Consider the following 124,868-nt stretch of genomic DNA (forward strand, 5'->3'; position numbering starts at 1 on the left):
ACGAAGGGGGATTTTGTTTTTTTGAGGCAGCAAAGGAATTGGTTCAGATTTTTGTCGATAGGGAGCGCTGCATAAAAGCCGGCCACAGAAATTTTAATGGGAAAACTTTTTTCAATTTCTTCTGCTTCTGAAACGTCGGTAGCTTCAGTCGGCGATCCGTGGCTGAGGTAAAACAACTTCCTCCAATAGGGTTTCATCCACCGATGCCAACACTACAATAAAACCTTATGTGAGCGCCAGTAACAGGGAGATTTAGGAATGAGCTGTTAATCGTACACCTTGCATTTTAATATGACTGATTTGCATATTTCCAGTGATTTGCTTCTGTGCAGCGTCATCTATCAGAAAAATTTTCAACTAATTTATTTACTTTTTGTCCCAAAAAAAATATCCCCTTTATGAGAATACGTTTTACGCAATCTCTGCATTCAAATATAGTGAAATCTCTCTATTGCGATCACTGGCAGAACAAAAAAATTCGTCCATAAAAAAGGGGGTCCGTTAATCGGGGGTTTTAAATGCATGCTTTTATTATACAAGGGAAAATTATTTTTGGCCGTAAAAGAAGTGTGACTGCATCTGAGAGGGTTAAGATGGGAGTTTTACTGTATACCAATTCCTTCATTTTTATGAATTATTAAACTATTTACGAATTTATGGGACTACTTGCACGTGTGCGCAACATCGCACTTAAGCTGTGGCCATACTCGTGTCCAGCCTGGCCCAATACTTTCCAAGGTTGGTCATGATCGTAAAATTTTGGAAGTTGGAAGGTATTGGAATGCTGGCCGAAGAGACTAGGACCTTCCAGCCCCTCCCCCAATCAAATGCCAAAGGAGCCGTCTTCGTTCTCGATTCCCCAATCCGTCTGACCACAAACTCGTCGGAAAACACCAATAGCCGCAACATGGAGAGGAGTTTTATGGAAGCAAATATTCGCCAAGGAACATTGGACCAATCTGGGCCAGTATATAGCCAGCATACATTGCAGCACGATGGCGGGGTGGGGGAAGGACTCAAATATTTGAGAATGACTCTTTGGCCAGGATGGACATGAGCGTGGTGATAGCTTCATACACACTTCACATTGATTCAAATTTAAGGACAGGCGGCTGCAGACATCAAATTATTTTTTGATACAGGTAGTATAAATTTTCCCAAAAAAAAACGAGTCGAACGTGTTAAATTTAGAAACGTACGGGTCCTTCAAGTTCAAAGTCATCGAAGAATATTGTTACGAGCATGCGCTCTGCATGCCGGAGGGTATATCCCATCTTCAGCCCTTGCGTGTTATTATAGTAAAAGCATTTCTCGTTTTATTTCACTCACATGTATAACCCTTTCTCCTTCCATGAATGGATGACATGGAAATTCTTTTAACGGATTTTCCTCCAGCCACATGCTCGTCCTGGAAATTTTCTCGTGTGAAAAAAAAATATGGTGGGTAAGAAATAGGAACGGCAGTAGTATATGAGGCACCTAAGACTTCCACCACGTGTTCCTGATCACACACTCACACTCTATCTCTCTCTCTCTCTCTCTCTCCTCCAGAAACACCTAAGAAGTTCTTCAACTGTAAGAAAAGTGAAATAAGTGGTATTCGGGGGGATTCAGAACATTATGACGGAAAGATTTTTATCCATCTCCTTTTGGCTTGAGGGACACACACCGCGACTGCATTTGTTTCCAGTTGAAGACTTAAGAACTCGCTAAGTGCTTAGGAATTCGCCTTATATATTCTCTACATCAGTAGGTGTGGCTGCGAAACCGAAAGTACTTAGTGTTGTATATTTTCTAAGTAATGATTTTATTTCGGAAGTGAGGGAAGAAGGTCTGTGTTCCATCTTCATAGGCGAACTTTCCTTCATTCTTTCAATCTGAATGATAATATAGAGTTTACTCCCCAATTATGATAAGTTCGTCTAGGATTTTCATGCCCTTAAAACTTCTAAAAATTGCTCTATAAAAATGAATTTAAGCCTTTAGATACTGTGAATATAAAGCACTATAAAGTGAAATATATGCCCTAAAAGCTTTTTCATCCCTATCTCAGATATGAACATTAGTTTTGTCATATTGATATGATAATGAGAAGTGTCGATGCAGTCTAGACTGTTTTATCTACTATGTGTATATATAGAAAGAGTCCAGAACAGATTTCTACGTTACATGTTTTACAGGCAATTTCATGTCTACATCAATGACGTAAGTACAACTGAACTGCGACGTTTTTTTCATTTCCAATCATTGGAATGCTGAATAAGAAGTTACCTTCGCTTTTTGTATAAAATTGTCAATAATATAATTTATGACTGCTACCTTCTTCAACTTGTTGATTTTTCTGTGCCAATTGGAAATAGGCCTGTCCAGGGGACTTTCCGCCTGTTGCGACCCACCCTCTCTGAGCCATATACGCTAAACCCATGGCCCACGGAGTTTTCTGTGGTCCGCCACCTCAAACCTAACTTTATAAAAATGAACTTCTTTCTTTCAAACCGAGCACAACTCAGGTCTATCAACATCTATGGGCGATTTTTTTACTACATAATGAGTTGTGATGGAAGTGTAACTGTGTGTGTACCTAACAATCTGAGTGCGTATGTAGTGTTGTGTTTGATTTTTCAGTGCCGCCATCTATGTTTCAGAAGTGAAGTGAGTGATGTTTTGTCTGTTGCGGCGTTGTATTTGTATAAAACAACTGAAATGAATGATAGGCAACTTTAAAAGTTTGCCTGCGTTATGCAAATGTCTGAAATGGCGGAAATTTTGTCCAGTTCCCCTTCTACGGTGATTTTTGGAATGTTTACTTTGTTTACCGGGGTTTTTAAAAAAGGATGTGTTTTCACAAGGTGAAAACACAATGTTTACAATGTCAGTTGTATGCTCCATGTATTCTTGAAAAAATACACTCAGACAATACTGGGTATTGATGCTGTCACTGAATTAAAATAAAACCGAAATGGACATAATTTCAACTTGATTTTTATTTTTGTTTTTAGGATTTAGGGGTCATTCAAATATTACGTCAGTTTCGATAGGGGGGGTCACTTTTGATGACGGGGGGGGGGGGATTTGGATGATGCTTGCGTCATCAACCATCCTTTATGGAAATATGAAATATTCTTGATGGCATCTTACTCGGTGCGCCATAAAAAGAGAAAAACCTTCCGCTAGTTTGTGGGCACTTGAACTAACATTCCCCCTATTGATAATTCCCCTACAGACCCACTTTAGCGATCCCTAAATGTTTTGCGTTTCCAAGTGATATAGAAATGTGCCCGGCCCGCTTAAGTGTTCTGGAACTGTGCCACGCATCACTCAAGTGATCCGTAATTATGCGGTGGGTCACTTAAGGAATCTGGGAATGTGAAGGAGAAACCTGAGTGATGTAGAACTGCACTGGCCCGCATAAGTTCTCTAAAACCGAGTCACGTATCTTTTAAGGGATATCTAAATGTGCCACGGATCACTCAAATGTTCTGGAACTGAGTCGCGGATCCCTTAAGTGATCTGTAAATGTGCCGCTTTGTTCATTTTTACAAAAATAGGTTTGTGAGGGGGACAGGAGTCACATCAGATAAGCCCCAGGGGCACATTTAGTCCACGGGCCAAAGATGTGATGAAAATGTGCTACCGCTCAAGTGTTGTGGACTTGTGCCACGGATCACTTAACTGATCCGCGAATGTGCCGCTTAGTTCATTTTTATAGCCGCTATGGTAGTCGAGTGGTCATAGTGACGGACTTGTATCGCGAGGACCCGGGTTCGAATCCCACCGTCGCCATAGTGGTGGTCGGCTGAAGTTGGTTTTCTGTCGTTCCCAACTTCAAGGCGCGAATGCGAGCCGATCTCCCCTTTAAAAAGTCTCGTCACAGAGAGCAACAGACCTACAAATGTAATTCAATCATAACACATCACTCACTTCACTTCTGAAACATAGATGGCGGCACTGAAAAATCAAGCACAACACTACATACGCACTCAGACTGTTAGGTACACACACAGTTACACTTCCATCACAACTCATTAGGTAGTAAATCGCCCATAGATGTTGATAGACCTGAGTTGTGCTCGGTTTGAAAGAAAGAAGTTAATTTTTATAAAATTAGGTTTGAGGTGGCGGACCATAGAAAACTCCGTGGGCCATGGGTTTAGCGTATATGGCTCAGAGGGTGGGTCGCAACGAATGTCTTTTGAAATTTTGAGTTCTTAGCCTTCATATAGCATTGAAATCAACATGAATTGTTATAAAAGCATATAATTTCTATTTCAATTTTTTCAATTTCAATTCAATTTCTTCAATTTCAATTCAATTTTTTCAATTTCAATTCAATTTTTTCAATTTCAATTCAATTTTTTCAATTTAAATTCAATTTTAATTCAATTTTAATTCAATTTCAATTCAATTTTTTCAATTCAATTTTTTCAATTTTTTCAATTTCAATTCAATTTTATTCATCACATCATCTATAAAGGTATCATCACATAAAGGTATTTTCTTTGGAAATTGCAATTTTTTTTTAAATTTTTGTGCATTAAAAATATAATTTTTTATTGGAGGGGGAGCCATGAGGCCCCCCCCCCAATCCCCGCATACGTCTCTAATACCACCATTATGCGTTAGGAGGTGGGGGGGGGCAGAGCTGACGGAATTTTGCTGACAAGGGGGTGATGGGCGCCAGAGTTTCGTTGACTTTTGCTGACAGCGGGGGGGGGGGGGTCAAAAATAGCTAAAACTTTTCTGACGTAATACTTATGAACGGCCCCTTAGAATAAAATTTATTTCATCAGCGCAGAGTTAAAATGCACAACAAAAATCATACGCAGATTCTCAAAAGGGAACGATTCTTCTATTATCTGCCGACAAAGATTTAAACACTGAAAAGCTCCTTTCTGCTTTAACTGACACTGCTGGAGCATACTTGAAAAAAGTTACATAACTCGGTTCAGAATCCAAGGGGTCATTCAAGTATTACGTCAGCATCGGGGGTGAGGGGGTTTCGGATTTGCTGACTTTGATGACAAGAGGGGGGACGGGGGGGAGTTGAAGGTTGCTTACGTCATCAACCACCCGTTTTTGAAGATATGGAATATTCTAAGCTGCTGACGAAATTTTGCTGACAGGGGGGGTCAGTGTTTTGGTGACTTTTGCTGACAAAGGGGGGGGAGGGGATCAAAAATGTACCGATTTCTTGTCGATTACTAAAATTAGAGGTCAAATTAGCCCTCGTGCGCAGAAAATGACCGTGGTGTGACAAAAATGATCAGTTTCTGTGGAGTCCTTTTCTTCACTTTGTACATGTTGAGAGAAAATCCGATTTCACAATAATACACGAATCATTAACAATCGATACAAAAATGATTTACAGTTACTATAGGGATAATTTCCAAATAATTAGAAAATATTGAGGTTGTTTTTTGTTTTTATCCTGGACCTGCTCGAAGTTGATCAGATGCATTGATGGTAATCACATCGAACCAAATTTTCCCTCAAAAATTTCCCTTTTCAGTAAGTTTACCCCACAAATTCGGAATTAGTGTTGCTATCTAGTGATATAAATAGCTAGCGAAGTACTTAGCTTTAGAAAGCACAAAATTTAAAAAAAAAACAATAAAATTTAAATAATTCTTTTGTTTGAAAAAACAAAATTTCACACATGAACTGATTTTAGCTAATTTTTCTCTCGAATATTGAAAATTTTTCACGAATTATCATCACTGGTTCAGATGATTTATCTATTTACAGCCACGCACCAGTGTCCCAAAAGGGATAGGACTGGCGGAATTTCCTTATCTAAAATTGCAATGTCGTTGCTGATTGGTTGGAAACCGAATTTCAGGTAATTTGCTCAATCAGCCACGACGTTTCATTTTTAGTACATAAAAACCAATCCCCTCAAATGATGTAATCTGCTTCCACTGCGGTTGCGCATGATTTTCAAAATAAGTTGCCAACATTGCCAGTTGTCTCTGATATTTCTGTTGTACGGCGCAGAATGGGCGCTTTTTGTCGGAAATTATGAAATATAAATATGCCTTAAAATTTTAAAAACATGCTCTATCACGTAAAAATGGCGAAATATGAAATGAAAATGCAAAGACATAGAAATCCGAGCCGTAGTGATAAGCTATTAATAAGAAATAACAATGTAATTATTGGAGTCCGGAAGTGTTCAGGCAAAATGGCATAAATGCCTTTTTCCAACATTTTTGATGCAAATGCGTTTTGAAATTTTCCTGCCATAAATGCGTGCGTGCGTGCATGAGCGCGCGCGCGCGCGTGTGTGTGTGTGCCTATTTTAACATAGTTTTAAGTTTATTAGTGAATTTCAGAGGGAATAATCTGTGAAAGTTGGATGTTTCGAGCATTCGGAACTTCTAAAGAATTGCTGCTTTTAAAATTCTCCAACTCTCAGTGAAAGAGCCCCCTCCTCCAGCCCCCCATTTGATCTGGAATGAGTGATTAGATAAGTGGTGTTGCATGTATTAAATTTGCTTTCACCGGATGTGCTGTTAATTGTGAATGATTTTGTTTCAGATACACGCAGCCCGTGTTACAAAATCAGAGGGAAATAAGAAATTTTTGCTTTCTCCGCAGGCTTCACATATGTCTCGCTCAGGCATTAGACTGCGTTTTATGTGTATAGCGGACCGATGATTGTCCCAAGAGGTCATGAATTGACGTAATGGTTCACACAAGGCAGACTAGGAGCAGACAGTGCTCTGGGACCCATATTGTTTTGATTTTATTATCTTTTAACATAAATACACTGCAAACAACCATGGCTATTTATTAAACATACATATTTAGTATTCGATTGAATTGACCGGAGTCGCGCCCCCAGGGGTGTGCGACAGATACGACCACACAGGGCAACGCGTGAAGAAGTCCCGCATACGTGGTAATAATTCACAAAAATAGAACAAGATAGCCATGCTTCACCTATAGAAATGATAACGATTATTTCAAATAATACAGCAAATAAACGAGATTATTCGCAACTCAATGGAGCCTCACAGATTATTTTCTCTACGGGTTCCGCTTCTGGTAATGACGGCCCTGGAAGTGGCCAAATTCTGAGGGTCTACTAACATTTTATTTTGGGCTAGAAATCAATTTAACTTCTATAATACTGCAGAGTTGTTATAAACTATAAATTAAAACAAGACGGATTAAATACAACCAATTTTTCAGCTAGATTTTAGACCTTTAATACCTTTGTTCTTAGTGCCAGTTCAGGCATTTTTTAGTGTTTTTTGCTTGTCTATTTCGACCATTTTTAGTGCCTAAACTTTCGGGTTCTAGTGATAAAAAACCGCAAATTTCTGAATTTGAAGTAAAAATTTGAATGTAAAGCTAGAAAGGAAGGGAAGAAATGTGTCTTCTGTCATAAACAGAAGTGTAGAAACCAAAATGAGAGTGTGTGGTTCGATCCACACAAAAAAAATCTAATGCATGGACTACACCCGGGGGAAAAAAATGAAATTTATTTGATGTCTTTTCGGTACCATATCTAAATATAAATCTCGCCCCCACTTCCATCTTATACAAACAGTCATTAGCAAAAGTGTAAGCGGAATGCGTTTTTTATGCTCCTCCCGCAATTCCGTCCGTAAAAAAAAAAAAAATGACAAATGTCACACGATCGCTTGGAATCAGAGGGATTTGTTAAAGAGAACTTTCTCGGTGAGAGACAGATACTTACAAGAAATAGAAAAATACGGGAAAAAGGCGGAAAGTTACGAGTATGACAAGCCAACCCATTTATTCGGCAAAGATACCAACAAGGCCCATAATCTCTATGAGCTTCGAGCTTCGTCTCGAAACTTTCGGAGAATCCCGACTCTCTCTTGGTATCTTTTCGCAACTCGAAGGGTAAAAAGAAAAACACCACCAAAAAAAACACATTTTTTCGTGTTTTTTTTTAGTATTTCTTCTATTTTTCCAAGGAACTAAGAAAATCTCTTCTTGAGATCTAGAATGTGTCTACTTGTATTCTTCTGTCAGCGATCTTATAGAGTTCAAGGATTGGAGGATAAGAAGTTGCCACAAGACGTTCTTCGTGTCTATCTTTTGCTTAGTTTTACTTCTTTTTTTTTTGAAAAGAAAATATAAGATTTCCAAGTTTTGAGAGATTTTCATTCTTTATTTTTCTTGGTTTTATTTGGATGAACCTATGGAAGAAATTTATCTATATGTGCAATTTTCGGGTGTTTGGAACAAAAATATTCATATAAAATGGGAGAAAAATTTTAAAAATAGCTACGTAATAGTTTGAATTACGAATATGTTTTAAACAAATAAATTAAAGATATTAAAAGAAAATTGTGAAACAGTACGTTTCGGAAGAATTGATGAAAAAATGAATATGTCGTGGTTTATTTTAGAAAATATATTGCAGGAAATACATTTAATTCTAGGAGGGGAAAAATGTCAAAAATGGATTTTTGAAAAAATCGATGAAAATGAAAAAAAAAAAAATTTACTGAGATTTATCGAAAAATAAAATTAATAAAAACTGTAAAGAAATTAGAAAAAACAAATAAAATGCAGAGAAAAATGAAATATATACTTGTATATATTTCCCAGAAATTTAAAAATGGAATGATAAAATATCGCGAGAAATTTAGAAACAAAATGAAAAAAACAAATTTTTAAAATTAAAAAAAAAATTAAATGAAAAAAAAAATTCCCAGAGAAATAAAAAAAAAAATTAAACAAAAACAAGTTCCAGAACCGAAAAGTGAAATGGAAATGCTTAAAAAAATAAAAATTTAAATTACATGAAGAAAAATTCAAAGAAATTACAGAAAAATTATATAGAAATCAGAAAAATAAAATGAAAAAAAAATCCTGAGAAATTTGAAAACAAAATGAAAAATAAAGTTTTAGAATCAAAAAGATGAAATAAAAAGAAAAATTTCCAGACCAATTAGAAAAGTTTATTTAAAAAGTTCTAGAATCAGAAAGGTGAGATGGAAAGAATATGCCAGAGAAATTAAGTAGTTGAATTGAATTATAAAAATTTCAGAGAAACAGGTTGAAATAAAAGAAAAAATTCAAAAAATTCGTGAGAGAGAAAAAAAATTCAATGAAATTTGAATATTAAAATGAAAAAATTCCAAAGAAAAGTGAAAAATAAAATGGAAAAATATTCCGAAATAATTATGATTAAAAAAGTCCAAAAAATATTGAATTGAAATAACACAAAAACAGAATAAATCACAAAAATTTCGGAAAAATATAAAAATAACTTAGAACTTGAAAAAATACAATATAAAACAATGCAAATAAAAAAATTTTCATTCCTAAATTTATGATAAATTCAAAGAAAAGAAATTATGGAAAATTTAAAATTTGTGAAAATAAATTTGGGTGAAGTAAGAGATTCCAAAAATTACCACTCAAGTACTAGTCTTAAATAAAATAAGTCAATTTGTTTTTGAAAGTTTAAAATAATTAGAAATAAATTCGAGGAAAATGTTAAGAAATGTAAAAAAAGTTAAATTTTAAGAAATCTTATATATAAAAGTGAAAGTATGTATGTATGTTCTTTATACAAATCTACAGTTTTAGACCGATCGTCGCCAGATTTTGCATATATACCAAACAGGTCCGGGATTGAACCGTAGGCTACTTTAAAAGTTCGTCAGAGCTAGGCAAATGCCCAAAATGGGCAGAAACTGTCGGGCAACAATAGTTTTGGGGCCTCAACAATTAATTTCGGAACGGTTACTTTCGTTACCGTGGTTTCCAACAATGCGTTTCAGACGCAAATATATGCCTTTACAATGGTTTGTCACACCTTTAATTCTGTTATTATAACAGTTTATTCCTTTATAACGGTTTGTCACTTTTCCAATCCTCCCAGTAATTAAAGAAAACCCGGGAAGAGCGCCGGGTATTTCTGCTAGCCTATATACAGGGTATCCTGTAAGTGCAAATGCGGCCTTTATCTCATCAACCGCCCATCGTATAGGTATAGTTTCAATTTAAAAATTGCTTAAAAGGCGTTTGAATAATATTCGCTGCACAAGCTGGACGTATGACGTCGCTAACAAAACTGGGAATAAAAATATTCAACGCCAACTGATGAACTCAATGCTTGCCTCAAATCATCAGCACTCTGGCACGAAGTTAAAAAATTATCATTAAGTTCAACTGGAAAATGACTCAGCACTGCTATCATTTTCACATCAGTTTACCAACCAGTAGACCCAAGCACTGGACCGATTACGTTCCCAAATGGATTTTGCCAGTTGTTAAACTCAGTTCAAGAACTTGGAGATAAAGTCTTCCCAAACATTCAGCAAAATGACCAAAACCATGAGTGGCTTTCTGAGAGCGATTCTGGCACCGAAAAATGACAGTGTGAATAAGATAACGAAAAAATCCTAAAAATTATTCCAGGAGACTCCACATCTTACAAATCGGTTGACACTGTCACAGGCATTTAGTTCTGTATCCTGCAGAATTTCTGGACTCCTTTGGATATTCCGGGTGTGCCACCACGCAATTTGACCCTCAAAGTCGGAGCACCTTTAATGCTTTTAAGAAATTTGGAGACACCGAGACTTTGCAATGGCACCAGACTCTGCGTGAAGAATTTGCACAATTGCATCATTGAAGCAACGATTCTAACTGGATGTGAAAAAAGAAGAAGAAGTCTTCATTCCACGTATCCCAATTATCACCGAAGAAATGCCATTCACTTTAAAGCGATCACAGTTCCCGATTCGTTTAGCTTTTGCCATGACAATCAACAAAGCGCAAGGCCAGTCCTTAGCAGTGGCAGGTATCAACCTACTTGAGCCCTGTTTTTCACACGGACACCTTTTCGTCACCTGTTCGCGTGTTGGTAATCACAAAAATTTGTACATCTACACACCAGATGTAAAAACAAAACATATCGTGTATTATCCACAAGCGATTGCCTGAAGATTTTAATTAAAATATTTAGAAATAAAAGTAATTTTTTCTTACTTGATGCAGAAATTTTTTTGATTAAGAAGTAATTAATAAGCTATACGTATATAAATTTTTTACGGGGTGGGCAACGTCGCCGGGTATCAGCTAGTTTCAAATAAATATTAAAGAAAGATTTCCGAGATAAAAAAATCGTATGTGTGAAAGATAAAAATTACCTCTCTACTTTTTAAACCCTTTTAAAACGTTTAAAAAGTGTTTAAAAATTAGAGAGGTAATTTAAAATCAGTTGACAATAATTATTGAAATACGTTACCAAAACTTCTTATAAATAATTTTTGAATTTTCTTTTTAAATTATCGAAAAAAATTCGAAACATAAAAATTGATTAATGTGTAAAATGAACTCGATAAATATTGTAATTTATTTAAAAAAAAAAAACCGAGAAATTTCAAAATAAAAGGTAAATTTTTTAAAATTCTTATAAAATTATGAAATAATAAGAAAAATATCATTAAAATATGGAAAGGTTTGAGAGAATCATAGGATATGATCAAAACCTATGCGAAAGAAATTTGATTGCAATAAATTCAGATAGAAAATAATTCCTAAATGAATTTTTGGAACTACAACACTAATAAGCGCTAATTGCCGCAATGTGGCTGAGTGGTCTAGGGGTATGATTCTCGCTTCGGCTGCGAGAGGTCCCGGGTTCAAATCCCGGCTGAGCCCTGCAATTTTTTTTTTTACCCATATACGCAGGCAAGTACACAGGTCTGTCAAACGCACAAGAAAATACATTAAGCACTATTCTGCTTCTCATGAAAAAGGAATAAAATATATTTCATTTTGAGGATACCTGGTGTAAATAATTTAATTGTATGGCATGGGTTTCATACATTTCCTAACTATTACAGTATTGTTATTCGGCACATTTACGACTTCCAAAACATCCCCTATAAAACCCAGGGTCGTAATGAGGGGGGGGGGGGGAGACTTCAAGATACTTCTACGAACCATGTGCTAACAAAGTACCTCATCAAAGCAAATGCAAAAGTTACGCAGAAGAAAACGACAGAAAAAAAATCAAATATTTCTATGACTATTCTCATCGTCTTCAACCTTTGTGTAGTCACGAGCACTGTCTGTACTCATCATCAAAAGAAGAGCACCCTGACGGCGAGTTTGATATACGAATGTGGGAAAATCAGGATGATTTAGTCCTTGAATGCAAAATCTGCGCACGGTGTTTAATCGGGACGTTGATTAAGTGCTCGCGAGCACGAAATTACATACGGGCGTATAGCCCGTATGGGTGCTTCAGGGGAGCACTGTGGTGTTCGCGAGAAACAGGTTGAAGATGCCTGGTCTAAATGAAGAGGGAAGTAAATAATCATTTATCTGATGTAGGATATATATATCTCGAATTCTTCATTAAAATACTAGTTCTTTCCTCCATTCAAAATGGCAACGAACGATATCCGTAGGATCCATATTTGTTATGGCCATCTTTTTCTCAGCCACCTCGTTGGGCATTTTGCCTGTTGTTGCCTTGTATTTGTATTAATTGTCTAATTTTTTCTGTAAATAATTTAATGTGAAAACAACATCCATTTTGTTCTGCTGAATTTCAGGAATTTGAACTTGATAAAGTAATTTTTTCCTTAAACATAATGAAAAAACCAAGTGATCTAGTAATTTTCGATGTTTTACACGAAAACAAACAAAAAAAGAAATAAGTTAAGGTAAATTCGTGAAAATTAATATATAATTATTTTTAATAATTGAGAATAAAAATTTGAAATATGGAACAAAATATGAGAAATTCATACGATATATGATCAAAACAAATGTTATAGGAAATTTTAATTTCAATAAATTTGGAGAAAAAAAAATTCTAAGTAGATTTTAAGCTTGGACACTGATAAGCTTATTGTGTGTCTAAATTTTTCTCTATAGATAACTTATCAAGTAAAACAAAATTACAAATTTAATTTTCTTTTAAAACTCTCAAGCAAATTGGGATCTGCTCGGCTTAATTTCATGAATTTAAACTTGATATATCCGAACATAGAAAAAAAACGTTAATTAGCAATTTTCGATCACACAGAAATAGAAAAAAAAAACTTAATTTAAATTCGGAAATTAACTCATCAACGTCGTTCAACAGAAACAGGGGTCCTGATAAACATGTTCAGCCGTTACCTATCATCATCTCAGAACAATCTTCTCATTTACTTTCAATCGTTAAGAAACCAATTTCCGTCTACGGAGCAACCTCTTCTTTTGTGTCTTGATAGATATTCCCTTATCCGTCTTCTAATCAAAGTAGTTGTAGTATATCGGAAAACAATTTACTCTTAACAATCCGACATTATTGTAGAATGTACTTAGAAAGGCTCATCAGGTCTAGTTCTCTCGCAAAAACAACAGGACTTCGATTAGATTTTCGATCTGTGTATGTGTGTGTTCTGTTATTACCTTACCTGGATAGCGTTCATGGTCATTATCGAATTTAAAAATGGAAGTAAATTCAGATTTTTGTGTGTCTTTCTTTCTAATGACTGGTCATTCGTTCTCCTGCTTTTCCTGATGTCTATGTCATCAGAATTTAGTACCATTTGGTGATATTCATCATTATAGTCAGTGAACAAGCTTGTGAAAAATGATGTGAAAATCCCCCCTAATTTAAGAGATATTTGAATTTGTTTAGGGGTCGTTCAAGTATTACGTCAGAAAATTTTTAGCCATTTTTGACCCCACTCCCCCACTTGTCAGCAAAATTTCGTCATCTCTGCCCCCCCCCCACCTCCTATCACATACTGGTGGGATCAGAGAAGTACGCAGGGAGGGGGGTTTAAAATTTAAAATTTCGAAAGAAAATACCTTTTATGTCAATATAATCGATTTCTGTCAATTTAAGGCTGGCTAATAACTCGAAATTTCTTTTCAAGAAATTCATTGTGACCCTACCTCTAAGCCATATATAGTACATCCTTGGCCCGCGGACCGAATGTGGCCCTGGGTGTTATCTGATGTGACACGCCAACCCAAACCTAATTTTATAAAATGGAACTACGCAACACATTTACAGATCACTTAGGTGACCCATAGCACAGTTCCAGAGCATTTAACCGGCCCGTGGCGCATTCACAGATCACTTAAGTGACCCGCGACACAGTGTGATCCGTGGCACATTTAGAGATGCCTTGAGTGGCACGTGGCACAGTTTTAGAGTACTGGTACGGCCTCCCAGTGCGGTTCCACATCACTCAAGTCACCTTCCCAGATTGATATGCAGTGTAGTATTTTTCGACATAATCGTTGATCGCTTGAGTGACGCGCGGCATAGGTCTAGAACAATTAAGTGGTCCGCGACGCATTTCTAGTTCGCTTGGATCCGCGGAACATTTAGAGCTCACTAACATGGCTCTGTAGGGGAGTTGTAACCATTGGGGAGAATGTTAGTTCAGGTATCCAAAATATAGCGAAAGGTTTTCTGGTTTTTTGGGGCACCGAGTAAGACGGCATTAAGAATATTTCATATTTTTATAAAGGGTGGTTGATGACATAAGCATCATCCAACCCCCCCCCGTCCCCCACGTCATCAAAAGTCAGCAAATCGGGACCCCCCCCCCCCCCCCATCGATGCTGGCGTAAAACTTGAATGACCCCTTAATGCTTTTAGAGAGAGAGGAGTTTTCTCCGGCTTTTCCAACGGGGGTGAAGAAATCAATCTGAATGCGTTTGTGTGTAGAAGCGATTCATATCATCGTGATCATTAATGATAGCATTTTCAATGCATTGTCCAATCTATTTTACTCCGTCTGATGTTTTTCCTCCTCATCTAGATTTCCGATATCTCACCGTCCTATCTTGTTTAATTAAAGGGTGCATTCTTCGAGGTTTGACATTTTGGTGATATCAATTCAGAATGTTCGTAGTCCACTTTAGCCGATGTGCTCAGCAAATTTCAATCTCAAAGATCTTTGATTCTCTCCATCATATCTTATACTTTATATCGGCGCTTCGTATCTTTGCAATTTATTTTCAGTCACGCGTAATTCTTAACATACAGTGCGTTATTGATTCGTCATGTTCCGAGCTATTTATTATAGCCTTTTGGATGTTCAGTCTCAATAGAGAGCATTTCAGGATCTTGATTCATTTTCAGGCTCAAATTTTCATTTTCCCTTGAAGCTTGAGAAGAAATACGCACACATACCCTGTAGTGGTGAATGTAGAATTAATTTACTGATTTTTCCTGCTTGTCTTCCTTTAATAATCTGTCACTATCATAAGTCTGTCACATCATAAAGCTCTTCTTTTACCTTTTAATAGCCAAGCAATTAAATATCCAGAGGAGAAAAATTTCCAGGGGTTATATAAAGCAAATGAGGTACCCTCAATGCTACTGCATGGACAAAAAAATGACAATATTGAAAAAAATATGGGTTGTTGCAATTCAGAAACTGTATTTATATGGTTTACTAGGGGGGGGCTATGCCCCCCTGCCACCTTTGGTGGTCAACCCCCCCCCCCCTCCAACTTCTCTTGACAACATATCTTGTTTATTTCGTCCCACTTCATCAGCGTGCTATGGAAAGGGACGTGTGAAAGCACCAGCTTACTGAAGAAGCGAATTTTGCAATAATAAAGCAACAAAAAACAAATGTGATTCATCAAGTACCCCGAGAAAACTTGCTCATGGGGTCCCCGGACTTACATTTGCTGAATTTTAGTGGGGCCCCTGACAGGATAACACTACCTCAGGCTACCTTCAGTTGCAAATTTTACAATGTAAAACAACAAAAATCAATGAGATTCATCAAGGGACACCCAAAATGAAACCTGTCAACATTTCCATGGGGGCCCCGACCTGGAGGCTTGTCGGACATCTCCCCGGTGAGGGGCCACGAAAATTTTAAATTTTCATCAATTTTACAACGAAAGAAATCCAGGGCCCCATCCAGTAGTGGGGACCCAATACTCAGATTTTTAGTGGGGAATCCAGACTGGATTTACCTCGGTCTTCCGCTGTTGCAAATTTTACAAAAAAAAAAAAAAAAATCAGATTCATCCAGGGCCCCCAAAATGAAACCTGTAAACATGGAGCCCCCGACTTGGAAGCTTGTCGGTCATCCCCCCGCTGCGAGAGCCCTGAAAATTTCTTATTTGTATTCGTTTTACCAACGAATAAAATCTAGGCCCACCCACGCAACTACCCGTGACCGAATTCGCAAATATATCTTATGCACTCGCTATCGCAAATTTTTCAACGTTAAAGCAGCAAGAAAACAATGAGATCCATATCAAGAGCTCCTGGAAATGAAAACTTTTAACTTCCCCCATGAAGGTATACGTGCAATCCCCCGGGTACCAGGACCCTGTGTGTTGGGAACACTGGTGTTATATGTATATTATACATACCTCTTGGCATGACCCCCCACAATGTCAGGGCTGACAGGGGTTGGAAGGATTCTTATCACTTTTTGATTTTTCACACTATAAATTAACCACAGAGGGGCCCCTGAAAAGCTGGTTTGTGGGCTCGCCATCTAAATTCCAGCCAAGAGCCCTGCTGTAGGATGTGGGAGCCTCTCGGTACATGCATATAACATGGTCCCGATGGGTCAAATGGGTCCCGATATATGCTAGAGTTAAATGAATACTTGACCCAAAATCGTAACCGACTTCCGTAACACAAAAACGTAACCGATTTCCGTCACCCATTTCCGTAACATAAAATCGTCACTAATTTCGGTTGCTTAGAAACAGGTCCTTTTCGAGTTTGTGATTTTATATTATAGAGTAGATATAGATTTGAGTAGTATAAAAATGTTATTTTTTGTTTGCCAAATCACTTTTCTACCATTGTTGAAGGATGCACATTGCAGATCAATATTCCTTATCCACACATGATATTTTCCTCCAAGGTGCAAGGGCTTAAATCGTTCTTGTTTGGTTAGTCGAGAAATGGGGAGACATGAGTACCTTTGAGTCATTTTGCTGGTAATTATAGGAAACTTCACGAACAGCTCACTAGTAAATATCGAATATTTAGGAATTGCTTAATGCCGGAACTTGCTCAAAATACAAAATGCTTTTGTTTCTAAAATATAAGAAACTCATGTTGCTTTTTTTAGAGAGCAAAACTGCGAAATAAAGAGTTGATAAAATATGAAGGCGATCATCTTGCTTATTCGCTATAAATTTTTGCATATCACAGTTTAAAGCTTAGCTGGAATGATGAGTAACATACTGATGAGGAACATGACTAAGTGTCAAAATTTCATGACTCGTTGAGTTTTGATCTTGCAAAAAATTGCGAATTTCTTCCTTTTTTTACGGTTTTTGACCACGATGTTTGACTTGTTTATTTTTTTCCGCTGAGCGTATTTACATTGTTCTTAGAAACATTTTTTTTGTAGGGCTCTCTGTCTCTTCTGAGGCCAACAAAAAAGTTTCTAAGGGGCCATTCAAGGGTCCATACGTAAGCAAATTTTTAGATATTTTTGACCCCCCTTCCTTGTCAGCAAAAGTCAGCAAAACGCTGACCACCCCCCCCCCCTTATCAGCAAAATTTCGTCATCAGCTCTGCCCCTCTGAATCCTAACTCATATATTCATAAAGGGTGGTTGATGACGTAAGCATTATCCAAACACCCCCCCCCTCCCCCCTTGTCATAAAAAGTCAGCAAATCGGAAATCGCCTCCCCCCCCCCCATCGATGATGACGTAATACTTGAACGGCCCCTAAGGACAATATTCGTTGATATATTTGAATTCATCAAATAGGAGAAAAGTTGCGTAAGAACTGCATAAACGCTTCTGGTTAACGCTCCTTGCATTTACGCTGCTCTTTCGCAACTTTTCTCCTATTTTATGAATTCAAATATTTCAGCGGATATTGCCCTAAGGAACTTTTTTTTTTCGGGCGCAGAAGAGACAGGACCGCATTTTTTCAAATTGTCTATTAGAGGACGGGGTGGGGGGCGTATTTAAACTTCGATTGTTTTTTTTATTTCATGACACACTGTATTTTGCAAAGACTACAGAGGTAACGAATATGGTACTCTTTCCCTGAAGCTCGTGTGCACAGGTCGGTATTGTATTTTCGCTTTCAAAACTGACACGAGGATTTCTGAACACATTTCCAGCATTTCTCAAAGTGTAATCATACCTCTACGACGAACTGTTGAGGAGATAAAAGCCGAATTAGGACTCACTGGACACCTTGTATAATTCACTTGCAATTTATTTGTCATTTTTGTTATATCTGTCAATAAAACCCATAGTGTTTGTCTTTTCTCACAAGATTCTACGCTTGGGAACCATCATTTTTCCTATTTAATGTATGTTTCAATCCACGTCGTTTATTTATGCATAGTACAAAGATCTAAAAGCTCCGTTTATATAAAGGTGGTTAAATTCATGGGCTGGTCACTTTTGGGTGCCGGTGCTCGGCTTAATCTTGTAAAAAAATTCTGATTTTTGAAATATTCTGGATTGGTAGCACACATATCAAAAAATGCTACAGCATCCATGGTCCGACGCAGCTTTTACCTACGAAGTTACACAGGGTGTCCTGTGAGTGTTAGCGCGGCCTCATCAGCCGTCTGTTGTAACCGTATGATTCCAATTTAAAAAAAAAAAAAAACGCTCAAAAGGCGTTAAAAAATTACCCTGTGCCAGTTCTGAGAGTGAAAATACAGTGATTAACAATATAAAAAAAAATCTAAATTTTTATACGGTCCCTCTTGTCCTCCAATTAGAAAAAGTTGTCGTCATTCATCTCCTGAGGCGAACAGAAAAAAAAAACCCCTTGTTTTTAACCGCAATATTCACTGAGATGTTTTAATTCAGAGATCGGAAAAAAAGTTGGGAAATAACAGCAAAACCTATATAACGGATACAACGCTCCTTTCCTTGATTTATGCTGCCCTTCCTCAACTTCTTCCTAATTTCCAGTTTCTGATTTCTGAATTCCAGTATCTCAGCGAATATTGCACTTAGAAACTTTGTTTTGGCCTCGCTAGATACAGGACAACAACTTTTTTAGAGGAAAAGGGGACCATGGGGGGTCATTCAAGTATTACAGGAGATTTCCAGCCATTTTTGACCCCCCTCTCTTGTCAGCAAAACACTGACCCTCCCTCCCCCCCTGTCAGCAAAATTTCGTTAGCAACTTAGAATATTTCATATCTTCAAAAAGGGGTGGTTGATGACGTAAGCAACTTTCACACCCCCCCCCCTTGTCATCAAAAGTCAGCAAATCCGAAACCCCCCCCTCCCACCTCGATGCTGACGTAATATGACCGCCTTTTGAGAATTTTTTAATTTGGAATTATACCTGTACGACCGACGGTTGATGAAATAAAAGCCTCATTATATATAGCACTTGCAGGACACCCTGTATAAACAGTCTCTAATGTACGAAATTTCAGAATAAATGGAGAAAACAATCTCAGAATTAATGAAAATTCAGACGAAAAAGAAGTACAGAAAATAATTTCAGAATTGAAATAAGATTCAGAATAAATGAAAAGAAAATAACTGCAGAAGTTCCCAAAATTCAATATCATTTTAATGTGCATCATTTATAATTTTAAACTAAGAATTAACACAGAAGAAATAATTTCGGAATTGGCAAAAACTAAAAGTAAAGAGTATTCGAAATTTGTAAAATGCAATGAAAATTCCCAAATACAGAACACATTTCAGGCATTAATTGGGAAAATAACTTATTTCAAAATACAGGAAAAATTTAAGAAAAGAATTTCAAAATCAATGAAAAAAATAATAATTCAATTAATTTATTTTCCCCGTGAAATAAAATACCCAGGAATTAATATATAAATGATAACAGTAATATCTGACCGAATATTAAGGCTAAACGTTCAGGATTTAGACTTTTATGTATTGAATTTGGTCACAAAATGAGAAAAATAGTGAAAAATTGATTAAGAAAATGAATTCACGTCAAAGAAATACTGTACAATATTATTTTATATCGAAAAATTTATTAAATTTTACTTTCAGACAACTGCAATAAATAGGCATTAGATGGAAAAGACTTTCAATAACATCTATACATAGAAGATATGGAATCACTACAAACTTTTCTGGTAATTATTTCGTTATCACATCACATCTTTTCGAAAAAAGAGACGTCCGAAAATGCAAATAATTATCATACAATTATTAATAAAAATTCATACCATAATTATATATAACAAATATGGACCACGAGATTCTAGAAATACGATCGGTGTAGTTCGATAAAAAAAAAATAATTACTGATAATGACTCCACAAATTGAATTCTGGGAATGAAATAGTTTATACAGCATAAAAAAAGACTACAAGGTAGCTTCTCAAATGTTTTACGGTCATAGATTTCAGCATGAGCTTGGCACGTATAATTATCTGAATTACTGAACTTAAATAACGTGAGATAATGACTCTAATTATTATTATGGTTCATTTTTGGAGCTCGTGAATTGGCGATATAATAAGTACTAGGCTTTAAGCCATGCAAAATTATCCGAATTATCAATCCATTGTGTTCTCAGTTAGTGATTATCACATAATAAATATATCATATGTAAGGGTTTTTCCCGGTGTCTTCCTCATGGTACGACAAAAGAAAGCTGAAATGACTATTTTATCGAATAATTTACATATCTGCGTACAATTAAGATCCATTAAATTAGCACCACTGAATAGTTATAGCAATGAGCATGCTTGCAGACAACTAATGGGTCCGTAGAAGAATTTGTTGAAATTTGTTTGCACCCGTGGCCCCCGCTACACCAAGTTTTCTTCTTGTGCCCACCCCCCTCTTTTCCGGGGGGTCCCCGTTCCCCTTATCCGAGAGTGAGACCCATTCTACTAACTGAATTGATTTTTTTAAATAATTTTATAGTAAGAAATACACTTTTAATTTAAAGTAAGGCCAATCTATATGGACCCTTGGGTAGAGTTCAGTCTACTTTCCTATTGAGGGATGCATCGTCGTTATGGGGAGACCCTCCAGGGAAAGTGTTGTTCTCGTTCTTCGTACTTAGCTGGAAGTAACAACTTAGATAATAGATATAATTTCACTAATTAGCATTATACGATAGCAAGTTACATCATGTAGGTTCCTGAAGGCATCGAAGACATTGACTTCCCCAAACCACCCCCGAGTCATGCCCAAATGAGCACAGGCGTTGTTTTATGAGCAGCTCTGCTGGAATGTGAAACAATCACAATTTTTTCCCCCATGGTTATCTTCAAATATTTATTTCTTCATATCTTATTTCTTTTCCTAATCCTGTATCTCTCCTTAGCCCTGTGATGACTCCTCTTCTATTTGATTTTCATTCGTGGCCCTCAAAATAGCACCATCCTAGGACCGCAAGAGTGGGGGGCATATGGTCCCAGGTTGAGGGACACTAAGGCAGATCATCAAAGAACCGCCTCCAAGTACGATTTTCCACCTTAATTTCGAACATGGCCCCTTTGCAATACATTTTATATGCCCCCCTCCCCCATCGGTCTTATCCAGTAGAGAGCAAGACCCTTTATACTTATAAAATTTATATTTTGCCCTACCCTTCTTAAACACTAGTTATGGCTTCTTTACTACTTGATTTTCATTCATTAATTCTTTAGAATAAGACCTTGGACTACAGGTTGGAGGGGAAGGGGTATATGGTTCCAGGTTGAGAACCGCTTTCCTACAGGACAGTTCTATTTCATTCTAAGTGTGGTCACACATATTCCAACATAATCCCCTTGAATTGTTCACATTTATATCATTTCACTCGCCCTTGTGACCTTCCCCCTCACCCTTGGATAACATGCCATAACTCCCCCGTTTACTTGATTGATTTCCATCCAGACCCGCAAAAGGACCACATGATTCCCTAATCGAGAACCACCACTCATCATCTTTATGATCGAAGCAAAATTACACCAGAAATATCACAGCTTATCCTTGTTCTGCTTTTTGTTACACAATGGCTATAATTTGCGAAAAAATTCAGTTTCCTTTTTTGATAAAGTCAGACCTCGGTATAGCGTCACCCCTGGAGACCTCCAGACCAACCGTTGCCCTGTGTCCCCCCTCCCCTAGGGAATATAAACTGGTTCGTCTCAGATCCCTGGAGACCGAACAAAACGACTTCATAAGAGAGATTTCTCAATAACGTCTAATCCCGATTCACTAATATGCTGGCAGGGACCAATAAAAAGTGACGTTATAGGCCGGACAACTTAAGATTGATGACTTTATGCCGAAATCTTCCTGTATCTATCGGATGTGTCATGGCCTAGACCTAGATCGACGCACTATTAAAGAGGTGGTGCTAATGTAATGACTCTCATATGTACATTTTTCGATCATTTCTCTCGAGGAACTTTTCCCAATGACTTTTCTCAAGACTAGATGACATTATATCAAAGTAAGAGTCCTTAAATGTTGAGATCGGTGGAAAGATGAGTTTTCATTTCAATTTCAACATGCACATGAAGTGCCTGTGTCTTTAGTCCCATGTTATATACATCTTTGAAAAATTGATTCGCCCAAAACTATCCATGCAATGGAGGTCCACGTCACAAGTCACACTGCAGCGAATCACAATTCATGTTTTTTTTCCAAACAAACAAGTGTGACGCTTCTTTATAATACACGTTATCGCTCTACAAGAGTTGCTATAATTTCAGATCCGTCATGACCCAGTGAATGTCCGAAAAGACTGAGCATCGACGCTCTGATTCGACGAAATCCATGTCGTCGTCGTTTCTTCTGGAATGTTCCGTGTCGGTATTTGGTTTCGGTATCTTCAGCGGACAAGGCAATAGTTCCGGCATCACTGAATGGTGTACTATCAGAGCCTGTAGTGTCGAGAACTCTTTGGTGAAGCCCTTGAAAGAGAACGAAAGACAAAATTTAGAAACAAGAACATTATTTTATATAACGAGGATATTAGGGGTTGTCAACTTTTCTCGGCGCAAGTACCCATCCCTCCTCGAAATCCGTTGGACGCTTTTGCGTACCTTTAGAAATTTGTAAACAGCGTTTTAAAAGGGATATCTGCTCACTCTCTAGCTCAGGGATGCTCAAACTTTAGCAGAGTACGGACCACTTCATTAGTATCAAAACTTGGCACGGGCTACTTAAGTGATCTGGAACAGCACCGTAGGTCACTTGTGAGCTGTAAATGTGCAGCGTAGTTCATTTTTATAAAATTAGGTTTCAGGTCGCGGGCCACATCAAATGACTCTGAAGGTCAGAGCCCAGTCTTTCCCAAAGTGGGCAATATCGCTCCCTGGTGGGCGATGGAATGGTCCGGGGGGGGGGCGATAGAAGCTACGGATTTAGCATAGGATTCTATGGGTTTACTTGAGTTGGGGGGCGATGAGAGAAAATAATTCTGGAGAAGGGGGCGATGGGATGAAAAGTTTGGGAAACTATGCTCTAGCCATACGTACGAGGTTTTCGTAACCTAAGGAAGACGTAGAAGATGGTATAAAAGGGAGGTCTGCGTTACGAATGCGTAAAAGATATTCTCGAGGAGAAGATCGCTTACCCTTACGCATGCGCATGAGAGGATTATGTATCCTTAAGAATTCAAATAAAGAGTGCACGAACGACAATCGGTGCGTCCACTCGTAGCGTACTTAAGCAGTAGATAGTTTTACATAGTGTACATTATTGTACTGCAGCCCAGTGTTGCCACACCGTAGATAAAAATCATGAAAACACATTTCGACTGAACCTGAAACGTTTCACGATGGCCAGACCAAAGAGATTCACGCTTTCATACCTTTATTTTATAGCCTCTGTTCGTGTGAAGTACCAGGTAGTGTGCAATGCCGCAAGGGTTTTTCTCTTCCGGTACCCTGAGAGTCAATGCGTAACATCCGGGTTTGGTGCTGCTTTCCCTTACGACGAATGAACCGACTGGTTCGGCGGAAAGAGCTTCAAGGGTAGCTTCCCTGTCAAAAGAAAACGCCAATTAATTAATTGCATATCGCATTCACTTTTTTCCTAGTAGATTTACACATTAATGTGTGACTACACATTAAAAAATGACTATAGAAAGAAATCATAGATTTTTGTTACATCCCGCAGCTTCGTATAGGCCGCACAAAATTTTACATAGGGACATTTTTTAAAACCAGGAATTCCTTTATAACGAAATTTCGTTATAACGAAGTGATTTCTACGGTTTCTCGTTATAACGGGATTCGACTGTATACTGTTCAAGTTGTCTTTGGGGATTTTACTGCACTCGCTGTCCCTGAGTTCTACCGCCAAAATGAGCAGGGCGATAGCACACATGAAGGCCCACAATTTCTGCAAAAGGAACCAAGGGTTATAACCACTGAAAGGATTCAGATCGACTCATCATTTGTCATTACTGCGCACTACACACGTCAGTCGCCACAGCCAATAGCTGTTCTCTACGCTGTTTTCTCGTTTTAACGATCCGACGTCACACTGAACGAAAATCTGGTTTTCCCGCCCTCTATGATCCCGTTGGGAGGCGTCATACCCAGGATTACAGACCTCTAGGTCTGCGTTCATAGTGGAGCGAAGAGGTAAGAATTTTAAGAATTGCGACTAGGATGAAAAAAATGTATAAGGATGTCCGCACATATAGTAAAAGAGGCGGAGGAGGATAGAGAAAATGGCCAGAGGGGGTTCTGAAATGGCAAGGGTGTGACGGTGATGATGATGATGATCCCTCCGCTGGAGAGGGAAAGAAAAAAGGGATAAAGAGACCAATCAGCAGATAGAGATGGGAACAAACATGTTTGCTCGACTCCCGTACGTCTCGTTGAGTAGCCTCTTTCTCTTCTTTGTCTCGTTCCCCCCAGTAAGTGCGGTTTAGAACAAAATAATGCAATTGTTTTCGTCGCTACTCCTTATTATCCACCTCGTGGTCGCCTCACTATGTGCACGGCTTTATTAGGGAGATGAACTACATCACATTACGTCCACATGTCAGAAGTCATCGAAATATGGTAATCTTGCTCACGTCACGAATAGCGACGTTTTTTTCCCCTCTTGCACTCCCGGTGTTACTTAAGAATCTCTGCCCACCCCCACTTTTTGGATGTCATTTTATGAAACTGACCATCCGAGTAGAGCAGCTTGTTGTCACGGTCGCAGGTTCGAACCCAGGGGAGAAGATATTTAATCTGAGAAATAAGATATTTTCCATTACGAGCTTGAGGGGAACACCGATAGATGGCGCCTTCATTTCCTACAAACTTATTAATTGGCAGTAAAGTGCAATTCAGATAAGTGTATATATTTAAGTCAGTTTTAAGTTTTTACTCACAAGTTTTAAGTGTTAAAGTCTGAAAGTGGATAGGTCACTGGTTTGAATCATCACCTCCTAGAGATAGAAGGCCTCTGCACTTTTTGCCATAAACGTCATTCAGACTACCTAGCAAGTTTGCCACATTTTGATACACAGCATCTTATTTCGTTTCTTCTTATTTTGGCGTAGAATCTTCCTGATTGGCTCACAAATACCGCGTAGTGATCGTATGTGGGGCATAGAAATCGCCAATTCTGAACCCGATCATTTCTTTTCCTCACAACGATGATATTGGTACGAGCAGGGAATTTTTTTCCCCCTGAATATTCTGAGGGAAAATGGACTGCTTACTGACTTCACAAGCTGAGTGCGGAGGCCTTATATCTCTAGGAGGTTCTGGATGATCCCGCGTGATGCTAGCCATTGGTTGTTATAGTGCACCGCTCACGGAGCGTCCGCCTGCATGATCAGTTGGCATCATGGAGCTGTACTTTAAAGATAAAGGGTTAGAATTACCTTGGAAGATCGCCTTTGAACCAAGGGAATTTTTTCAGCTCCTCTTTCTCTTTCTCATGTTTCGCCGCTAAAGACTCGATCCAACTATAAATTCAAATCAGAAAAGACAGGTTTAGACATATTTTTAGATAACATAAATAAAACGTAACAATTTTTTTTATGGTCGTCTGGTGTCATCAAGTGGGGTTACGAATGCGTCCCTTTAATTTCGTTTTAGTACAGGATGGCTGGTCTGGTACAAAAATTTCACGACGTATTCACATCATCCTCTTTAGATTCATCTTCACGCTATCTATCCCGTAAATATGATTAAATTTTGTTTGCGAAGTGACAAAGCCCAGATCGGTTTGGTGCTCAAGTTTGATGACTTATTCTCACGAATAGGGGTAACGTTGGAGATTAAAGATCGATCTTATTCTCAATAAGATCTATCCGCTAATGCTACTAATTTCAATTGGATCCATAGACTTCTAAAGATGTTTGGTATATTCAGTGACATAACTATCAATAGCCCAGTGGCTCTCAAAATTTATTCACCCGCGGCTCGCTTACCCAATTCATGATTCACCTGCAGCTTTCCAGAATAGTTTGGTAGATATTTTCCCATATAAAAGAACCACTTCAAAGCATAAATAGGGGCACAAATTAATATCTGCAGCTCACGGCGAAGCCACTGATAAAGGTTGGCGACGCCCTTAGGGGCTTCGATGCAAACATGACGATGCAATGCAATAGCCAATTCGTTGGTCTAAGATAAAACTCCCAATACAAAATAAAGGGGAAAAAAGTGAAACTTCGCCACACATAAAGGCCAATAATTACTTTATCAGAAATTGCTAAAATTAAAACTTTTTTGCAGTGCCTCGGTACTATAGATTATAACCAAATGGAAAAATGACCTTCGCTCATTGACATGTACCAAAAGAGAGTCCATATTTTTTTGACCGAATTAGAAGTTGTAGAAATTCGAATTATTTTAGCAAATTTTTTAAGCGGGGACATTTTTTTTCCTTTAGCTGAGAAGTACCCAAAATTACTTCAGAAGCGAAAAACGTTGGGGAATTTATTTCATTTATAACAAGAACGCCCTAAAAATTGGTTCGTTCATTTAATGAAATCTAAAGAATGTGTACGTATTAAATATAAATTTCCATATTTTTTTCTTGAAATGCGGCTAATATGATGTATTTTCAGATGCTCCAGACGCCTCTAAAAATTCAATGTTTCATGGCTGATTGTTTTTTTTATAAGACAACTTTTTTGTTATATATATATACAGGGTGATTCGAAACTCAACGTACAAACTTTTATGGGAGGTAGAAAACACAAAAAAACAGAATCAGACAGGAATGTATGACCGGAAACCCGACCTGATCAGCTGACATGATCATAAAGATACAGAAATGACAAGCCAATAATGGGTGGTAAAACTCTTTATTTAGCGGTACTTCACACGAGGACAGTACGTGTACACGCTGAGTTTCACAACAAGTGCTCAAAGTTATGTACGTTTCACAACGGCGACGCACAGTGGTCCAAATCGGGAAATTAGTTAGAAAAAAAAATAAAAAATGAAGTTCTTGCTTTTCGGAGGAAAACCCATATGTGTGTATAGACAAATGTCTTGTGCATCTTAGGTGATATTTGTTTCATGATATTTGTTTACATCGGGGGGTTAAAGGAGGGTAATGACTCACTCAAATGGGGCTCTTAACGAAATGTGATGAAAAGCTTAATTTTCTAAGGTTGTTACTCGGTTGCGTTTGAATTGGAACCATGAAATTCTTTTTGCTATTCATTTTTAGTTCTCTGTACTTTTTAGTTCGTTATTTTCCAAACTCCGAATAGAGGAAATAATTTTCGTAATTCGTCCTTAAAGTTTGGTAAATTTTTTAGTAGTTTTGGCTACAAAAAGTGAGTTATAAAAAACGTTTAACTTTGTCTTTTTCGGATGCTCCACACGTTGATGGTGAACGTTCTGCATTATGCGTAGCCGCCCCCAGCCACCCCTTTTTAAGTAAGAAATTTTTGGAAATGGCCTTATGTGTGACTCGTCTAGAGTTATTTGACGTTATTCGCTCTAATGGTGGGTTGAGCATGTCTTTTAAAAATTCAGCAGACCATATATATTGATAAAAAGTCAAAATTTTAACAAAGCCTGGAAGTCAAGAGCAGTAAATTTTGTCTGAAAATTAAATGTTTCATCAGTTTCTTATCAAAAAAGTGGAGATCTAGTAACAAGACCCTGACACGTTTCCTCTGCAAAAATTCAGCATGGCGATTTTAAATGTTCAATCGGTAATCAAGCCCACAAATCATAGATTTTATTTATTTGCACTGTTCATTTTTAAAGTTTTGTGTTATAAGAGAATAATTTACTATTTCTTGAGTGAAAATCTTGATTTTTTTACGCATTAAACTTCAATTAAGTGTCCCCCCCCCCAAGTTTTCACGGCAATATTTTGTTTCGAATGTGCTTTGGTATTATTATAATTTTTTAAATATTATTCGTAATAAATATGAGTGATGCATTATTATTTTGGAGACAGTCAATCAGAAAAGTAGGAAACATCAGTATAAAAGCTGGAAAGATGAATTAGAAATAACTAATTATGTCATTGAAATGGAAATAATTTGCAAAAATGTAGAAAACCTAGTAATCATGCCAAAGTAGTTTTAAAATTACCAAACGTTATTATTATTCAATTATACCTCTCAGCCTGTGTGGATGCCTATTTTTGATGTGAAGCAAAAATAATTTTTCAGAAATATTCATTAGTTTTCGAGAAAACATTTTCTTCCTTCCAAATTCGCTATATTCACCACTTTTAGGCGCATTGATCGCCTAACTTTTTCAAAAATACCCGGCATTTAGCGGACGTTTGCAGCTGCGACGGAGATTCTTGCGACGAGGTCGGTGTCAGAATCAACCGGCGTCTCGTAGACCATGGCTACGAGGGTCTTCCACGAGAAGAAATCCAACAGACTAGATAAATCAGGCGATCGTGGTGACCGTGGGACGGTCCACCTCGCCCAATCCATCGAGGCGCAAACGCGACGTTCGAGTATTCACGTACGACACACGGAAAAATGAGCTGGAGTCCCCATCGTGCTGGAACGACATTACACGCCGAACCGACACAGGAGCAATGTCGGGTAATAAATAAAGTTTTTCCACCCTCTATTTTGGCCTGTCATTTCTACATCTTTAATCCTCCAGCTGATCAGGTTGAGGTCATGCATTCCTATGTGATTCTGTTTGTGTTTTCTACCCCCCCCCTAAAAGTTTTGAATCACCCTATACAGGGCCGCCACTAGATGCTTGGTCACCCGGGGCAAGTGCCCATTTTGGCGCCCCCTTGTAATGTTGAAGGAGAGGTGTGAAAATAAAATTTGCACCCCCACTGGTCCAGCGCCTGGGGCACGAAGCCTACCTGCTCCCCCTAGTTGCGGCCCTGACCATATATATATATATATATATATATATACAGGGTGGTGAGCAAAAAGTCCGTAGAGAAACTATAGAAAAGAATAAAAACCAGAAAAATTACCGAAATAATTAAAACGGTTTGCCGGGTTAACATCGCTAGGGCACGGGAATTTTTTTCAAGATAAGGAAAAAAAACCTCAACAAACAGCCGATAGGTGGCGCTGACGTACACAAGTCAAAGAAAAGATACGCAAATAACGAACAGAATGCCTCCAAATCGTTTATTACAGCAGTATGTGTTCCACGTGACCAACCATCACGGGGGTAATCATGGCCCCCACATCCTGGAGTAGGGCCCTAGGCTGGGATGGATCTTTCACGGGCCCTCTTATGATGTATTTACAGCGTGAAAAAATAAAAAATAATGAAAATCGTCCTGGGCCCCAGGGTTGGAGCCTTGCCAGCCCACCCCTTGTGGGGGAGATGGGGATAATACATTGCAAGCGAGTCACAAATCCAGCAACGGCAGAGCGCAGTAGGTCCACATACATGGTTTACAACGGTGAACTGGTTGTGGATGAGGAGCGCAAGTTCCTATATAACCGTCTCATTTGCATAATTCCGCCGAAGTCACTCGTACCAGCGCCACCTATCAGCTATTTTTTGTCATCCCCCCCCGTCTTAAAAAAATTCCCGTGACCTAGCGATGCTAACCCTGCAAACCATTTTCTATTTTGGTTACTTTCCCGGTTTCTATTCATTTTCAAAGTTTCTACGGACTTTATATATACAGGGTGTTCTGTAAGCGCTAGCGCGGCCTTATCTCATTAACCGTCTGTCGTAGAGATACGATTCCAATTTAAAAAGTGCTCAACAGCCATTCAAAAACTATCACTCGGTAGGTCACTCCATCACTCACTCACTGGGTCGTTCCCTCTGTCACTGACTCACTAGATCACTCACTCGATCACACGCACTCAATCACTACGTGACGCATTCACTCACCAGGTCACTGATGCGGTCACTCGCTCATCCACTAAATCTACCACTGCATCGCTCATACAGATCTCTCTCGCCCCTCTGTACAAATATTAAGAGTGAAACAGTATATATATATATATATTTTTTTTTCTAACTTCAAATTAGAAAGTTGTTGCTTGTTTCTCCCGATGCCAAAATAAAATCCATATTTCTAAGTGCAATAGAGAGAAACACGAACTGCTCTCCAAATGCGGAAAACCCGTTTTACCCGCATTGAACGCTGTTTTTTCCCAAATTCCCCCGTTTTTCGAATTCGAATAGCTCTATGAATATTCGAAATTGCACTTACAAACATGGGAATTTCTTTCGTTGCCATCAGGGGAGATAAAGCAGCAACTTTCTAATTGGAAGTTTGAGCGCAGAAGGAATCGTATACAAATTTATATTTTTCATTTTGTACAACACACTGTATTTTCACTCTCAATACTGGTACAGGGTAACTTTTGAACGGCTGTTGAGCATTTTTTAAGTTGGAATCATACCTCTACGACGGACGGTTGATGAGGTTTTTTTTAGGTTTTTCTGGATAACAATGGATGTGGACGCCATGTATCATGAGTTTTAAATAGGACTCATTTCCGGTTTAGGGAAAATTCACCGACAAATATTCACCACTAAGAAAACTCACCGACTAACAATTTATCGACGGAAAATTTACAGCTGGGAAAATTCACCGACAACTGTTCGACACGAGTCAATGAGCTAGTAAGTGAGCGAGGAATGATCGAGTGAGTGAATCAGTAAATGATACAGTAGTTAGTGAGTGTGGCAGGGTTAGTGAGTAAACTAGTGAGTGAGCGAATGACAAGGTTAGTGAGTGAGCGAGTGACAAGGTTAGTGAGTGAGCGAGTGACAAGGTTAGTGAGTGAGCGAGTGACAGATTGAGCGATTCAGAGAGGAGTAAGTGACCTAGTGAGTGAATGTCATGATGAGCGATGCAGTGGTAGATTTAGTGAATGAGCGAGTGACCGCATGAGTGACCTGGTGAGTGAATGCGTGAAGTAGTGATTGAGTGCGTGTGATCGAGTGATTGAGTGCGTGTGATCGAGTGATTGAGTGCGTGTGATCGAGTGAGTGATCTAGTGAGAGGGAACGATCCAGTGAGTGAGTGATGGAGTGACCTACCGAGTCAGTGAGCGAGAGCTACAGTGACAGGTCGATTTCGCTCATTCATTCACTCCCTCGTCACTTGCTCGCTGGATCATTCATTCACTCAGTCGAACTGACGTCGGTGAAATGTTTGTAGGTGGATTTTCCATTCGGTGAGTTATCGGTAGGTGAAATTTCCTTGAGAAACTTTGGTGAATTTTGCGGATGAAATAACCCGCTCATTTTCGGATGAATAAAACTAATGAATAAATATTTTCGGGTTTTACGGCCAATCCGCAGAAGGGGGGCGGGCGTACGAAACACTTATATGCTCTCGGAACTTGACCTCTTCGCACGATGCGTCCACTCCAAGCGTCATACGCCCCTGCCAAGTGACCAAAACGAATTAGGCAGCGTCTATAGGGTAAGTCTTAGATTCCACATGGTCAGTCTTCCATTTACTGAAGTGGCCAAAACACTCTTGTCTGTATAATACTATACTTCTTCCACGCTATACACATTCAGGAAACCTAAACACATTGTACTTAAACAGTCGCATTGACGAGTAAATATAAAAACATTGTTAAGACATGGCTGCGTGTACATAACTACCCCCAATGTCTATTCATCTATTAAAGAAATTAATTTTTGTCTTTGGAAAACTGACCTTTCCTGCGGTGACTGAGGATCCGGTCGACCAGATATCGTCGGGATCCCGGTATCGCAATCCCGATATCGGTTGCTCATCGGCTCATCGGCGGCATTCCTGGTGCTGCGAGCATCTTGGAAAGCGTTCGAGGAGGGGTTTATACCAAAAGATTGGCCCGCGCATCTTTGCATGCACTCGTCAACCTACGCAAGAATAAATAAATTTACACTGAGATAAATTGCATAATGATAGTATACCTGTCGTTTCAAAATAGCAATTAAATCAACTGGTAAGATTGAATTGGAAATTTATTGCATGAAATCGTATTGGAGACCAATCTTTGCAGTCGACAGCAAATTACAGTCGAACCTCGATTATCCGAACGCATCGGGACCGAAGGTTGTTCGGAAAAGTGGAAAATTCGGTAAATCGATTCCGAAACTAATTCGATAACGCAAAGGAATAAATTGAAATTCATTTTGTTGTCAAGAAGACGGACTCCTCCCTCTCATTAAGGCACACCCATAGGATTAATACGAATTCGTGAGACAAAAAAAAAGATGGCTGACAAATATGCTCCTATTCACGCGTTTTTTTTTTTTTGCTTGACAATCGTTTATAACTACATGAAGTATACCCGAATCCGCCCCTACTTACATCTGTAGCTCACAGATACAGTATATACAATTGTTTGGAAGCAGAACATTGTACATTAGAAGGAAGCTATCGAGTTGGGAGATAAGAGGGTTCAAGTTCCAAGAAAATAGTTCCAACTGTTGGGCGTTATTGACCATAGAAAACTGAAAATAAGAGGTTGGAAAGGGGTTCGGTTGACCAAGTTGTTCGGGAAATTGATGTTCGGATAAACGAAGTTCTATGTATTGTAAATCGAGACCTATGGATCGGAAACCAAATTCCATTAGGAGTCCGACAAATTCGCCCTCGACATTTCGTTCCAAGAATATTTCGCCCCTGACATCTAGCCCCCGACATTTCGCTCAGACCGAGTGATTGAGTGAATCACTATACGAGTAAATGAGCAAGTTTGTGACTGTATGAGTGACCTTATTAGTGAGTAAGTTAGTGACCTATGAGTGTGAGTAAGTTAGTGACCTATGAGTGAGTAAGTTAGTGACCGTATGAGTGTGTTAGTGACCGTATGAGTGTGTTAGTGACCGTATGAATGTGTTAGTGACCGTATGAGTGAGTAAATGACCATATGAGTGAGTAAGTTAGTGACCGTATGAGTGTGTTAGTGACCGTATGAGTGTGTTAGTGACCGTATGAATGTGTTAGTGACCGTATGAGTGAGTAAATGACCATATGAGTGAATAAGTCTGTGACCGTACGAGTGGGTAAGTTACTGACCATATAACTGAGTGACTGTATGAGTGAGTAAGTCCGTGATCGTATAGGTAAGTGACTAAAGAAGTAAGCTAGCGACTATATGAGCGAATGATTGACAATATGCGTGATCGAGTGAGGGAGTAAGCATATGAGTGGTCAACTGAGTGGGTGAGTGACATTATGTGTGACCATATGAGTGAATGAGTAGATGACCGTATGAAGTTATTGAGAATATGAGTGGATGAGGACCAAGTGAGTGGGTGCGTGACTGCATGAGAGAGAGAGAGACAGGGAGTGACGATATGAATGACCGAGTGTGTCGTGGCTGCACGAGGGAGTGAGTGACCGGAGACTATAGTTATATCCAGATTTCCTTTTATCAAAAATATCATGTGTATTATTTACATTTTTGGAGTCTACTCATTATATTTAAGCAAGAAGCGAAATGTCAAGAACGAAAAGCAGGGGTGAAATGTTCGACCGAAATTTCAGAGGCAAAACGTCCAGGGGGGGGGGGGGGCGAAATGTAGGTGGAACGAAAAGTGCAAATTTTACCTTTTGGTGCCGCGAATACAAATGCAATATTGTCCAAAGCTGTAACAATCTTCGTAGAAATTGAATTTAGTAAATTTACGAATTAACACCTCTCCTAGCTATTTATCTTCATAAATTAGCCAAAAACACTTCCTAGGATGTTTCAATGAGCGTATAAATATGATGCTGAAATTATCTGAAGATATCACAGCCAAACCATTTGCTGCAGGACCCACCACTCCCCCCTCCCCCCCAGCTGAATAAAATCCGGGACACGGTTGAAACCTTTCTACGTTTAGTTAGCTTACCTAGCATGAACTTGGGACTTCTGAACATTTTCTAAATTCTTAAATTATTTAAATCACGGATTCCTGGCAAAAGTCATCCTTGGAGGGGGGGGGGGGAATGGCGTATTTAGCTGGAAGCAATCAGCTTATACATATTTGCATACTTACCCATAACGTAGGTCTCCCATGGCCATAAGGGCCCTCTGTCAAACCGGACGCGACCCAGGCTCTGTCCCTTCCGAGATGTAAGCCTTTTACCCGTGTGGGTTGGGTCGTGCTGGGGAGAGAATAGCATGAGGGCCCTGGGACATACCCGGATGGGCCCAGTTGTAAGATGGATATATGGGGAAAAGATTTTGGGGTGGGAGGTTTCTATGCATTCTGGAAGAGTAGTCGAATTTTTTCCATTCCATATTTCACTTAAAATGTAAATTTCTTCATAGCTCTCTGTGGCTCCCTTTACTAACTTTCGTGGCTCCCCTTTCCCTCAATATTCACTCGTGCCCTGACTCCCTCCCTCCTCCAGGAAGCCCCAGAATCACAACGGACCCATATAACCCTATGTTGATAATAACCACAGGTCTAGATTTTTTCGGTAAATCCGAAGAATATACGATATTTTCGGCAAAAATTATCTCCAACGAAGAAATTAACTATAATCAACTACTACTGATAAATTTAAATTTACCATATATATGCTAATGAAATATTATAAAATAATAATAAAAATTACAAATGTACCTTTATATATGTGCTGTTTATCGTCCATTTCTCAAAGCTGAACATATTTCAAAGATTAACGAACGAGTTAATAAGGCTGAACCAAAACGTCAATACTGTCGGTCCTTCGTCACCGTAGGGTTCGAAACACAACCCGTTTCCGGAACAAACAAAGAAGAGAAAATACTGACCAATGACCGACCAACCCTTTTTTCTTGCGATACCCCCCTACTCATGTTCGTACATGGTGATTATTTGACGTCCATTATCTCTTCTGAGCCCAAAGGGGGAGCAACACCCCACGGAGGGAAATTGGCTAGCCCTGAAATTGAAACTCGTATCTGTATCGTATAAACAAGTGTTCAAAGGTTACAATGACATTTTCTTGGAATTTTTTTTTTGTTAAACTGATATCAGAAAGATTCTGAAACGTCTTTTACCCTAGCGGCGTCTTCGGCAACTTTGCCTCGTGACGCTTTTGAACTACCTCGAGGCACTTTGACTGGCATAGTCAGACGGTATTCACAACCCCCCCCCCCCCGAACATTTTTAGCCTTTCTCTCTCAAGTAGTTTTCAAGAAAAACTACTCAGAGTACGGGAACTTTAATTATAATCATCCTGTAATGCCAATTTAATGGTAAAGAATACCGTTTTATTAATAAAAACCGTTAAAAAAATAACAAAAATGCTTCAGTTTATTTATTTAGTTAGCAGTTAATATACAGGGTGATCAATAAGTCGTCACATGTCTTGAAAGAAAGTATCTAAAAAACGCTGTGTTGAAGATAGAGACAGAAATTTTAAAGCATTTGAAAGAGGGCGTTTCAATTTTTTTTCATCCTTTTGAATTACATGGAAAGAAATGATATATCAGTAGGCGGGCCATATTTCCTCTAGAGAAATTGGGATTCCAAATACGGGACATCGCCAATAACAACGCAAAAAGTGCACGAAGTTGTTAAATATTGCTAAAATTACGGAAAAATCGCAATGGCGGAAAACGAAGCATTACTGCAAACTGCAGTGGATTAAAATGAACTCAACGAAATAAAACATTCCACAAGATAATTGTGGGATATTAACATTCTTATTTATAGGTGTAATTATCATAATATGATTTATGAGTTGAAAAATAATTTCAATCTTTGACTTCAATAAAGAATAAAAATCCAAGTAGGTGCCATGTAAAAAACAGGAAAAACCGGGACGCTTTTGCCAAAAAGTCAAGACGGCCAGAAAAAGAAAGAAAACGGGACTGTCCCGCGAAATACGGGAAGTATGGTCACTCTATATATCAGGCTTGACATCCTCCGCGTCACTAAAGGTTCGCATGTAGGAATTTTTTTAGTAAGTCTCAAAATAAAATTTAAAAAACTTAAGAACTTTCAAATTCTTTAAACTATTTGTCTCAATCTTTAACGGTCTTCCAGGTCAGAACTTCTGATCCACCCTGTATGTGCGTATTTTGTATTTCAATTTTCAATGTAATGTAACGCCAGTCCGTTTTTCAAAAATTCAAAAAGAGGACTTTTTTTTTTAACGTGATCCTCGCGCATTCCCAAGGGATCAGCATGACCCGTCCAGGGAATTTGCTAGTATTAGTAAACATCCATGCCCGAACCGGGATTCGTACCCAGACCCGCGCAGCAAGAGGATAGCTCCCTAACCACAACAACAAATCTTCAAAGGCAAAAGAGTTCTGCTTTTCTCTACTCTTTTTTTTAAATAATTTAATGCGTATTTTAACAACACTTGTTCCAGCGAAGCTGAGTTCGAAGATAATAAGATCACGGCAACGGGATCTTATCATCTACAACGTCCGGTGGTAGAGTTCTGTCGTTCATTCATTCATTGTTCATTTTTACAGTGTTCAGCCAGCACCTCCTACAGATAGAAGGCCATCGCACGCTGCTTGTGACGTCAGCAAGTAGTCCATTTTCCCTCAGAATATTCAGGGGGAAAAAAAAACTCCCTGCTCGTGCCAGTATCATCGTTGTGCGGAAAATAAATGATCGGGCTCAGAATTGGCGATTTCTATGCCCCACATCCAATCACTATGCGGTATTTGTGAGCCAGTCAGGAAGATTCTACGCCAAAATAAGAAGAAACTAAATAGGATGCTGTGTTTGAAAATGTGGCAAACTTGCTAAGAAGTGTGAATGACGTTTATGGCAACCCGTGCGGAGATCTATCTGTAGCAGGTGCTGGTGCAGCTGGAGTGCATCGAGACTGTGTACCTCCTCCTAACCAAATTATGGACCGCCACTCTGTCTCAACGAAGAGATTTTAGCAGGTGGTAGAAGACTTAGGCCATGCTAGAAAATGTGTGGGTACGCTGTGTGCGAAGCTTGTTCCTGTATAATACTTGTTATTGCTACCGTCTGCCATGAATTTCTCACACTATGGGTGAAGTGTAATGATTGAAGTTAGGGGTCAGTTGCTCACCTTGGAGAGACTTCTTAACGGGGACAGCAGCTCACATCCGGGCCTGGAAGTTGGGAACCTCAGTATAAACTTCAGCCGACCAGTATTTGGGTGACGGTAGTGTTTGAACACTGGTCCTCACAATGCGAGTCTGTCACCACGACCACTTGACCAACACAGCAGCTGGACTGTGTACCATTTAATACCGATTATACCTTCCAACCTATACTTCATACATTCGAAATCTGAATCGTTTTGCCACCATTAAGAGTATGGAAAGTATCGGAAAATATCGATTTTTGATGAGAGTACATTTCCTTGATAGCTTAAGAATGACCAGCAAAATTTGGGAAACAGTTTCATAACGGATGATCATGAACTGTTTCAGTAAATCAGGCTTTGATTATATTCAACATGGTCACGAAATTCAGCAGTAGTGCTAATTCCAGAACAGTGAAATAATGCATATAGCAGCTGAGATCAATTATTAAATTATAACTTATTAAAATTTGAGAAATAGTTCCTTAACTTGATGATGCAATTCTAATAATTGATAATTATTATCCTATGTGGATGTTGATGATTAAGTTGCAATCTTGGTCATTTTACAGATCCAGAATAAGTAATATAGACAGAATATTGGATAATTCGTACTTTCTTCCGATGACTTCGTTTGGACTTCGAATTAACAAAGCTCGACTGTATTTGTATATTGCTCTGCCTAAAAGCTTCATGAAGCTATTTAGGAGCTTTTCACGGATAATTCGATACGGCTGTTCTCTATAAAGATCGATTTGTATAGATGGGAGAAGGTAAAACGCTATGTCGGGTCTATCAGTGCACGATTCTGTCTTCCAGAGAAATGGCAAATATGCTTTTCCAGGAAATTAACAGGTCTACGACCAAAGACGCAGGGGAAAGAGAAGGGGGAGGCCCAGAAGAAGTGGAAAAAATCGGGAAAGGGCAGGGGAGCAGAAATTCTGTGTGTGTGCGGCGACCCAAAACAAAAGACTTATAAGGAGGGGAGTAGAAGAAATTTAGGAAATAGTGGAGGAGACAGAAATTCATGGGGGGGGGGCAATTACGGAAAAAGGGCACAAGAACAAAATCAAAAAGGAAAACGTAAGAAGGAATTTAAAAAAGAACTAGGATAGAGAAATCCGAAAAATAGCAAAAGAGGGAGGGGACAGAAATTGAGGAAAAGAGAGAGCTTACGGAAGAGGCGCGGGGGGGGGGGTGCAGAAATTCAAAAAAGGAGTAGAAACTGTAGAAATTCAGCAAAAGTGCAAGAAATTTGGTAAAGTCAATTTTTATGACTTGCAAGGAAGATGACGTCTTCGAAAAGTTTTGAAAAAAATTGCCACTGATTCTACTCATTCAAATACGCACAAGAAAGAAAGAAATTGGCAGAATTTCTTTTTTGTCACTCAAATAAAAGAAATGTAAATATAGATATTTTGAACGCCAATAGAGGCCAAGAATGAATTTTAAAAATCCCGCAACCCTATATTATTAGAGTGACATCATTCAAACAACACATGATCAAGTACAGAGCACAGACAAAGAAAAGGGGGGGGGAAAAAAAAAGAGAAATACTACAGTCGGCCCCGCTTAATTGGATATCAACAATTCACGCAATATCCGATTATGTGGGGAAAACAATTCAATTGCCATTTTATACCGTTAGCATAGCTTGTATATAGAAAACAGATGAAGGATAAATATCAATAAATCTTAAATTTAATCCATTAATAAATATTTAAATATATAAATAAATCTTAAACCTTATTAGTGAGTAAGTAGGTGAGTGACCTTATTAGTGAGTAAATTAGTGACTTTATTAGTGAGTAAATTAGTGACTTTATTAGTGAGTAAATTAGTGACTTTATTAGTGAGTAAATTAGTGACCGTATGAGTGACTTATGAGTAATTGACCGTATGGGTGAATGACTTGGTGATCGTATGAGTGAATAAGAGTCAGTGATCGTATGAGTGAGTAAATCAGTGATCGTATAGGTAAGTGACTAAAGAAGTAAGTGAGCTACTATATGAGCGAATGATTGACAATATGCGTGACCGAGTGAGTGAGTAACCATATGAGCGGACAACTGAGTGGATGAGTGACCTTATGAGTAACCATATGAGTGAATGAGGAGATGAGTGAATGCATGAGTGAGTAAGTTATTGACTGTGTGGGTGAGTAATTTGGTGACTGTATTAGTAAGTCAGTGACCATATAGGTAAGTGACTAAAAAAGTAAGTGAGCGACTATATGAGCGAATGATTGAGAATATGCGTGACCAAATGAGTGAGTAACCATATGAGTGGGCAAGTGAGTGGGTGAGTGACTTTATGAGTGAATGAGTAGATGACCGAATGAGTGATTTAACTCGAATAAATCATACATCAAAAATTAAATGAAAACTACACTTAATTACAATGATCGCAATACCTAAGATTTTTACTTTTCCTTAGGAAAATTAGCGCCTTCTATTGGCTCAAAAGAGAATAAAAATAAAGCAATGAAATGTACGCGTTGTAGACAACTTGAATACTTGGAGGCCAGTACATACTCTCTCTCAAATGTATTTTTATTTATTTATTTATTTTTATAAAACTTAGTGTAAAATAGTTTCCATTAATTCCGAATGTCTCATTCAATAGAAACAATTATGTGTAAAGTGTTGGATGTGTATTAACAGTTAACGTGTGAGGCCTAATATTCGATTAAGTGGGAGAAAAGTCGTTGAAATTGTTTTTGTATTATTTTGTCTGTTTAAGCGTAGTATCCGTTTAGCCGTTATCAGATTAAGCTTTGCCGACTATAGTCTCTAGAAAAGAAAAGCAGGAAGAAATACAGTGAAAATAAGTTTCTTTATTTTTGGTTATCACCAAATGCGAGAGGCGATGAGTAGCCTCTCGATTGTTATAATTTTTTTTTTTGGGGGGGGGGGCTTTAATAATTGCATTCTGTTTAATAATTGCATTCCAATTTTTTTGTATTTATTTATTTCTGGGTGAGGTGAATGTACTCAAATGTTTCCATAATTTTTTGAGGATGACACCTTGGGACCCATTCCTTGTTAGTTTACGCAAAACTTTGCCTAGACTCCTTAGATTAGTGATTTTCAACCTTTGGAAGCCCGCGGCCCGGTAAATATATTTTGCGTGAGTGAAAAGCCCGGTCATACACACAACTAACGATAAATTATTGGGAAAATGAAATTGCGAATCACTCACGGCGCGGTGTGACTAGTGTTATATTGGTGAAACCAGTGACGCAACAAAAGCTGTACGACTCATCTCGGAAGACTCGATGACCAAACTTTGAGACCCGACCCGTAGGTCAAGAACCACCTTTAGTCATGAGGCCTTTGAAGCAGAGCAGAAAGGAAACAGAGTGATTGCCTATAGCAGCGTTTCTCAACCTTTCTGAACTCGAGGATCAGTAAAATGTCTGAAACAATTTTTCGGACCAACTGTGTCCCGTATTACGGGTCATTCCTGCAATTTTGGTTGCACAGGTACTTTTATATACACATTTGTCTCGTTCTTCCTGTTTATTTGAATTTGTAATACAGTAGAACCTCTCGATAACGGACACGCATGGGACCAAAGCTTTTGTCCGCTAATGGGGAGTGTCCGCTATTGAGAAGGTACGATATACAGTAGATCCTCGTTTATACAACTTTTGCATTTATACGACGTTTTTGCTTCGGTCGCAATTGTTTCCTATATGTTCCTGTGTATAAAAGTGATACTTCGATGGTTAAGCATAATCATCAATCGTCTCGGTTAATAAAGATTCATTGAATTTCACTACATTTATCACTCTTACCGGTGATAATGCATAATTTCCAAATAAAATCTGATAAATATGGAAAAATTTAAAACCTACAAAACAAGAAAAATATATTATTCTTTCTGTTCATTAAATAAATTAATTATTTTCCCCCTTACATGGTGCGTGCACTACACATATTTTGCAATAAAAATGAAATTAAAATAAGTGTGGAGGAGAAATAAACGTTCATAACATTATCAGTAATGTTAGCTTTCTTCACACGTATAAACATGTACAAATAAAATCCACATTTCCATTCGGAATCCCGATCCTGGACTATAGTTATGTTCAGTTAATCAAGTAATTAATGGACGGATTATCATATTTACCAATACAACACTTTTGACTACACATAATCACAATTGAATAAGATAATTTATGAACAAATCATAAAAACCCGATTTATAAACAAAAATTCATAAATTAGAGTATGGAAAAAGAATTAGAGTTTGCCTGATTTTACTGTCCGCTATCGAGAGTGTCCGCTAACGGGGAGTGAAATACACTAAAGCCCTATTCCACGGGACGGGGGATCAGAAAAGTGTCCGTTAATGGGGAGTGTCCGGTGAATACACGTCGTTTTCATAATATATAAATTATATTATGATAATTATTGCAAAAATTATAAATATGCATCTCACAGATTTGTCAAATTCGATGTTTTTTCTACAATTTTTCAGCACTTTTAATAACAATTGGTAATTGTGTCTACTTTCTGGCACGGTTTTAAGTAACAATTTCCGATGTCCCGTATTTTACTCAATTTAAGAGTATTATTTATTATAAGTTATTCCAGTTCCTGTATTTCCCTCCTCAATAAAATAAGGTGATCTGAATAAGTTGAATAATTTTTTTTGTGCATTCCCCACGCTTCAGCAATTTCTGCAATTTGCATTTGAGAGGTAAGAATTGCATTTTTTTGGCAAATTTTAGAGGTATCCCGGATTTAAGATTGCATTTTCTCGGTGAGGTATGGTGAACCTACATACATCATTATTACTACATACTATTTTGTTACACTTTTATAAATTATTAGTAACGCATGAAGGCATAATTTATATGTAACTCCATATCGTTATTATATATTACTTAGCTTACATAATAGCCCTATCAACCACAATGGTTGAATAATTTTTCCTCGTGTTAGAATTAAATTATCAAGTCTGCCTGCGGACCACTTACACCATCGTAGCAGACTATAAGTTGAGAAACGCTGGCCTATAGGAATAGACGTCATTAGAAACGTCATTCTTGTCCTCAAAGATGACGGATGAGTCAGACTTTTATTTTACGGAGCACACTACACTTCTCCAAAAACATTTCTCTGAAAACTGATAAATTAATTTAAAAAAAAAATTAAAATAATCCTTTTTGAAATACTTCAGTATACCCCTACGAACAATTTTTTCACTTGAAACATGCAACAATAATTAGTGAAAATCACTTGAACTTCCACTTAACCTATTTTTTGATTTTTGTTTTTGACTAATATTTCTTTTACATTCTTTTGACAAATATTCTTTTCAGATTTTTGACAAATATTCTTTTCAGATTTTTGACAAATATTCTTTTCAGATTTTTGACAAATATTCTTTTCAGATTTTTGACAAATATTCTTTTCAGATTTTTGAGAAATATTCTTTTCAGATTTTTGACAAATATTCTTTTCAGATTTTTGACAAATATTCTTTTCAGATTTTTGACAAATATTACTTTATCTTTTCATTAGTATTATTTCCCAATTTTTAGTGAATATAACTATTGTTTTCAACAAACATTATTTTTAGATTTTTGACAAATATTGTGTTTAGATTTTTGACAAATATTGTGTTTAGATTTTTGACAAATATTGTGTTTAGATTTTTGGCGAAAATTTCCAGATTTCTGAAGAAAATTGTTTTTATGTATTTTTGTCAAATATTATTTTCAGAGATTTCTGAAAAAAAATATTATTTTTATATTTTTGTAAATATTGTTATTTTTGTTGACAAATATTTTTTGATTTTTCGCAAACAATTTTTATTTTTGACGAATATTTTTCTTGATTTTAGACAAGCATTTTTTTTATATTTCTGACAATTTTTTGGTAATATTGCCTAGTTTTGAATGATTTATTGCAGGTATTACTTTTTATTGTAGGTATATACATATATATATACAGTCAAACCTCGTTAATGAGTCACTCTTGGAAGAGCAAAAATATGACTTAGTAAGCGGAGTGACTCGTTAAACGGAGTAAGCCATAGCTTGCCAATTCCTGCCTGAGGACAATTGGGACTTCAAAAAAAGTTATCCGGTAAGCGGAGTGACATGTTAACCGGGTGACGCACTAACGAGGTTTGACTGTATATGTAGATTCATCACATCTTTTTAAAAAAAAAAATTCAAAATTCTGTTTCAAATTTCATCTTATTTATAATCGTAATTTTTAATTGTCTGACCCTTACGTGTTTTCCATCACTGTACAAGTTTGGCTCATTCTCAATCAAGAATCTACATTTTATTTTAAAGCTCACATTACCATCCCCACGAGTTCAATGTCTTCACATGTGTAAAGAAATATTCCATCAAAGATTGAATTTTAACTCGGCTAATGATTATAGTTTGCCACAGCAATGCGATATCACTATTCAAATGTTCCATAATTACTTCTTGAAACTTACTTTTTGCGGTAACCTCATTCCCGGTTCCACGACGATGCGTCCTCGTTCGCAGAATTCCTCAGAATCAGATTTCAGATTAACGTACCCATTAGACAAAGGCCTCTTGTAATGTGACTCATCTTCGGCACCAGCCGGAACCCGAGAACATTTTTGCTGGTCGGCCGTCGTCGTAGACCATCCCTCGAAGTCCACTCTCTTGTCATTGAGAGCCGGTTTATCCCAGTCGAAGCTATTCAGAGCCGTAGGGGAATTGTTCTCGTCGCTGCTGGTGCATTCGTCATCATCACCACCACCAGCAGCATCACCACGTACAGAATTTGTCATCCACAACCCGTTGCTGTCATTGATAGGAGAACCGTCCCCCGTTGTTTTCATCTTTGAAAGGCATGGGACCCTTGTTTTCTTCTTGGTCAACCGGAAGGAAGTGATATCTCCTTTGGCCATTCCGCTGGTCGAGGGTCTCACTGCGTCGGGTGAGCCATACTTTGAAGTTTGATCATGGCTCATGTTTGCGAGGGCCCCGCTGAGTTGAACATGGGGTCGGGTCCCCCCTTTCTCTCACGGAGGAAGTATCGTTTCTCCCGTTCCTGTTTCTCTTCTGATGTAAGTTTCTACCCGGGATAGATCCAATTCACATCAGCAGCTTTGTGATTCTGTGTAGATTTTCTCTAAAATCTGGTGATTGATATCTCGTCAAACCTCCATCTAGTGAATGATCATAGCAAGATTCTCTGGATTTTTTGATTAAATCAATATCAGTGATCACCTGGAAAGAAAAGAAAAATTCAAATAATTTTTAAATTTTTTCCACATCATGCCATCAGGGTGTTTTTTGGTCATTTATTAATGAGGAATTTTTGGCCGATGAGAAAGAAAAAATGCAGCCAAATCGAACTTATTGAAATGTGGTTTGGTGATATTGGCATGGTAAAGTAATACTTGTTATCTGGGGAATTCATTTTTTACATAATCACCAAATGAAATATTACGTCGCCAATTAACACTTATTATCTGATGAATACAATTTATTACTTATCATTAAAATCAATATTTCGTTGCAAATTAATAGTTATTATCTGATCTATTCAATTTCTTACTTATTCTCCAAATGAAATATCTCGTCGCATATTAACGCTAAAAACTGTATATTATGTGTATTCGATTTTTTTAATTATTTTCCAAATGAGCCAGAGAAATATTACATCCTAAATCAATACTCATTATCGGATTAATTCTATTTTTCACTTAATCACTTGAATTATCTCGTTGCAAATTAACATCTATTAGACGAGTAAATCAGTTTCTTACTCTTTCATTAAATGAAATATGTTGTCTCAAATTAATGCTCATTATATTTTTTTTTTATTTAAAAAAACCAAAAAAATATGAAAACTGTACAAAAAGTAAAAACTTTCACAAAAAGACAAAAACAAAAAAATGCATGAATTAGCAACATTCACTCGATGACTTCAAGGGGACTAGGGCGTCCTTCAAGTAGGTCTACAAAAAATATTCTAATATCTGTTAACCAAATGGCAACCATCATAAATTTTTTCAAAATTTAGTTAATTGATGAATTTAATTATTCATTTTTAATACAAATACAAGGCCACAACAGGCAAAATGCCCAACACGGGGGCTGAGAAAAAGACGTCCATAACAAATAAGGATGTCATATATTTCTAAAATAGAAATCAGAAAATCAAGTCAATCAATCAAAAAATCTGATGAATTCAATTTTTAACTTGTTCATCAAATGAAATATTCCGTCGAAACTTGCCGATTCTGACTGAACTGAAATTCTAACTATAAAACAGAATATTTATTACAATATACTAGTTTTATTTGAATTTTTTAAAACATCTATATTTTTACTTCTGACCATATTTCACAAACACAAAAAACGGGTCGTCATCGCTATATCAAAAACAGGACATAACGGATCATCATCATTCATCGCTGAAATGATGACTATCTATTGCTGAAGAAGTTTATAACCGGGATTACACTATAAAAGTTTGATAAAAAATTCTTTTGTAAAACTTGAAAAAATTCAACCAATAAGCGTATTGAACGAATGTAACCAATACGCTTATTAGATTGTCTTTTTAAGTTACGCTATCAAAGATCTTTTATCAAACTTGTACAATGTAATCCCGGCCTTAACTAAATCTTCGTGAATTCCCTGTATCGACATAGACCGAGGTTTTACATAGCAAATACGTTCTGGAGTTGAGAGAATCCAAATGCATTTTGCTGGAAATTCATTTTTCGATTTGATGATTCTAAATAGAAATAGATTCTCATGATTTAATCTACTATAGAAATTTATCGTTTCATGAGTAAAATAAATCCACGAAATTTCAGTAAATTTTGATAAAATACATTTACGTTAATCTTCGTTTGAAAAACAAATCCTTCAAGTTAAGGGAGAGAAATCATTCCGATATCACGCGAGATGGAATTCAGTCACGATCAGAATTCAAGATGGAGGACAAATTACAATTTGCATATATTCACACACACACACACACACGCGCGAGCGATTCTTAAAGGCTCCTGAATATCTTTCTGGGAAGCGTCACGTTTTAAATATCCGAGATATTCCGGATTCAAAATCGCTTAAAGAGGAATTATAAAGGATCAGTTTCGAATTTGTCTCGTACGGGGGTGAGTACGATTCAAAAAGCTTTCAATTCATTAATTTCGCGTCTTTCGATACGTCTAATACGGAATATAACGCCGTTTCGGATCTCGTATGCAAACGTGCATGCAAAGTCCCATACTCTTGTTTGCACGTGATCAATCTTAAATCATCCAAATTCAGCTGTAACTTTGATAATATAAGTTTTAAAAGGGTTTAGATACTTCTTAGATTTTTGATAGAGGAATAATGTTAAGTGATGGAAATGGAGTTCGCGCTGATTCCAACTGAAATTTCCTTAAATGCAGAGTTTAAATTTAGAAATTTTAAGTGAGAAACTTTTTGAACACTGATGAGAGAGACTAGGGCTAGAATTTCTATAACTTCGCATATTTTTTTATGATTTTGCGTGATTCACTTTTGTTTTTGCATAAATCACATTTTTATGATTTTGCATAACTCACATTTTTATGATTTTGCATAACTCACATTTTTATGATTTTGCATAATTCACTTTTTCATGATTTTGCATAATTCACTTTTTCATGATTTTGCATAATTACCTTTTTCATGATTTTGCATAATTCACTTTTCATGATTTTACATAATTCTTTTTTTCATGATTTTGCATAATTCACTTTTTCATGATTTTGCATAATTCACTTTTTCATGATTTTGCATAATTACCTTTTTCATGATTTTGCATAATTCACTTTTTCATGATTTTACATAATTCTTTTTTTCATGATTTCGCATAATTCACTTTTTCATGATTTTGCATGTTTCATTCTTTCATGATTTTGCATAATTTTCTTTTTCATGATTTCGCATAATTCACTTTTTCATGATTTTGCATGTTTCATTCTTTTATGATTTTGCATGTTTCATTCTTTTATGATTTTGTATAATTGATTCTTTTATGATTTTGTATAATTGATTCTTTTATGATTTTGTATAATTGATTCTTTTATGATTTTGTATAATTGATTCTTTTATGATTTTGTATAATTGATTCTTTTATGATTTTGTATAATTGATTCTTTTATGATTTTGTATAATTGATTCTTTTATGATTTTGTATAATTGATTCTTTTATGATTTTGTATAATTGATTCTTTTATGATTTTGTATAATTGATTCTTTTATGATTTTGTATAATTGATTCTTTTATGATTTTGCATATTTTCAACATATTTATGGTGTTGCATAATTTCACGATATCTATTAATTCGCAGTCTCACCATATTTATGATTTTGCATATTTTCTTTATGGTTTGAACAAATTCCACTATTTTCTTATCCTGTTTACCACTAAACCGAAAATGATTAATAAAAAAAATATATTGATTTTATTTCATTTTCTAAAAAAAAATTAATTAATTAATTTATTTATTTTGGCCGATATCTTTACTACAACCATTAGAGCAGTGAATCCCAACGTGGGCGTTAACGCCCCCTGGGGGCGATGGAATGTTCCAGGGGGAGGTAGAGTATAACATAGGATTCTATGGGTTTAGATTGCGTTGGAGGGGGGGGGGGGGTGATGGGAGAAAAAAATTTCTGAAGTAGGGGGCGATGGGACAAAAAAGGTTGGGAAACCTATGCATTTGAGTTATAGGTACACGTATGTGTGCCTGGTACCTAAGGGCTTTACTTGAAGAAAAGAATCATTAAAAACCATTCAAAACTATTAAACCTGAAGTGGAAATGCATGAGGACCTCTGAAACGAAGAAGTTATGACTAATTTTTCGTTGTTTTTATGATTTCGCATATTTCACAACTTTTTTTATGATTTTACAAATTTAATTTTTTTATGATTTTATAAATTTCACTTTATTAAAATTCTATAAATTTCACTTTATTAAAATTCTATAAATTTCACTTTATTAAAATTCTATAAATTTCACTTTATTAAAATTCTATAAATTTCACTTTATTAAAATTCTATAAATTTCACTTTATTAAAATTCTATAAATTTCACTTTATTAAAATTCTATAAATTTCACTTTATTAAAATTCTATAAATTTCACTTTATTAAAATTCTATAAATTTCACTTTATTAAAATTCTATAAATTTCACTTTATTAAAATTCTATAAATTTCACTTTATTAAAATTCTATAAATTTCACTTTATTAAAATTCTATAAATTTCACTTTATTAAAATTTTGTATATTTCTCTATTTCTCATGATTTTGTATATTTAGTTGCTTTTCAAGTTTTTGCAGATGCCTATCTCATTATGTTTTTCAAATAATTTTGCGCATCTTACCTTTTTTTTTTCGTAGTGTACGCATTATTTTTATTTCATAAATTTTTCATTATTTTGCATATTCTCATTTTTCATTATTTTGCATATTCTCATTTTTCATTATTTTGCATATTCTCATTTTTCATTATTTTGCATATTCTCATTTTTCATTATTTTGCATATTCTCATTTTTCATTATTTTGCATATTCTCATTTTTCATTATTTTGCATATTCTCATTTTTCATTATTTTGCATATTCTCATTTTTCATTATTTTGCATATTCTCATTTTTCATTATTTTGCATATTCTCATTTTTCATTATTTTTCATATTCTCATTTTTCATTATTTTGCATATTCTCATTTTCTATGATTTTGCGTGTTTCATAATCTTCAATATTCTTACAAATTTCACTTTTTTGTGTTTTTACAAATTCCAGTTATTTATTTATTTATTTTGTTTTGATTGTACAAATAAATTTTGTTTTTTTAATATGATTTTGTACATTTCTGTATTTTTGCGATTTCGTATACTATACTATTTTTTATGATTTTCTACATTTGGTTATTTTTTCAAGCTTTTGCGTCTCGTTATACTTGATTAACAAACTTATAAATTTCAAAAAACAATGATTTCAAATAGTGTATAATTTAATTTTCTCTAATTAACTTCTTTAATTAACACTATTTAATTTAAATAGTGTATAATTAATTATAAATTAATTTTCGTTAATTGTTAAATTTTGCCAAAATTTATATTACCAGAAATAGAAAAGGAAAAATTTCTGGTTTTTTTCTTCTTTTTCGACATAAAAACAATTTTTATTCCCTAAAAAACTTAGCTCTAGTACAAATGGCGTCAATCGAATTTCACCTTCCATAAGCGGATAGGAATCAATTGAAGTCTGGGACGAGCTTTAGAATCTTCTCGAAACTTTCTGATATTATCAAGTGTGTTAGTCACCAGCAACCTATCATCCCAGAATTTCACTTGCCTGCAAGTACCACCACCATCACCGTACAAAACTTCACACGATTCTTCCCTGATAAAGCTTACAATAGACACAATAGATCCTCAAAGAAAAAATCTACTTTATATTACTGAAATTTTTCCAAGGGAGATGTTGCGATATCGTTCCAAAAATATCGCGAAAATCACGTTTTTGAATGCAAAATGAAGAATAGAGAAACGCCGCCTCTCATACAACATCGAATCTGATTTAAGCACAGTTTCGTCTTTTATTGTACATGTTTCATTATTCACAGTTTGAATTTCGAGTTGACGTATTTTGAATACATTTTGTGGAGTTGAAGTTTAATTGACACTGCCCATTATAACATTGATTTTCATTTTCAAGTATTGGGTTCTTGTGGACTTTCGAGTTCACTAAAAGTCGAGAGTACGAGCCGGCTCACTCGTTGTTTTAAACGGTTTCAATTTCGACCATGGCATAGCTCATCGGATTGTTGGTTCAATTAGTGCGTTTAAGAGTTTCTCGAGAATGTTCTAATTAAAAACACTATGGATCCAGAGATATAATATATGGGTTCAGTAGTTTTTCTGCTATCTATCTTTCGAAGTAGTAATTAATGAATTTATATGTGTTTGGAATGTTTTTTGTGGTTGCAGTCCACTGAATACAGTGTTAGCAGTTAGGTTCTCAAGCACATCCCTCGGACCTAGAAGAATCAGTAGACCACAGGGCCATAGTGACAGAATCGTGCCAGACACAGTAGACCATAGTGTGCCTTTTTTTAGGACCCTTTCAAGAAGGGCCCCAATGTATTATGCAAAATTAATGTAAATGTTTTTGGAGCCACATATTCGGCTCGGGACCCTTTGGCAGTGCGCCGGTTGCCCCAGCCTAACTACGACCCTGATACAATACCTGCTAAAATCGCTGGTATAGTGTCCTAATGCCTATGCTGTGAAATATGTCAACGGCGTCTACTTTATTGGTAATGAAATGATCATAAATTGCGCTATTCATAATTTACGTACTTCAGAATAGCTGTATGCACGGTCTCTGCCTTTTATACCCTAAAAAAAGTCATTATCATCCTCTGCCTCCGACGCGCTTTCAATGAACTGTACGCGTCGTCTGTCACTTGTATTTCTGAATTTTATCATATCTGGAAGAGCACATTCTCGGCGACACCTGTACCGTCCAGAAAAAAAGCCATACTCATCCTCTATGTCTTCAATACTCTCTAAAAAGCAGTTCGCGTCTTCTATGACTTCTATTTCTGACTACTATCATATCTGGAAGATCACATTCTCCGATATCTATACTATAATTTCTAGAAGATCTGTATGTACACACTCTCCGTCATCTATACCTTTAAAAAAAGTCGTATGCACCCTCAACGACATCTATTCCATCTAGAATAGATGCACTTATAACCTCTGTATTTTATAATCTCTCTCTCTATAGACGAGCTGTGTGTGCGTGTTTTCCATAACTTCTATTTCTGACTTCCATCATATCTAGGAGTGCACATTTTCCAGAGGAGAGCTGTGCAATCATCTCCGACACCTATATATTTTAAATGAGTATGTGCACCTATCTCCGCCATCTATACCGTCTAGAAATACCATACTAATTCTCTGTCTGTTCTATACTCCCTAGAAGATCTGCACGCGTCTTCTATAAGTTCTGATTTTTGACTTCTATCATATTTAGAAGAGCATATTCTCGACATCGATACTTTCCGATGTCGAGAGTATGTAGCTGTATGCACCCTCCTTCTACATCTATACCTTTTAAAAGAGCTTTAGGCACCCTCGCCGACATCTATACCATCCAGAAAAGCCATGCACATCATATGTCTTCTATACTGTCTGGAAGAGTGGTTCTCAAACTTTTGTCACCCACGGCTCCCTTATCCGATTCATGATTATTCTGCAGTTCCTCAGAATAGTTTGGTCGATATTTTCCCTTATGAAAGAAACACTTCAAAGCAAAAATAGGCACGCATATCAAATCTACAGCTCCCCGCGACACGCACTTTGAGAAACACTGGTTTAGAACAGTTGTACGCGTCTTCTATAACTTCCATTTCTCACTCATACTATATGAAGCAGAGCGCACTCTCCGGCGTCTAAACTTTCTAGATGGGCTGTATATGAACCCTGTCTGACATCTATACCCTCTAGAGAGAAAAGCCATACTCATACTTTCTAGCTTCTATACTCTCTAGAAAAGCTGTAGGCGTCTTCTATGACTTTCATTTCTGACTTCGATCATCTCTAGGACAGTTGTATGCGTCTTCGATGTATTAAAAATTCTAAGAAACAGTACACACACACACTCTCTCTCTCTCTCTGACTTATATTATTTTTAGAAGAACCCCATACTTACCTTCTCCATATTCTATACTTTATATAAGAGTGTGCGGCGCCCTCTCTGACTTCTATCATCTCTTAGGATATCTGAATACACCCTCTCCGATTTCTGCGCTTTCGAGAAGAGCAATATCCACCCGATTCCCTGATATCTTATCTACAGCATTTAGTCGATATATGTATGACACTCTGTGTCCTTATACCCGATAATCTTGCTTCTGCGTCTATATAATAAATTGAAAAATACAAAGTCTACTTCTCACATCGATGTGACGTCAGATTACACGAAATATAAATGACGTGACACACAATACGGGGCGTATAAATTATATAAATAACACTATTTATATGTTAGGAAAAATAGACGTTGTGTTGTGTGTGTGGAACATTTTTCTCTTTAAAAAAAAAAAGTGACGTGTTAAGTCATCGGTAATATCCCGATATTAGCTTTCGTGATAATGTCGTACTGGATGGAGGCAGGTGTTCCAAATCGATTACAGATTAATCGATTTGTTACCTTTTTCCCTTTTTGATGGAATGTCACCCGTCATTGCGTTTTTTTTTTATCCGTCTCCATTGCCGGTGCCAACGCCCCTTACGATGGGAAAGTGTATATGAGCAACAACGGGAAAGAACAATGGATGGGTGTTAGCTAAAAAAAATCCGCAGCCACATTTGTGACACACGTGTGCAGAGTGTTGTTGTTGCCTATAGTTTTCTTTTTCCTATCTATGGCGTGCCTCGGGACACATGTTCGAGTTCCCCGTTCCAATTTCATGGAAATATAGATATATTAGGTTTACGGAATCAATTTTTGGTGTTGGGAGCTCTCGCTATTGTTTCAAGGATAGCAGAAAACAATACAATATAGAAATTGACCGGCCGATATATTGGACTTGGCAACGTTTTTTTTAGGATATTGGAGATTTCGATCGCCAATTTATATCGAAACATTATAGCTATTATTTATAATGTGATCGTTCTTGTCGATATTCGATTGATATAATCGATAAGAATGCAATAAAAAGCATTTGTTGTATATATATGGCGTATATCTCCATGCTTTACTTATTTCTCTACAACAACCTCAGAAGGCATGCAATGCACTTATTCTAGAAAAGTAATGATAACAAAAAATGATAATAATATGAAAATATTGTCAGTAGGAGAAAAATTTCGTATATGGGGCCAGGCAGAAATCTTGCGTAGCAAGCTCATGTACGTTCTGATGGAAGACTGTTCCAGATGGATGACCAACAAACTTTCAGCACCCCCTACCCTCTCCAATGCTTTCTTCACGTCAGCACCTCAGATACACAGTGTCATCTGTGAGTGAAATTTTGAACTTTTATATTATCGGTCAAAAAAAAAAAAACTCGACGTCTTGGTAAGTATTATGGTGGAAACCGCAAGATGTTTTTGTGTCGATTGGTTGATCTTTTTAATTGAATTTTTAGAAATAAATACATGTGTAGGACTTTTTGTTCACCTTGTATTTATTATACGAGGCTCTACGAATACTTTTCTGTTAAGAGTGTTTGGAAGAGTTTGTAATTTTCTTCTCTAATTTCCATTTTAGTTTCAGAGTTTTAAACCTACAATTGATCTTCGTTTATACGACGTGACGTTGAAGAAACCACGTCAAAACGTCGAATAAATGTGAAATTCGTGCACACGAAAAGAACTTGGGTTTAAATTATATTTCACAAACGTAAATTCTAAAAATGCAATAAACAGGAAATTAAGATTATTAATTTTTTGGATTTTGCTAAAAAAAAAATATGATCTGAATATAAATGATACTTCAGGACAAAAATCAGGATCACATGAAACTGAATTACTCAAAAATTATAATCAACATTAAATCAAATCTCAAAAATAATAATTGAGATGAAATTATATTTCTTTAAATTAATAATTGAAATGAAATTGGTTTCTTTAAAATAAATTTTTAGATAAAACAAATTTCTCTAAAATTAAAATTCAGATGAAATTATCACCTCACTTTAAATCTTTCATTCAAAAATCTCATTTACTACTAAAATATTTCCAATTTCATCACTATTTTCGACAATTTTGTTGTCGCTGAAAACCCGTCGTTAATATATGTAACGACTGTATATGTACTCAACAGTTATAACAATTGAAATTTATGTAAGTAAAACTAATCATATCTGTCACTGTACGGCTTAGAAACCTCACGAATGTTTCTCAGTCAAACAAATAACCTTTCCAATTGAACAAATAAACGATACAATCTCCTAAATAAATCAATTTATGAACTCCAATCCCGATTATTAAACTCATCGGTAGATGAGAAACACTTTCACAAACTTCTTCAGGAAATTCTTTTAAAAAAACCATACACTTCCCTTAATTACTTTTACATTTAACTTCAACCTTAAGTATAAAATTTAAAAAAAAAAATCGAAATGAAAACGGGAAATCAGCAAATTTTTATTATTAATTCTCCTTTTTAATCTTATTCTATTAAAAGGAATTTTTCTTAATTATGACTCTTGGGAAACCGGAAAGAAATGTGAAGGGGGAAAAATAATAATAATAATAATTTTCACTTCATTAAGAGCAAAAGAAAAATGCTAATGAGTAGTTCATTTAAATGGAACAAAAGAGCAAAAAGGAATTTTTTTTTTCCATTAATGACTATAATCTCTTCGCTAATGACTACGAAAAAAAATTCCGAAAAATTAAAAGTCATTTGAAAGGGTAGAAAATGGGGGAAAAAATCTCACCCGGGGTAAATGTACAGTTTATATATGTAATTTTAAATACTCTCATGTTGATTTTTCAGCACTTTTTTTTCGCCTTAATCTGCAAAAAAAATGGTGATTGCGAATTCTTGAAAAACAAAAAAAATAGTTAAAAGTACAAAAAATATACAAAACCGCGAGTGAATTTTGAATGAACGCACAGCAAAAAAACGTCTTTATTTTTCGTATTTTAATTGCGCTCTTAAGATTCCCGACAAGTGCAGAGAATAAATTACGCAATTAAATTGCGGAAGAGATCATTGAATTAACACTAATTAAAATTCAGATCACATAATTATTTTTCATTTAGATGTATTTTATAACGGTGTTAATATAGCATATGTAAATACGTATTTTTTGACATAGATATTGATTTAAAAATATTTGAATAAAAAAATGAATTAGCCAATTAATTAACCATAGATTGATTTTGTAACGGGAAAAATACCAGTAAGAATCCATAATGATACATCCATCATCTATCCATTAGTGTTTTTTTTTGGTAATTATGTATTAGTTTCAATCACTAAACTTCAATCACAAAGATTAGTTTGTATCATTATGTGATAAAGTATATAATTAAATGATTTTTTTTATGATAAATAAGTAATTCAACCTTAACTCAAAAATTCGAATTAATAAATGGAAATTTTTTCATCTAAAATTTGAGTCCAAGAAAAAATATATATATTTTTCATTATATATTAAAATATATATATTTTTTATTATATATTAAAATATATATAAAAATATATATATTTTTTATTACACATTCCATACACGTATATATTGCATTTTTTACGTGATTATGATTCAATTATTCTAAAATATCTTTTGAAGTATTTTCCAATGTTAATGCCACAATATTCCCTGACATAATTAATGCTATTAAAATAATATATATAGAGAAAAGAAACTATTTATACGGACACACTACTCTTAGAAACCGAGTTAGAGAGTTGTTGAATTGAACTCGTGAGGCCAACAATAAAAAGTTCGACGTTTCTAAGAGCAATATTCGTTGAGGTATTTTCGAATTCCAAAATCGTAGAAAAGTTTGGAAAGAGCAGCATAAAAATGAGGGGAAAAAGCGTGGTCCGTTAGTTTATGGCTTATGCTGTTGTTTTTCCTCCCACCTTCCCGCTGATTTTTGAATTCAAATACAGTCGATTCCCGTTTTTACGAACATCGTTATAGCGCAAAAAATCTCGTTTTAACGAAAATATTGTAATCCCCCAAATAAGTTTATTTAGAAACGAAATAATCTGAAATTCCTTTAAAACGAAAGTTTATTATTACGAAGTCATTTATTATTTTTCCGGTCTCGTGAAGATCGTTATAACGGGATTCGACTTGTATATCAGCGAATATTACACTTCAGAAATGTGGAACTCTTTCTTTTGTTATTCTCACGAGTTTTAAGCATCAATTTTCTCTCGTTCTCTCTCTAGGTTTTATAAAACAGGGTGATCAAACGAAAAGTTATTTTTTCTTTCATTTCAATAGCTATACACACTTTTGCAATATACGTTACGTAGACCTCAGATACGAAAGTTTTTAACAGCTGGCTGATGCGAAAATACATTTAGGACAGAGAGAAAATTCAACTGCCCTTGCGGGAAATTGAACTCACGTCCTTTCACTTTCCGAGTCAGCGCACTAGACTACAAAGGCAACGAATACTTCAATCTTTCCTTGGAGCTCGTGCGCACTGAACGGGACCATACATGGACGGTCGGATGTAACTCGGGGATCAAAGCAGCCAGCTGTTAAAAACCTTCGTATCGATAACAAAGAGTGACATCTTCCTTGGATGAGTCGCCATCTGGTGGCAGTGTCAGCAATTGTGAGCTTTGACCTGAGTTAGGTCCGACCGTCCATGTACGGTCCCGTTCAGTGCGCACGAGTTCCAAGGAAAGGCTGCGATATTCGTTACTTTTATAGTATAGGGCGTTCACCCGGAAAGTGAAAGTACGTGGGTTCGATTCCCCGCAATGGCACAGTTGAATTTTCTCTGTTCCCTAAATGTATTTTCGCATCAGCCGGCTGTTAGAAAACTTCGTATGTATAGCGAAGAGCGACATCATCCTCCGATACATAACAGTAAGACAGGGAAAATAACTCAAAAACAGCCGATAGGCGGCGCTGACGTACACAAGTCAAAGAAAAGATACGCAAATAACGAACAGAATGCCTCCAAATCGTTTCCACATACACGGCTTACAACGGTGAACTGATTGTAGATTAGGAGCGCAAGTTCTTATAACCGTCTCATTTGCATATTTCCACCGAAGTCTCTCGTACCAGTGCCACCTATCGGCTGTTTCTTGAGTTTTTTTTTTCCTGTCTTAATATTCCCGTGACCCAGCGATGCTAACCCTTCAAACAGTTTTTTATTTAGGTTATTTTCCCGGTTTTTATTCATTTTTAAAGTTTATACGGAATTTTTGCTCACGCTGTATTAGAGATATGTAAAATTTTGCACCGGAGCAAAGGATAACATACAGGATATGTGGTAAAAAATTTGAAATGAATCCATGGATCAATAATATTTTAAATAGTATTTCTACATAAGAAAGTTTTAAATGAATTTTTACTTATGCATTTCGCTGCAAGAAAATTTATTTCCCATTTTACATTCCGTACAGGTATTCATTGCTTTTTTTAAGCAATATTTTTATAGAATGTGATTCAATAACCCTGAAATTTCACTTAAAACTTTTTCGAGAATTAATAATAAGAGATGAATTTCAGTTTTGGAGTCCAGAGATCGATTAGACGTTAGTTTCGCAATATTTCACTGACGGAAACTGTTATTAATACCATTTTTTTCCCAACTTATGATGTAAAGTTATCGGTTTTCTGGAGAGAAAAAAAATTGGGGAAAACCCAAAATTTTCTCTACGGCTTTGGAAGTAATTTGCTTTTGCTCACAATGTCGTGAATGATAAATCACATTTTTGTATTTATTTTTCAAATATTTAGTCCTGTAATAAATCAACTTGATTTTCATTTTGTGGGATAGTAAACAACAACAACATATATATTTCCCATTAGCGGCCTAAACAAAATAATCGATATTTTCCTTCAAAAAAAAAGATCGATCACTAAATAAATCACTTAACTGTTAAAGAGAAAAGTTTAAAAAAATTTTGAAATGAAATTCAAAGCAAAAATAACGTGATCATAATCGATGTATTCCATATAAATTCAATAGATGAAGAAATTGTTTAATTTTTTTAAGATGAGTTGTGAGATATTGAGTTGAACTATGGGTAATATTTGGTTGTACGTGAAATTCGAGTTTTATTTTTAACAAAAATTTTATTCCCCCAAAAAGAATTGTCCGAAAATGCCTTCGGTCTTAAAAGAATATTCAACAAAAATCATCCAACAATACGTTGAGTCTACAACAAAATCCGACAATATATTTAATCTCTAACAATGATTGCCCGACAATATAATCAGTATCAACAAAGATTGACCGACAATATATTTAGTATCAACAAAGACTGACCAACAATACGTTCAATATCAACAAAGGTTATCCGACAATACGTTCAATATCAACAAAGGTTATCCGACAATACGTTCAATATCAACAAAGGTTATCCGACTAATACGTTCAGTTTCCGACAAAGTCTATCCGACAATACATTCAGTCTCCAACAAGGATTGTTCAATAATACGCACGTGTAAAGCTTCCGAAATGATCTTCTCATAACGCAATCTTCGAAAGAAAAATTTTGCGAAAACATATCGATTCTCTCCAACAATAATTTAGTGATGATACCTTCAGTCTTCGACAATTAAATGAAGATTAAATGTTTAGTGTTCAAAAATCACATTTTTTCCGTAATGCAATTGCAATATCACGATATTTTAAACCAGTGAGGGGAAATTTTTTTTTAGCAGCGGGCCAAAAAGAAAACAAAATAGAAAATTTTAAATTTTAGCCGGGCAGGATGTATTCTGACATTGATTCATATTTGGAATTTTTATGCTTAGAAATGAAGGGGGTGGAGACATGTTATATACTTTGAAGACTGCCACCGTTTCGTTGCAAATGTAAGACATCCTTTATCCTTTACAACTGTGAAAATAAGTAAGTATATTTTAAACATTATTAGGGCGTACACACACATATTCATTAGGGCATGTTTCTTTTTTTTCAAACACGCCATTCAATCTTGTTCCATTTATCCAATTCTCATAGCTATATTTTGCATATGCAAAAATTTAACATCCCCAATATGATTTTTTTGAGACACTGGAATTGGAAATTCTATTTTTATTATTTTACATTCTGCGGTGAGCCGAATAGAATCTCTAAGCGGGCCGCATCTGGTCCGTGGACCGTAGTTTGCCCCATAACTATCCTATAAGCAATGATTTGAAACACTCTCTTACTGATTCAGTGATGAAAATAATACGGTATGCAATGATAATTTCTCGAAACTAGCAATATCCCAAGAAAACTATTCTCAACAATGAACATTTTCGAGAAATAATATTTTCAACAATGATTTTTCATTAAACCCTCTCCAAGAGTGATGAGCTCACATCAACAAAACTCATCGAAATAAACTCTGATATCATCAGACGTACCAATATTTAAAAAGCAAATCTTTAAAAACTATGAATTAATTTTAAAACAAAAATATTTTCACATCAAACCAAATGAATTCAATCAATCACGATGAACAGCAAATAACAATTCAATAACAATCTCCGACGAACAATAATAATTCGTTCTCGTAAAATCGACGTCCCGTTCCAGTGAAAAAAAAAATATACATATAAATCACACATTTATACGCATATATCACAGAACAAATATTTCCGTCTCTTCCAAGCCATTAGTTCCATTATTATCATTATTCTCTTATCACTAAAATAGCCGAATATAGCAAAACAAAACATTACCCGATGCCAAAAAACAATTTTTTTCCTTTTTTTTTTTACACTTTTCCCGTTTCTCCTGGAACAATTTTTTTTTTCCAAGCACAGAAAACAAATTCAATAAAAATTTAACGACTATTTTTTTGTTATTATTATTAATATTATTATTATTATTTTAGTGTTGCCAAATACCCGGACGAATTTTTTTCGACTCCCATTTTTTTTAGGGGCGCCCTCTTTGAATAGTTTTTCCCTACCATTTTGTGTCTGTTCAAGGAAAGATAAATACTAATGATGCGAAACGGGAGAAGAGTTTGAACTGTTTTTTGAACTTGTATCTCTTTTATTATTGTTTCCTATTCCGATATTTATTTATTTATTTGGGCCCCCATGTCCATGACAAATGTTACGCCATATTTTATTTTTTTTTCCCTTGTTTATTCATATTATTCATTTCATTTTTTTTTTTATTGAAATGAATTTGTACGGATAATCGGAAATATTTCTTATTGGATTAAATACAGAAACAAACATTGCATTTTTTATGTTTTCTCATTATAAACGCATTAATAACATCGGGGAAAAAAATTAGTTTTTTTGTACATGAAAACATCATGTTAAACATGCATTGGATACAATTTATTGACTTAAGCCGAATGTTTTGAGTGTTTCTCCTTGTAGTTACTGTACGTGGGAAAAAATAAAACTAAGATTTACTTTTAATCTGCGGCATTAAAGTTATAATAGAGTTTGGAAATTTAGGCACTGAAATTGGTAAAAATTGGTTTTTTTTTACTATTAAATCATTATTTATTCTTTGTAGATTGTTTCTTCGATTTGAAACATTATTTTGATTTAATTACTTTCAATTCTTTGAATCACTATTTACGTGGGTTTACTGTCTAATTTGAACCGCTATTACGTAGATGTATTTTAAATTTAAACCATTATTTACTGTACATAGATTTTTTTTTAATTTGAATCAATATTCTCAGATTTTCTTTCGATTTGAATCATTATTCATATTTTTTACCCGAATTGTTATCAGACTGTTTGATTTGAATCATCACTTGTTTAGATTTTCTCCAATCTGAATCATTTGTTTAGATTTTTCCCAATTCGAATCATCATTTATTTAGATTTCTAATTTGAATCGCGATTTGCTTAGCTCTTCCAATTTGAACCATCATTTGTTTGGATCTTCCGATTTGAATCATTTGTTTAGATTTTCCAATTTGAATTATCATTTGATTATATTTTTCTGAATTTGAATCATCATTTGATTAGATTTTCCAGTTTGAATCAGCATTTTTTTCGATCTTCATACTTGAATCATCATTTCTTTTCTTTTCTCGTTTTGAATTATCGTTTGTTTGATTTTTTTTTAAATATTTTATTCATTGTTTATTTGGTACTAGCAAAAAGTACCCTGCGCTTCCCGGATTTTCTTCAATTACTGGGAGGATTAAAAAAGTGACAAACCATTATAAAGGAATAAACTGTTATACTGGCAACATCGAAGAAGTGGCAAACCATTTTAAAGGCATATGCATGCCTGGAAACGCATTGCTAGGGAACCACGGTACCCAAAGTAAACGTTCCGAAAGTGATTGTTGAGGCCTAGGAACTATTGTTGCCCGATGGTTTTTCGCCCATTTTGGGCATTTCCCCGGCTTTGACGAACTTTTAAAGTAGCCTATGGTTCAATCCCGGACCTGTTTGGTGTATGTACAAAATTTTGCGACGATCGGTTTAAAATTGTAGATTTGTATAAAGAACAAACATACACATATTTTCACATTTATATATAAGACTAGCTACAATACCCGGCGCTGCCCGGGTTTTTTTCAATGAGGCTTTTTGGATCATGCGATATCTCCCTCTTTCTTTGAGGGACATGCAAACCGTGTCTAAGTTAACCAATATGTCGACGTCCTGCGCGACTCATGAAATGAATAAATCTAAATTTAAAGAAACGTAGAAATGAATAGTCCCCCCCCCTTTTTTTTATGGGTGTTAGGTATTTCGATTCCCTCCCCCTGAACTTCAAGTTATCTATTTCTGCCTGTTTGAGCTTCCAAAAATGCTTAATTGAAGCTGTGGAATTTTTTCGATGCACTTTATGGGGGCTCATAACTAATTTTAAAAACATCCTGAACTATATGAATTTATGCAAATAAATATCAAAAGACAATACGGAGACATTAATTTTCATGCTTGAGAAGATATAAATAAAAAGTTGAAATCAATGTTATTGCATGGATATCCAACTCAAAGTAGGTCCGGCTAATTGCTTCGTATTTAATCTCCTGGGCTTCGTATATCTATCTCTAAGCGACCTTAATGTTTCAAAAATCGAGATTTCAATACAATTTTTAAAATTATTGATGTGACAGAAAACCCCACTAAATTTCCGCATTTATACAATAGAATCAGCAATTATAACACTGATTTCTAGGAGGATCACCCTTTTCCTGACCCTCAAAGCGATGCTGGTGATGATTATGACGTCTATTCCAAAAGCCTCATTACTGAGAGTATTGAAAATGTGGCAAACCATTATAAAGGCATAAACTATTATACATAACTGGCAGCATTAAAGAAGTGACAAACCATTGTAAAGGTATATGCATGTCTGAAACGCATTGCTAGGGAACCACGGTAACCAAAGTAAACGTTCGGAAAGTGATTGTTGAGGTCCGAAAACCATTGTTGCCTGACAGTTTTTTGCCCATTTGGGGCACTTGCCCTGCTCTGACGAAATTTTAAAGTAGCCTATCGTTCAAGTCGGGTCCCATTTGGTATATATGCAAAATTTGGCGACGATCGATCTAAAATTGTAGATTTGTATAGAGAACATACACACACACACAGACAGACAGACAGATAGAAAATCAATTTTATATGTATAGATATCTCCAAAAAAAATGAAATTTTGTAAATTTTTAAGTCTGCGAAATGAGAAGTTGAAAATAATATAATCCAATGCGCGAATATACTATTTAAACTTCAGCGATCATTATAAATATCATTTTAATAAAATATAATATAATCTCTCTCTCTCTAATAAATCTTTTCTAAACATTCCTTCAGGTCCAATTATTAACTAAACACGTATTATCCGATTATCCCTTGACTTTTCCACCATCCACGAAAATTCTAAAGCCATAAAAAAAACAGAATCAAATGTCTCTTTGTAGTCGTAGTAGTTGTCGTCCTCCCCCCCTCCCCATACAATAGAAAATTCCGATATTTGTAACAACTATCGATGGTTTTTCAATAGGAAAGCAAAGAAAAACTCGAGGGGGGGAAAAAAACAAATCTTTCACACAGAAACTACGGGCCGTGCCACGGGCAATATCGATAGCAAATGATCATCGTCCCGAGGATACAAGCGTAAAAATATCGGTTTCCGATAAAATCCAATAGCTCCCACCCCACTTTACTCCGATTTTTCCTTAAACTTGCGAGAGGTTCGATACCTATATCATAGACTTATTCCAGTTCTTACCCACAGGGCCATGAATCATTAATTCACATAGGCCGAGTCAGGCGGCATGTCATTTTTCTACTTTATTACACCCATTCATAGGTCTCTCCCCGCTGGTTTTACGTATATATATATCAATCCTCCATACAATATAAATTCGATTATCATCTATTTAGCTTTTTCCGATACCTATGGCACAGGGCGAGCGTAAAATACAGTTGAACTCGGTTATAACGACATCTCGGTTACGACTTCAATAATTGGTGGTTCGGACATATTTCCATGGCGAATAACGTTAACGAACCTTGATTATTTATAACGCCAATGAAAACGCAACGACCTCAGATATAACGACAATTTTTTTTTTGTCGTTATTACGTGAAATGAAGGACGTTCTGTCTATCGGTGGACTAACGGCCGACGCAAGTTCTTTCAATGGTCGATAGAGCCTATGCGGTGTACGGTTTGAAAGGCCTATCTGTGGTCGCCTCAACCTCGTTAGGGAAAATGTCCTATCTATATCCTCCCTCGGGTTTGAACCTGGGACCGTGACAGCAACCTTCACGGTTGTAGATGAACATCTTACCACCACGTCACTCGGGATCAACATAAGTGGCCTAGCTACGGTAAGACTTAATTAGTACTGTATCATAATACTTTGCTCAGTCCAGAGCTTTTTTCAATACTTCATTTGTACTTTATACAGTCGAATCCCGTTATAACGAACTCCAAGAAACATGAGAAATCACTTCGTTATAAGAAAATTTTGTTATAAGGGAATTCCAGGTTTTTACATTGTTCCTGTATAAACTTATCCGGGGGAGTAGAAAAGTATTCGTTAAAACGACTTTTCCGCTGTAACGGTATCCGTAAAAACGCGATTTCGCTATAACGATATTCGTTAAAACGGGATACGAATGTAGTTCATCCTTTCTAGCGGTCCCCGCAATCAGGAAAGCCCTACATACTAGCTTTTGTTTTTATGGTATCTAAAAAAGACAAAAGCTAACATCTAGGGGCCTTCACATAATCGTAAAGGGTTGTTATAAAAATTAAGTTGTTTTTTTTCACGATGTTCATTCCACCTCGACATAATAACGCAAAGGGTTGATTGATTGTTTCTCAATCTGGGGCCCTCCAGTCGCCCTTGGATACTATAAGGGGTTGCAAGTGGGATCATATTAAAATCAGAGCCATCTATGATACTGTAATACATTTTTCGAAAGAGAAAATATGTATAATCAATATGTGTTACTTCAATTAGGTAGGGGACCCCAGGAAGTTGCTTTCGCAAGGGGCCCCGTGGACATTATCCGATTCGATTTTTTTTCCGTATTAATGTTTTTGATTGGAATCATTGTTTAGAAATTTATGATGTAAATTTTTTTATTTGAATAATTATTAATTAAAACGTTTTGGATTGAAATCATTATCACTCTTTTCATTTTTTACCAGTTTGAATCATTTTTTTTAAATTTCTTATCGATTTTAATCATTATTTCATAAATATTTCTTCTTCGATTCGAATCACTATTTCATACAGATTTCATTTTCGATTTGAATCACTATTTCATACAGATTTCTTTTCGATTTGAATCACTATTTCATACAAATTTCTTTTCGATTCGAATCACTATTTCATACAGATTTCATTTTCTATTCGAATCACTATTTCATACAGATTTCTTTTCGATTTGAATCACTATTTCATACAGATTTCTTTTCGATTCGAACCACTATTTCGTACAGATTTCATTTTCGATTTGAATCACTATTTCATACAGATTTCATTTTCGATTTGAATCACTATTTCATACAGATTTCTTTTCGATTCGAATCACTAATTCATACGGATTTCTTTTCGATTTGAATCACTATTTCATACAGATTTCTTTTCGATTTGAATCACTATTTCATACAGATTTCTTTTCGATTCGAATCACTAATTCATACAGATTTCATTTCAATTTGAATCACTATTTCATACAGATTTCTTTTCGATTTGAATCATTGTTTCATAAATATTTCTTCTTCAATTCGAATCACTATTTCATACAGATTTATTTTCGGTTTGAATCACTATTTTTATAAATATTTCTTTTTTGATTCGAATCACTATTTCATACAGATTTCATTTTCGATTTGAATCACTATTTCATACAGATTTCTTTTCGATTCGAATCACTAATTCATACAGATTTCTTTTCGATTTGAATCACTATTTCATACAGATTTCTTTTCGATTTGAATCACTATTTCATACCGATTTCTTTTCGATTCGAATCACTAATTCATACAGATTTCATTTCAATTTGAATCACTATTTCATACAGATTTCTTTTCGATTTGAATCATTGTTTCATAAATATTTCTTCTTCAATTCGAATCACTATTTCATACAGATTTATTTTCGGTTTGAATCACTATTTTTATAAATATTTCTTTTTTGATTCGAATCACTATTTCATACAGATTTCTTTTCAACTTAAATCATTATTTCATAAATATTTCTTTTTTGTTTCGAGTTACTATTTCATACAGATTTCTTTTCCTTTTGAATCACTATTCCATACAGATTTCTTTTCGGTTTGAATCACTATTTTTATAAATATTTCTTCTTTGATTCGAATCACTATTTCATACAGATTTCTTTTCAATTTAAATCATTATTTTACAGATTATTTTTTTAGGAGATTTGTGTCTCCTCTCTCTCTCTCTCTCTCATTATTGATCTAATGCATTATAGTTTTTTTCGAGTATTATCATCACGAACAGAGCGGCCCTGCATAGGAAACCCCCCGCGACAAAATAACTTCAGAATGAGGAAAAAAACAGCCCCCTCCCACGAGAAAAAGGAAATAAAACTTACTTTACGGACGCCCTATATTTTTATTCGAGTCTAAAACACAAATATTACTATTACCTATTCGAGATATCCTAAAGTGATTAGAATGAAAAAAAAACAACAACAAAAAAAACGAATATATTTTCTAATTATATATTAATTAATTCATTGCTGGAAAACCCCGAATCAAATAAATATTTTTAATTAACCATTCAAACAGAGGGAGAAAAAAAAATACGTCTATAAATATTAGATAAACTGATTAAACTCGGATCTCTCGCAAGAGAACGAGATTCTTCGAGATTTTTAAATCGAGTTTAGTGCCGGGCGGAAAATTTATTCTAATTTCTCTTTTTGTACTTAGTGATCTAATTAGAATCCGATATGTTAGTTATTCATGGGTTTTTGTTCTTTGAAATAATCATTTTCCATTCGCTATTATCATAACAATCGGCATTTAATTCGGATTTTGTTCCGCTGAGTTTTTGGTGTTTCACGTAAAAATTGAAAGAAAAAAAAACCACGGTATTTATGAAGAAATTTTTGGATAATATGTTTTCGTTTGAAACGAATTTTATGGAAATGAATAACATCTCTTTTGTGTGTTTTCGTGATGAACTTATGTATCTTCTTTGTAACGGCATTTAATTTTTATTTTGAATAAAAACTGAATAGTATTTAGATAATTACGTTTCGATTATGTGAATTATTATTTTATATGTCGATGGAGTTGTATAATTTTGTTTGTTTAAGCGATTCAAATCATTATTTATTCAATTTTTCGTTTTTATGCCACACTGAAATTTGATATAAATTAATTTTTTAAAGTTGTTTGATCGATCTCTCAAGTTATTTGGTCAATCTTTTTTAGTTATTTTGGATAATTATATAACTATGAATTTTTAATAAATAATTATATTTACCCAAATAACTTGAAAAATATTGTTTCAGTTAATAATTTTTAAGTGGATCATATCTTGATTCATTTCAGTCATCATTTTTTTTCCATTAAATCATTACCTTTTCACTAAAACTTCTTTCTCCAGTACTTATATCATTATTCATTTCGACGTTTTATGTGATTTAAATCATCTTTCTTTTTCGTCATTTTTTGTGATCTAAATCGTTATTCATTATAATTTTTTTTTCAGTTATATCTCGTTGTTTTATTTAGATTTTTTTCATATGAATCATTGTTTATTTATTTATTTTTTATGTCAATCATTATTTATTTCAACTTTTTCAATTTGAATCATTTTATATATTTTTTTTTTCAAATTTCAATCATCATTTTCTTAATAGAAGTTTACAATTTGAATCAACACTTACGCAAGAATTCTTTTGATTTGAATCATGAGAATTTTCGGATCTGAACCGTTGTGTTATGTTTATACACTGCTCAAAACAATTAGGGGAGCAAGCAAAAAAGTGAAGAAAACCGTGCGAGGCAGCCACGTATTGGCATACAATGGATAGTATACGCGTATCAATGCGCAAAACAGAAAAAAGACGTAAAAAATTTTGGACTTAAGCTTTAATTCTTTGAAAATATGGAAAAAAACATGAAAAGATGATTTAGGACAACAATTTGGTTACATGTAAACGATAAAAAAAAAGTACTGTTTAGACATGATGCATGAGTTTTAATAGGGCGTGTGGTCTCCTCAAACAGCTAAGACTGCTGCACACCTGTTTGCCATGGATGCGATGAGGTTATCGATCAGACTTTGGGGAATACTGTTCCACTCCTCAAGAAGTGCAATCTGAAAGTCTCAGACAGTAACAAGCGGCCTTGGTCGCGCAGCAATGCGTCGTCCGGTCAGGTCAGGAGAGCACGCTGGCCATTCCATACGCTGTATTGTTTCTGCTTCAAGCATGTTCTCCACCAGACGAGCTCTATGCGGTCGGGCATTATCATCCTGGAAAGCAAAGGAATCTCCAATGGCTCCAGCGTAAGGGATGGCACGAGGTCGCAGTATCTCGTCTGCATACCTTCGGGCCGTCAAAGTGCCATTCCGAATGATATGCAGGTCCGTACGTCCGCCTATGCTGATTCCACCCCATACCATCCAACCAGCTCGTCTGTATTGCGACCTTTCACGAACGAATGCGGGGTTATTTCGAGTGCCCCTGTCCCTCCATACCAGAACACGTCGGGTGTCACACTCCAGACTGAATCGGGACTCGTCTGTAAACAGCACTTGGCTCCAATCATGTTGCTCCCAATCTCGATGTTCAGCAGTCCATCTTCTTCGGGCCGCCCGGTGGCGTGGGGTCAACAGAATGCAGACCATTGGCCTACGTGCATAGAGCCCTCCCTCATGAAGCCGATTACGTACTGTTTGGCTGGACACCCTTCGTCCTGTTGCCAAGAGCAATCGTCTTTGCAGCTGCGTAGCATTCTCTGTTCGACGGGCTGTTAACCGTATATACCGGCCATCAGTTGCTGTAGTGGCGCGTGGCCGCTCTTGCCCTGGTCGACGTCTAATATTTCCTGTTTCTTGGAATCGATTCCACAGCCTTGCAACAACACTTCTGGCGACTCCAACAGCGTCCGCGACACTACGTTGTGTTTGCCCGGATTCCAGTCTGCCTATAACACGCCATGCCATGGATTCCGGTAAATCATGTTGTTGAGACATCCTCAAGTCACCTTGTGTCAAAAAAAAATACTGCGCAATCGAATTTCACAGTTACGGCTGTAAAACAGACGTTTCTGCAACATCCCGATTTCTGCCCTTATCTCCTTTTTCTGGTTTTTGACGTCATGGACTTTGATTTGCATATGAAGTTTTCTATGGATGATTAATTTTATGTTACTTATCGGTACACATCTTTGCGTAATTTTGTTAAAACCATGTGCTCCCCTTATTGTTTTGAGCAGTGTAGATATTTAAAGGTATTTTGATTTTTGAATCACTATTTATTGTGCTTATATCCGAATTTAAATAATTTTATTTAGATTTTTCTTTGATTGAAATCATTATATCTTCCGTTTTGATAGCAATTTGTATCATTTATTTATATATATTTTTTCGATTTCAATCATTTCTCAATTTTATCACTTTCAATTATTATTTCTGAAAACAAGGGGCCTGTGTGTGTGATGCGACCGCACACCCGCAAAGTCGGCCATGTTAGAATCAAATTAGATCAAGTGGATTACGAGTTTATTCAAGCTTATATTTTTTACTAAACTAGTTCGATTATTTTTGTGTCAATTAAATCATTATTTATTGAGTCATTAAGATTATTATTATTATTTTTTTTTTTTTTGTGTCATTCGAATTTTTCTAACAATATTTTTGAGTCACTGGAATAATTATTTCCAAAATGTTTTTTTGAATCATTTGAATTATTATTATCTGCAGAACATTATTTGAATCATTACAAATCGATTTGCTTGATGATTTCTTGAATCATCGAGCAATTTACTTGAACCATTATCATCCGGATAATTAGTCATTCAAATAATTTCATTTCAAATGGGCTCTTCGATGAGAGTTTTAGTCATTCTAATCATCATCTGATTATGTTTACCTCCCTTGAAACCTTATCTTTTGATTCACGTGGTAAATATTTTTAGAATCATTGTTCACACAGTGAATGCTTCCAAAATTCCCATCGCAAAAAGTAAATAAATTCTGAAACTAAAGCTGTAATTTTTGTAAGTTTTAGAATCGTTTATGTTGCATTTCATTTTACGTGAGACTAGTATTTTCCAAATAAACAGAGAACTTTAAATTGCAAATTATTGTAGCCCCAGGTGTATGAATAACTCACTAGATTCAGGCATTTCAAATGCCTAAAACGCTCAGCCTCTCGAGTTGAATCCTTTTACAAATTTAAAGCAGCTGCCTCTGATGAGTAAAAGGATAAACATGCCCGTCTTTTTGCAGAATTTTAACCATTTGAATATGATTTACGGAAAGTTCACCGCCATGCAATTCATCGACAGAAAATTCACTGTTGGGAGAAATTCACCTTCAAAAGTTTGACGCGAGTCACTGAGCTCGTCTTAAATGAGACCCATTTATATATTACGCCGGCAGATTTTAAGCCATTTTTGAGCCACCCCCCCCCCCCCCCCCCCGACAGTGAAATTTCTTCAGCTCTGCCCTCTACCTCCCTGGTAACGACTATTGGGATCAGAGACGTAAAAATACCTTTACATGCGATTAAATCAATTTCTGTTAATTTCAATGCTATGAACTCAGATTTGTTTTCAAGAAATTAATTGTGACCTCCCTCCCTAAGCCATATATGACCACCCTATGGCCCGCGGGCCAAGTGTGTCCTTGGTGTTATTTGATGTGGCTCACCACCTCAAACGTAATTTTGTAAAAATTAACTGAGCGTCACATTTACAGATCGCTTAAGTGATCCATGGCACAATTCTAGAGCATCCAAGCAGCCCGAGGTACATTTTGCATGCCACTCAAGTAGTCCCGTGGCATTTTCACAGTTCACTTAAGTGGCCAGCAGCACGTTTACAAATTAACTTGAGTGACCCACCTCGCAGTTCCAGAATACTTTAGCGGCCCTGCACACTTTTCTAGAGCACTTAAGTGGTCCGCAACACATTGCTAGATAACTTAAGTGGCCCGCAACGCATTACTAGATCACTTAAGTGGTCCGCAACACACTGCTAGATCACTTGAAGGATCAGCGGAACACTTAGAGATCACTAAAGTGACCCTGTGGAGGACTTATCAATAAATAGAATGTTAGTTTAGGTACCCACATTCTAGCGAAACGTTTTTCTCGTTTTTGGCACACTTAGTAAAGATGATATTAAGAATATTTCATATTTCATAAAAGGTGGTCAAAGACGTAAGCACCACACCCCACATCGATGCTGACCTAATACATGAAATGTCCCCTAAGTGAGTGAGTTATGACCGAGTGAGTGAGTCAGTAAATGATGCAGTAGTTGGAGAGTAAGTGACAGAGGTTAGGTTCCTAAACCGATAGAGTAAGTGACCTAGTGAGTAACTGGGCGACCTAGTGGGTGAGCGACCCAGTTGTAGACTGAGTGATCTAGTGAGCGAGCGAGTGACAGAGAGGGTGAAATCTAATCAGTAGGTTAGCGATCCGAAGATTGAGTGCACGACGGAGTGAGCAACGTAGTTGGCGAGTAAGTGAGTCAGAGTGGGCGACGTAGTTAGTGAGTAAGCGAATGACAAAGTGAGTGACCAAGTGATTCAGTGTGTAACGGAAAGAGCATGTCCCACACTGAGGGGTTAGCGCACCAACTTGTCGGTGAGTATAAAAAAGGCTGATATTTGGAATTGGCAATCGATTGTAAATCCCGGTCTAATTAGCGCTCGAGTGCAGAAAATGACCGTGGTACGACAAAAAAAAAACACAAACGGAGTGAGTTTATGATAGAATGAGTGACCTAGTGAGTGAATAACAAAGTAAGTGAGTGAGTAAATGAGTGACCTAGGGATCAAGTGAGTGAACGACATACTGACAGAGTGACATACTCACATTGTGAGTGGGTGAACTGGTGAGTAAGTGAGTAAATGATCTGGAAATGTTTTGACAGCCACTGAAACAATCTAAACATGTGCCACGAGCACTTGAGTGGTTCGGGTATTTATCACGGGACACATCAGATGAGTCCTAGAGGGCTGTATTTGGCCCGCGGGCCATGGGTTGAGCGAGTTTGATGTAAATCCTATACTTGTGTGCTTGCAATTTCCAGTGCAACTTTAATCCCGAGTGCGTTTATTAGAGCGACAAAAAATTAAATTTAAAAAGAAGAGCATTTTTAATCAACCCCTGAATCATAAAACGCTACAAATGATTCGTAACTTTCACAGAATATTTAAGAGTTGTGGCAGCAAGCATGGCATACCGAAGACAAACCAGGCCGGTCAACACACGAGATACTACAGAGGGTCAGAAACAAGATGAATAACGGAAGAGTGGGAGCATCATGTTCGTTACAGGGCATGACTCCTTTGCCACTAACTTGCGATGGTTTAAGGTGGTACCGTCAGACAAGTGCGGGTGGCCAGATAGGCACTAAAATGCACTACACAACAGCCTGCCCGCACACGGCACACCTACGTTTCAAAGCATCAGACGAGTGGGTGGACCGCAGCCTGGACAAATAATATTCTGGACAGACCTGAGCTAACGAGAAAACTTTCAGATCTTGTTGCATTCCTGGGGGGATAACCGAGAAAAAGATAGGCACATGGGTCGAGAGAGTCCGAGCAGACGCAACAAGAACCGGCACTGCTAAGGCGCTCGACGAGGCTATCCACCACGGTTAAACCTACCTCGTCGGAGTCAGAAGATAACGAACCATCTGCGACCGGATCAGGGAACCCAAATCTGGCAACCCACGTGAATAGAAAATCTAGAAAATGGGTAAAGAGGCAGGGACCGACTAACTGGTATACAGGGAAAATAAGCATGGTGCTCACCAGTTAGCCCAATAGAAGAGTTGACAAGCCCACACGATATGACAGCAAAAGAGACCGAGAGCCCATGATCCGCTTATACCGCACGGCGAATCGGAAAAAACAGGCCAAAGGCTCACTAGCTGCGGCTAGTGAGCTTTAGTCCGTCAAAATATCGTGCTAGCTGCACAAGAAAAGAGGCGAAGAGGCAGGCCACAGCTAAACCAGCATTATTATTTTCTTATTATTCATTATTATTATCATTTTCTTATTGTTTGTTATTAGTATTATTTCATTTTTTAAATTTTTTCCCTATTATTATCTCTCATTTCTGCCTTTTTTTCATTCTTCTCTTTCTGTTCCCTCGCTTGACCGGCCGGCCAGATGGAGTTTTTCCGGCCTCAACTGCGCCCTCCGGGGTACAGAGCTTCTATCGCTGGAGCCTGGCCGTGCTCGGTCCGTTTAGTTAAGTTTAGAAAACTTGACAATAAATATGACGCACACTGTGAAGAAATTTAAAAGTTTAACAATTTAGTGTTTGATGAGATATGAGAATTTTGAGTAAATGATTTTTAATCACGCATGCGCAGAATATGTATATTTTATTTCCCCATTATTTGATTGCCACATATATTGTGCAACTTGTACGAAATTCCAGTTGAATGTCGTGAAAATTCATAAAGATGTCGTTGATACAGTGAGATATGATTTAAGTAACTTGCTGAAAGAAGCTGGATGATTTATTACCCATATAACATGTAAAGTCAGACATGTCGTTCATGTTGCATGGTGGATGATGCAACTGCTCGATGTGGAGAGACTCCAGAATAGGATTAGGCTGGTTAATTGACCAGCAACTAGGGATTGAGTGCAGTGATGTTAATGGCTTAATACGTGCCGCTGGAAGTGAAACGGACGTACGGTTCTTCCCCGTTGATTCGATGGAGTGACGGATGGTGCCGTCCTGCTGTAGGTCCGGCACGACCATGTGCTGCCAGGGTGTTCGTACTGGTCATTTGCGTGGGCCGGATGTCCGGTGATGCGATGCCGGCCGGCGTTCTTGATGGCTGGCAGGGCTTTCCTTTTTCCAACGTGGCCCAGCCGTAAGGTGACCTGCTTATATCCCACAAGGGACAGAGCGGGGACCACGTTTGGTGATGTGTGTTCATGTTGCATGGGGGTTGTATAGTTATTGAAAAAAAAACCTTCTTATACGGCTATTTGTCCTCAAAAAACTAATTAGAAAGTTATCGCCCTGTCTTTCCAGTGGCTGTCAAAGAAAATTCCTCGCTTCTAAGTGCCGTATTCGCTGAAATATTCGAATTCGAACATTGGAGAAAATTTGGGAAAGAACAGCAAAAACGAACATCCGAGCAACGCTTCTTTTCCTTATTTATCTCACTCAACTTTCACTGACTCGGTCACTCGACATCGGAATGAATCGGATTCAGATGAATAGAAATTTCTCTTTACGATGAATTAGCGGTGAATTTCCCGGACGTTCTTTTCCCTGTGACCTGTCACTCCAAGTGTCATTAAACTGCTCACAATAAATCAAAGAAATAATAATAAATATCAAATCTCACATTGTTACAGGTTTCTTTTTTGCAGTTTTCTCTTGAACATATCAGTTCATATTGAAAGCTATTAACACGCTCCTAGACTTCATTCCGAACATAAAAGAAAATATTTTTCATTAGATATTCATTAAGTTCAAATATTTCATTAAAAAAAAAAGCTATTTAGAAAAAAAGAACGTGTTATAATTAATATATTTAATTAATTTCTGTTACACGCGGTAAAAAAAATGGTTCTAGTAACCGCTTAACCGAGAGAATATCCTCTTAAATGTTTTTCATATTTTCCCCCCCCCCCCACCATTTTTCACCTCAAAGATGAGGTTTTTCTCCTTTTTTCATTGTTTTTCACTCCCCGTTCCCATTATATTCTTTTGTCCGGGAGTCTTTTTGCCTAACTTTTAGTTCATTAAACGCGTCTTTTTAGATTAAAACCTATTATTTGTCTCGGGGTTTTTAATTAACGCGAGAGGGAGAAAGGTTGGAGTGAAATGCGTGTGTGGCATTGGACCGATATGCAAATGTGTTCAAACGCTTCGGGAGGAGGGTAGAAGAGTCGTCTTCTCGTTAATTAAGCAAAATGATTAGCAAGCTGCACACAATTTCAGCATTTTTAGCCTTAAGGGGAGGGGGGGACTGTAGGACATTTTCTTGTGACACCCGCCATGTTGATGTCGCACCTTCTCCTAAAAGTACTGAAGCTGTTCTGTGACGTCACGGCATTAAGATGGATACTTGGAATTTCAGCAACGTTAGGAGATGCTTCGAATTTAATGGAGGGGGAGGTTGAGTGTGTGCTCTGTGTGTGTGTGTGTATGAATTTTAAATAACCGTGACTCGCTATTTTTCATGATAAGCTGCTTTGGGTATAGCATCGCGGGGCTCAGAAGGATTAGTTTTCAGAGAAAATAATTAAAATGTTGTTAAGGTACCATTATTAAAACCTCACGCGTATACAAGGGTTGGCGAGCCAACGCAAACACGTGTGACGTTGAGAATTTATATTAAATATCTGAGTTTTCTGTTGTTATATGTAGAAAAGTTACATTGCCAGAGAGAGAGAGAGAGAGAGTTTTGGATAGGACAATTATGGTCGTATATAAGGATGACAGTTGTTTTGATTGGACACTAATGAATTGTCAATGTTTGGCGATTGATTCTGCATTGATGGACCTGTGAAATGATCTCTTATAAAAATGTTTACGTGAGATATTAGAGGGTGACTTGCACCCGAGTGGTCTGCGCATCAGTTATTGGCGGATATGTTGCATCTCTGTCCAGTCATTCATTATCCCCTCTGAACAGCAACTACTTAACCATATACACACCTCGTAAACTTAATTTCTAACGAAATAGTACATGCCGGAACATGTTGTGTGTGTTTGCGTGCTTGCGCGGCTCTAACCGATTCATGTTGTCAGATTTGTGCTTATTTCGTGTTCTTGCTGGTACTGCCATATGTTTTGAAATGCAAAAAAAAAACTTACCTGAACAGTAGGTAATAGAAACATAGCTCGTTAAAATATCACACCGACGAAAACATTGTTTGTCGAAACATCGCTAATAAAAACGTAGTCCGTCAAAACATCGCTAATAAAAACGTAGTCCGTCAAAACATCGCTAATAAAAACGTAGTCCGTCAAAACATCGCTAATAAAAACGTAGTCCGTCAAAACATCGCTAATAAAAACGTAGTCCGTCAAAACATCGCCTTGACAAAAACGTAGCCCGTCAAAACATCGCCTTGACAAAAACGTAGCCCGTCAAAATATCCCGAGCAGCTACATAGCCCGTGAGAACATCACAAACAGAAACATAGCCCACAAAACTATCGCCCTGACAATAACGTCGCAAACAAAAACATATAGCCCGTCAATACATCCACCCTGACAAAAACACAGCCCGTCGAAACATCCCACAAACAGAAACAGCCTGCCAGAAGATTCCTAAAAAAGAAACGTATAGCCCGTCAAAACATCGCTCTGACAAGACAATCGCAAACAAAAACATAGTCCGTCTAAGCATCGCCCGACAAGAGCATCGCAAACAAAAACTTGTTAATTTTTGGACGTCAAAACAATCGCAAGCAAAAGTATAGTCTGTCAAAACATCGCCCTGACAAAAACACTGCTCGTCGAAACATCCCACAAACACAAACATCTCACCAAACATCACCCTGACAAGAACATCGCGAGCAAAAAGGTAGCCAGTAAAAGCATCTCAAACAGAAACGTATAACCCGTCTAAACATCGCCCTGACAAAAACATGGTCTGTCAGAGCATTACTTGGAAAAAACATAACCCGTCGAACAGCACAGACAAAACACGGCTCATCGAAACACTGCCGATAGTATACACATGGCTCGTTGAAACATCACACTGACGAAAACATCGCCGATAAAAACATTGCAAATGAAAAAAATTTTGAATAATAAAATAAGTTACAAAAAAAATTAAAAATAAATTATAATTAAAATATGCATACTAAATAAAATAGATGGCATGTTCTTCTGCCGATGTTTTTGTCACGGCGATGTTCTGGCAGGATACGCTATTCATTTCCATTACCAGTACAGTTTATGTATCACAATTTATTTTCCTCCCAAGCGTTTTCCTACCGTAATTTCAGCTAAAAAATTGTTTCCATCCACAAAAACCATAATCTACTTGTAATCTACCAGTAATAACACTTATTCAGTGTTAAAAAACATCTTTCTAATAATGCTACTAAACTGATTTATTTGATCACCTATTTTTGTTCATAAATTTTTCCCCGAGCACACTAACATGTAAAAAAGAAGATATTCAAATCACGGACCAGTGCCAATTACTGAATTCAAAAAAATATATATACAGAGATGCCGTGACGTCAGTGCTTCATGCAAATTAGGATGTTTGGATATGTGTATATGAGTAGAATCCATTCGTCTTCCAGTGCCTCCCAGAACGGACTCGAAACTCCGCGAATTAAGCGTAATTATCATTTGCTGCTTCATTTCCGTGGGCGAAAGGGCAATTAATTGACCATTTTTCTGCCGTTAATTCCTATAATTAGCGGTCACGTGCTTCGTTCGAGTCTGGAGTGTTATACGCTGATCGTACGTTGCTCCATCTTCGAGCAATGAATTATAATGACGTTGTCTGTCCCTTATTAATTTTTATTGCTCGGAGAATGTTTGGGCGGAGATTGCTGGAGACTGTGATAAACACGAATGTTGTATCCTCTCTCTCGATAATTGTGACCTCCTCGTAAATAAATTCCAGAACAGCATGACCATCTGTAGCAATCGACGTGAAAATGCGTTCTAGGGGGAATCGGATCAATGATACAGGTTGATGATCTGATCACATACGAGATAATTCTATCTTGGACATTTTCATTCCTTGTTAGACCAAGACTTGTTCCTGGAATTGAATTCACAAATGCATTCATTGGCAAGGATACCACGTAGGAGTTTATGATATTTGTTAGAGATTCCTCAGAGAAATCTGCCCGGAAAGCACGAGATAAAATTAGCAATCGCAGATAAACCAAAATGGGTATACTAATATGTAGATTTTTGGGAGTGAGTGAAGACATACGTAGATTTTTTGTGATCAATGAAGACATACAATTATAGATTTTTCTAGGTCAAGGAAGACATATGTAGATATTTAAAGCTTAGTGAAGACATACGCAGATATTTTTTGAGCTTAATGAAGACATGCGTGTAGATATGTTGAGCTTAGTGAAAACAGACGTAGATTTTTGTATGTCAGGTGAAACGGAGGGTATTTTATATTTAATAAAGAAGAAAAGTATGTGCAAGTTTTTAGAGCTTACGTGACATTTTTCAACCCTGGAAACACAATAGTAGACTTTTGTAGTTCAGAAAAACTGTCAGATATAGATTTTTCAGACATAAAGAAAGCATGCGCAGAGATTTATGGTATTATTAAGTCATACGAGGATTTTTTTGGAAATCGGGGAGGAATGCGCGGATTTATGGCATCTACAGGCAAGGCTTGTGAAGATTTTTGGAACGGACACAGTAACTTGAAGCTATGAATAGGCATTTGCAGATCTTGAAGCTATGAATAGGCATTTGTAGATTCTTTTAGCTCCGAAAAGCTGTTACAGAAAAATATTTGAAAAACTTTGTAACGGATATTTGTTATCGTTCTCAAGCACTACATTCTGTGTACTTTCCAATATACAGGAAAAACTGTCAGAAATACCCCCCCCCCCCAGAGCTGACGATAATTATTTTTCTTAAGGGTACATGTTAGGCCCCTTTCACTAGGGGCGGATCCGCATACCCTTTCACACGAGCACTAAAGATGTGGGTGTTTCGCCCGCATCTTTAGGATGAAATTCGTGCATAAAAACTATTTTTTAGCAATTTTTGTAATTATTTTTCTCCTTCACCCCTGATTCAGTGCCCATAGGCATCCTGAAGGCATTCTTTGGTATTTTAGTCTAGAACCCCATAGAATATGGGTCTAAATATGTCTTCATTCCGATCCTCACAAGTAGTCGATGGGAGAAAATGTCTGTAAATATTTTCAAAAGATTTTGAAAAAATATCTGTCTTTTCGGAAAAATATGAAAGAAAAATTCCAAAAACATCAAATGTTCGAAAAATGCAATCCAAAAACATCCAAAACATTCGATGTTCCAAAAAAAAAAAAAAAATTCAAAGAGATATTAAAGAGTTTGCACGCAGAAAAAAAACGGAGGGGTGGAGACTTTCAAAGTGACTGTGCTTAGAAATATTCACATCACAATTCTGTCTTAGGCCGGGATTACACTATAAAAGTTTGATAAAAGTTCGTTTATAAAACTTGGAAAATGCAACCAATAGGCGGATCAGTTAAGTTCGCTCGAATGTAACAGATGTGTTTATTGGTTACATTTTTCAAGTTTTATAAAATAATTTTTATCAAAGTTTTATAGTGTAATACCAGCCTTAAGCCGGGATTACACTATAAAAGTTTTGTAAAAGCTCTTTGATAAAGCGTGAAAAATTTAATCAGTAACATCACCGGTTGCATTCAACAACCGATGCGCCTATTGGTTGAATTTTTCAACTTTTATAAAAGTTATTATATTAAACTTTATAGTATAATCCCGGCCTTAAGTCCGGATTACACAATAAAAATTTTATAATAATTCTTTTAAAAAAGCAACTAATAAATGTATCGGTTGCATTTGCAATTTATTAGTTGCTCTTTTCAAGTTTTATAAAATAACTTTCATAAGCGTTTTAGAGTGAAATCCCATCCTTAGATTAGTCTCACTTCTGAAATATAAAATTTCATTTTTTCAAGTTCTTTTAAGACTGAATATCGAGTAAAATAAACTTGTAGGTATCGGGGGAACCACCAAAAATATTCAAGTGCTAGGGCCTTCAAACGTCTTAATCCGGCCCTGAGTGAACACCGTACGTGGATAACATTGTTTAGTAAAAGTATTTTTTTGCAAGTTTAAAAAAATTAACAATTAAAAAATTTAAAAAAATAACAAAAATTTAAAAAAATAACAAATATTTAAAATAATATTTCAGATATTTATATTTTTTAAATAATTTAAAAGATTTAAAAAAAATTAAAATTTTTAAATTAAATTTAAAAGTTATTAAAGTATGTAGTCAATAAAATATTCGTAATGAACAGAACGGCGTATAATTTTGGTCCCGTCAGTGGCCGTTGTTGACAGGTTTTATTGTATAAAATTTTGAAATATGGACAAAAGGCAGTTAAAGTTGCTATATCTCAATCTCAGAAGTAAACGGAGGGATAGACGTATGTAGGTACATTATATTAATGAGCAGGGACCATCATATGGTGTTTTTAAGGGTATTTATGGCAAATAATTAAAAAAATTCCGTGTAAAATCACCTTCAAAAAGTAGCCAAAGATGTGAATGAATTCGCTCCGCATCCGCATCGTCTGAATAGCTCCGAATAAACCTATTGTCAAAACTTCTATGTGCGGATGCGGAGCCCGCACTTAGGTTTTGACACATGCGGACGACGTCCGGACCCGCATGAACATTTCCTAGGTGCGGAGATTTTTCGGCTCGTCTGAAAGGCGCAGTATATTCCAATTGTTAAAACTTCTTCCGGACCCGCGTCCGCATCCACTCCTTGTGAAAGGCCTCTTAGGTAAAAAAATTCGTCTGCTCTCAATTGGCGTGTGTACGAGACTATCCTCCGCACATCACTTAGGCTAGCAGCGTTATTAAGGAAAAGTCTACAAAATGGGTGTGATTTTTTGGTGAAATTGATGGTCTTAAAAAAATTTAGGTGAAAAATTCAGACTTTTGAGGAAAAACCTGCGTGGGTGCGGGGATATTTCTTATCATGTATTATAAAAATCAAATTGGTCGCGGTAGCCCAGGTCGATAAGATACTCTTTTCGCCTTGAGCAATATGGAATGTTTAGAGGTGTCGCGAGTTCGATACCCGATTCGTCCTTGTCACTGTACAATATGACCACAGAAAAAGATTACTACCATAAGAAGTGTATTTTTAATTTGTATTCCAAATATTATTTCCAAATATTTATTTGTTTCCAAAGTTAAATAATACATGAAACAGTGAAATCTCAATATTTGTTGTCAAGAGGCCTGAGCCTGTACAGAGCAACTAATTAAAGATAAAGACGAAAGAAACAAAAAAATAACACAAAACTTATAATAAAAATAAAAAAATAAAGAATAGTTAAATAATGAAATGAATTTTCAAATAAATTTTTCGAATAATTATTCTGATATACAAGTTCACATTTGATATAATAACAATTGATATGAGGCAACTACAGGCGTATGGATAATAATATAATTCGCTTCTATAATTGAAAATATACATCTATATCGTCTATTGCTATTAGAAATTCAAAAAGGGATTTTTTAAATGATGCAAACCTAGATATATTCTGCATTACCAACGGTAAAGCATTAAATAGTTTAGGAGCAAGGTAGTAAAAATGTTTGCGAAATATTTCTTTTCTAAATGAGGGTATGCGATAAATTTCGTTTGGTCTTCTCAATGATATGGACTCTCTTTGAGTGCATATTGATTTATTACGATATATGTAGAGTATGATTCGGTAGATGGCGTTATGTCTTATGGGGAGTAGGTTTAAATTTCTATAAATTGAGATTTGAGAACGAGCACTGTAAATAGTTTTAAAACATCTGTTTTGAATAGAACAAATAGGCAGCAGATTTGTCTTGTAATCGCCACCCCAGATGATGATACCATAATTGACAATTGAATAAAACCAGGCATAGTAAATTTCTCTCAGAAATTCTGCTGTTACCTTTTGTTTCAGATAATAGAATTTATATACAATAAAACGTAGTTTTTTCGCTATTTCTAGCGCATGAAGTTTCCATTTTAAATTGCTATTAATATTAAGTCCTAGATATTTGATATTTTGTACCTGCTGAATTTTTTGGCAGGAGCAGTCGAGGTTCATCAAACATATTGGGCTATGGAATTTTAGATTAAAATCAATTTCAGAGTAAATTAAGTTGAAATGAATGACTTTAGTCTTTGAAAGATTTAGGGTTAAATCATTGGCTAGGAACCACTTTCTGATTAAGCACAGGTCTTGATTTATTTTAGTTGTTAGTGTATTAAGATCGTTGGAAGAATATAAAAGAACTGAATCATCGGCGTAAGTAATCATAGTACCATGAATATTTAGTTTACATAAGTCGTTTATGAATATTATAAAAAGTAAGGGGGCTAAATTTGATCCTTGGGGGACTCCTCTCTGTATAGTGATATAGTCACTTAGTGTGTTTTTAATTTTAACTCTTTGTTTACGATTGGTTAGATATGAAGTGAACCAGTTAAATGTATTACCTCTGATTCCAGCAGAACTGAGTTTCTCAATGAGAATTGAGTGATTTACATTGTCATAAGCTTTTGAGATGTCTAAAAATATGGCCAGGGTAAATTTACAGCTGTCAATACTGTTATAAACAAATTTAGAGAAGTTTAATAGAGCGTTTTCGGTACCACGTCCTTTTATGTAACCATATTGATTTACAGCAAAGAAATTTGTTAGGTTAAGGAATTTATAAATTCTAGATGATAAAATTTTTTCTATAACTCTAGAAAAAATTGGGAGAATCGATATAGGTCTGTAATTAAAAAGGAAATTTTTCTCTCCAGATTTATAGATCGGAGTGATGGTTGCTCGTTTTAAGGAATCAGGAAATGTGGCTGAATAAAAAGAAGTATTAATAAATTTTGTTAGAAATTCGACATTATTTCGTGCAAATTCTTTAATAAGATATATACTGTTACCATCGTAGTCAGGTGTAAAATTCTTGTAGAAGCTGTTTAGATTATTTAGGACTTCAGTATTATCTACATCAAACAAAACAAAAGAATTTACAGCTGGATATAAATAATTTTTGAATTCATTAGTGTCGTTAAAAGCTAGATTACCATTATTGATATCTTTAAAATGGGCGTTGAATTGATTTGCAAGTTCCAAGCTGTTAGAAAAAATTGGAAAAATTGTATTTTGGTTTTTATGATTGATGGTATTATTAATGAATTTCCATTTCTGATGGTTTGAATTACATTTAATAAATTGTTTTCTATAATATTCGTTTTTAGTGTTTATGATTTTCAATTTCAGTTCCCTAGCTACACAATTATAAGCAGTTTTAAATAATAAATCATGAGGATGTTTCCTTAATCTGATATATAATTTTTCTTTTCTCTTGATCAGGGCATAGATTTCAGATGTCATCCAATTTTTTTTAAATTTGTTGTTTCGATATGTTACAAACTTAAAGTTATTGTTAATAGAGTTCAGAGTGGATGTAAAATACTGATATTGTAAATTTAAGTCGATATTATTCAACCAGAGGTATTTATAATTGTTAAAATAAGTTGAAAGTTTTTTTTTATCTAATAATTTTAGAGGGGGATTTTCATTAGATTTGGAAATTGGAATTCTGTCATAATATAATTTTAAAAGAACGGGATAGTGATCGGTTAAATCGTTGATATATATTCCAGAGGAAAATGATATTCTATGATTTTGATTTTTTATAAAAATATGATCGATACAAGTCGAGGTATCTTTAACTCTGGTTGGTTCATTTATTAAGGATTGAAATCCAACCTGAAATAGATTGTTTTGATAATCAAGTACATCGGGATTATTTGTCAGTAAATCTATATTCATATCACCTATTATTATGATGTTTCCATAATTTAAACTTTTTAAGACAGAATCCAGTTCCGTGTTGAAATTTGAGATAGTAAAACTGTGAGAGCGATATAGTGATATTAATGCAATTTTCAATTTTTTGCTGTATGATAATATCATTTCTGCCGTTGACATTTCACATTCGATTTGATTGAAATTCAGCAAATTTTGTGTATAAACTGCAATGCCTCCCGACCGATTACTATCTCTGCATTTAAAATACGAATCAAAGCCTTCAATTTTATATAAATCGATTTCATTACTGTAGATCCAAATTTCGGAAAGAAAGTGTACTTGTATTAGTTAGCGTACTTGCCCCGTATGTAAAGGGATCCGGGTTTCGATTCCCAGAGGAGACAAATCACTTTTCGTTCCCAATATTAGTTTCGGCATAACAGCCAGAAAGTTCTACTTTTCAGTATATTCCGGGCCGAAAAAAAAATACCCTCTCTTGAAACACTTTTTAATCAACGTAAACTTAACCTAAAACAATTCTTCAAGCAAAATCAAATCTTGAATTTGGAAGCAAATTCAAACTCAATCCAACAAACTTGATACAAGTCAACTTTGGTTCTAAAAATATCAAGTTTAATTATATATCTAAGATGGTTTGTGAGGAAAAATACCATAAGGAATTTTATTCTAGAAACTCCCATCGAAAAATGACATATTCGAGAGTCGAGGGAAGAGTAAAATTCTTTGGCTAAAGGGTCATCATAGATGACTACGGATATGAAAAATTTAGAAGATGGAAATTTCCTGGATATGAATGAATGAATTCATTCATTCCTGAGGGAAATATTTTCCAAGCAGATGGCGGCCGTTATCAAGTCCCATCTTTCATTGCAATTTTATTTTTTATTTTTTATAGGGACCACATTTGGCTCCTTTCTCTGAATCGACGATGCCTGGAGCATCACAAGGAGAAGAAGAGAGTGATGACTCCTTCTTTTGATAATCCTCTTCGATTTTTTCCCAAAAGTCTTTTTCCTTCTTCCTTCAACTTCCATCTTTATTGAAAGAGTCGTAAATTTCTCTCTATCTGTGAAAATGGAGGGGGGACTCGCATTCATTTCAAGTACCTTACCTTCTAAGGAAAAAGTTTTTTCTCTGTATGTATATATAAGTGTACAGCCGTAACGTGCTAAGTAATCATCGCCGTGCACCGTGTCAAATACGAACTGCGTGTATAGTCAAATACGTAACCTAGAAGCTATATATTTGAAATAGCTTTTGTGTATATGTACAGCATAAGTCATTGACGTCTGACTCTCTTTTTTTTCTTGTGAGAATCTAGTATTTATTCGGGGAATGTTTATCTCTTGAAAATTGTGTTGTTGGAGCTTTGGAGTTGGAGAACTATAAAAAAATACTTATAAGAGAAGGTTGTTCAAATATTTTTTTTCTAAAAGCTTTCCGGCGCTCCCAAAATCTATAAATATCAAGTCTGAGCGTCAAGATCTGCACATGCCTACTCTGAGGTTTAACTTGTGCATATGCGGCTCGTAACTTCGAGATATGCAAATGACTTGATTGAGCTGTGAAAAATCTGCGTGAGTTCCAAAAGTCAGCACGTACCTGTAGATGACAAAATTCTGCTCATGATGGGAAAAAAATATCTACGGACGCGTTCGCTGAGCTCCAGAAATCTGCACCCGCTTTTCTTTAGTTTCTAAAATCTTTCCTGAACTCTAAAATTTTATTGCATTGCTAGGGATCCACGTTTCAAAACATCTACTTGTGTCTTCCTGCGTTCAAAAATCTGCACTTTTAATTCTTGAACTTCAAAAATCTGTACCTGCATTTATTTTGTTCCGAAAATCTACATCTGTCTTTCCTGAACTCATAAAACTTGCTAATGCGTTTCCAGGGCTGAATCGTTTCACAAACGTTTTTACAATCGTTTTTTAAAAACCTTCACCTGCTATACCTGAGCTCTAGAAACCTCCACCTGTCACACATGAATGTGGTCGGCTGAAGTTGGTTTTCTGTGGTTCCCAACTTCAAGGCGCGAATGCGAGCCGATCTCTCAGTTAAAAAGTCTCGCCACAGAGAGTAACAGGCCTACAACGTTACAAATATTCAATCATTACACTTCACTCACAATTTGAAGTATAAATGGCAGCACTGAATTATCATACACAACACTAGCTACACACTCAGACTGTTAAGTGTACACACTCACTTTGTTCCAGACTCTGCCACGAAGCTGGACTGGAAGAGATCTCGGCAACGGGATAAGTTCGGTGGCAGAGACCCTGGCGTTCATTCATGTCACACATGAATACAAAAGAAAAGCTACGCGTCTCTTCAACTGAGCTCCGAAAATCTGCACCTGCTTTTCTTTAGCTTAGAAAATTTGTGAATTTCTGAACCCTGCTAATGTGTCTCCAGAACTAAACCATGAGCTTCAAACATCTGCACATGGCTTCCCTGAGTTTGAAAAATCTTCGCCTTCCTCACTTGTGTTCTAAAAATCTACGTATGTCTTCACCGAGCTCCGAGAGTCTGCCTTTCTTAAGCTCCAAAAATTCACATCTGTCTTTACTGCGGCCGAAAAAAATCTTCACATGGTTTCTCTAAGCTTCTTGAATCTGAACATCCACCGTCTTATTCATATTTCTCTCAGAATAATATTTGAAAAAAAAAAAGTACTGAGCAGTTTTTAGAATCATCGGAATTACTTGGACCTTGCCTACGAAATTTAGACAAAACTTATAAACGTTTTATTATCTAAACATTTTACTATCTAACAAACATCAACTTATCTATGAAAGAACTATTATCATGCCTATGAATCAGACTAGGGTTTCTCAACGTATGGTTCGCGGACCAGAGGTGGTCCGCAGGCAGAAATGACGAAATTATTCACCCGTTGTAATTGATATTAGTAGTACACACATTTTTGGGTTAAAATAAAATTACACCTTCATAACTTAGGTTTGCCATATACTATCCAGGGGAAATGAAGGAAATTGCCATCTTAAATACGGGATATCATTAAATTTTTAAGAAAACCACAATTTACAGCTTCAAATGCAATTTACTAGTTACTGCTAAAATTGCTAAAAGGAGTGGAAATAATAGGGCGCTACAAATCGCAGTAAACCAAAATGTATTTCATGGAAAAAAAAATTCAAATGATCTAAAATGACCATATTTCATTGAGTAAAATAAAATTCGGTGTCCCGTAAATTGTAACTTGTAAATCGTAACTTGTGTCCCGTAATACGGGACACAAGTTACCCGTCATCGTTCCGTCCGCATTTCGCCCATAACTTTTACTCGTACGGTCACTGACTCACTCTATCATTCACTCATTCACTGGTTCACTCACCTACTCACTTAGTCACTCATAAGGTCATCCATACGCTCATTTAGTCACTCAATCATAAAGTCACTCATACGCTCACTTGGTCACTCAATCACAAAGTCACTCATACGCTCATTTTTCATACGCTCACTTGATCACTCACCCACTCGATCAATAATTCGATTATTCACTTGGTCACTCATACAGTCATTCACTTTATTGTTTGGACCATGAATTAATATGCCGTCAATCGACTGCTTTTACAAGGAGACACCAGTATCGATTATTAAGGGACAATGCTACGTTATGGTGTCGCAGGGAATTTTTCTCTAATAGGGTTGTTATTAAATGGAATAGCTTACCCCCGGAGGTGGTAAATTGTAACGCAATTGACACGTTTAAAAAGAAATACGATAAACATGTTGGGGTAAATCGAGAAACTATCCATACTTAGAATAAGATAACCACAAGCCGCCTGGCAGTCGAGTTGTTAGGGAGCTAGCCTCTCACTGTGTAGGTCTGGTTTCGAATCCCGGTTCGGGCATGGATGCTTGCTAACACTAATAAATTCCTTGGACGGATCATGCTGATCCCTTGGGAATACGTGATGATCACGTTATTTAAAATTTAAAAAATGTATTCTTTATGGGCATTGTATAATATTTTATCATGCATATATAGTTTTTGTAATTGCATTTTTAATTGGGTTGCTGTATTTTTCAAATAGTATATGACATCCATATTTGTTATGGGCATCTTTTTCGCAGCCACCTCGTTAGGTGTTTTACCTGTTGCGGCGTTGTATTTTTGTATTTGTATTACTTACAAACTCAAAGTTACTCACTTTGTCACCCAACAGTCACTCACCCACTCACTTATGAATGGACCCTGACGGCCACTCATTCACACAGTCATTCACTCATTCGCTTACTCTTTCCGTCGGGGCGAAATGTCCTGGGCAAAATGTCAGAGGGTGGGTGAAACGTCTGGGGGGGGGGACGAATATTGGCAGGGGCGAAATGCCCTGCTCAAAATGTCGAAGGCGAAACACCGGGGGTGAAATGTCGGAGGCGAATTTCCCGGCTTTCTATTTTTCCACGGATAAAAAAAATTATTATTTTGGTTATCATCATGTAAAACACATTATTCGGCAGATTAAGTAAGAATGACATTAATGTTATTAATAGGCATGGACACATTTTGCTTTAGGTAATTTGGGACTTTTTCATTCTTTTATGGCACAGCTGTGCTTCGTCGGGTTTTAGCCCCGCGCTACTAGAACGGACCCTCATGTATCCCGCTTATTAAGTTGCCGCAACGCTTAACCAGTTAATTATAGGTTCGCGATGATAGAGAGGTTCCAGAGGATATACACTCACAACGCCGCTGTTTTTTTGTTTTGTTTTTTGGTGCTTTGGACTGAGTCATTGGATGGTTGCCAGGACCACACTCAAACACTACTGAATAAAATCTGCTGCAGCTGTGGATATTTCGGACGCCTGTCCATTTCGGAATGGCAATTCCATCGAAATCGGTCAATTTTGAAGTCATTAATGTGAATCGAGGTTATGAATAATTTACTCCTACGTGCATTCCACATTGACAGTGAGTAGACCTAGTGGAACCTTCCGAGACCAAACTATCCTCTGGCACACATACACTGCTTGGGATACCCCAAGGCTTCGTCTTTTGTTCACTAAAACCATATTAAAATCTCCTTGACACTGGTCAAAAACTTCAGCGAGAACATATCTTGTATAACCGATTACGAACAGATTTAAAGATTTTCATGTCCGGTCGAGCTGACAGTAGGCTCGACGAAATGTCCTACGATAACTTTTTATGCCGTTGTAATTGCACGCAGGGCAGCAGCTGAGTGTGGAGGGCGGTAGGGAGGTCTAGTGCCTCCGGGTACTGAACCACGAAGGGCGCTGATTTTGATTTTCTACCGTTGCAAGCAACGGGAGGGATTGCAAAAATGTAAAGTGTCCCCGGGCAACAGAGTGAATTCTCTTCTCTAGTTGCGGCCCTAACTGCATGCGTGTATTTCTGGGGTTACACAAGTCGTGTTCAGGAACTCTGTCAGCAAAATAAGTACAGAAAATTCTGTAAAAGTTGATTTGACCTACTCTTGGCGGAATTTATGCCTCCCCTTAGACGAGATTTTTGAGGGGCGCGGCCGGGATTTTTCATGGGACGCTCTGTAGTATATTTTAGTGTAAAAAATACAAAAAAAGCATTCGTCTTGATCCTCCTGGGGTGAGGGCATGGCTGATAACTTCAGCAAATTTTGAAAAAACTCTGTCAGCCCTTGCCACACGCAATATAGCTGCAAATATATGCTACAATCTCAACTTTACTTAAATCAAGTGAACATTTCAACTGCTAATGTTGACGGAACGTAGAGAATTAACTCGAATCGTCGAAGGCTTTGAAAGAACCTAGAGTGATGGGAAACATTGTTGACACATATCGAAATTCATTCATTGCTGTGGGCAAAGCCGTTTTACGAGCACCACGTCACCCGGACAAAATTATGTTCTGCGGCCCCACCTAGCTGAAAGTGCTTGTCCACCAATTCATATGCACTCTCGAAAATCATATAGTACAGAATTGCATTATTACCATTATGATGAAATCTCCCCCATTCTATGAGCTTTGGGTCCCTGGGCCTTTTCATTAAGATGACCCATGCCTGGCTGTAGACATTGGTCCCCCCACATCCGGGAGCAAACCCAAGGAGGTCTCCCATTTGAAAAAGGTCTCTCTGTAGAAAGCCGACAGACCTACAACACGATACTGACATAACTTGAAAATTCAAGCGTTTCCATCTTATACGGTTAAGTAGTAGTAGCCCCAATCCGGACACCTCTATAGTGAACTCATAGCGTGAATAACTACAAAAATTATAAGACTCGTCCCCTCAACCACCAGATTGGATCCCCGTCAGCCAAAAAAAAGGTCTCACAGCAACGACCAATCAGACTACACTATGGTACATGGTACATCCGACTTCAAACCAAGCCTGTCAAAGGGTGAGTTACTGCCTGCTACCCACAAAACGGTGGGTTGAAGCCGATCAGACTAAACAAATGCCTCTCCAACTTGTGAAGGTAAAACCAACTTGTAGTCTCGAAAAGTTATATCAACCACAGAAAAAACGAACTTCACCCGATCGCGACTGTGTCTTTCTAACCTGGAGACTCCACAGGCTAGAGCGGGTACTTAGGCCAGGGTATTTATTGAACCCTTTTCCTACATGATAAAGTTATTTTATATTAAATTAACAATAAAAAAAATTGGGGCTGATTCCTTGGGTCTCTCTCCGGATGACTTTTCTTCAGTCTTTTTCTCATGTGAGGAACCATATCATCACAATCGCAACCATACAACCTCACTGCCTTCAAAACAGCCCAACACAAATAGAAGCTTTCACTAAATAACCATCACAAGAGATATCAAGCATGCACTTGATGGTGCATTATTGATGATACATTGGTGGTGCGATTCAACTAGATAAAATATATAACCTAATTGGATCCCTTGGGGTTCCATGGTGATTTCAGTTGACCCATGAGGGTTGTGTGAGATAACAATTAATTTGTTTTTCTTACATTATTATGCGCCGAATATTTTATTTTATAAAAGGGTTCGTGGTCTTCATTTATTCGGCGAAGGGGCCCTGGCCCTCATCTTATTGGAATAAAAGGATCCGTGGAATACAAAAGGTTAGGAACCTTAACCCTTTGAGCGGCAATTGAATCACCAACCCCCACCCCACAACCTCAAAATGTCATATCTTCATTTTTTAATGAAGAGAGAGAGTGAACTTTCTCCCGATTTTAGCAGGTACAAACTAAGGGGTATAGAAAAAAAAATTTCCATTCAGAATTCCACTTCACAAACTATCTCAGCTTGTCAATGTTAAAATAAGAGACATTTTATGAGGCGAGATATGTCGTCATTGCCGCTTAAAGGGTTGAGAACCACTGCTGTGGAAACTCGATATCAATAGGTGAATCTGTAAAAATTAAGAATTAAATTTCTTGATGTAAATTGAATAAAAATTGTAAGAGAAATTTATACCATTAACGAAAATTGAGGTTATAACAATATTTAGAGCAGTACTTACCCTGTATAAACTGGAATGTACATTCTAGCATCGAACGATACTGAATAACCACAAACAGGATAAAATCAAAAGAGCTCAGCACGTGTTGGAAAACAATACCCGGAGAAACAGCGATAATGACAAAAAAAAAAGACAATAGCCTCGGGAATCGCTCTTCACGTCTCTGCGGTGAAAACCACAATAAGGTGTTTTCACCTCAGAACAGATTGAGCATTGGCGAGACGTTCGTTTTCAGACAGCGCCAAATCTCATATGGAAGTTAGCCAAATTGGCATTTACTTCCCCCTCCCCCCTTTTCGCAGATGATCTTTCATGTTTGTTGATGTGAATGGATTTATTTCTCAAAATTAGGGTAGAAAAATAATATTCTCCAACATTTTTCTTCGAAATTCTTGTTCACAAATTTTCTTGAAAACCTAGAATAATTTTCACAAATTCTTTTAAAATTATTTTCTTAAATTATTACTTTTCTTAAATTCTCACTTGAATCACTTTTCAATGTTTCTCTGATTTTAATTAATTTTTTTTTTTGAAATAATTTTTATTAAATAAATAATTTAATAAATAATTTTTCCCTAAATTATTCTCTTAATTTTTTTGATTCTTAAATAATTTCCTGAATTTTAAAATAAGAAATACATTATTATTATTATTATATTAATGATATATAATTAAATCATAATATATTATAATTTAATTAATAATATATATATAATTATTAAATTCTAATAAAATAACTATTTTGATAAGTTCTGAAATATCTACATAATTTTCCGAATTCTTCTGAAATATTTTCTAAAATTCTTACAAAAGTTCTTGATTCAATTTTCCTAAAATTTTAAATAATTTTTCTTGAACTCTTCAATAATTCTTCTTTAAAATTCTTGAATAACTTTAAATTCTCAAATAGCTATTTCTTAAGTTCTTAAATACAGATTTAAGAACATATTGAATATTTTGAGAATTTTCTTTTTCTTTAATAATTATTCCCTCGTATGGCTTTTTTTTTCCCGTAAATGCAGCGAATCCCGTTATAACGAACTCCAAGAGACCGGAGAAATCACTTCATTATAACAAAATTTCGTTATAAAGGAATTCCAGGTATTTGCACTGTTTGTATGTAAACTTATCTGAGATATTAGAAAACTGTTCGTTTAACGAGATTTTCGCGATAACAGAATTCGTTAAAACGAGATTCGACTGTATATTGTGAGGAGAGGCTGTTGTACCTAGAAACAATATTTTTCAATTTTTTTTTTAATCTTAGGCCGTACACTATAATACATTAATAATAATAATAAAATACTCAAAATTACACTGTAAAAATTCATTTATAAAAAGTGAAATATGTAACCAATAAGGTTACCTGTTGCAGTTTCTTGACTATATCCGCTCACCTCATTATCTGGATTTTTCAAGTTGTATTGATGAATTTTTATGAAAATGTAATAGTATAATCCCGGCCTTAGTCAGTTTTTAACGTAAAATTTCAATAAATTAATTTTAAGTGTTTGTGTATGTTGTTGTTAAAATTATCAATACCTTTTTCTCACAGAAACCATGAAATATGGATTTTTAGAGAAGGCTAAAATGTGTTCCAAAATAAAACGTTGGTCTTGAAACATGTAATGCAATTTTAAATTTGAAACAGGGTGATATTACAAAGGCAAAAAATACAAATAAAACTGGGGGAAAAAATATAATGATTATTTTTAATATGAATGATATTTTGAAATGAAAATTATATTATATAAACTAAGAGACAAATTTGATTATTACTATTTACCCATAAGAGTAACAATAATGGAGTTAGGAACGTATTTATGTGAATTGAATGCATAATTATTCTACATTACACTTGTAGAAAGAAAAGTGGAATGATTTTACAGTAAAACCTCTCGATAACGAAAACACATGGGATCGAAAAGGTTGCCCACTTAAGTCCTTTAATCCCTAAGTGTCCTTCAATCGAAGGTAATGAGTCCCGTCGACGTAATTCCGGTGGCTGAGTCTTCACATTTTGTGTCTTTGAGTGGTCCGTGAAAGGTTGAAACCTGGTTTGGATCGAACTCACGCCGCCTTGTATGCCGGGCAAGTTGCAGGGCTCGGATTTGAGTCCCCGCGGAGGCAGAGATGAATATTTCTTACCAAAAAAAATCAGCATCTGGTACAGATGTGTGTTTACAGGGCGCTTAGTGGGCTATAGCCCTGGCCGGCGAATTCAGAGGGGCGGCAAATTTGTGGAATGAGTATCCATGAATTTTTTTAGAATCGAGAGAAGGACGGAAAAATATGTATAAATCTCTATAAATCCGCATCTGACCGGACAGCTAGGTATTCATTACTCACTAGTCTAGTAAGTAGTGACCTAGAGAGTTTGCAAGCACGGGAGTAAGTAAAAGAGTGGCTTAGAGCATGAGCAAACATGTGAATGACGTAAAGAGTGACATACAGAGCGAAGAACCAGTTCAGTGAGTGATCTAGAGCGAGTGAAGGCATGTGAATTATCAAAAGAATGACCTGGAGCATGTTTAAACGTGTAAATCAGTGTTTCCTAAAGTGGGTGATGGAATGTTCCAGGAGAGTGATAGAAGCTACGAGTATACCATGGGATCCTATGGATTAGCTTCAGTTGGGGAGCGATGAGGGAAAATATTGAAGAAAGGGGCGATGGAACAAAAAGTTTGGTGAACTGTGGTGTAAATGATCAAAAGTGACCTATGAAGCAAGAAACCATGTCAGTGAGCGACCAAAGAATGTGTGCAAGCATGTGGGTGACCAAAACGGTGTGCAAGCATGCGAATGACTAAAAGAGCGAGTTAGAGATTGTGTTGAGCATGAGAGTGACCGAAATAGTGACTTGGAGATTGTGACAGGTGTACTTGCAGGAGTGGATGGAGGCCAACACGGGGGAAAGAGTAGTAGTGATTAAAATTGAATGGGGGAAGGGGGCGGTAAAGTTCACGTAGCCCACAGGCGGCAAAACCATAAATGACCTCTGCTTCTCCACATATAGTCATTTTTTCGTATATCTAGTACTAAATGTTTTAAATTATCAAGTCGGAAGACACACACATCTTTCTAAACATATATTTAATACACTTTATTCATAGTTTGTAAAAATAGATGGCAGCACAAAATTTCACGCACCACACTGAATACGCACTCAGACTTGTTAGGTATCTATACATGCACCCATCCGGTAGTAAATTGCCCATGGCGATACACCGAAGTTGTGCTCGGTTTGAAAGAAATAAAGCAATAAATGCTGTTTAGAGGAAAAAAAATGCAAACCCACAAATGAAAATCCCCAAGCAATATTAACATCGGGATGAAAACAGTTATAACCAGTATTTGGTACATGGAGATTTTTTCCCATGAATATTTATAATGTTATGAAAAAATATTCCGTCCTGGAAAAATAAAGAAATGTTTGCTAATCCGAGAAAATATTCTGGATATTTTTTCCCTCTCAATCTATGTATATCTCCTGATATTATGTCCCCCCCCCCCTCTTTTTTTGAAAGGGATAACGATTCTCCCGGACCGAAAAAAAAAATCCCTATATTTTTTCCTGCAGGAACAGGAACCGGAAGAGTTCTTAGGAACGAAGGAGATATGGGAGGTGGGGGGGGGGAAAGAGGAAGTTCCTTCTCGTGAATGGAAGACCGTCCAACGATTTGCTGACGATAAAAAGGCATAAGTCATCCCTCCTTACCCATAATCCTTCGGTATACGTGTCTTTTCAACGGATCTGACTCCAGGACGAAAAAAATAGGGAAAAATGATAATAAAAAAAGTAGGGGAAAAAAATCCCCTCTCTTTCCAGAGATGGAGACATTTATGGATAGAAGAGCGGACACGGAACTTGATATGCGCAACAGTCCTGGAAAAATATTCCTTTTTTTTATTTTATTTGTTTTTTTTTGTGTGTCCTGGATATCTCCGGAAAGTTATCCAGAATCACCATATTTTTATTATTTTTTTCTGGAGAAAAGCGTTTTGGGAATTGTTCGAATTTGATAGCTCTGATGAATGATATCGCTATTTGAAAACGAAACTAAATCCATTCCTCATTATAAAATGATGTGTAATATGTATTTAAATTTAAAGTTTAACCGAAAGTTATATTTTAAAATAACAGGAAATTAAGTAAACTTTTTAATCTATAAAATATTAAAGCAACTGATTACGTGCGGGGCATTCTCTTTTAAATACAGCGTGGTTTATATCAGAATACACTGTATGGAAACAAGCCAATCCAATGAAATTTGTAAAATAACTTTCTTTAGATATTTTTACATTATGGTCTCAAAATTAGCTAATTTTCAGCACTTACGCCAGACAGTGTGCACTGAAAACTACAGCATATACAGTCGATCCCGTTTACAACGTTTTTTCAAAAACCTCAACTAAAAAACGTTATAAGCAGGAAATATTTATGACTAGAGCCCGGTAGTTTATGCATTAAAAACGGTCGAAATAGGCACTAAAAAAATTCATTTATAATTGACATAAAAAATAATTAAAACTAAGGTATTAAGGGTCTATAAAGTAGCTAAAAAATTAATTGCATTCAATCCCATTTACTGCTTGAATTAAGATTTATAATAACTGCGCTATATACCCAAGTTAAACTAATTTCAAGCCCAAAATAAAATGCCAGTAGACCCTGATTATTAGGTCAATTTCTGGTCCACCATTACTAGAGCGGAGCCGTAGAAAAAAATGACCTGTGGGACTACAAGTTGCGAATAATTCTTGTTTATTTGTTGTATTATTTGGAATGATCATTATCATTTCTATATTTGAAACACAGCTACATTGTAGTAAAAAAAAAATCAGTTCTTTTTAATATTACCTCGTATGAGGGACTCCTTCAAGCGCGGGGCCTTTTTTGGCCACATCTGTCACACACCCCTGAGGGAGACTGGTAAATTTAATCGAATACTACATATGTATGTAAAATAAATAGCCTCGGTGTTTTTGCAGTGCATTATGGTATAAAAAACCAAATCAGTAAAACGACATGGGACCCAGAGCCCTGTCTTCTCCTACCCAGTTTGTGTGAGCCATGACGACGTCAATTGATGGGGACAGCTTCTTGGGGACAGTCATCGGTCAGTCATATACAATGCAGTCCAATGCCTGAGTGCGGCATTTTTATGTGAAGCATGTGGAGAAACAAAAATTTTCTGACATGGGTTGTGTTCATCTGAAAGAAAATCATTCACGTCTAACACCATCCGGTCAAAGTTAATGCACGGAAACACCAACTTCTCTATCTCTCGGATCACTTTTATTCGCGTTTAAATGGTGCTGGAAAGGATGGGAGTGTGGCTTCTTTCGTACCGAGAGAGCTAGGAATTTGAAAAACAACAATTATTTTGTTCCCAATGGTCAAAATCAATAGATTAAGGACACTGAAATTCACTAATAAACTTAGAAATATGTTAAAATAGGCATTTATGGTAGGGAAACTTAAAAAAACATTTTTACCAAAATCATTTTCTTGCCCTTAAACAAAATATTGAAAAGTTCACGGTCCTTTAATTGCTTCGGATTGGATTGGATTTGATCTTAGGTTTATTGGCGCAAGGACCAGTTTGGTCAAACTGCGCCAAAACACATGATTATAAAAAAGATTGTCCTTTTGTCATGTCGAATTGCTTCTGCGAATTCTGGCACAAATTTAAGAGTTTTTATTTTTCCCCTTTAAACTTAGAACTTTTCTTTTTAACTTGGTCAGAGATACTTTGACTCGAACTGTGCTTGGCAAAATATAACGCTTTCACTGCTTCATTTTCCGAAATTTTAATGGTCATGAAAGCATCGTCTTGGCCGTTCTGTGAAGAATCGAATTCCAAAAAGTACAGTTGAGAAATCCGATTTTTCTTATATGAAAAAGCCGCTTTTGAATGCTCGCGTCTGAAAATCTATCAAGCTGTAAATGTTTTGTGCCAATGTCACTCTTTTGCGGCTTGATTTTGCCTCAATAGATTCAGAAGTGGATAAGGAAGACCACCGTTTATTCCTTTGTTATATGCAATAGTCAACAACACCAATATGAGAGAAAATTCGTTTTTTGAAATAGGTCTAATGCGACGAATTTCAATAAGACCTCAGCGGAAAAAAAAAGTAGCATCTGATGAAAAATATTTCTAGTTCTTATCCAATAGTCTTCCTATTCATAGTCATAACTTCCATCAACCATGTGTATTTGAACAGTGGTAACGGCAATTATGCTCTGCATACGTTGTTGTTGGGCAAAGTGAGAGAACAAGAAAAAAAAATTTCAACGCTAGCAAACACATTGGCCTAATCACCATTTTCGTTTCTTTACATGAAAAAAATGCCAAAAAAGTACGCTGATTTAAAGGGAGGGAAAAGCCCGATGTGGAATTTCCGAATGTTATAAGCGGGAGTGGCAAAAATTTAAACGTTGTATCCGGGAAAAGTTAACATTATCAATACGAGAAATTCACAAAAGTTAAATTCACAAAATTTGTCTTACTAAGCGGGGTCGACTGTATTCGAATAGTTTTGATACTCTAACTTATCTGTGCAATGAAAACTAAAAGTTGTTTAAGGTACGCAGAAAATTCTCTCAGATGTGACAGTTTCCGTGAAACAATACGTGAATTTCCACAAAACAAATTCTAAACTTTCTATTCAAACAGCTGTGAAATATTAAATTCTCAACATATAGCCACGATTCATAGTTCATTGCACAGCTAACGTGTTATTTCACATTAGCTCATATCACAACCATTACATGTATAAGATATAGCATGTACTAACGGGACCCGAACAGGAATTTTTATGACATTCCCGTAACAGTGATGTAAACGTGATAACCACAAGTGTCCTCCATTCAGCTCTTCTAGCGAAAGTGCTAGGCGGGAAAACACGAATGGTTTCATAATAGCCATTACATGTAGTTTATATTTTATACATATTAATTTTTTTTTTTTTTTGCTTTAATAAATATAACCAGCCAGAGCGAGTCAACCAAAACAACAAGACCGAAGCTGATCCTTATCTAAGGCTCTCTCCAGACAATCCCCCATTTAAACCAAGCCTACATTGCTCACCAAAAACAGGCTTAGTGCGAGACGACTCGGCCCGGCAGTTATATATATATATATGTACATGAATGTATGTGTATTTCTCTTTCCTTTATTCAATTTCTTCACGCCTTTCATGTCCACAACACACAGGCCTACTCATATCGTCGTATTCATGCTTCTCACCAAATACAGTGCTAAGCGAGATGGCTCGCTCCCCGATGGATAATTAATATTTCACAATAAGATTCTCATTCCATGTTTTTTTTGTATCCTGTGTATATAATATGGCAAGTGTAAGATAACAAATGAGATGGAATGCGGCCCCCTACAACTACTTTTAAAATATACCTCCACTCTAATACGCGTATATTCATCCATCTTAACGAAACCCAGAAACTTTTCTCCAACTCCCAACCCCATCTCGTCTGTAATCACCACAAAATTTGTTAACCGCGACAGAACCAAATTGTCCGGGGAAAATATGTTGTAAAAACTTTACGTTTTTTGTGTCAAAAAGAACATACATTGTTGCCTTTTGATCCATTGTTGCAGATGATTTAAATCTGTCGTAACTTTGTTTATCCTTATAACATGCATAAGATTAGGTTTTGGGTTCCGTGGAAAAAATATTCTTTCAAATAAATTTATAAAAACATTTTCGACAATTTTCAGAAAATTCATCACTTGAACGTAGTCGGTTACCTTAAGACTAGTGTGATGCTAGTGTGTACGTATATGGCCATTGCTGGTTCTAGTCTCCTTAAAAGCCTCATATTTGGGCAATGACGAGCCCAAAGATTTTGTAAAGCAGGCTCTTCAACGAATATTTCTTCCATTTTCCCCACCTGTCAACGTGTGCGGAAGAATTCATCGCCAAAAATTCACCGCCGGAAAATTCACAGACATACGATTCACCTACAACCAATTCATCGACAAAGTGACATAGGGTTTGAGTTACCAAGTGATTTATAAAGTCATGGGAATTAGTGGCAGAACAGGTGAGCAAATGAGTAAATGAGTGATGAGTGAAAGGGTGTGCGAGTGAGTGATGAATGAGCAGGTGAGCGAGGGATGAGTAACAATTGGTGCGAATGAGTGAAAAGGTGAGCGAGTGAGTGATGAATGAACAGATGAGTGGTGAGTGATGAATGAACAGGTGAGTGGTGAGTGATGAGTAACAATTGGTGCGATTAGTGAAAAAGTGAGCGAGTGAGTGAGAAGGTGAGTGAATGAATGGTATTGGGCATGGGAGGGAAGTAAGTTACTCATACTGTCACCAGTGCCGTCTTAACGCATGGGTCCACCCGGGCACGACCCGGGGGGCCTCAAGAGAAGAGGGACCTCACAAAAACTGGAACTGGTAAAATTTTCTAGAGTTGGCCTGGTGGGGGTCTCAGGAAAATCATTTGGCTCGGAGGCACATGATGCTCTTAAGACGGCCCTGACTGTCACTCACTAAATCGCTCACTCTTTCTGTCACTCAATAACTCACGTGGTCAGTCCCTCACTGGGAACGAGGCTGCTGTCGGTGATTTTTCCGTCGGTGATAGTTTGTCGTTCAGATTTGCTTTCGGTGAATTACGTGATGGTGAATCGTCCGTAAATCACTAATCAGGTGAACTGAGGGTGAGAGGAATTCGAATCCCACCGGCACCACAGTGGTGGTCGGCTGAAGGTGGTTATCTGTGGTTTCCAACTTCAAGGTGCGAATGCGAGTCGATCTTCCCGTTAAAAAGTCTCCCCACAGAGAGCAACAGGCCTACAACGTAACAAATATTCAATCATTACACTTCACTCACAATTTGAAGTATAGATGGTAGCACTGAAATATCAAGCACAACACTAGCACACTCAGACTGTTAGGTGCACTCACTTTGTTCCAGACTCTGCCACGAAGCTGGGCTGGAAGAGATCTCGGCAACGGGATAAGTCCGGTGGCAGAGCCCCTGGCGTTCATTCATTCATTCATGAGGGTGGGAGGAGCCATCTTTTGTTCACATTTTGATAACAGTTGGTGTTTCTTGAAACCTGGTTTTCCTTCCTTTTTTGTACTCAAGGCAGCGAACATACAGTATACGTGATGTCATGCAAATGCTGGTGCGACCTTCATCTCATCAACCGTTTGTCGTATAGAGGTATGATTCCAGTTTAAAAAATATTCAAAAAACGTGCGCAAAAATTAGTCTGCGCCAGTTTCGAGAGTGAAAATACAGTGTGTAAAACAAAATCTGAATTTTTATACATGTCCTCGGTCCTCTAACTTCCGATTAGAAAATTGTATAACCTTGTCATTTCCGAAACCAACAAAAGTGATCCTATTTAAATCGAAGTTTTCATTCAGCTCCGGAACTTTTTTCGTATTTCAGAGTATTAGGATTTCCCCTTAACTCGTGGTTTTCTTCCTTTAAGTCAAAGTTTTCAGGAATAAGAGAACTCTAAAAAAAAAAAATAGCATTTAGCAAAGTGGGATGCAGCATTTATAGCTATAGAATTCAGTATTTACCGAAAATTCAGAATTTAGCGATAGAATTTGGCATTTACCAACAACATTCAGAATTTTGCGATAGAATTCTGCATTTACCAACAACATTCAGAAGTCAAAGATATAATTCAGCATTTACCAACAACATTCAGAAGTCAAAGATAGAATTCAGCATTTGCCAACAACATTCAGAATTCAGCATTTACCAACAACATTCAGAAGTCAAAGATAGAATTCAGCATTTACCAACAACATTCAGAAGTCAAAGATAGAATTCAGCATTTGCCAACAACATTCAGAAGTCAAAGATAGAATTCAGCATTTGCCAACAACATTCAGAAGTCAAAGATAGAATTCAGCATTTGCCAACAACATTCAGAAGTCAAAGATAGAATTCAGCATTTACCAACAACATTCAGAAGTCAAAGATAGAATTCAGCATTTACCAACAACATTCAGAAGTCAAAGATAGAATTCAGCATTTGCCAACAACATTCAGAATTCAGCATTTACCAACAACATTCAGAAGTCAAAGATAGAATTCAGCATTTACCAACAACATTCAGAAGTCAAAGATAGAATTCAGCATTTGCCAACAACATTCAGAATTCAGCATTTACCAACAACATTCAGAAGTCAAAGATAGAATTCAGCATTTGCCAACAACATTCAGAATTCGGCATTTACCAACAACATTCAGAAATTAGCGATAGAATTCGGCGTTCAGCAGTTACATTTATACGGTATCAAGTATCCATCTGTTTCCATAATACAGAGTGCGTATTCTGTATATGGAAGTCTAGTTTATTTGTAAATATTCTCATTCAATAATTAAATATGTTTAAATTAGAATAATTAATCTTTTAGAATTTTTTTCATCTCCAGTAGTTTAACACGTATTCGTAAATACACCATATTCGTAACAATATATAAGCACTATTATTCCAGTAAATATTTTATTTCCTCCCCCTGAAATAGTATTTTTTCGACAATCGAACTACTACTACTTAACCGTACACCACCTACATCCACCTCGTACACATTCCTCTAACGAATTGGTGCATGCCGGAATTTGTGTGCACGTATTGTGAACCTAACCTGAAGTTTGTTTCTGAGTAGTGTTTTTTTTTATGCGTAGTGCTACTAATAAACAATAGTTAATGCCTTTATAATGGTATGTCACTTTCTCAATCCTCTTAGTTGTTGAAGCGCAAACCCGGGCAACGCCGGGTATCGTAGCTAGTATAGTATAATTTTCTTATCAATGTATGTTTCCTACTCCAAAATCTGAGACGTAAGTAAAAATATTGATAAGAAATATGAAGCTCTATCCTTCTTTACCCACACAAAAAGTGGATATTCCATGAGTAAAGGATATAGGAAATGACAGTATAGAAGTAAAAACTCGTATATATATATACATATATATATGTCTTAAGAGAGAACATCTTGACTGTCCTTGTGTGTATATATACATATATATATATATATACAGTACATACAGCTATACCTCAAGGATTGTTTTGCCTCTTCCTACTCGTGTCCCGAGGCAAATTCTCCTTGTTGTTCCATTCCTGAGTGCCACGAGTCGAAAAATATTGTGAAGAATGAAGAAGATCGAGTTTCTTCGATAAATATTGCTGTGGACATGTCCTAGATGGAACAGGAGGTGTGTGTGGGGAGGGGTGAGAGGATAACCTCAATATCCAATCGAAATGGATCTGTTGCTTCAAGGGGTAATAAACAAAGACCGACCAGTCACAAAAGTGGATGTCTCATATGGTCGAGAAGCAAAAATCCTGATTACGGTACATATCTGTGTATCCGCGGGTTTCTTCTACTCTTCTTTGGATGGGAGTTCTTCTAATAAGTGCGGTCATTAGCTGGAGATCGTCCTGGAAAATATGGACCGGATGAAAATACATGCCAGTATATGTGTCTTTCACATGAACTGAAAGGAAAAGTATTTGTTGTTTCTTTTTCTATTTTCCCTGCGATAATGTTTTTTAATGTTCTTGAATCGCTTTCATCAGACAGTACATACATGTTTTTCTCTTTTTTTTTTCAAACCGATCACAACTCAGGTCTATCGCCATAGGCAATTTTCTACCTAGTGAGTTGTGCCGGAAGTGTAATTGTGTGTACCTAACAGTCTGAGTGCGTATCTAGTGTTGTGTATGATTTTTCAGTGCTGCCATCTATATCTCAGAAGTGAAGTGAGTGATGTGTCGTGACTGAATATTTGTACTGTTTGTAGGTCTGTTGTTCTCTGTGGCGAGACTTTTTAACCGGGAGATCGGCTCGCATTTGCGCCTCGAAGTTGGGAACCACAGAACAGTACATACATTACAGACCATGGCAGTAATACATTTTTTTTGTTCTCTTATCCGATGAATATCTATGAAAAGCCGGGCTGTATATAAAACACGGCAGTTCAAATAATTTCACGAAAAAAAATCTGTCATTGTAACAATAGCTCTGCAGACTATACTCCTGCCAATAACTGGAGAAACCGCGAGACACCCATACTCTGTCGCAAGAAGCAACGTAAGCTCTTCGCCGCCCCCCTCCGAAGGGAGGAGGTCCAGGGCATCTCCGGCAAAAACCAATATTTATTGATACGTCAAAGATTACATATAGTAAAAGGAAATGAAAAATCAAATTAATCAAGTTGAAGTCAAAGTGCAACGGGCACGGATAATAAATAATCATAGAAAGTTGTATAAAATCATATCGCAAAAGGCGAAATCAGAAATTTGATTAAATTAAATAAATAAATAAATTGAAATTAAATAAATAAATAAATTGAAATTAAATAAACAAATAAATTTAAACTAAATAAACAAATAAATAAATAAATTTGATTGATCACGGATTGTATGACAGAAAGGCAGAGCACCCCATTGAGCTCGGGCAGTTCCTGCCAATAACTGTGCCAACTTCGCCTTTTGAAAGAGCACTTTTTCCAACAACAGTTTCTGCCAGCAGCTATATATCGTGTTAAGCTAGCAAAAATACCCTATATAGGCTGACCGGGTTTTTAACATATACTGGGATGGGAGAATAAGAAAAGTGGCAAATCATTGTGTAAAGGAGTAGACATGTCTGAAAGGCATTGTTAGGGGTGTGACCTTAACCAAAATAAACATTCCAATAGTCATTGTTGAGACCCACAAGAGACACTTTTCCTAGACATTTTTTTACCTATTACTTGCAGTTGACGGAAGTACTCTTGCAAAAACGTAGTTGGCAAAACTGCAGTTGGTAGAAGTACTGTTACTGACGGAAGTTATTATTGTAAAAAATCGTCAGAGCTGGACATTTGTCCAGCTCTGACGATTTTTTAAAGTAGCCTATCGTTTAAGTTGAATCCTGTTTGGTACTCAAGCTTTTGCAAGAGTACGTTTCACAATAATAACTTCCGTCAGTAACAGTACTTCTACCAACTGCAGTTTTGCCAACTACGTTTTTGCAAGAGTACTTCCGTCAACTGCACTTTTACAAAAGTACAGCAGCTTCTGCCACTAACAGTACTTCTGCCAACCGAGCGTTTGTAAGAGGGGAGTACTTTTGCCAACAACAGCTTCTGCCGGTAACAGTACTTCTGTCAACTGCGCTTTCGCAGGAGTACTTCTGACAAATACGCTTTTGTAAAAGTACTCCTGTGAAGTACGTTTTTTGAAAAAGTACTTCTGCCAACTGCACTTTTGCCACATGCGCATCGGCAAGAGAGGGCGGGGGAGGGGGGGGGGAACTTTTGCCTTCGGTGCTTCAGCAAGGGCACTTCTATGGACTACGTTTTTCAAGAATAAGTCTGCTAACTGCGCGTTTCCAAAAAGGGTACTTTGCCAACAACAGCTTCTGCCAGTAACAGTACTTCTGCCAACTGCGTTTTTTGAAAGAGTAGATTTACCAACTTCGCTTTTGTAGAGGTACATCTGACAACCACGCTTTTGCAGGAGTACTTCTGCGAACTACGCTTTGGCAAGAGGTACTTTTGCCAACAACAGCTTCTGCCAGTAACAGTACTTCTGCCAACAATATACGCTTCTGTGAGATTTTTTTGCTAACAGATTCTGCAGTGATTGTACTTCCACTGGAATTGGATTCTGCAACTGTCATTTTAATTTTGCTGACATACAGATAAAAATGGCTTCAACAACCATACCTTTTCTTTACCAATAATAGCTTCAACTGTGCTCCTGATAACAATAGCTTCCGCATGTTTATTTCTGCCAGTAAAACATCAGCAGCGGTATTTCTCTACCGAGCTGTAGCAGTTGCAGAAAACGCTCACCCATGTGAATTCTGCATACTTCTACGGAAAATAAACTTCTTCCAACAGAGGCTTTTCTGCAATGCCATGTTTACAAAAACTTTTACAATTGTACTTTCTGATAGAAAATCGGCTTCTGAAAATTAACTCCTCCCTCCATTGACTTCTGAAACTTTACGTTTACTATTGATAGTTCCAGCTTCTAAGGACATCTGTCAACTTCACTTATCAGCCCTGTACTTCCACCATCAATAGTTTCTAAAACTTTGCTTCTACTGGCATAATATTTCACCTACGTGCTTGAGCCAACAATCACTTTCACAAGTTTGCTTCTGTCAACAGTATTAACAGCTAGTCTGTCTACAACCAGTAACAGCTTTTTCTACAGTTAGCTATTAATGTTATTTTCATTCTGCCACCAATATTTTTACCGAATGTTTTCTGCCAATAACATATTTTTCTAATGTCTGCTTTTAATTCTGCCAACAATACCGTCCATAACTTTGTCGATAATAGTTTCTCTCAACAATGGATTCTATAACTTTTACGATAATAGCTTTTGCCAACAACACTTCCCAGAACTTCACCGATAATAGCTCCTGCGAATGTACTTCTGCTGGCAACAGCTTCTGTAACATTACTTCAATCAACAATAGATTTGACAACAATGTTTCTCTAAAAAATGAAATTTTTTGGAGTATTTCGGGCATGAGAGCAAATCTAACCAACACCAAAAACCCAAACTAAACTGAAAGTGAAAAGTGGTAGCTATTTGAGAACCAAGCAGCTATAAAATGCAGTATAAAATCAGAATCGCACACAGGCGGGGGGAATGGGAGGCGCACAGAGATTTCTTGTACTCCCGCCCCCCCACGCTCCTCACCCACCTCCCTTTCACCCATGTGGCGCCTCCACTATGACAGGTATTGCGCACCCTGGGATAGAATAGCAATTTTAACCTCCAAAAATATAATTCCAAAATATCACGGTATTTAATTCATCAAAAATCAAAAACAAAAGCTGTTTAACTTAAAAAAGACGCCATTTCCTTCTATTATCAATTGTTTTTACGTTCAAAAACGACTCAACAATCACTCTTCGGTGCAAATGTCATTGTTGTTTCTTAGAATATAACCTATAATGTCATAGTATGAAGAATTCCAAGAAAGGCTCTGGGAAAAAGCCATATCCGAAATCAATTCATTCTGTAAAGGGAGGAAAAAAGGGGGAGAACCGAATTGAACATGATTCGCTGCGGAGAAATATGCTATCACTTTAATGCATCCACCATGAGAAGACGCCACCACCACTAGGAGGGAAAATTCTAGAACATTCCAGACCATAGAAGAAGAAAAAAAAAATATGTGTCGTGGAGGATAAAAAGTTTTAACAATGATTCAATTCTTTCCAACTGTAAGTGACAGACACAAAACTCTCTTTTCCCGACTTATATTCTAAGGGCGAAAAAATGTGAGAGATTTCTCTCCATTTTTGCCCCCTTTTCTTGAATCTTCTGTCGCCAAATGGTTGCCAATAAATATTTTTTTCTTCGTTGGCGAGAAAAAAATTCAATTTGACTATTTTCTTTTTTTTCAGATTTCTACACTATTTCATTTATTTCCGAGTTGCGAGCATAAGAAGTTTCAGCTCTAATGTTAACCCTTTGTATGGCACCCCCATAAGATATAATGTTTTATCTCTAACTTCTACCAATCAACCCCACCCCCCCTCTTATTTTGCTTCTCCTCCCAAGGAGCGATATCACCCATTTTTTGGAATACTAGCATAGACATTCTGTGGACCAATTTGTCTCGACGCGAGTAGTTTTCCACCTCGTTTTACTGCATCTGATGTTTGAAATGAATGTATGAGAAGGACCTCGGATTGCTCGATACTCGATTAATAGGGCCTCGGACGAATTTACAGCGGATCTGGAAGGGGGGTATTCAAATCTGTCGCCGCTTATAGCTCCATTATACTGCTACACTTTTAAGAAGACAGTCCGGAAACAGCCCTGGAAGAAGAATGCGGCAACATCCGCCTTAAGAAAACCATATTTCATTTAGCAACAGATAATGCTGTGCACTGCAAGTCATGGGGGGCTCCGGGCAAAATAATATTCCGGAAAATCTTCCTACTTGACTGAAAACAACAACCGACCATTTTAAATACTTTCATAATCATAGCACAACGCCTCATTATTGTGGAGTCCCTACATGTACCCGAGGGCCCCGGTCCATGCCTTGGCGGGAAAATGTGTCGAGACGGCTCTGGGTTACCTTTCTTCTTCAATAAACAGAATAAAAAATATAGAAACAGAATGGGTGAAACATCACTGAGAAAATGCCCGATAATTTTAAAATTCCGCCATAAAAATGTCGCATACACGCATTAAGAGCGCTTCTGTTTTGGTTGGAAAGTAAATTGTTTTTCGTTGTTGTTATAGTGGCGCCATCTGTTGTAAATTTATTTAAGAGACCTAGTCAGTAGGGTGGATGCCTGCGTCATTTCCCTATGTTTTAAAAACTGATAACCCTGTTCATCGCAGTCTCTCGCCTAAAAAGTCTCGCCACAGAGAGCAACAGCCCTACAACAACGTACAATTATTTATTCTCTACACTTCACTCACTATGAGTTCAGAAAAACTCAAAGTTTTAAAAATTCATTGCAGATGGCAGCACAACACATAACAAGCATTGCACAGAAACAAACTTCACGGAAGGTTCACTTATACGTACACACACATTCCAACATGCACCAATTCGTTCGAAGTTCCGCAGAGGAATATGAACGAGGTACATGTCTGGTTTAGTAGTAGTCTCTTGCCTATACGAATAAGTTTAAAAAATTCGGAAACTCCGGTATGAGGACGCATTCTCGTGCCGCCTCAAGAACTCCCTCTTCACAACAGATGGCGCCACTGTACTTGTAAAAACTTGCACACCTCAATAGTTTTTTTTTTAATCCAAACAGAAATGCAATTACTTTATTTCCGGCTTTTCACCCAAGATCATCGGAATCCGGAACTTGTAAATAAAGACACATGCGTGCTCAATCTTAGCAACGTCACTCTCATTTTTTCACACCAGATAGCAGCACCTCTAAAAAAAGAACAACAAATGATATCCCATTAAACCCATGCTCTCATCTATAAAAGTGCGAAATCTTCTCAGTTTGCCTGCATTAACTTAAGTTGATTATTTCATTCATACCTTCATTCGTATATCGGGGAGCCGTGGATGAGACTATAGTGATTCTCAACCTTTTCAAGTCCATTTCATTTTTTCATTTCATACCGTGCACCGCCCAGGCTCTATCGACCATTGACAATTTTAGCCATTGCCCCGGATGAGGGGGCTGGGCGTTGTCGGGTGCTTTATTATGCAAGTAAAATACATGAACATGAATGTAAAAACACATTATTAAAAAAAAGTATATAGAGATTTTTAAATATTTCTATTATACAATATACAACTTATTCCGATGAGCTCTTCTGATGTCTTTTTAGCTCTATTGAGCTTGAGCCCTTTGTTTTTCCTCTGTGGCCAAGCGCCAGGTCCTGAACCACGTTTTCCCTTATTGGCTTGTTGGCTCGGGTGAGCCTCCGCCGTAGCCAGGTCAGGTCCTGGACCACGTCCTGGTCTTCCCTCGTTGGCTTGATGGCTCGGGTGAGCCCTCCGTCGTGGCCAGGCCAGGTTCCTGGACCACGTCTTCCCTCGTTGGCTTACCTTTTCAAGCCCTCGGCCCGGTTTCATTCATTTTTGTGAGTCGAAGGCCCGTTCGAACACACGACCAACGGAAAATGAATGAGAAAAAATGAAACGGCTAATCACTCGTAGCCCGGTATGAATGATATCAGGGCCCGGTACCGGGTCGCGGCTCAGCGGTTGAGAAACACTGATAGAGATTGCTTTAAAACATACCCCCCTCTCCTAGACAGCATACTTTGTGTGCTTTAAAATAATCGCGTATCCGTGTGTTTTTGTTGTAACGGCGCATTAACAGCGTAAAATTCCGGGACGCCCTAAATAATATAGCTGGTTATTATTGCCCGTAAAAATATACCTCTTAATATTCTACCGTTATTGTTCTATCTTTATGGCGTGCATTTGTTAGAAATCGGTGCGTGATTATGTTTGCGGAAATTACACGAGTTGCGTTTTTAATTTGTGTGTTGCACTCTTCCAAGTTATTCATACTGTTTTCAAAGACATATTTTTGCTAATTGAAAATATTTCAACCTTTTATTGGTATGAAATAAAGTATAGAAGAGTAAGGTAAACTTTGCCTAATAAATACTCAGAAAAATCACATTGGGGTGGTCGGGGGTCTCCCTTCGCGGGGCGTGTTGGGGCGCTGTGGACCACGCCGGCGGGGCCTTGTCGCGGGTGTCGGGGCTGAGGGGGGCGGGGTCGCGCCCGCGGTGCTGTCCTGGCTTTGTCGAGCGGTGATGTGCCCTGGGATTGGGGGTTTGGATGTGAGGGGTGTGGTTGTGCTGCTTGGGGGGTTGGCGGGATGTTGGTCCGAACCGGGGGCGCTTTCCCGGCCGTCTTGCCGGTTTGAGTTTTTTCCGGCAAACCCACGATCTCACGATCAATGAGCTTATATCGCAAAAGGGACAGAGCCTGGGCGTGCTCGGTTCTATACTTTACTATACTACAAGGAAAAATACAAAACTCCCGATGCATTGATGGCGTCTTTATAGGAAATGCAAAATATCACCCTGACCGAGGATCCCACTTGGATTGGTTAGGAAATCTTAACTCTCGGTTGCTCAGCGGAAAAATAAAATATACTTCTGTCCGAGTGAAACGTGTCGCGACCAAAATGAATCTGAGCGCGTGCGTGTAAGTGTTATATAACGCCCCGCTCGGCTGCTTGCAAAATGGAGCGGTATGAAATGATTGTTGAAGACATTAATTAATTTACTTCTGTTCCCTTTCTCGGAAGTGGCTCTATGTTACTTGTTATTCAATAAAAGTTTCGGATACATCCATCCTTCAGGAATGCTTCGATGCCTCTCTGAGAGGTATGAAGTGGGGTTTGTCCGATCCTTCAATATTCCATGTATTTGAATATGCCTGTTTTCCCTCCATTCGCAGCGCTGGAGATGTTTGTGTCTCGGCTCCATTCAAAGCTGGAGATGTGTCTTCTTTCACTCGGGAGCGGAACAAGGGTAAAAAGATGATGGGTGCGAACGTCATTCTCAAGAGTCGAGTAATATGGGAAAAGTTTTCTGTCCCGTAAAATAAGGGATGATCTAATGAACCAAACAATAAGTTGCTCCTTTCCTACAAGTCACTCGCCATCCGCGCCCGATTAAAAAATGTCCTAATTTTCTAATACGTTAATTGAAATCCAGTTAATTATGAATAAATTATTTTGTACAAATGTATATTATTGATTTTTCTGAGCCTTAAAATATATTTTATTTCAGGGAAAAGTACCAATTATATTGCGGTACCGGATAATATTTCATCTACTTTTGGCGACAATTCGCCAATATTGATTGTCCTGCTCCTGATAAAAATATATAAGTTGCGGTATACACTCACGCTGTTTTTTTCCGGTTGAACGGCCTTTTGTGTATGATCGGTCACTCTTACTCTCAAATGGTCAGCTGAGCGTGGCGTCACTCGTGACAGATGGAGTCATTGGGCACTAGAAATACCACGGGGAGGAGAAGGAGGCAAAATATAATTCTAATTTTTATTTCCAGTTGCTGCTCATCTTTTATTTGTTAATATTAAGTATTTTTATGTTCAGTCGATATTCATATTATGCGTTCACTATGTAAAATATAGTAAGTTATAGCGCACAAATTGGATCATAAACATGTTGGATTATTATAATTTTAAGCTCAAGATATTCTTTCTATGAATTTCGAGAGCATTGAGCTGTAGATACAGGGGAAATACAGTGATTCTCAACCTACTACTACGAAACCAGACATGCACCTCGTCCATATTCCTCTGTGGAGCCTCTAACGAATTGGTACATGTTGGAAATGATTCTCAACCTGTGGGACACGACCTTTCAAAGGAGCGCGGAGACAAAAAATAATAATTAATGAAACTCGCCTTGAGATAAAGTGAATAGCAAACAGTGGCGTCATCACGGGTGAGCAAACGGGGCCACGGTTTCAGGGCTCCAAATAAAACCGGTAGAAAGTATTGAAGAAAATAAATGTTTTATTTAAGTCTTACAATAGATTTTGATTGTCTTGTATTTTTAATACTTTCATGAATTTTCTGAAATCACGTCTTTCCTAAATTCAGAAATTATTTTTTTCATGTGAATTCTGAAATTATTTATTTTATTTTTTAAATTTATTCTGAAGTCTTTTTTCAGATTTATTTTGAATTATGATTTTTCATCATTATCAGAAATTTTGTGCATTTTGAATGTGTATGAACTAGTGAGAAAGATAATTTCCGAACAAGCAAGGGAAATAATTTCAGAACCAGCAAGAAAAATAATTTCCAAACAAAGGAGAAAGATGATTTCAGAACTAATGAAAAAGATAATTTTCGAACACGTGAGAAAGATAATTTCAGAACTAATGAAAAAGATAATTTTCGAACACGTGAGAAAGATAATTTCAAAACTAGTGAAAAAGATAATTTTCGAACACGTGAGAAAGATGATTTTCGAACACGTGAGAAAGATGATTTCAAAACTAGTGAAAAAGATAATTTCAAAACTAGTGAAAAAGAAAATTTCAAAACTAGTGAAAAAGATAATTTCAAAACTAGGGAAAAATATAATTTCAGAACTAGCAAGAAAGATAATTTCAGAACTAGCAAGAGAGATAATTTCAGAACTAGCAAGAGAGATAATTTCAGAACTAGCAAGAAAGATAATTTCAGAACTAGCAAGAAAGATAATTTCAGAACTAGCAAGAAAGATAATTTCAGAACTAGCAAGAAAGATAATTTCAGAACTAGCAAGAAAGATAATTTCCGAACAAGCGAGAAAGATAATTTCAGAACTAGCAAGAAAGATAATTTCAGAACTAGCAAGAAAGATAATTTCAGAACTAGCAAGAAAGATAATTTCCGAACAAGCGAGAAAGATAATTTCAGAACTAGCAAGAAAGATAATTTCAGAACTAGCAAGAAAGATAATTTCAGAACTAGCAAGAAAGATAATTTCCGAACAAGCGAGAAAGATAATTTCAGAACTAGCAAGAAAGATAATTTCAGAACTAGCAAGAAAGATAATTTCAGAACTAGCAAGAAAGATAATTTCCGAACAAGCGAGAAAGATAATTTCAGAACTAGCAAGAAAGATAATTTCAGAACTAGCAAGAAAGATAATTTCAGAACTAGCAAGAAAGATAATTTCAGAACTAGCAAGAAAGATAATTTCAGAACTAATGAAAGAAACAATTTCAGAATCATTGAAAAAAAAATTCAAAATTAGAAGGCTATTTTTTCTCGGACGAATAGGGAAACATATATTTTCTTGATATTAGGCCGAGGTGAACTCGGAAAGAAAAGTCATCCAGTCTTCGCCGGGACACGAACAATGGTCCTTTTGCATACCGGGGGTGGAATGCTAACATCTACACGACTGGAGACACGACCCTTATGCCTTCCTTATTTCACTGACTGTGTCGTGAGGCGCTGATAAAGAGGCATTAGTATCCTCTCCTATGCCCCATTCACATGTACAATAAAACATCCCGGGAAGTTCCCGACAACGGGGATTTTCGCTACAAACGGTTCACATGACGTTAAGTTTATGCCGGTAATCCCACCTCTTTCCGGAAGTCGTCAGTGGTTACGTAGGTTGAACGGAAGTGATTGATTCAAGATGGTTGACGAAGGAGCTTATAGCAGTTTTCGCGGCGCAAAGGATTATGGGAGAGAAGGTCGGTGTCGACCTCCAATCCACCACAAGAAAGATGGGCTTTTTTTTATGAGCTTCTCTCCCACCTTTTTCTTCCCTACGAGGGGAAAAAAGTTGTCATGCCGGTAATTATCACCAAAGGGACCCCCAATCTCGCACATGTGAACGGGGCTATAACTTCAGCAAAGAGCCCCCCCCTCCCCTAGTGGGACGGTAGAGAGATATAGATGGTTTCTTCTCAGGCCGATATGTTTTGCCTCAGGCCGCCTGGTCCCGACGGAGACCAGATGTCTTTTCTTTCCTAGTTCACCTCGGCCTAATATCCAGAAAATATTTGTTTCCTTGAATTTCATGTAATTAATGAAATATATTTTCAGAACTAATGAGAAATGTTTTCAAAATTGTTATCAGAATTATCGGAGAATATACCTGGAATTACTGAAGAAACATTTTAAAAATGAATCAAAAAATATTTCTAGAAATGATTTCAAAATTTATTAAAAAATTACATAGGTTATAAAAAAATTTCAGAATTAATTAAGATTAATATTTTTTATGGAAAAATAATTTCAAAATTTTTGGTGAAATTTCAGGATCAACCAAAATTCTTATTCGATGGAAAAATAGGTTTAGATTCTGAATTCCATTTAGAATTCATGTTTAATGAGAAATAATTTTAGAATGCAATTTAAATTTATATTTAACGAAAAAAAAATATTTTGGAATTAATAAAACTTCGTATTTGATGGAAAAAAATGCCAATCAAAATTTATTTTTAATGAAAAAATAATTTGAAAATTCATGAAAAAATAATTTCTGCATCGATTGGAAAAATAATTTCTTATCAATTGGAAAAATAATTTGTGAATCGATGGAAAAATAATTTCTAATCGATTGGGGAAATAATTTCTGAATCGGTGAAAAAAATAATTTCTGAATCGATGAAAAAATAATTTCTGAATCGATGAAAAAATAATTTCTGAATCGAGGAAAAATAATTTCAGAATTTACTAAAATTCATATTTCATAATAAAACAATTTCAGAATTGATGAAAAAAATTCAATGTTATAACGCTAAGTCATATTGAATGAGAAAATTATCCCAGAATGAATAAAATTTCCCAATAATATAAGCCCCCTCCCCAGTAAATTCATACAGCGGTATTTAGATTCATGCAGTGGCGTTTTAATGTTTGAGCCGCACGGAGCCATGAACCCATTGCGGCTCAACCATTAAAACGCCACTGCATGAATCTAGATACCGCTGTATGAATTTCGATTTCTGAGCTTCATGCAAATAGTTTTTAACCCTATCATGTCTAGCAAGTTGAAGACCCTGATTCATAATGCGACCGATTTTCACCCAGCTCAACTTTGAAAGTTCCGCGTGGGATTTTTCTATTTCGAGGATCAGTTCGATTTTCAAAACTTCACGCATTAGTTCCAGAATTTTATGCAGCAATACCAGTCCCTGAAACAGCCCGAGTGGTGTGGTGGTGAGATGCTCGTCTACCACTGGGGAGATTGAGAAAAAAGCCGGTCTCGAAAACCAACATCTTTTTTTTAACACAACCATCGGGTTGTTTTGTTTTTACCTGACAGATAGATGACAGCAGCAGCAGGCCCAAGTTTAAGCGATTGCGTGGCGTGGTGCAAAGTTTAGGGTTACCAACAGTCGTTATTTAGGAGGACATGACCTATTTTTTGATGTCATTTCAAGCGTCCTTCCACGTTTTGGGAAATCCCCCCCCCCCATTTTGTCCTCCTTTTCAGGTTTCCGGAATTATTTTTCTTTCCCCGCTTTGAGAAACACGTATTTCTTCATTGATATGAAAATTTTTTGCGGTTTTGTTTCCCACACGCATTCACCATTAGATGTGGAAATCCCCAGAATTTTTCAAGTTCAGGCTTTTTTCCATCGGTTTCCTTTTAGAATTGGACCAAAAATTACTGTTGTGGCCGTTTTTATTGGTCAGAATGGCGCTGTGTATTAGGATAAGTGACGTCACTGAGGGTTCGTGCGCAGACGTCCTACTTTCTGAGTTTTCCGATCTGGTAACCATTAGTAAGATTCTTGTCTACCACCGTGAAGGTTGCCGTCACGGTCACAGATTCAAACCCGGGAGGGGGGGGGGGATGTAAATGTTTTCCTAACGAGCTTGAGTCGACCACCGATAGATGGCGCCTTCATTTTCCCAACCCAACGATTGCAATAAATTTCAATACGGTAGTATAGCCAGAGTTGGAGTTTGGTGAAGTAGTCCCCTGAAACAGACTTTTTCATCCAGAAAAAAATAAAGTATGGGACATTTTTCACTCGGAAATCTTTCATTGCCAAGAAGGTAAATACCTTCTTAGCGGTGCAGTATTTCATTTTTTTTAGGTACACACACAGACTATTTGTTGGCTTCTCATTAAAGTAACGACGCAGGGTCTTTGGGATCTCCCTTTTTGTTTTGCTGTATTGACTTTATATTTCGCGTGACTATTAAACGCCCCCTTCCCCAATTTTTTTTTTTTTCTTGTATCCGGTGTATAACGCGAGTTTGCGTGCCGCCAAAAATGCCGAGCTCTCTAAAAGCCTTCCATTCTCTCGAAATATGGATTTCCACCAGAAAACAGTGGGATTTTTTTTTTTTTATGGCCACGCCTCGTAAATGACTCTCATTGTCCCACGGATATACGGTATATACTGTATAAAAAAAAAATTAAATCATTCCGGTAATTTACCTGAATAATATACTATGACTAACATGGGAAATAAGTACTAAGCCTTGATCTCGGGCTTTGAATTTCGTAGTTGAAGGATGATTGACCTCATGGGTTAATATTGAAGGAGGTTTGACAGGGAATGCGGCCAATTAGGGAAATTCCATGCCAAAATATATGAGTTTTTCTATTATACGATGCTTTTGATGGATTTTTAAAACCTGTTATCTAGCTTATCCTTTGGTCAACCTTTTAACCAGTCATATGGGCGATTAATTTCTCCATTTGCTACCCACGGTGCCACGTTTTATTAAGATAAGCGCTTTCCCGCTTTTTTTGGAAGTTTGAAGCATTAAAAATGATGTTCTTTGTTGTATATTTAAAATCATAAAAGTAATGTTAATAAATGTTAATTTGCAAAGCTATATATAGTTTTCTAAATAGAAACGTCGAATTCTTAATTAATTAAATGCAATAACACAGCATGAGTTGTTCAGGTTCAAAGTAAATTCAGGAAAATATTTCTCAGTAATTCATGTTGTATTGAAATTTATAAAATTACATGTAAATCTTATATTCTTTCCTTGTACGTTACTAATTATAAGATACAATGTACATGTTGTGAATATACATAGTGACCTGTAAGTGCTAATCTGTCCTTTATCTCATCAACCACCTGTTGTAGATGTATGATTCCAAAAAAAAAAAAATGTTCAGAAGGCATTTAAAAATTACCCTGTACCAGTTTTGAGAGCGAAAATACAGTGTGTCACAAAATAAAGAATCTAAATTTTTATATGGTTCCCCTCTCCCGTTTTCTAACTTCTAATCAGACAGTTGTTGCCCTGATCTTTTCTGATTCCAACAAAAGGGATCCTATGTTTTTAACTCAAATATTCACTGAGATATTTCAGCTCAAAAATCTTTCACAACTTTTTTTCCGATTTTTAAATTCGAATATCTCTGCGGATATTGCAGTTGAAAACATAGCATCGCATTTGCTGGGCTCAGAAAGGACAAGGCAACAACAATATATTAGTTGGGAGTTAGAGTTTAGTGTACAAATTTAGATTTTTTTTATTTTGCGACACGCTATATTTTCACTCTCTCAAAACTGATGCAGGTTAACTTTTGGAAGCCTTCTGAGCACTTTTCAAACTAAAACAAACAGTTGATTAGATAAAGGCCGTATCAGCCCTCACACCACACCCTGTATATAAAAAACAACGCTTAAGGATGCATACCTTGGAATGCATGGTGAAGATGATAAAACATAATAATAACCCCAGACATTGAAACTTTATTGTTTCCCCTCCATCTGGTGGCGAGATATTAAAGTAGAAGGATGCTTGTGCAGGTGGCAGCAGCTGTATGACGTAATATCCATGTGATAAAGTCCGAAAATCCTCATTACGGCATATGCCGTCTTAGACACCAGTTGCGTATGGCCCCGACGGCAAATGGTATCTCAGCCAGATGACTCGTGAACACCTACGGATATGAGAGAAATAATTTATAATTATATATACACATACAGTGTATTTTTTTTTTCTCTCTCTCTCATTATATCTCATTGAATTACTTGTAAATTCGCGAGCGTTTCAATATTTGTTTTTTGCCTACCGTAAACTCGGGCTACTTTGTCCACTGGAACCCTTCTTTAGTGCAAAACGATAAAATAATAAAATGTACTCTAATTATTGGAGAAAACAAAAATTCGGAACTAATTTTTGTAGTTTTTGCTAAGTAAGCACAAGGCAAGTAAGTGGTTCGGTTAGTCCACAAATGCCTGACTAGGCAGTAACAGTGGTGGTTTTCTATGCTGTGATTGCAGGTAGCTTTTATCATCTCTCGAACTTCCAACTGTGTGGATTGTATATAATTCAGCTTTGTCAAGTTAGGAATGTGCCAAATTAGAAACGAAATTCAATGCTTTTAACTATAGTATTATTACAGTTTCGTTAGTCTCCCCCTTTTTCCCGAAAACACTAATTGAAAATTCAAGCTCTGTCAAAACTTGAAAAATATATCCAAGAAAATGCATACAAGTTCAAATGCATACAAAAAGCAGTTCTGTTTTCGTTGAAAAACAATTGTTGATGAATACTGACACCGTATATGAATGATCTGTACACCGTCAATCGACTGCTTTTACAAGGGGACACCAGTATCGATTGGTGAGAGACAATGCAATGTCATGGTGTCACAGGGAATTTTTCTCTAATAGGCTTAATAATGAATGGAATAGCTTACCCTCGGAGGTAGTAAATTGTAACACAATCGACACGTTAAAAAAGAAATACGATAAACATGTTGGGGTTAATCGAGAAGCTATCCATTCTTAGAAAAAGACAACCATAAATATTCTTTATGGGCATTGTATAATATTTTATCATGTATATATATTGTTTGCTATTGTATTTTTAATTGGGTTGCTATATTTTCTAAATATATGACATCCATATTTGTTATGGGCATCCTTTTCTCAGCCACCTCGTTGGAATATTTTGCCTGGTGTGGCGTTGTATTTGTTTATTGTTGGTGTATTGGTGCCATTGTTGTAAACGTATGTAATAAACATAGCCAAAGATGCGTGCGCATGCGTCCTCATGTCGAAGATTAGAAATTCCCGGTAATGTTTCTGATGCATACCTGAACTACAGCTCGATACTTTTGTAGATTCAATGCCGCCATCCTGCCGGATCTGTAGCATCAAAATTCAGGGCCGTCATTTCAACTTTTTCCAATGGTATATACAGGCCTATATATATATATATATACCATTTTTAGTGTATTTTCAAAAGCCAGGGGGCAACGCCCCCCCCCCTAAATGACGGGCCTGTCAAAATTCCATATATTTTTTTAATGAAGTAGGGTTTCTTCCGAATTTCAGCAGGTGTGAACTGTGGAGGAAAAGTTTTCCATTGAGAAATCAACATTACAACATATCCTGGGTTGTCAATGCTGAAAAAAGACGCTTTTATAGAGGCGAGATAGCTCGTCATTGCCGCTAAAAGGGTTAAAATACCCGCTGAGTCGAATAAAAACTTTTGTTTCTTTGGTGCAAAGGATGGTTTTTTTTCCTATATTGGAAGCCTGCACCTGTACAGCAGATCTGTTTCTCTGTGAACAGAATTTCGAAATCTGTGCGGAATGACAAAATAACATGCTACCTAACAATATAAAATTTAAAGCCTAAGCCCACCTTAAAAACAAAATAGTTCCACTCCAGGGAAAGGAAAAGTTATACAGTTGGCTTTTATCACAAACTTCTTTCTTAACAATTACAAATACTGTAGAACATCGGTTAGCCGAAACAATTGGGGACTGGGGATGTTCGGATAACCGATCATTTACGGGAAAAAATCGTACCAGTATCATGGTCACGATATTAAATAAAGAAACAGTGATATTTAACACAAAACTGTATATATTTTGTATTACTTTTTGGAGAAAGCATTTGCGAGCTTCAACATACCGAGCAAATTGGAAGTTCCCGACTGAAACGCTTTCGATTACCGATGTTTCCGTATTCCAATCAGAGGCAATCCAATAAAACTATGATTTGCGATTCCCAGCTTGAAGCTCACCCTGAGAACTTACAGATTTGAAATTTTTGGCACAGGAGCATTTAATTTTTTTGTCAAATTTTTTATATATATTATTTTACTACATTCAAATATACACTGTTAAGATTTTAAAGTAAATTTAATGATTTGATAAATATTAATTTTATAAAAGATCAATTTAACATCATATTATATTTGTTTTATGCACCACGTTAATCAAAAATCAGTCAAAAATTACAATTAAAGAATTCTGACAGTTTTGTTTCATAGGTGGCAGCAAAGACTCCAGTTCAATGAATGTGTCTCTTAGGCCCGGATTACACTATAAAAATTTAATAAAAGTCCTTTTATAAAACTTGAAAATGCTACCAAGAAGATCATTATTTGCATTTTCAAGAATGTAATAATCTTATTGGTAGTATTTTCAAGTTTTATAAAAGTACTTTTATAATGTCACCCCCCCCCCCCCACACACACACACATCCTTACATTTAACATAATACTACACTGCAGCGGTTCTCGACTGTTTCTGACCCGCAGAGCTCTTTCTGGTATATCATTTCCATGGCAGAGTCTCGTACGCCTATTCGTTATTTATTCACCAAGGTACTGAATTATTATTATTATTTAAAAATATTTATGATTATTTATTTATAAACTTTTATATATATTTTCTCTGAGTGGCCATGGGGCCCCGTACTGTATACTTATTTTGAATGTTATTTTTTATCCGTTGATTGGTTATGGACGGAAATAAATGACAGCGAGGCACGATTTTTTCAAATTTGATAAGTTTACAAAATATGGATGTTTAGAGTCTGAGAATGCTCTCGTGTATAGTCCACCGATCACGAGAAGAACACTTGCTACGTCACGTTACGTCACGTCGGACGATTCTATTATTTACATTTAGGTAAAACAACTGCCCATCGAGAATAGCGCATTATCAACGGTGCTTTCCCGTTTGGCGTCTTTAGAGCTATTTTGGCCTTCTAGAAATTTCACTAAAAGCGCCACGGCAGTGCTCTCGATAACGTCGTCATCGCAGTGTTTTTCTTGCGTAAACACCGGCTGTTCGACAGTGCCGTCTTAAGGCATTGTCGCATTAGGTTCACAAAAATAACATCTGGTTGAAATTTTCCAGAATTTACGTGGTAGGGTATCAGAAAAATCTCTTGGCCCGGGAAAGCCCGTGATGCTCTTACGACGGCACGGCTGCTCGAGTACTTACGGCACATTATTTTAATACAAAAAATATATTTTTTATTCCGCAGAAGGGATCGAAAACTCCAGCCATTTTTTAATAATCAGTTCCATGCGTCAAGCTGTAGCCGAACACTGCTCGTATAAAACATTTTCGACCATGGCCCCCCAGAAGGATGAGCTACTACACCGCACACCAACTCCGGTCATATATCGCCATACGGCAATTTCCAACCAGTGGAGTTAAGTGGGGAATGAAGGCTCCAAAAGAACTTGCTTCGAATGTTCTATACCCGGATTCGAACTCATGAACCTTTGATGGCAACCTTCATGGTGGAAGACGAGCTGAAGACGAAGGATGGGCTGACAAAATCCAGCCTAGAGGAGAATTCTTTTAATTTTATTTTTTTTTCCCCACACTAAATTCAGAATGGATTGCCGGTGAGAGATCCCATACAGGATCCCTGCTGCAGCATGAGAGGACCATTCTTCCGATGCCCTTAAGCATGGCCCTCACATCTTGCAGCCGGGCTCTCAGATTGGAATCTTCGACGGGTCACTCTGAATTTATAGTTTTAAAAAATGATTAGAATCATCCAGGGCCCCAGGGCTGGATCCCTGTCAGCCCTGCCCTTGGGGGGACATGCCTTTAAGGTGGCTATAGACGTAACTACAAACTTGACAAGCAGGCATGCTCAATATTTTTATTTGTCACTACTGCATTTGCCATCTATTTAAAAAGCCCATATGAGTAGCTTCTGTCGAGAATGTAAAAAAGGAAAAAGACGATGATATGGATATAAGAGAAGGTAAACAGAAGAATGGCTAATTGCTAGCAGGTGGCATTCTCTTGCTGCGGTATAGAAATTAAACCGAAGAAAATGCCATATAATTTACAGTAGTAATAAATTATTATTATACTAATAATACTCCTTTTGTATTAAATTATTGATTTAAAGTAATTTAACAATTAATTTATTTTATTATTTTAGGAATTTAATTATTAATTTCAAGTAATTTTACTCCCTTTGTCAATAAACGATCACGACTCCCTTCGAATTTTTTTCTGTATCAAATATTTTAGTTAAAAATATTAAATTTAATAAAAAATTCAAATTTTTTAAATTAAAAAATTTAATTTACTTCCAAGATTTATAACAACAATTTTCGACAAAATCTTTTAACAAACGCCAACACAAAAAGCGCAGCTCACTCAAGCGTGAAGACTGACGGAGTTGACTTAAGCGTGAAGAATACTCTCGTAACAGAGATTTGCGCCAAGACAGCTTTTACTGTGTGGCAACCCGGGATAATTTTTATCCTTTCCCCGCGCCGAAATGGACCCTCTCCGGAGAGGGGCGTCCCCGTAACTCTTCTCGTGATCTGAGTACTTATACATAGAGTTTTTGCTGAGAAGAAGAAAAAAAAAACCCATATTGTACAAGGTAGCATTTTATTTTGTCATTCCACACACATATCGAAATTCAGTGAGCAGAGAAACAGGCAAGTGGAGATGAAATAAAAGAGAATGCAGGCCGTTTCCCCACAGTTAGGGATAAATATGTTATCCGAGGATGATGTTACACTCTCCGCTATCCATACGAAGGTTTTCCGCCGTTCAGTGCGCACGACCTTCCAAGGAAAGATTGAGACGTTAAAAAATTTTGTATGGATAACCGGAGAGTGACATCATCATCGGTTAAGTCGATATCTAGTGGCATTGCCAGCAACTGTGAGCATTCGCCTGAGTTAGGTCCGACATGTGCATGTAAGGTCCCGTTCAGTGCACACGAACTCCAAGGAAAGATTGAGATATTCGTCGCCGCTGTAGTCCAGTGCGTTCACTCGGAAAGCAAAAGGACGTGGGTTCGATTCCCCGCAAAGGCAGTTGAATTTTTTCTCTTTCCTAGATACATTTTCGCATCAGCTAGCTGTTAAAAACCTTTGTGAAAATATGTTAGGTGGCACAAATTTTAAGTAGGAATATATTTTCCCCCCTTCTTCTATGCTCATGTTCCTTCCATACTGAAACCAGCTATAGTTTTCAGTAGCTCCCCCATGTCAGTCTTGGGGGGGGGGGGGTCCTCTATATTGAATTGATAGAGTAAAAAAAAACGAAAAAAGTGAGATTTTGTCCTGGGCCGCGTGCTAGAGCCCTGCCAACCCTACCTTTTTGGGGATGGTGGTGCTCAGCTTAACCATTGAAGATTGAAGCTAGATTCCGTACTTAAGATATATTCACTGCCAACACAGTGGAACACCCAATGATTCAACGATTAGCATTTTGATTATTTCAGTTAAAGCATATGCCAGAGTTCACGTCCGAGAGCTTTTCTTCTGGCGATGGTTATATACAGTCAAACCTCGTTAGTGCGTCATCCGGTTAACACGTCACTCAGCTTACCGGGTCAATTTTTGGAAGTCCCAATTGTCCTCAGGCAGGAACTGACACAACTATGGCTTACTCCGTTTAACGAGTCACTCCGCTTACTGAGTCATATTTTTGCTCTCCCAAGAGTGACTCATTAATGATGTTTGACTGTAATCAAAAAGCTCTCGATTCGTTAATATTATTATTTATATAATATAGTGCGTGCCGTTAGTATCCGAAGATGCAAATGAAAAATTATATTTTTCAATTAAGAAGCAATGCCTCTCTAATTACCGAAGCCAGATCGCCTCCCTGAATGACGAGACATTTTGTGGCCCGGACTTCATCTCACGGTTCCGCAGATATCTTCATCCACAAGGACCTCGCAAGATGCTCACATTTGTTCTTGAGAATCGACCGAGTGAGAGGTCCCTTGGAATCACCGTCTGAAGGACCTCATCCGGTGTTGCAGCAGAAGAAAGATGTCTTCAAAATACCGAAGAAGGAAAAACCGTACGTAGCGCGCATCGATCGAATCAAGCCCGCTTTCATGCGTGGGGGTAGCCGGTCAATTTGTCGCACTCAACTCGTCGCGCCTCAATTTGTCGCGGTACAAATTCGTCGCAGTGCCAATTCGTCGCGGTACAAGTTTGTCGCAGTGTCAATTCGTCGCGGTACAAATTTCTCGCAGCTCCAATTCGTCGCAATACAAATTTGTCGCAGTGTCAATTCGTCGCGGTACAAATTTATCGCAGCTCCAATTCGTCGCGATACAAATTCGTCGCAGCTCCAATTCGTAGCTGTACAAGTTTGCCGCCGTGTCAATTCGTCGTGACGTCAATATATATATATATTACAGCGCAGAATCAATTCATCGAACCGTCGATTCTTCACTGCACATGTTCCACGCGAGCTTGTATGTAGGTTTTTGTCTTACACGTGAAATAAAAACATGAACAAAAGTGCACACGCAGTTAACTGAAAATAATTATTTTTTGTCAATGCAGAAAGGTCATCGAAATTAAAACTACAATATCAATTACATTTAAAAATTTAACTGCATATAAAAGTTTAATTATATTTGAAAATTCGGCTATAAAAATTTGAAATGTTAAATAATTGATTTTTGCTGTGATAAAATTTCAATATCATGTGAAAAAATTTCGGTTTGTATGATATTCCCCAAATTACAGTGAGCCTATCTTTAACGATTAATTTTAATTTCGAGTGTCATGTACACGAAGTTACATACAATGGGCTAATTGAAAGTCTGATTTCATTCTTTTCACTCAAGAGTTGTTACTTTAGAGTTTAAAAAAAACCCATCAAAAATCGATTGACATTTGCAGTGGTGTCAGAGACAGAGATGCTGTTGGTGCCCAGGGTACTTTATGGAATGGGTATGAGCACCCAGAGAAATGATTCAGAAACCAAAATTTCCTACTTCAAGATCAAGACAAGAACCCACAAGTTTCAAACACTTCTGGCATCCTTGGCCAGTCAAAGGTGCCGACATGAAGGAAACATTGAAGGGGGGCTGAAAGCCGCCATTCATTCCGTTTATAAGGGACTCAAACCCGTACTCAGAGACTCAAATCCCGACAAAAAGTGGGAAATGCGGCTTATACGGTGGAAATTAAAATTTAAAAATTTATTTGATCTCAATTTTTTATTTGGGTGAGCTCTTCAACATCCCTCACTGCGAAAAATGGATGTCCCGACAGAAATGCGGCTTATATAGTAAAATTAAATTTTAAAAATTTAATGACTTAAATGAATACTTTCCTTCATTTGTTAAAAATTAAAACAGATGGGAAGGGGGAACATTTCCAATAAATGAGAAAAAAAATTAATTCAATTTTTTACGCCTAAAGTAACTACCCTATTTATAAGAATGAATGTGAATGAATATGAATTTTAAAGCAATTCAAATTTGTCACGATGAAATGAGTCCACGACAAATTTGTACTACGACGAAATGAGTCTGCGACAAATTTGTACCGCGACGAAATAAGCCTGCGACAAATTGAATGCGACGAATTGTCCCGCGACAAGTTGATCGCGACGAATTGACCTAGACCCCTTTTATGCATCAAGATGCTGAAGTCCCACCGTCATCAAGCCGAGAAGTACACATCAGCGACAATCAACAGGACCCGTCAGTGAGGGGCATTCGAAAGATGCGGTGCGGTCGCAAAGTCAAGTTGTGGAGAGGTTCGTGTTCAAGAGCACTGCGAAAGAGGTACTGCGGTGTCGCCTCCAACAAATAAAAACTGGCAGCTGTCATATCAAGGACGATCTGTGTATGTGTGTGCGCATGAGGAAAAAGAAGAGTCGGTCGATCGGTTACCACCGAAGCGTGTGAATGTCCATTGGGCCGGCGTGCCGCTAGTATCTGAAGATGTAAATAAAAAGTTGTTTTTGATTAAGAAGTATATATCTAATTATCGAAGTCAGATCACCTCCCCTGAACAACGAAACCTTGCACCTCCCAATATGATGACAGGTCTGCAACCTCGAAAGTCCCAACCCTGAGGTCAATCGGGCACGGTATTGAGATTCATGCAACCCCCCCCCCCCCACATATCCTGCAGCAGGGCCCTTAGGTTGAGATCTTTGGTGTTCTCCCAAAT

The 124,868-nt window shown here is 36.7% G+C and overlaps 1 protein-coding gene and 1 non-coding gene across 2 annotated transcripts; one reads left to right on the forward strand and one right to left on the reverse strand.

Moving 5' to 3' along the window:
- Positions 1–11,586: 11,586 nt before the first annotated feature.
- TRNAP-CGG (transfer RNA proline (anticodon CGG)) lies at positions 11,587–11,658 on the forward strand. The gene has a single exon. It is a non-coding gene; the product is annotated as a tRNA-Pro (tRNA).
- Positions 11,659–19,934: 8,276 nt separating this feature from the next.
- On the reverse strand, positions 19,935–90,861 carry LOC149066807 (uncharacterized). The gene is made up of 6 exons (XM_089253205.1): positions 90,702–90,861; positions 43,791–44,556; positions 31,989–32,173; positions 25,762–25,845; positions 23,740–23,911; positions 19,935–22,837 (listed from the first exon to the last, which is right to left on the reverse strand). Exons 2-6 carry the CDS (start codon positions 44,295–44,297, stop codon positions 22,625–22,627), a joined length of 1,161 nt encoding a protein of 386 aa, XP_089109331.1. The 5' UTR covers positions 44,298–44,556; positions 90,702–90,861; the 3' UTR covers positions 19,935–22,624.
- Between the last annotated feature and the right edge of the window lie 34,007 nt (positions 90,862–124,868).

This window comes from Pholcus phalangioides, unplaced genomic scaffold (assembly GCF_987345545.1).
Source record: "Pholcus phalangioides strain wild (caught in Gottingen) unplaced genomic scaffold, Ppha-v1.0 ptg000032l_1, whole genome shotgun sequence".
Lineage (NCBI taxonomy): Eukaryota > Metazoa > Arthropoda > Arachnida > Araneae > Pholcidae > Pholcus > Pholcus phalangioides.

Excerpts from the sequence above, each read along its gene's own strand:
- LOC149066807 (XM_089253205.1), bottom strand. The coding sequence starts at position 44,297 with ATGAGCCATGATCAAACTTCAAAGTATGGCTCACCCGACGCAGTGAGA. Across the intron at positions 32,174-43,790 it reads GAATGAGGTTACCGCAAAAA|GTTGACGAGTGCATGCAAAG; the intron begins GTAAGTTTCAAG and ends ATTCTTGCGTAG. Across the intron at positions 22,838-23,739 it reads ACAGAGGCTATAAAATAAAG|GGCTTCACCAAAGAGTTCTC; the intron begins GTATGAAAGCGT and ends TTCTCTTTCAAG.